The sequence below is a fragment of the Ylistrum balloti genome, unplaced genomic scaffold (assembly GCF_031769215.1).
Source record: "Ylistrum balloti isolate Yb309-2 unplaced genomic scaffold, AGI_CSIRO_Ybal_v1 Utg370364, whole genome shotgun sequence".
NCBI classification, from domain to species: domain Eukaryota; kingdom Metazoa; phylum Mollusca; class Bivalvia; order Pectinida; family Pectinidae; genus Ylistrum; species Ylistrum balloti.
This window is the reverse complement of record NW_026782257.1, coordinates 140,271-262,604: the sequence shown is the minus strand read 5'-3', so window position 1 is coordinate 262,604 and position 122,334 is coordinate 140,271. Positions and strand designations below refer to the sequence as shown.

Here is a 122,334-nt window from a genome sequence, read left to right as displayed (position 1 = left end):
CTCTATCTCGTCTTTGGCAGATTATCATTTGTTGCTTACAGAGTGACTGTCAATGAAAGTATTGTTTTAAATCAATTCTTAGTGTTTTCGTCATTTTGTTCAGCAAATATTTCTGTGTTAGACAGTGGGAGATAGATAGAGAGCTTGAATTTCAAGGCAGACAATGTACAAGTAGTTGAGTCGAATGTCAAGGGCGGAGTATACGGTTGCTTAGTTTGAAGAAGAATCGGCTTCAGCAGGTGACGGAAGAGTTGGATGCTCAGGGTCGGCTTTAACCGGAATAGGACTTGGAGGTGGCGGTGGTGGACATGGATAGATTGGGTCATTGTCCCTGATCCAGCAAGTGCTTCTCACGTCTCTAGTGCAAATGGGGAAGGTGAATAAGATTTTCAGTCCACGTGGCGGTGGAGCAAGTCTCAGTCGATAGTACTTCTTGCCACAAGGTACTTGAGGTGGTATACCTTCCATTTCTTCTTCGGTCATGTAAGGATGGATTTTTGGTTTCCTACGACGTTTCAGACATTTCAGGAAGGCAAAACAGCCCATTATTGAAGTCTTTGAGAAATCGTGCCAATGTTTGTTGATATTCAGGATGTCAATTATGACGTTATACGTAGATACATACTGTGATGTCACAAACTATCTCTCAATCTCGTTGACGTGATTTGATATATTTCCAGGACATAAATGATAGATTTATTCAAACTGAATTTTTGTTGGGTTTAAAAAAGGAATTTTTGACTTACATGACTTAACAGGCCCAGTGAGTTAATGCCATTTTGATGTGTGGTGTCAGTCTTTCAAAAAACTTTGACAATGCTTGTTCCTTGGTTGAAGGCATTCATTTTGTATGAAAGAATGAAGATTTAACATCTACGTGGCGCATAAAAATTCATGATTTCTGCTCTTGACGAAACAGTCGTGTAAATATTAGACGTTGCAGTTAGCCCGAATCTCACGGTCAAGTCAAGCGTCATTATTGCTCGGGACACTTCTAGTTTTTACTGTTATTGTCGCTTAAAAACAACATGTGATAACAATCACTTCCCAAACTTCTGTTATTCAATGCTTGTCATAGAAATTTGTCGATTATATCTCACCTCACTGACCTTTAACCTGGATCTAAATCAAACTTACATGTACGTGTATTTAATTTTAAAACAGGCAAACACGTATTTCAACTCCAAAGTATACATAACAGCTTTTACCGCTTTCAGAAACAAATGCCGTAAAATTTTGTTTAATTTGAAGAAGCTACAAAAGTATTTTAAGAACTATGAGATGAACACCTTGAATATATGTGTAATGCCATTGGAGATAGCAAACTTTTAAACACTTAGAAAGAAAAAAAAAAGAAAAAATTGAAAATATCATCATTCCAGGGGTTTTGTTACTATTTGTGTATCTGTGATTTTGAATCGTGATGGGTAAATATTTTTTTTTTTTTTTACAAATTTGTCATGCATACATCTGTATTTTCTGTTAAGTTATCAAAGATAGTAGTTTGATTATCTTAGTCCAACAGATACCTGAGATTTATTTATTTTTTTACCACTGCGTCACTTTACCTCTATTTAGCAAGTAATATATTCAGCTGGACTTGACCAATGATCAGGACCCTGTCACGTCGACTCCCTTAAGCGGTAGGCCAATATAATATTTTTTCGTACGGTTGTTGTGCTTAATCGTGGAAATGTCGCAGATCAAATACAATGCCTTTCCCTTGAAATTTGGAACAATTACCTTGAATATTGGCCAAGGTCTTTTCATTTCATAGATAAACTTTGAAGGGAATGGCCCTAGAAAATAACATATGGAGTGTTCATCCAGCATGCAGAATGGTCACAGTTCAAATTCAAGCGAGCACATACAAAAACAGGAAATGTATTGTCTCAAAGCTTAACTTTTTATGTGATCTGCTTTTGAGTAAAGAATTACTGTGAAAATCAAGTCTGAGAATCGTGGATTATAACAACAGTGATCCGGGTTCGATTCCTGTTGCGACATTCGCATAAAATGTCTCTCTCTTCCCTTTGTTATAGTTATTGTGGTTGATTGTGAATATCTCTCGAATTGTTAGTTGAATTCAAAATGTTGACAGCCGACAGACAAACACTCGTATCAGTATTTCGAGATATACAAGTTTATCGGGTTATGTTGAAGTTTTTTTTATGGTCGTCACAATCATCTTATTGATTGATATTCCATTTCCTTGAGTTTGATGAAGCTGAACGTGCTTGTTACTTCCAGGGTTACGTGCCAATATGTTCGTGTCTGGTGGTTCACATTTCTCATTAGGAAAGTAGCATTACTTACTTCGATTAACCAAAATTTACATGGCGCATTGTTTTTTGTCTTTTTTTTTTTTGTACGTTTCAAGAGATTATTGATTCTAATAATGAAATATTATAAATGATATTTGAATACTCAAATAACTTTTACCGAATTCGAAATCATATTTACTACTTTTAAGAATAAGCTAAAAGTCACCGTTCGTTTTTCAGGTGTTTTTTTTCTCGAAAATATTTGATAAAATATACGTGCGTTTCTAAAATAAACTAATAATGCATTTAGGGAACGGATGCAGTTTTGTATATCATTAAATAAAAAAAATTGTGAGAAACAAACTCATAGGTGTAACATGACTATCTACTATAACACGAGAGCGCAACATAGAATTAGACTATCAAAAGTTATCGTTCCTTAATGTTTATCCGACATCCCCAATACGCTTGTCTTGTTAGCCGCTCTTGTACTATCTAGGCGAAGACTTTATTGACGCAGATTGCCGTTGCTGAGTGACTCGGAACGCACTTGTCAGAATGTAAACATCAGGAATGATTTCTCCAAACTTCACGATGTAATAAGAGTAAGTATTCCATTAGCATTGCATCCGAGATTGAAGTGTATGGAATACATCTCGATCATTAATTAATTACCGGGTTTGAAGCAACACCGAGCACTGACCAGTCAACAGGCTGACGATTTTGCTGGTATTAGCATCATTAAAACACCCCGGGTTTCGATTATTTCAAGATATTTACACGACCTGCAAATATTGTTAATGGTGCATTTTTTTTCAATTACTGATATTTGTATAACATTTGCTGTTTGCTATAATATTTTTCTTCAGAAACAAAATTCCAAAACTGACATTTTTTTTATCTTTTAGTGAATGGAGAGGTGTGTGTTTTTTTTGTTTTTGTTTTTTTTTTTTTTTTTAATTTTCGTGCTGTAAGCTTACAATTGATTTTAGATAAAACAGGCAATAACTCATTTTTATAGACTCACGTGTACAGTTGCGCTGCCAACGGAGGACTTCTAAGATGATGAGTTTATCGGATTTGTACCAACCTGGTACTTCAGAGAAAGTACAGGACTTGGACCATGACCTGAAAAAGGAACTCGATGAACTGAAGGCAGCAGTCGAGGAATATGAGCTCTTATTTCAAACTCCAGCCAAACCTATAAGGTAGCTTATATATACTGTATAATTCTATCATACTGGGATCTTACATCTTGATCCACTCATGAAAGAGACCAAATTTAATTCTTTTTCTTCATTTCTTGTTTTCAGATATTATTTAAAAAAAATATCCCTTGGTCGTTTTCCCAAAAGTGACAAAACAAATAAAGATATAGATGTCTTTTCCAGAACTTTTTATATTGGTTTAGTATAGACACATTTCTTTTTTATTAGTGTGTAAGATCACTTAATTAGTTGACCTTTAATGCTGGTTTAAATATGTCCTCATTACAGTGTCTTTTTGCAGATTTTAATAGTTTCTTGACTTATTGAGCTGTATGATGGTTTAGTGTATGTTAGGAAATACTATTACTTCCATTTGCTAGTTGAATAATAATAAAAAGGGAGTGTTGTAAAAATTATGAAATCTTTAGTTCTCCAGTAATGAAAGCAATTGATCACAGAATTACAAAAATGTTATGGTCTATTTCAAAAAATAATGATATCTGCTATGGGTTATTACCAATGTTGACATTTTTTTTTCAGTTCTGTTCACATTCCTAAGGATGCAGAGCATTTCAAACTGGAAAGAAAACTGGTGATATCACGGCTTCTGCAGGTAAGTAATTTTCCATATGGCCAAATTGTTAGATGATATTTGGTTGGTTAATTGCACGGTATTTACCTGAAGTACAAAGCAGGTGTGTCCCAATCTCGTAACATAATATTATCATGTTATTTACCTATGATGTAGAAGAGTTATTTTGAGCCACTGTAACATTATGTGTAATTTGCCAGTGAGTCCGTGATACAGACTAGTAATTCTCTGTCTCTGTAACATTCTGTGTTATTTACCTGTGATACAGGTGAGTGAGTCCCAACCTCTGAAGCTTCAGGCAGACTTGATGAAGGAAGAGATGATGACATGTGATTCTCTGGAATATACACCCAAAAGTTTGCCCCTTCTTCTGCACCAGGCAAGTACAAAGTCTAGGTTACTCTACTGGATATATAAAGATGCATTGTTGTAGCTTTAGAAATTAACTTAAGTAAATATATCATAAGATCATCAAATATTTTAAGATGTGTCAGAAATTGATAAAAAAAAAATCTGCTTTAAAGAGGATTTGATAAGAGAATTAGTTATCTACTGTTAATAAATCATTACTGGGTATAAATTACCCCAGGTATGATGCCCCTGTAGTCAGTTTGTTGATCTTTGTACTGTGTTAGATTCTGACCAATCAAAAATTTCATAATACATTTGATATTGTATAAATACCTAATTGTAGATGAAATTTTAATGATGAAAGCAATCATTAAAAGAAGTTAAACCAAAAATTAGATTTTTTTCAATAGAACATGGATTAACCAGTTTTCATATTTATTGGATGAGAATAATTTTCCAAATACTTTATGAAAACAAATTACCTCTGTTTAGAAAAGATGTCCATGCCATACACTCATGTTTGTCTGGTATTCAGGTAAAAAAGAAAATATGGCATTTGATGCTATTTTATGGTGGATGAAAAGAAGCTTAAAATGTATGAAGGAAAATGAATACAGAAATAAGTGTTACTTATAGGTATTGTGATTATAACTATTCCTATAATTTCAGTATTTTCTGGAGAGAATTCAGCAGCTTATCCACTGTAAATATCTACACATGTTGAGATGGAAACGCTTCTGTGAACACACCAGTACTATAGAGTCACTTTACCCTCATTACACCAAGCGACTTGCGTATGTACAGCTGTGATATAACATGTAAAAGGAAGAATAAAACTTTACATTTATTTTACTTCCACAAGTTTATCATTTACATGACCTTCGTCTCTAGGCTTTGTAATTTAGATGTACATGGTGGTATATATGAATTTTTTTTATTTAAGCCTGTCGGATAGAAATGTCATTTGTCACACTGTAAATGCCACTGTTTTTTATTCCATTTTATGAATAATGAATACACTAAACATAAAAATAGAGCAGCAAATATAAAAGTACTTGTATCAAGTCATGTTCTAATAATGCAGAGATTTTAGGCAGATATTCCAGATGGTATTATGCTCAACGATAAGCTTCTGTATGTTTTATGTTTCACATTTCACAATTGCAGCCGTATTGTAGCAGAGTTCAATGACTGTGTCGCAAGGGCAAAGAGACTGAGTGGAGCTAGAGATGCTTATTTGGCTGGAAATGACTCTGGAATGAGTTATGTAAAGATGGATGACCTTCTCATTTATTTGCGATGGCTGACATGTCATATGTACTCTATGAGGACCCCAAATCAGTTTCTCAAGGTAATTTTGCAATGAACAGAACTCCAATCAAAGAGGTCTATCTACAATCATTGAACAGTTCAGGAACTTGTCAACTGATAATATTACTGCTACTTGAAAAAAAAAATGTCTAATGGTTGACTGTCTAGTTTGGTGACATTCCATTCAGACTTAGCTATAAAAATCAATGTTGACAGTGTGTATCAGATTTAAAGCCAAGACAAGACAGTACCTGCTATGGTAAAGACAGCCAACCAAAATGTGTACTTTCAATTAGTATTTTATTTTGAAAAGTTTCATTTTTCTGATAAATTATTATTGTTTTGACATTCATGCTTTAAAACTTGAAGTATCTAAATTTGTATGAAAATTAGAAATTGCATGTTATTAGATTTAACAAAAAAAGACACACATGCAAAGGAAGGAAGAGCCGTAAATACCTTCCCAGTAAAATTGCCCTCCATACTTCAGGTGTCTGTCTTCAGCAGGTCATGTGATACACACTTCAGTTTGTCATGTATAGTAATGCTATGTGCCTTTGAGAAGATGACTCCAATGTACATTATAAGCCTTTGTAATTCACTTTCTATTCTTTAGTGCCCCCTCCCCTCATTTTCTTGATTATTCTGTTTTAAACAGCTGCATTGATTTTTTTTTTCAACATTGAACCCTTCAGGGTTAAGTAACAATATTGACATATTTCTCAATATAATGAAGATGATGAAAGTTTACAGTAACTAAATAAGGCCAGATCAATAGAATATTAGTTTAATTGACTTTTGATGTTTCCCATTGAACAGATACTTCATTGGTTACCCATACTGTATAGAGCTGACACTGTACCACCAAGTAAAGACCAAGAGGACTTGGTAAGAATAACAGCCACTCTGTGATAATTTTGTAGAATTCAAATTTTATCTAGATTTTAAAAAGTACTATAAGAAATTTATGTGTGCAAGTACAAATTCTGAAAAATCGTTTTAAACCGCCATCTTTAAGTCATGTGGACAAACTGTTGACACTGGTAGGTATGACTAAAGATTTTTTCTTTTTGATAAATGTCTTGTATTTAGATTTTTCATTCACTTAAAAATTGCATAGACTTGGAGATGGTGGAAACAATCCATTGATGATATCTCCTTTGATAAGAGTTTTTTAAGACTTGACATCCAGAGAATTACTAACCTTGATTTATTTTATTATCTGAAATCAAAATTTACAGATTAACATGAACAAACTAATTTTCATTTCCAGGAGGATACAGCAAGTGCCTCTAAAATTGCATCGCGTTATCAGGATGACAACATGGGTTTATTCCAGAAGCCGAAGCCAGGGTCATCTCGTCCTAGCTCAGCAGCATCTACACAAGCCTCAAACACTGTGCCTTCAGCACCACCTATCAGTGCCAATCTGTTGACAACATCCCCACTTCCATCTTCAGCTTTCACAATGGCAGCTGCTGCTGCAGGTTCGTAAATTTACAATTAAGAAATAATTACGCATCATTTAGTGAAAATTGTTTTTAATCATTCAACAATCAGTAAATATAAGAATGATGCAGATGATTTGAATCAGAAGAATTTATGTTGAAATCTGATGTGTTTAATCATGGACTTGTTCTCACCTTATTGACATACACAGTCTTTATATATATAGTTCACTGTATACTACAGCAATCAGTGGCAGCATGAAAGTCAAAATCTCATTACTTTGGTCAAAAGAAGAAACTTTAAAAATTGTAATGCGTTTATTGATGTCTTGTAGGTGGAGGCCTGGCCACTGATGAAAGTTCACTTGGGATTCCACTTAATGTGATCGATTTTGCCTCTCTTAAGCCTCATCTCAGTTTCCTACTCAACATATATGGAATCAACTATGTATGTATTTTCATAAATTTTGTGAATTTTTTGATTTCATAAACTTCATATGTAGATCAGAATATATATTGACCCAGTGCTCCTATTTTAAAGATTGTGTTATCGCTGAAGAGAAATAAGCAAGCAATGCCTCCCCTATATTTTAACATACAATAAGATTCAAGTCACAATCCTGGTACGTAAATAGTTCTGGGGTGTTAATCAATGCAAAGTGGATGTGAGTCAGCTATCAAAGGCAGAATGCAGGGATGAATGTCAAACATCACAGTTACTCATTTTTAAATATGTGTTGTTGAAATAAAGAAATTTACTCAGAAACCAAAAAACAGTCTTTGTATATAGGGATTGATATTATAATGATATACTTACAGGATTTAGAAAGCATACACACTCCTGCAGATGAAATGGAGTTATACGCAGCTGTTAACAGGAAATTCCGACTCCTGTTCCTCCGTCAAGAAAACATGAGAACCTTTAAGGCCTATGACCGTGTAGAGGTATGAATGTACAACATCAGAAGGGGAAGTCAGATGTTAATGATTAATGTTGTGAAGTGTTATTTTAACAGAGAGTTAAGTTCTCTACTCTATCTAGTTTTACCATAAAATCAGTCTATCTGAATACTTCACATGCTAATAAAAAGGCTCAATGATTCCCCTAATTCCTTAGATGTTATGATGTTTAGATTTATGTCATTACAATAGCCTTTGTGCTCCAAACTAAGTATCATTAAGCATTACTATGAAACAAAAACTGATATTCAACAAAAAAACAATTTTATTTATTATAGATTGGAATGGAGAATTGGGGCTCTGATTCCTCAACACATGCTCTCAGACAGGAAGCTAACTGGGTGCCCTACATTCGCCTACGCCCTGAAAAAGAACCAATTCAGGAAAAAAAATGGACACAGCTACGTCAAGCCAATAAAACTGATGAGATCCTCAAAATCAAATATGGTTTCCTGAGTATGGCTGATCCAAAGGTTTGTGATTGGAGATTTTATTCTATTGTCTCTGGTTGAACTGATTTTGTTACTTCGCCATGGTAACCTTTTTTTGTTCATATTTTAATAATATATTTTTCTGTTTTGTAATTAGTAAAAGATAACTCTGTAATTGAAATAAAATGACTGACACTAGTTTTGATACATGGAGACAACAGTACTAATTTATGATATCTTGTGAATTTGGAATTTGTTTTTGTCTAGACAAAAATATTTGCTTTTCATCTATAGAGAATACTGGGTTTCATAATGTTTAAGAGTTAGGATTTATTGTTGATACGTTTTGGAGAGTTCAGGATTTTTTTTTTTTTCATATTTGTAGAATTTTTTTTGAAGAAGGTAAGTACAGGTTATGTTTTGGAAATTAAAAAGATAAATAATATAATATTTTGAAGTTAAAACTTGTTTATTTTTATCTCAGAGAGTACAAGATATATTACGAGACCATGCAGCTGTAATTCGTGACCCAGTCCCAGTGTTTCCTGCTTCTGTAACCTCTAACAAGTCCAACGCCTGCTACAACACTGCTGCCACCTGGAGGAAGATCTACAGCAATCCAGACCGTTATACAGAGTAAATTTTTTTTTATGGTTTTCAGTAAAAGTCAGATGATTAACAATCAGTTTCATATCATATTCATTTGACAATATTCATATTTTCTTGTGAAAGCAATATATAAAATTGAAAATGAAATCATATTTATTGTGTAATCTGACATATGTTAAGTATGCATGACACCTTTAAAGATTCGGAGTAGGACATATATAATAATTTTTAGTTGCCAATGTTTTTTAATTTCTGTTGGGGTGAAGTAACTTTTTCAAACTTTTGACAAATTAATTCATAAATGTTTGAAATCAGCATACCTTACTTTGTTTTCTGTATTTCATATTGGACTGTAAAGATCATAGAATAGTAATGAAGTATTATCATGTTTAAAATTTGGGTAAAAAGCTTGAAGTCTGCCTCCTTGATAGGATGGTACGAGAAATTTGTTGTAACCATACTTATTCAGCTATAAGTCCACCCACATTTATTGTAGGGGTGTATGGAAATGCCAGATTGTACTGTATGTTATGGTTCCCTGGGCCTATTGTAGGATAGGCAGTTACCATACTAGATGGAGAATATCATTTAAAATATTCATAAAATGTCTTTATCCTATCAAAATCAGTATTGTTTTAGATCAGGTTATACATTCTCATCACTATTTCCATATCATCTTTCTGTTAAAATTATAATATATTCAAGTTTCATTAACAAATTAATTCTGCATTTGATATTTGTGTCTCTCCGTTTCATTCTACTGAACTGATATATTTATATGTAATATCAGTTCTGAGAAGTACCTGTAATTTGTTATACACTGTTTATTTGTTGATGTTCATTATCACAATTGCAAGCTTTTCTTTTGCAGTGAGGATGCTGATGATGAGAGTCGAGAGCTTGATGACAGAGAGATAGAAAATGTTGATTTGACACAGTCTCGAGCTTCAAGCGCCAGGAAACGTAAAGACAGTTATGATTATATGAACACAGTCAGAATGCTGGGTAAGATCTGATTCACATAAAAGCTTAAGTTTTTAAGTAAATTTGATTCCTAAAAACGTTTGTATGTCTTGAGCTTTTTTTAACATTAATAATTATTGCTAAGATTTCTTGTGTTTCTAACTTTATTAAAATATCATATATTCTTTGCATTATGATAGTAACTTTGCTTGTATTTTGTCATTTTTTGTATTTTGTATTAGAAAAAATTCTTATTTTGTGTATCAATGATTAATATTCATGCTTTACTAAACATTTTGATTAATACAAAGTTGCATGCTGGGAAGTGAATGGATCATATCATTTTACAATGCGTTAAATTATTTTATTATTACTTTTCTTAGCATGTATTATTACAATTTTTTTGTGTTTTTGTTTGCCTTTTTTATTAATGAGTATACAATGTTGTTCTTTTTATTTCACATTGTTCTTTTGCACAAATTTCTAGATTCAGCTTTTGAATTTTCAGCTGGTACTAAAGAAGGTATACACATAAATAACATTTAGTTCATTAGTTACTGTCGGCTAGTTGAACTCAAAAATTGACCTGAGGTCTGAAAGATAATTAAAGAATTCTTCTCTTTTTTCTTGTTTTCTTTTTACTAATATATCAATTTAACCTGGTAAACAAACAATCAAATTAAAAATAACATTGGTGATAATTGTAATTAACTGGCAATAAGTCCACCTATATCTCTTACTGTTCCGTGAAAATGTCTGCTGCTGATTTTTTCCTTGTTCTCCAATAAGCCCACCCCTCTGTCTTAAGCTGAGATTAATGTGTTGCATCCTCAGGTTTATTACAGAATACAAATGGTATCAGTACATTTGGTTTGCAAGAAAATTAGATATATAAAAGATGACAACTGGGGTTTAACTCACTCGGTAAAGTCTAGGTCAGATTTCCTTACTGACTAGTCTTATAGGCAGTATGTTCTACCCTTGTGTAGTTCTGGGGTTTATGTAGAATTAACCTGACTGGTTGGTAGTTGTAGTGTGGGTTAAAACCAAAGATAATAAACAGCAGAATATTAGCTATAGGCTAAGAATAGAAGTTTTTTTTTATCAGAAGAATAAAGCTAGAGTTGTAAAGTAGAAGTACGATATTAGAGTAGAGAATATCATATCTCTAATGGTAAAAAAGAAAGTAAGTAAACAACAAACAAACAAATGTCATTGTATTAAGATCATACATTGCTTATTTGTTAACCAACATTTTGTCAGATGACAAATTTTTCAGTAATCTGACAATCTCATGAAAGAAATTTTCTGACCTTGTGGACTTGGAGGATTCAGCTACATCTTAGAAACGTTTATTAATAATACAATTTTTTCCTTTCTAGGTATGGATGATGGGAAGGAGGATACAGATCCAGCCACTGTCCAGGGGGCATACCTTTCCTTTCTACACTTACGACATCTGAGACTCCGAGACCTCCATCGAACAGTACGTCAACCATACATTGAAATCTAAATCAGATTAAAGATTTGTTTCCTTCATATTTTGTGAAAAACAAGAATTAACATAATTTTCCTGTTACCCTGTATTACAAACCGAGGAACATAGTTCATAAATGGAATTCAAAATTTTAAGAATTAAAAAAAGACGTATATTAAAGTTTAGTATTTTAGTATTGTAAGGTACCTATAAGCTGATATTGAAAAAAATAGAAATATGATATAAAAATGGGTATTGTTAATAAACATAATTGACATCACGAAACCTAAATCAACATTTCATCATAATATTTATGTATAGAAAGCTCTATTATAAAATTATCACACTTTTTAGACAAGAGAATATTTCATTAGATATATTAAAAGGTTTTGTTTTGATATTTCCAAATTGTCAGTCATTTCTTTACAAATTAAAAATATCTTTGATGCTGTCCATCTTCCATTTTGTAAAATTCTTAATTTGATGTGAAGTAGCTTTCCTTTTGATATACTGTTTATCTGCTGATTTGAACATGTTACAGGTGCTGAGTTGTTTGAATTACTACCGATCGTTAGAAAGAACACTCTGTATAAATGATGCTGGGCTTACACAAGAAGGAAGTGACTATAAGAAGACTTTGTAAGTAGTAAGGACCAGTGCCAGGTGTACTGTGATAGTAGTACTTCTCATCACAGTCATATTGTTCATTAAAATACATACTTGGTATTAAATGATGCAGGTGAAATAAATTCAAATAAGTTGTGGAAATTTCCCTTTTGTTTTAAAGCAGTATTTCTTTATAAGCCAAAATTTTCAAATGTAAAACATATCTAAAATATATGGGATACAAAATTCTCTCTAGAATTAAACAGATAATGGAAATTTTGAAAACAAAGTTGTAATTATTTGTCAGATATTTTTGTTTCATTGATAAATCTATAGTTACTCAATATTCATCATTTTTAGTTGTTATTTATTAAGTATCTGTTAATACTGTCATTGATAGAATTATTCTGCTTACTTAGCCCACAGAACCACAGACGATCCACAGAACATGAAGGAACAGTTGGAGGAGGCGGAGGGATTGGTAACCATGGTTACATCCACAACACCCCCGCTGACTACAAGTAAGATATCCTGTATCTATCTGGCGAAAATCTCATGTCTGGTAACAATAATAAATTTATTCCATTATTCTGTAATAAGCCCACCCCTGACCTTGGGTAAGATTTTTTTTTACGTAAGCACCTGGGTTTATATGTTACAGATCTAGAAAAAAAAGTCCTATCATGTTTTACCTTTTATAGAGAAACTTTAATCTAACTTATATTTTACAGGTTAAGACAAAAAAGTCTTACCTAACAGCTTTTATATGAAAACGGATAAATCCTTTATTGTTGACGATTTGACGTTTTCCAAATTGTAACAGTTTCAAGTTTCTTCTACTTGTAAAAACTGGTATTGTATATTCATGTGATAGATATGTCTTGTTTTGTGGAAAATGTTTGAAATTTGATTATTGCCATTTCTTAAAGGTTGAATGAAGCTGAGTTCATACAGTATGCTGATGTTGACAATCATGATGACTTCTACACGATCGAGGAAGGACGGGTTCACGTACATGATCAGCGGGGATACTTCATCATCTATGATGCGGCAGAGACTGACCTCAAGTAAGGTTGCCTTTAGACAGACCTCTTGTTAGGTCATTAGATTTTCAAGGTCATGTACCACAGGCATCATAAGTCACTTGGGAAGATCAAGGATATATTACATGGACTGACCTTTAGTGAAGTTAAAACTACATGGGCTAATGTCAGTCTTGGGGAAAGTTAAAATAAAGGTCAAAGATTAATCTGAGAAAAAGGTCAATGCCATCTTACAACATCCTAAGGATAAAAGTTTTACACTAAGTAAAACGAAATCTGCAAAAATTGCTTTCATTCACTGATATTGCCAATGCATTTCCTCATTTATTGAAATGTTGGGGGTGTGGGGTGGGGACAAAATGTGTTTCAGTCAATAGGTATAATTCTATTATCTCCCTTGAAACATTGTTTGCCTTTTATTTTATTGCACAGGGATTTGGAGAAAGATTTGCTGCTCGTGGCTACCCACTATATAGAGAAAGACAGAGATCTACGACAGCAGTCACGAATTGTCAGATCATCAGATTCGATGAAGCGTAGACAGGTAAATTTGGGATCATACATTTGATAGGATCATCCTTTAAAAATAGACTTAAAAGATATACTTGACATGATATGATTTGGATTTTGGAATGTGTTTTGTTAAAAAACAAATTAGATATTTAACATTTGCCTCTTGGAATGGATGTCTTTCAGATATCAGAGATGGGTCCTGGAGATTTCGACATCGCCAGCTATGCACATCAAGAGGTGGACAGGTTTGGGGTGTTGATGGATCTATGGACGAATGAGGCTGCCTATCAGGAATGTAAACGAGAGGTCAGTACCTGCTACTAGCACATTACAGTATTACTGTAGTAAATCAAAGACGAATTTTGAAAATATATAGCATTTTCTAAACATATTTTTGCAAACATGTTTGCAATTTTCTATAAATAAAATCTATTTTGATTTTATTTGCACTACAAATTGATGATAAAACTAGTATGATCCAGAGATAAAAAAATGATGAAAAAAAAAACAGGAAAGGAATTCAGGTCTGATTTGTTTCAGTTTATCCATTGAATTTATCAATAAAATTGAATTCGAGCTTAATTGGTAAATTTCAATAGATTTTTAATTAGAATTTGAACATAATTGATGTCCCTGTATACCAGGTAGTTGAAATATTACCTGATAATAAATTTGATTAATGATTCAAATAAATTGCATTTGATATGAGCACAGAAATAACTTTGTTTTTTAAATTTTGGTCCTGTAGTTAGTGGATTGTTATGTAGAGGCCTACCAACACGTGTTTGATCGTGATGAGAAAAGAGCCCTAGCACAAGTCATCACCAACCTTATCTACAAGCGGCCTCGCTTTGACTTTGATACAACATACTTTGTGAAGACCTACAGAACAGAGTGTGTTATAATGCGACAGACAACATCACTGGTTAAGGCCATGCTTGACCGACAGGTAATTTTAGACATATCCTATTCATACAAGGTCAGTTTAGATATAACGTGTAAACAAAATAGTTTTTGTTATTGTGGGGAGTTTTTATGAAGATTTAAACCAAATAAGGATGGATTGATAATATGCTGTACACATTTAGATATTCTCTGTAGCAGAAAAATAACATTACTCTTTTAAGAATTTTTTGCAGCCATTTTTATTAACACTGTCGTTGTATTCACTAGGACAGTAGAAAGCTGTAGTCATGATTCTCTGAAGAAGAGGTTCAAAATAATAAAAGATTAAATCAGACGTAAACATGACAAAATAAACAGCGAACACATCAACTGAAATTTTTGTTTCCTGAATTTCGTAATTTCTCTTTCAAAGTTACAAATGAAGCCATTGCAGTAATAAGACAATAATCCTGTTTGAAGATTTAAGTTTGAATTCACTCAAGACCTTTTCATGCATTATTGCTTCATTTAAAACTTCCGAAGTACCACAACTTCAGTTCATCATGACAAATATTTCATAAATTCTCAATCACCTACCAGGTGGAGCAACAAAGAGAGTATACACAGAAAGTGTGTCGGGAGGGGGACTCGGAGTTTGGCCTGCCTCTCTGTGTCATCCCGAAACAGCCAATCTCAGTGAACCTGAGTCGACCAGCCCTGAAGAATGTTTACATGCTGGAGTTCCACACATCACTGTCCATGGCCAGCAAAGTTCCAGAGGCTCTCAAATATGCTTTACAGGTTAGTACAACTTCTCTCAAAGGCACATAGTAACAATCATTTCTTCATTTTTATACAATATGCATCTTTTTTATATGAATGATAATTTATTGTTATGTGTTTGAAATGTAGTTTTCTTATCATGGTTTTTCTTGCTGGTGTAATTCTGATTAAGTTTGTATTTTTTTCTTTTACAAAATTTGTTATTTTGAATGAAAGGGAAACATCACTTCAAAACTGAAGGTTTAATATTGAAGAATTTGTGTTGCAAAAGTGTAATGTACTTTAAATTTGAAAATAAACGCTACTGATACTTCAATGAACTTTCCAACTCACAGATATTTGTCTTTCTATTGGTCAATAGGAACTAATACATGCCCACAGACCAGAGTCTGTTTACGATGCCCTCATTATAGAAAAGAAGATGCTGGAGGCAGCCAACAAGGAATGGAGCAAAATGCAGCGTCCTGGGAAATCTTACTCCGACCAACTGGAGAAAGATGTAAGTGCTACTCAAGTGAAACTGTACTTAATGCCAGTATTCCAAAATAGATCACTCTGTATATGCTGTGGTTTCCTTTAACTTATTTCCAAGGAAATTAGCAATTTAATTAAATGGGTTGTACTTAAATAAAACCTAGAGTCCGAGGCTGAGATAGATGTTTCACTGGAATAGCCTTGAGAAAATTATCTGATTTTTTCCCCTTTAAAGTGCCCTGTTGTTGAATGTACAGGTATTGTATTACATGGCATGAACACCTGTTTTCATTTTGTTTCAGTTGTTTTCTGAAGTGTTTGCTGATGACCCGTTGTTTATGTGTGAAATTGCCCAGAACATGGTCACACAGGGGGCAGAGGAAGCACAAAGAAAACCAGCCAAGGAGAGACAGGCCATAATGTTGGCCACTGTTGGTAGACTTATGGAGGTAACAGCATGGTTCTATTCCTGAAAAGTTCATAAATAAACAAAAACAAACATAAATAAACAAAAATAAACAAAAATAAGAAAATAAAATGCTATTGACGTGATTTTCTATTGAAAGACTGTTTTGATTTTGTTTTATGTTAAATGAATATCATTCTTTGGTGCCGACAGTAGATACATATGGTTTTGGTTGAGTAAGTGTGTCTGTGTACATTTACCTGTAACTGGTTCTCTTACAGGCACTGACCTATCGATACAGGCTGATTAACTCCGCATGGGAAACTGACATATTGGCTAAGGTAAGAACTTGTACAGCATGGGGATCATCATCTAGTTTGATACATACAAGGTCACTACCTTAAGTTTGGTATATTGTTGTATTACGTCCTATTAACGACCAAGAGCATTTGAGTATGTGCCGGGTTTGATTGGTCGAGGAAAGCTGGGGTTTCTAGAGAAAAACCACCAACCTGTGGTTGGTACCTGCCAACTGCCCCATGTAGATCTCAAATGTACAACCCAGAGGTGGAAGGGTTACCGCAGCCCCCACTACTTAAAGGCTATACCCATAAAATGCAAAATAGGCATTTGCAATATTGTATGGAAGTATCAAACAAACTTTGAGACAATATGATTTTTTAAACTGCAGGATAGAATTTGAATAATTTGCCATGCCGACTTTGATAAAAGTTCTAATGATAAGAATAACAACTTTTGTAAATTCTGGTCATATCAATAAATTTTTTTCACATTCATTATCTTTTCAATCAATTATTCATCTGTAGAAAAATAATTTAGAATTTAAATACTGAGAAAATGAAAAAAAAATTCAAAAATGAAACCAAATTACATGAAAAGTGAATACCGTTTTCATTGTCTTCCAGATTTATAAGAAGCAGGCGGAGGAAATGGGTTACCATGAATCTCACATGTTTATACGCTTTGTCCAATTTGAGTATGCCTCATACAAGGAGGATGCTGGGAAACCTCCACCAACCTTCATGACCCAGGACCAAGATGAAGAATCAGCTGCTGACAGGTATTTCTTGTATACTTCCTTATCGTAATTCCTTCATTAATGTATGCAGCTCAATTCAAATAATATTGAAATTCCACAGCTATGTCAGATGTTTCACAACCATACCAATGCATGATAAAAATGCTTTGAACGTTTGGCAGTATTTGAACCATGACTCCTTCAGGAATTTGTAGGTTTGGTTCCAGATCTTAAAAATGTTTGGGTTTACCTCAAAGCAGGATCTTAAACTAGTTGTATTTATCATTTATCTATTGTTGACATCCAGTATTTTAAAAAATAAATTCTTGTGTAAGATTCCTGGAAGAGAAATAATACAGTTATTCAAATTGCCATTTTCTTTGTTTCTCTCCTGTTATACCTCTCCATTGATTGCTGTGTAAAATTTCATCATTTTGTGTCTACAGATACGTACCAATTAATCTGTTTCTTGCCATACATGAGTTAGATGAGGGCCATGTTGGCCGATTCAGCTTTCGAAGCAGAGAGGGTGTCCTGCAGGTAAGTAAATGTATATTAATATTTTTTTGCCATTTAACATTTTATAGACAGTTTGCTAGAAATAGACAAACCATTGAGGAACAGCTTACGATAAACTGAAATAAAGTTGATACAAGTTACACAGTGTTGTCTCTGTTTGTGGTGTTGATAATGTAATGTACAACATACACATCCTACAAAGGACTTGTTCTGTTGTCAGTCCATGTAGAACCTTAGGAAATTCATTGACTTCATATAACATAATCTTATTTGAAAAATTAACAGTTTTGAAATTATTTACAGATTATGCGCCCTGGTGGTGTAGAAAGTTTATCTGCGGTACTGAAGGCACAGATTGTACAGAAAAATGCCCTCCTGAGTGCCATTCAGCTTGTTGATGTCTGTACACCATTAAAAGAGCCAGAGAATTTCAAAAGGTACATCTCAAGATCATTGTTTTAAAACCTGCTATTGAATTATTGCGAATATTCCATTGATTATTCGTAAAAGTGATTTAATTGTATCGTAATTTGCCCAATTTGGCAATATGAATTGGAAACAAAATGACATACTTAAAATCTGTTTTTATTATTAAACTATGGAATTTCTTTTGGGTGAATGGATATGAAAAATGAAAATTTGCCCATCTTGTTTAGTCTCTAATGAGAAGAAAATTAGAATTTGTGCTTTTGGAATAATTATAAAACAAAATATTTGCTTTACATTGCTCTTTCTTAAGTCAGTTTGTGCTGCACTAATTCTCTATTGTCAAAGAATAAGTAGGCATTTCCAAAGGTTTGATGAAATATAGCAGTCAGGTTAATCTCCGTTTCATCAAAAAGAAGAAAAATCCTATACCAGAAAACTGCTGACATTTTTATAATCCAGTAAGAAAAGAAAATGCTTGACATTTTGTAGCGGAAGATTGAGTCCAACAGAAACAAAGAGTGAGAAAAGTTCCCTAACACAGTTGACCGGCTTCTCAAGTGGAACTGGGGGAACTGCTCTTGGATCTAAAGGTTTGGGCAGGACAGCCCGCAACAGACCCCTCCCTGAGTCTTTTGTTTCCATTAAACTGGAAAAGGTATGGCAATGTGACTTGTTCAAATTGGTGATAATTTATAATTCTATATACTCCAAATGCAAGAAAGTATTCTTTGTTTCCAGTTGATGCAAGATTTTTCGACAGGGCAGCTGAAAACTTCATCAGACGGTGAATTACTAATTAAACAAAATTTGTATGATATATTAACCATGCTGTAAGCATTATGGCAGTATTTTTGATTTGTAGAAAATTTTGTTATAAATTTGTTTGATTTCTCTATAATCAAAGTAATGGAAAATCATTCCTTGAAAAAAATCAATGTTAATTTTTTTTCATACATTTTTTCACATGTTTGTAATTGAATACACTAAATATTTGTAATATTACTTTATTATTCTCACAGACCCCTAGTCGAGACCTGATGCTGAATCAGTTTGTACACAAGAAGAGCCAGATGGGCATGCTACTTAGGAACACAGAGGAGATGGAGAAACTAAAAAGGTTAATACTTGAAACAGAATAGACACACGAGTCAGTTAATCTTGAACATTTGTCAAAGAGAAAAAGTTTTCCAAATATTTCAAATTATATTAATAATTATATAGAACTTTAAACATTTTACGATGAAGTCACGTTTCATTTGGAACTTAATCATGTAACCTTCAAGTTAATTGACTGTAGATTTAGATATTAATTGTACAAACCTGTTTAATTTGCATAGACTTGGAGTTTACTCTCAGTTGATTTAGAGTTTAACTGTTTAAACTTGGAGTATATTGGAAGTAGATTTTGGATTTGATTGTAAAATTACTTGGACTTTACTGAAAGTAAATTTAGAATTTACTGGTAAAAGCTTAAAGGTAATACTGCAAATAGGCTATAGTATCAGTAAGATAAATTTTGGTTTTTTGGGTTTTGGATTTTCCAAACGTTTTTTCTGTTTAGTCATGAATTTACAACTGGATATGTATGTATGTGTAAAACTTTCTAGACTCTATTTTTTTCTGTCACAGGAGCCTGATTTCAGAGTTCTGTTATATGTTTAATCGTCGTATGGCTCAGTTTTCTCTGAGAGGACAAATCATTGCGTACTACAACAGCATGCTCCGTCTGCTTGAGGACTTCCCAACATTACGGTAAATCCATAAATATCATTTTTGTACAGGAAAGAGAAATATACAGACAGCCATCAGTGCTAAATTTAGAATTACTTGTTGAAGGCAGTTGACTAAGAAATATTAAACTTTTCTATGCCCCTGACATTCTATGTTTAGAAGGATTCTGTGTCCTATCCTGTCCTGAATCACTCTAACAATTTCCCTCCATAAGGGGATATGATAACACTGTATACAAAGGTCATCTACAGTGGTTACAGGGACTCATTTACTGCTGTAGGAAATAATTAATGACTGCAGGGACTCATTAATGAATAAATAGTGACTTGCTGCAGTGACTTGTTAATATTGTTAGGAACTTATTAATGACTGCAAGGACTCATTTATAGTAGAAGGAACTTGGTAATGACTGCTGGGACTTGTTAATATTTACAGGGACTTATTAATAACCTCATTGTAAAGGGACACATTTATGATTACAGGGGCATGTAAATGGTTACAGGTGCTTGTCAATGGTTACAGGGGCATATTAATGGTTACAGGTGCTTGTCAATGGTTACAGGGGCATATTAATGGTTACAGGAGCTCGTTACTGTACATAGATTCAGTAATGGCTGCAGTATATTACTAATGTCTACAGAGAATTATCATGAATACTTGGTAGAGTTATCAGGACGTTAAATTTTACATGGACTCTGTATAAACAATTAATTAATATTGACAGGAACACCTATTTCATGCTGGGAGAACCAAGTGAAAAGAAAGAAGATGTGGAGGATCTATCTGGTCTCACTCCAGATCCAAGGTAACATACAAATGTGTTTTTACGAGAGCCATCAAATTCTAAAAATAACAATGAAATTTAGAGTACATGAGGTACATTATACATAAAATGATAGATATTAAACCAGTTTGATTTACCATTGTAAGACCATACATTTTTATTTTGAAGAAATTATCTTTCTTAAAAGTCTACCATTTGATTTTACAAGGTAGCTCTAACTGTGGAACCATTATTGAAATAATGTAGGACAACTGAACCTGATCTGAAAGGTCACCTTTGTTATGAGGCCACAGTAAAATAATGTTTAAGGTAACTGGTATTGTTTTAAGAGACCACCTGTAGTGAGGCACCATCCTTCAGAATACCATTTAATTTTACAAGGTAACTCTAACAGTACTGTGGGGGCCATTATGAAATTAATTTGGGACAGCTGAATCTGATGTAAAAGGTCATGTTTGTTATGAGGCCACCATGATATTATGTTTAAGGTGACTGATATTGTTTTAAGAGACCACCTGTAATGAGGGACCACCCTCCAGACTGAAGATGGTCTCTGAGTAGAGGTTTGACTATAAAAGTGCTTGTTTATCTCACAAAAACCAAACGTGAACACAAACTGATGATCCCAACTATATTGGGTCTTTTGCAGCAGATAATTTCATGTTTTAACAAGATAAGATTTGTGATTTGTTGTACAGACAGAGAAAGGCTCGTCCTCGCCAGCTTCTAACCAACAATGGAAAACATGTGTTGAATGTCTGGTTCATTCCACATCACACAGAGGCTTTGAGCATGTTCAAGAAGCTGGACGATGCTGATTGTGTCCAAGCTTTGACATATACCGTAATGATTGTTGCCTCGCTACATGACATGCTCCAGTATCTGTGTGCTCATTCACGGCTCGGTAGCTCTCTCGCTCGGCTCGGCACGCGAAGGATGGAGTTTGTCTCAGCAGACTGGGGTGGAATAGAAGGAATAGGTTAGATTTTGTTCTTAAAATTTTTTTAGCTTATTAAAATAAATATTCAGTGTTTCATCGGTGAAGTAAAATAATCTCATGTTGTAAAAACATGAAATGGAAAAAATATGAAAATGATAAATCAAAATATGAAGAAATATGAAATCATTCACAAGAAAAAAAAGAAATTTATTGAAAGGAAAAGTACTACTTCAGCTTTTTCATTTATTTTGTTTGTAACTATTTAATAAACAACATCATATAGCATATGTTATGGTTCTTCATATTTATTCACTTTAACACTGCTAAGTGTCTGCACTGCTTTCAAACATTTAAAGGATCTGAACTGAGAGAAATCCAAAAGCAGATTGATAATTTGCCGAACCCAAATGATCCTGCAACCATTGCTGAACTACTGAACCTGCGGAAGGAGGTCATGTTTCTGGAGTTTGACACAGCTGTCAGACACTGCATGACCGATACTTTCTTATCAACTGGAAATGTACAGGCATTCCAGGTAAGGGTCAATTGTTGTATTTTGAGTAATTTCCTGCATTTCTTCTGAATTAAATCCATATTTTGTTGAATTCAGTATCGTTAAATCTAAAAATTTCAGAGAAAAGAAAGTTCAATCCATGTTATAAACTTGAACACAAATAATATACAGAACGTGCCTCAAATCATAATTCCTGTTTTAATGAGGTAAGTCATTAATTTGTCAGACCATTAATCACTTACAATTAAAAAAAACTTTTTTGACAGTCAATCAAGCAGAATATCCACCATGCCCTTCCAGCCCTGAGTAACATTCAGCGCCCTAGTCTATACAGCAGTGAACTTACAATCCCAGAACCTTTAGAATCTAGGGATCTGGAAACTCGTGAACTTTTCCCGTACAGATCATTCCTTGGCCGGTACGTAGAAGGATTTTCTTACATATTGCAGTAATTTATGTTTCTTGATTTTAAAGAGATATTCTGATCTTTTTGAACGGCAGTTAATCTTTCAGAAAGTATTTAACCAATAGGATGAAAAGGCATTTGAAACAATAACTTTTTAACAAACCAGAGGGAAATATGTGAGATCATCTCAGATATTGTGATATACATATCAAATACGATACAAAAAAAAAACATTTGCTGAAAGTACAATCACAAATTTGTAAAATGTATTAAAGTGTTAAAAGCTCAAAACTAAGATTATCAATATTTTACTCCATCAATCAATAATCATTCTTTTAAACTAAACAATATTTTTAAATTTGAAAATGAAAATTTTATGTACAGATATTGTATTCTATAAACCATGTTTCAACATTTCAGAATGTGTAACTTTTTCTTTTGACTGAGGCCTTTGTTATTTTTATATGAATTTGACAGGACTGGACCCTTTTCATTGGCTCTCTGGCAGTTCCATATGATTGAATATTACATACAGTTATGTTTAGCTGGACTCAAGGAGGTGGACAGGTCAGTTTTGAAATCAATGATTTTTTTTTATTAGTAAAAAAAATTATAAATATGTAAGATAGGCGTTGGAAAAAAAGAACCTGTGGAAAAAACTTATAATGAAATTCAGCAGAATGATCAAATTAAGAATGAAAAAAGGAAAAAAAACAATGAAAGTGATTTCACAAAGAATGAAAAATAAACAAAAATGAAAACAATGATAAATAGTTGGCTGTTTTGAATGAAGAATAAATTGAAGTCTTGGTTTTATTTCAGACATGTAGCAAATGGTGAGATCCTGGGTGTAACACTGTTGATGGAAGATGCTTTACAGTCGGGCTACGAGGACCCATCATCTCTTGTAGAGGCTGAGGATGCCGAGTCAAAAGCCAGTAAGAAAGAGGGATCAGGGTCACAAGGAGGCTCAAGGACAGGGTCACGTGCCACAAGTCGTACAGATGTACATAAAGATCCACAGGAGGGTGTTGTCGCAGTAGTAGGTAAGTGTCACAAGAAAACCAAAACTGCCCTGTACCACAAAAACATATCTGTTCAAAATTGCTCGAGTCATTCATTACTTAGACAGTGATATTTGAACTTTTACCTTTGACACAGCCACTGGAAGCAAAAGTCTTTCTCGGACTCAACAGCCAATAGAGGCATACCGTCTGCTGAAGTTCTTCCTCATGCAATGGAAATGTCTGGAGTTCCTTAAGTTTGACTGGGGAAAATGGCGTCTGCAAGTTGAGAAGATAGAGAAACCGCCTTTATTCAAAGAGTTCTGGTAAGTCATTTATGGCAATTTAATAATGAGATCAAGTTTTGTATTAACAGATGGATGTCAAATAAAAGTATGTTTAAAAGAGAAATTCTCACCCCACTAAATATCAGTCACTTCATTCATATAAGAGAAATTGTCTTGTGAAATGATTTTCACACATTTTGTAGCAGTGGCAATGAATGACATCTGTTTGAACTTTATTAGCTCTTAAAATTTCAGGCCAAATATTGTCACTCCATACCAATACCTTCTTTAGAGAATGTTGATGAAATTGAAAGATTCTACCAGAAACAGATTTTACAAAGGAAAGATGTATAAAGTAAATCACCTTCTTAAATGATTATGAAAGAAAGTAAACACACAGAGGAGTGACAAATTTCTTGTTTTTACAGTAAACTGTATAAGACAGAGATTCTTATGCCAGTACTGACCAGCATTGCTCGTCGTCTTGGACAAGGTGAAATGTATGAAGGCATCGCCTTGGACACAGATCCACTTGTCATGCCAAAAGGGGCATCTGAAATTGAGGTCAGGTCTAAACAGGTGAGTGCACAGTTTGTTGGTGTAGTAGAGCTTTCATTTAAATCTTATCCCAGGAATGATGTTTAAATATGTTTTAAAAAGTTTGTTAATCTCTTAACATCTCATACTCTGTGTACATCAGTGTGCTAAAACTCTCCACACTGATCATATGTCTGATGGTGTTTGATGGTATTCAGCATCAGTATTCAGGTGTTTTATTATCAAAGTTTATAATTTGAGTATCCTGCGTTCAATTTGTATAGAAAGATAAAGGTTATTGAATTGACTAGTTTACACCTTTTGCTGAATAATCACCTGGTCCCTGTTGTACTGGGACAAGTTAAAAGTTGGCTGGTTCTTATCTGTAGATGTTAGGGGAATTTGGTTTCATTTTATTTTACAGCTGATCAAGTTGCTGGAAACATTTGAATGTCATCAAATCATGGAGATCCGGAAGAAGATTGCAAGGGAGATGACTCTTGTCACTGCAGAAAGAGCGCGGGAGGAGTCTGCGTTGTCAACAGATCTGTGGAAACGTCCTGTAAGAAACACTAATTAGTAATCTCTACTTGACACTAACAATACAGTACATTTTCTTGGTTTGAAAATCAGTGATGATTTTGTTTAGCAGCTTTTGGAAAAAAATAATTTTCATACTATTTTGATAACTTTTAAATCGGAGAGATTTTTTATCAAATTTACTTTAATCTTATCATTACATCCTTATGTATTCAACTGTAGAATCTCAGAAACATCACTAGAAAACTATAACTGTAATATGCTACAATTCACATTATAACTTGATCAACACGCCTCGTTATCATAACATACATTTGTTCATTTGATCACAGGCAATGAAGGAGAGTTTTACTATCAACAAACCTCATTTAACGGAGAACTTTGTTGACTTACTTATGTCGAATGCCAAAGAAGGGGAAGGAGGGGAGATAACTTTCTCCTCAGATCACCTCAACAGCTGTATCATGGAGCTGGCCTCACAAGTAATGGGGCGAGAGAAGAGCAACTTTGAAAGGTAAACAATGCTTGTTATTTGTATAGGAATATATTTCATTGGTTGTAAATTATGTTAGAAAAATGCTAACATACCAAAAAAAAAAAAAAATACCAAAGTTTTAAGTGTTCTGTCATGCAGAAGATCATCTGTTGAATTTCATAAATACGACCTTCTTCAAGAAATCAGAAAATATCTTTTTCAGTTAGTTTTTCGATTTGTAGTTTTTTTTACAGTATTTTTACAGTCAGTTTCAATGTTTACAGTATTTTACAGCCAATTTCTATGTTTACAGTATTTTACAGCCAGTTTCTATGTTTACAGTATTTTTACAGTCAGTTTCTATGTTTACAGTATTTTACAGTCAGTTTCTATGTTTACAGTATTTTACAGACAGTTTCTATGTTTACAGTATTTTACAGCCAGTTTCTATGTTTACAGTATTTTACAGTCAGTTTCTATGTTTACAGTATTTTACAGTCAGTTTCTATGTTTACAGTATTTTTACAGTCAGTTTCTATGTTTACAGTATTTTTATAGCCAGTTTCTATGTTTACAGTATTTTACAGTCAGTTTCTATGTTTACAGTATTTTACAGTCAGTTTCTATGTTTACAATATTTTTACAGTCAGTTTCTATGTTTACAGTATTTTTACAGTCAGTTTCTATGTTAACAGTATTTTACAGTCAGTTTCTATGTTTACAGTATTTTACAGTCAGTTTCTATGTTTACAGTATTTTTACAGTCAGTTTCTATGTTTACAGTATTTTACAGTCAGTTTCTATGTTTACAGTATCTTTACTGCCAGTTTCTATGTTTACAGTATCTTTACTGTCATTTTCTATGTTTACAGTATCTTTACTGCCAGTTTCTATGTTTACAGTATTTTTACAATCAGTTTCTATGTTTACAGTATTTTTACAGTCAGTTTCTATGTTTACAGTATTTTACAGTCAGTTTCTATGTTTACAGTATCTTTACTGCCAGTTTCTATGTTTACAGTATTTGTACAGCCAGTTTCTTTGTTTACAGTATTTTTACAGTCAGTTTCTATGTTTACAGTATTTTTACAGTCAGTTTCAATGTTTACAGTATTTTACAGCCAGTTTCTATGTTTACAGTATTTTACAGCCAGTTTCTATGTTTACAGTATTTTTACAGTCAGTTTCTATGTTTACAGTATTTTACAGTCAGTTTCTATGTTTACAGTATTTTACAGCCAGTTTCTATGTTTACAGTATTTTACAGTCAGTTTCTATGTTTACAGTATTTTACAGTCAGTTTCTATGTTTACAGTATTTTTACAGTCAGTTTCTATGTTTACAGTATTTTTATAGTCAGTTTCTATGTTTACAGTATTTTACAGTCAGTTTCTATGTTTACAGTATCTTTACTGCCAGTTTCTATGTTTACAGTATTTGTACAGCCAGTTTCTATGTTTACAGTATTTTTACAGTCAGTTTCTATGTTTACAGTATTTTACAGTCAGTTTCTATGTTTACAGTATTTTACAGTCAGTTTCTATGTTAACAGTATTTTTACAGTCAGTTTCTATGTTTACAGTATTTTACAGTCAGTTTCTATGTTTACAGTATCTTTACTGCCAGTTTCTATGTTTACAGTATCTTAACTGTCATTTTCTATGTTTACAGTATCTTTACTGCCAGTTTCTATATTTACAGTATTTTTACAATCAGTTTCTATGTTTACAGTATTTTTACAGTCAGTTTCTATGTTTACAGTATTTTACAGTCAGTTTCTATGTTTACAGTATCTTTACTGCCAGTTTCTATGTTTACAGTATTTTTACAGTCAGTTTCTATGTTTACAGTATCTTTACAGTCAGTTTCTATGTTTACGGTATCTTTACAGTCAGTTTCTATGTTTACGGTATTTTTACAGTCAGTTTCTATGTTTACGGTATTTTTACAGTCAGTTTCTATGTTTACGGTATTTTTACAGTCAGTTTCTATGTTTACGGTATTTTTATAGTCAGTTTCTATGTTTACGGTATTTTTATAGTCAGTTTCTATGTTTACGGTATTTTTACAGTCAGTTTCTATGTTTAAAGTATTTTTACAGTCAGTTTCTATGATTACAGTATCTTTACTGCCAGTTTCTATGTTTACGGTATTTTTATAGTCAGTTTCTATGTTTACGGTATTTTTATAGTCAGTTTCAATGTTTACAGTATTTTTATAGTCAGTTTCTATGTTTACAGTATTTTTACAGTCAGTTTCTATGTTTACAGTATCTTTACTGCCAGTTTCTTTGTTTACAGTATCTTAACTGTCATTTTCTATGTTTACAGTATCTTTACTGCCAGTTTCTATATTTACAGTATTTTTACAATCAGTTTCTATGTTTACAGTATTTTTACAGTCAGTTTCTATGTTTACAGTATTTTACAGTCAGTTTCTATGTTTACAGTATCTTTACTGCCAGTTTCTATGTTTACAGTATTTGTACAGCCAGTTTCTATGTTTACAGTATTTTTACAGTCAGTTTCTATGTTTACAGTATCTTTACAGTCAGTTTCTATGTTTACGGTATTTTTACAGTCAGTTTCTATGTTTACGGTATTTTTACAGTCAGTTTCTATGTTTACGGTATTTTTACAGTCAGTTTCTATGTTTACGGTATTTTTATAGTCAGTTTCTATGTTTACGGTATTTTTACAGTCAGTTTCTATGTTTAAAGTATTTTTACAGTCAGTTTCTATGATTACAGTATCTTTACTGCCAGTTTCTATGTTTACGGTATTTTTATAGTCAGTTTCTATGTTTACGGTATTTTTATAGTCAGTTTCAATGTTTACAGTATTTTTATAGTCAGTTTCTATGTTTACAGTATTTTTAGAGCCAGTTTCTATGTTTACAGTATTTTTACAGTCAGTTTCTATGTTTACGGTATTTTTATAGTCAGTTTCTATGTTTACGGTATTTTTATAGTCAGTTTCAATGTTTACAGTATTTTTATAGTCAGTTTCTATGTTTACAGTATTTGTACAGCCAGTTTCTATGTTTACAGTATTTTTACAGTCAGTTTCTATGTTTACGGTATTTTTACAGTCAGTTTCTATGTTTACGGTATTTTTATAGCCAGTTTCTATATTTACAGTATTTGTACAGCCAGTTTCTTTGTTTACAGTATTTTTACAGTCAGTTTCTATGTTTACAGTATTTTTACAGTCAGTTTCAATGTTTACAGTATTTTACAGCCAGTTTCTATGTTTACAGTATTTTACAGCCAGTTTCTATGTTTACAGTATTTTTACAGTCAGTTTCTATGTTTACAGTATTTTACAGTCAGTTTCTATGTTTACAGTATTTTACAGCCAGTTTCAATGTTTACAGTATTTTACAGCCAGTTTCTATGTTTACAGTATTTTACAGTCAGTTTCTATGTTTACAGTATTTTACAGTCAGTTTCTATGTTTACAGTATTTTTACAGTCAGTTTCTATGTGTACAGTATTTTTATAGCCAGTTTCTATGTTTACAGTATTTTACAGTCAGTTTCTATGTTTACAGTATCTTTACTGCCAGTTTCTATGTTTACAGTATTTGTACAGCCAGTTTCTATGTTTACAGTATTTTTACAGTCAGTTTCTATGTTTACAGTATTTTACAGTCAGTTTCTATGTTTACAGTATTTTACAGTCAGTTTCTATGTTTACAGTATCTTTACTGCCAGTTTCTATGTTTACAGTATCTTAACTGTCATTTTCTATGTTTACAGTATCTTTACTGCCAGTTTCTATATTTACAGTATTTTTACAATCAGTTTCTATGTTTACAGTATTTTTACAGTCAGTTTCTATGTTTACAGTATTTTACAGTCAGTTTCTATGTTTACAGTATCTTTACTGCCAGTTTCTATGTTTACAGTATTTGTACAGCCAGTTTCTATGTTTACGGTATTTTTACAGTCAGTTTCTATGTTTACGGTATCTTTACAGTCAGTTTCTATGTTTACGGTATTTTTACAGTCAGTTTCTATGTTTACGGTATTTTTACAGTCAGTTTCTATGTTTACGGTATTTTTACAGTCAGTTTCTATGTTTACGGTATTTTTACAGTCATTTTCTATGTTTACGGTATTTTTACAGTCAGTTTCTATGTTTACGGTATTTTTACAGTCAGTTTCAATGTTTACAGTATTTTTATAGTCAGTTTCTATGTTTACGGTATTTTTACAGTCAGTTTCTATGTTTACAGTATCTTTACTGCCAGTTTCTATGTTTACAGTATCTTAACTGTCATTTTCTATGTTTACAGTATCTTTACTGCCAGTTTCTATATTTACAGTATTTTTACAATCAGTTTCTATGTTTACAGTATTTTTACAGTCAGTTTCTATGTTTACAGTATTTTACAGTCAGTTTCTATGTTTACAGTATCTTTACTGCCAGTTTCTATGTTTACAGTATTTGTACAGCCAGTTTCTATGTTTACAGTATTTTTACAGTCAGTTTCTATATTTACAGTATCTTTACAGTCAGTTTCTATGTTTACGGTATTTTTACAGTCAGTTTCTATGTTTACGGTATTTTTACAGTCAGTTTCTATGTTTACGGTATTTTTACAGTCAGTTTCTATGTTTACGGTATTTTTACAGTCAGTTTCTATGTTTAAAGTATTTTTACAGTCAGTTTCTATGATTACAGTATCTTTACTGCCAGTTTCTATGTTTACGGTATTTTTATAGTCAGTTTCTATGTTTACGGTATTTTTATAGTCAGTTTCAATGTTTACAGTATTTTTATAGTCAGTTTCTATGTTTACAGTATTTTTAGAGCCAGTTTCTATGTTTACAGTATTTTTACAGTCAGTTTCTATGTTTACGGTATTTTTACAGTCAGTTTCTATGTTTACGGTATTTTTATAGCCAGTTTCTATGTTTACGGTATTTTTACAGTCAGTTTCTATGTTTACAGTATTTTTATGGTCAGTTTCTATGTTTACAGTATTTTTCCAACATGTTTCAATGTTTACAGCTACACAATGTATTATGAGAACCTGATGAAGGTGCATCACCAGCTGCTTTACCAGAAGGAACAGGAAGTGAAGCAACTTAAGGACCAGATCAAGTTGTACCAGAACAACATCCAAGTGGAAGTCCAGTCTGATCTAGCTACACAGGCACATGATATGTTGATGGGTAGGTTTCCTTGTCAAGTTGTACCAGAACAACATTCAGGTGGAGGTCCAGTGTGACCTAGCTGCACAGGCACATGATATGTCATTGGGTAGGGTTTTCTGACCATGGCATACCAGAACAACATCCGTTGATCTTAAATAACCATGTGGCACATCTCTTGTAAGGAATTAATGTTTTGTTTTGATGTTGTTAAAGTATAAACAACAGATAAGAACCTCAGAAGATTGTGTAATAAAATGATTGTGCTGGTCTGTGTTGTAAGATCACTTATACTACCTACAGAAATCACTGCCCTGCGAGCCAAGATCTATGAGATGCGAACGACAACACTGAATCAGGAGGCAGAGATACGAGACAAAGTGAAGAAGGAATACAACGACCTCATTGGGAACATGATGGAACTATGTGATCACATCAAGGCAAAGTTTGACGAGTTCAGGTATGACAGACAAACTTTATAAGATTTCTTTCAAAAGTTTTTGAAACATATTAATCGTACCTTCATTATATTTTTTTTAACATGTTTATTTAAATTCTTTTAGAAATGAAAAAGATAGAAGAAAAAATCAAAATGAATTTTGAAGTTTGATATGTAGCTATTTTTAGCTTTGACCTGTTCTTAGCTTACCATCTAATCTTCACACCTAGAGATGTTTTAAAATGGAATTCAAAATTACGTTAGATATTATATATTACTTGACTTTATTTTCAGGCACGAGTTACATGATGACGTGAATGATATGATCACAGATACACGACGAGAAACACTCAGGGCCATGGAGAGTGTCAAACAAAAATCAATGGCAGATGCAGGTAAGAGTTACCTCCCTTCTGTCCTGTTTGATCTGATCTTCTGTGAAAAATGCTTTACTGTGAATAATACTTTGATGTCTTGTTTTGTTGTTATGCAGCTGTGTAGGTCACTCATTTGTAGTGAATTGAGGATGATCTTTTTGAATGTTATGGAACTAGGAAGTTGTGGAGTGTCTTTCTGATTTGTATAAATATGTTAAACCAAAAAAATCTTTTTTAACCACATAATTTTTACAGTTCAGTATGTGTGATTAACACATACCCATCACCCCATCACAGATATAAATATGATATGATGATCTCATTTAATACTAGTGAATTATTTTCTTTTTATGAAATAATTGTTTCTGTATTTGTCAATTCTCTCTCTCCCTCCCTGTCTCTCTCTCTCCCTCTCCCTCCCTCCCTGCCTCTCTCCCTGTCTCTCTCTCCCTCCCTGCCTCTCTCTCCCCCTCAAGACCAGCCTTTGTTTATGTCATTCCATCATCCTTTCTATCTTTTTATTTCTCCATTTTGTTTGTTAGTTACAGAAAACAACTATGTAGTACTTTCAAATCATTTATACTTCACCTCAGCATCTGAGAAAATAACATGATAAATTCAGTGTATAATGATTAAAACACATCTGTTTGTTTGTTGGGTTCATAGCACCATGAACACCCAGGATCATTTTAACATTTTGAGGTGGGCGTTTCCTTGTGGTAGTTGTTGGATATTTTACTGAAAAAACATAAATAAGGCCTATTGTATGCCATCCAGAGCAAGGAGATTAGAGTGCCTTACCTGAGGACACAACTATGACAGCACAATGGTCCATTTCTCAGCTCCCATCATGAAACACAAACTCCCACTGGAAGGGAGGGTTGAATCATGCATTCAGAAACCTCTCGAGGTTACATAGGCCTATAATGTACCAACATGTATTTTATGTTTAGGAAAACCAAGATTACCTCATGAATAACATTTTCTATGTTTACAGTATCTTTACTGCCAGTTTCTATATTTACAGTATTTTTACAATCAGTTTCTATGTTTACAGTATTTTTACAGTCAGTTTCTATGTTTACAGTATTTTACAGTCAGTTTCTATGTTTACAGTATCTTTACTGCCAGTTTCTATGTTTACAGTATTTGTACAGCCAGTTTCTATGTTTACGGTATTTTTACAGTCAGTTTCTATGTTTACGGTATCTTTACAGTCAGTTTCTATGTTTACGGTATTTTTACAGTCAGTTTCTATGTTTACGGTATTTTTACAGTCAGTTTCTATGTTTACGGTATTTTTACAGTCAGTTTCTATGTTTACGGTATTTTTACAGTCATTTTCTATGTTTACGGTATTTTTACAGTCAGTTTCTATGTTTACGGTATTTTTACAGTCAGTTTCAATGTTTACAGTATTTTTATAGTCAGTTTCTATGTTTACGGACACAACTATGACAGCACAATGGTCCATTTCTCAGCTCCCATCATGAAACACAAACTCCCACTGGAAGGGAGGGTTGAATCATGCATTCAGAAACCTCTCGAGGTTACATAGGCCTATAATGTACCAACATGTATTTTATGTTTAGGAAAACCAAGATTACCTCATGAATAACATGACCACAATTTATGAATGAGAATGAGTCTGTATTTCATCTCTGGATGTTTATTGCTACTAACTCAATGCTATTTGGCCATTTATATTAGTTATCATTGATAAGCACTGTAAATGCTGACAGAACTATTGTAAGTTCAGTGACAATGCACTTTATACTGACTTTTTTTTTAAATTTCGAGGCATGGTAACTGAAAATGATTCAAATATTATTTCAAAGTTATTATTAATTTAGTAGTTCATTCAGATTGATGTAATTATCGTGTTTATTTGGTGAATTAAACAACTTTCTCTCGGGGGAAGATAAAGAATAATTTATGACTTTGAGACAACCTCTAGGATTGTGTTATTCCATTCATTACTGAAATATTGTTGTGATATCAATACATATTTGTGAATTGATGTCATATCTATGTAATTATTGGTGAGTATTCTGTTTGAAACAATATATAACAATTTTCTGATCTATGCACAAAAAGGGAAATATCATGTGTTAACCATTTCATCTGCAATGGACAACTATTGTAATTGTTTGATTTGAAGTTGTGAAAAGTGAAATAATTTATTTTATGTCTTTCCTTTGCAGCATAAAAATTATTCTCAGCCAAATTTTTATCCTACTGATCATTAATTTTGTGTGTGTGTGCTGTTCTGTATTCATGTTCAATTGTTTCCTCTACTTCAAACAATAAATTCACCTCTACATAAACAACAACACATATTTATGAAACACTATGTCCCTGGTTGCTTCAAAATTCTTAAATGTGCCGCACATGCTAATTATGAAAGCCCTACCCCTTATGGTGCAATAGTTATGGCCAATGTTAATTTTTTTTACAAATGTAGATCAAAGGTCACTGTCAAGGTCACATGATGAAAAAGTTTGGTACCTCTGGAAACATGCCAAATATGAAAGCCTTGTCTCTTATGGTGCAATAGTTAAGACCAAGGTTAAAGTTGAAAACAAACAAACAAACAGACAAACAACCAGTGGATAGGTCAAATGTTCAACATTTAGCAACATATAAATGATTTTTTTCCAGCAGGTTGGCCAAATGTTCAACAGATAGATGCTTTTTGCCAGTAGATGGGTCAATGTTCAAATTTATGAAAAGATCTCAGGCCTTTGTTGAATCAATATATATATTTCAATGTGCATTATTTTCAAGAACAATTTTCCTATTTTTCTTACGGAACTCTTTCAATGTTTAAGGCTTAAAACAACCAGAATGTAAGTAACATTGTTAAGAAGTTGCTTCTGTTTTTTTTAATTTTTTTTTTTTTTGCTATTTCCAGTTTATGCCTTTTGAAATAGTATTATGGGATTCTTTTTGTGTGACAGCACAGGTGTGACTTTCTGTATACACCCTTGGCCAGCAATTCCTACAACTACACTATCTCGTCCATCATACCATCCATACAAAATCATACTTAGTGACTTGACTTAGATTTAGACACGAAGATTTAGAGAAAATATCCTGTTCACTCTCTTCACTGTTGGTAAAGAATAGTTTTTGTTAATTTTAGGTCATTGTTGATATATTAAGTAGGAGAAAACATGCTAATAAGCTGAATTAAATGTTCTGCACAGTATTTATCCATAAAGAAGTCTATATTCGGTAATAAGCCCACCCATATAAAAATTCCCAAATCATTGTCCTGTAAAAAGCCCACCCCATGCTTTTGAGTCAAAGTTTCCCAGGTATGTGTAATGGCTCCTTGGGGTTATTGAAGATGAAAAAAGCAAATTTTTGAATTAGGCACTAATATTAATTGAATACATGTAGGCAAAACTGTAAATCTACATATAATTTATCTTTTTTTATAATACCCGAACAATTACAAACTAAAGCATTCAGATAAGTAATCTTTTGTTGGTGACAGAAATCAAACACGTTGTATCTGTTTTAAATTTGTTTGAAATGTTGTTAGAAATAAACAATAGATGAAAATTAATCAATGCTTTTACAAGTGCCCATGGGTTTGAGTGATTCTATGTCTAAAATATACATGTTACTACCTAGAGTCTAAAATCATTCAAAATACTCTGTAGTATACAAAATTATAACAAAAAGTCTTCTAACTGAAGGTTGGTATCATGACACCTTGTAGTCCTGTATATGCTGTCCAAAGTGTCCCTGTTTCAGTTGAAGTACTGGTAAATAGCATATTTCTTGGCATGTTAGATTGAATATTGCTATGAAGAGCATTCATTGCATTTTTGTGGCATTTTGCTTACTAGTTACAAGTTCCGTTCAATATATTTAGCATTTCAGGGTAGCATTAGTAATCTGTGTGACCTATTGACCGACAAACGCTGAAAATTTTTACAGGTTAGAATTATCCTGGAAAGGTTAAATTCATTACTGGGCCCTTGGTTCTGATTGGCTAATTACTTCCATACCTGTTTTCTGTCAAGGGGGATAATGAGGGTTGTTCAATTGTGTGATATCTATTTTGTGAAACAGCTTTACTTAAATTGACAGACAAAACAATTAGACGATTAGATAGGTAGAAATGGTTTTTTTTTAGAATTTCTTGGATATGACATTTTCAAATAGTTAGATATTTTTAGATGTGATAGATGTCAGTTTCATGTTTTGAGTTTCTGTTTTATTTTGGTTTAAGTGCCTTTTTATTTCAGATAGAGAGCTATTGATGTAAGAGATAATTTGTAGACACTAAACCCCAGTGATTTTATCAAAACAGCTAAGCAAGATTGATAAATGTGATCACTTAATTAAATTAACAATTTCACATACAAAAGTATGTTGTGTTGATTTCATAATCATTTGTTTTGTCATACAAAGTGTAATATATGTATCATGTATTGCTATTTTGTTGTTATACTAATGAAAGCTTCATTTCATATATATTTGTCTGTTCTTTCCTTTTTATCACCAAACTCAAATGTTGCCTGATGCCTTATTTATTTATTATACTTGTGAAGATGAAGAACTGATCCAGAGAAACCTTGCCAAGTCTGAACAGATACGAGAGCTGAAGAACGAGAACCATAATCTGAACGTCTTGGTCCTCAAGATCAAAGCAATGAACAACTGGAGACAAAATCACACCAACCTGGGCTTTGTTAAAACAGTAAGTCTGCTCCAACTCAAAATCACACCAACCTGGTAATGTTTTTACTTGTCAATTTTATGTTCTTGTATATTTGGGTTGAGAAGTCAAAATTGGGGCCATTGACAATTTCCAATTATTCAATCCTAATTCTAGTTCGTTTTTAAAACAAATCTAAAATCCAAGCTCTTCACTTGTACATAAATGACAAGACATAGAATGTGCTTTATGTTTAGAGATTAATCTGTGTATTATCAAATAAAAAGTTTGATTTTGTTGTCAACATTTTTTTTTCATGACAGTTTTTTCTGTTTAAATTTTGACAGATAAACAAACTGAAGATGGATGCTAACCAGAGTAAGAAAGAATATGTCCAAATTAAGATGAAAGCAGATGAGAAAGTGATTTTACTCCGGCAACAGCTGTCTGCTATCAGAAAGGCTCTCACCTCTACAGAAAAAGAATGTAGTGAAATACGTAAACAGCTTGACAAAGAGGTACGTTAGAAGAAAACATCAGTGTTCAAAAGAATGTTCTCCTTCAAAAAAGTTCACATTGAGAGTCAAATTTGTTACACTATTCAATTGTGAGTGTTCTATTCTAACCTGCTGTATAAATGAGTAACATCAAACTGGGAAGTAATCTTAAGATGGATAGGTGTACTTTTAATGGAATACTCACAATATGACAGAGATAGTGGATCACTGGTCACTTGGAACACTTAGTATTTGAGAGAGGAAGGAAATTGAAATTGCTGTGAATTACAGTATAGAGTTATGAATTTTAAGTAGTCCACATACTCAAATACATTCTGTTTTTCTGTTTTGTTTGTATAGTTGAAGGAGAAATTGGAGAAGACACATGAAGAAATGCAGCGAGCAGCAAGTCAGAAACAGCTAGAAATGGCCAAGCAAGCAAACATAGAGAAACTGGTGAGTTTGATGTTGAAGTCGGAGGACATGTTTATGAAGCCAAGAGTATGATATTTGTTCAGGAGTCATGTTGAAGTTAGTGACTGATTTTGAAAATTAAAGTCTTATCTAATGAGTAAAGATCACAGTGTGATTAAATGTCCAATCTTTGAATATAAAACTTTTGTAAGTACCATTTATATTGTCTAGTTTACCATCTATGTACTTGTACAACTTCAAGCAGAAAATTTCAAGAAAAAAATCTGCCTATAACGGCTCATTTATTTCTCATCTCACTTAGGAAAATAATTTTGTAATAAAATTTTGAGTACAGTTGGAAAAAATGTGACAGAAAAGATTCAGAGATTTTTTTACCGAAAATTTGTATGAAGATTCTTAGAGAAATGATTTTATCAATGTATCTACAGATAGAGGAGTTGGACTACAAGGACACAAGGCTAAAGACAATGTTAGACGTCCAGGATAAAAACCAGAAGTTCCAGATCATCCAACAGGAAAAAGTACGCAAGGATGTGGACTGCATCAAGAAACAGCTCAACCATGAACGTGGGCTTAAACTGGATGCCTTCAACCGTGTCGATGAACTCCAGACTCATGTAAATATAATTTGAAATTGTTGATTTTAGTGAAATGCAAAAAATTTATAGACTCAAATAAAGTGTCATCTATCCTCTTCGCAAGGGATAGAACTGTGTGATGTGTCTTGTGTGAGGTTTCAGTGCTCATTGATAGGAAAAAATGACAGCACTTTCCCAATAAATTAATTATCATTAACAGAAATCTTAAAAAATTTCAAAACACGGTTATAATAATCATAATAATTTTTTTGTTTTCTGGTACAAATATTTTACTGCCATTTTCCAATTTTCCAGTTTGCTTTCAGTATTGAATTTCAACAGTAGCTGATTTCCAACAAGGCCATTCGATTCTTGTTGTATGTGAAAATTCTTTTTGACTAATTTATGCTGCGTAATCATACTTTTTTCCAAGGATTTTGATAATAAGAGTATTTTTTTATCAGAACTATTGACTAAAATATGTATTTTTTGTATTATGATTTTTAGGTATACGATATGGAATCTGCCTTTATGACCAGGACACAGTCTGCCATTACAACACGGCCTCTTTCTCCTGCCCAAACAGGTCAGTTACTGTATACTTAAACCATCTTTGTATCCTTTGGTCAAAATCTGTTGGAATTTAAAGGGATATTTTAAAATTTCTGTGTTTTTGGTTGTACATGTTCAGGGAATATTGTGTCAATTAAATATTTTGCTACATAATCTCTCTACTAAATTCACACTTACGTAACTTCTATGAATTATACAGTAAATTTCAGACTTAATGTTGAAGTTTGATTTTTGATTTGTTGGTTGGTAATCAAACTTATACTTACTCATTGTTAGAAGTTTTTTGTGATAATGTATATTTAGACTGACTCCTGTCTGATCCCTGTCTCTAACACATTGTATATTTATGTCTTTTCCAGAATATTAAAAAAGACAAATTATTACCCGTTATCAAGATGAAGATTATTGTGTATAATTAGTTATAGTAAGTATTACAGCTGAAAGTAAAGAAATTATCATTCCTTTGATTTTTGTTAACAGTCAAGTCCAATAACTCCAAACGAGCTCAGTCTGCCTACGGAACAGCACGGAGTCGGATGTCCAGTCGTGGAACTCCCACATCCTCCGGGGTCTGGCCTCCACCTGTCTCCTGGCCTGCGGGTCACAGGAGCTTGACCGCTGTCCCACCCTCCACGCTTGACCACAACAACCTCGACAAGAAGCCTATACAGCGACCCAAAACTGTAAATAATCTGTATTATCATTGAAATTATAAATCTGATTTCTACCACAAAAACTGTAAATAATCTGTATTATCATTGAAATTATAAATCTGATTTCTACCACAAAAACTGTAAATAATCTGTATTATCATTGAAATTATAAATCTGAATTCTACCACAAAAACTGTAAATAATCTGTATTATCATTGAAATTATAAATCTGAATTCTACCACAAAAAACTGTAAATAATCTGTATTATCATTGAAATTATAAATCTGAATTCTACCACAAAAACTGTAAATAATCTGTATTATCATTGAAATTATAAATCTGAATTCAACCACAAAAACTGTAAATAATTTGTATTATCATTGAAATTATAAATCTGAATTCTACCACAAAAAACTGTAAATAATCTGTATTATCATTGAAATTATAAATCTGAATTCTACCACAAAAACTGTAAATAATCTGTATTATCATTGAAATTATAAATCTGAATTCTACCACAAAAACTGTAAATAATCTGTATTATCATTGAAATTATAAATCTGAATTCTACCACAAAAACTGTAAATAATCTGTATTATCATTGAAATTATAAATCTGAATTCTATCACAAAAACTGTAAATAATCTGTATTATCATTGAAATTATAAATCTGAATTCTATCACAAAAACTGTAAATAATCTGTATTATCATTGAAATTATAAATCTGAATTCTACCACAAAAACTGTAAATAATCTGTATTATCATTGAAATTATAAATCTGAATTCTACCACAAAAACTGTAAATAATCTGTATTATCATTGAAATTATAAATCTGAATTCTACCACAAAAACTGTAAATAATCTGTATTATCATTGAAATTATAAATCTGAATTCTACCACAAAAACTGTAAACTAAGTAAAATTTTCATTTGTCTTATTTCAGCAGGTACAGATTAAAATAGCATCAATAAAAACGTATATTAAATACAATCTAATTTTCATGAATACTTAGAAGTTTTAGGTTATCTCTTAATAGCATATTTTCTATTTTGTATTATTTATGAACTACCGTAGAAGCAAGTTTTGGTATTTATTAGTGTTAAAAAAATTATATTTATATTCAAATTCTTATACGACTCTGGTTGTCTTTTTTTTTAAATAGTCGTACATGAAACAAGTGGTATGGTTTCACCTAGTGTGATGTGTGATATTTATGATGTGTGGGAATATGGAATGATTTTGCATATTTATCTATCTATATGCATGTACATGTATATTTTATATGTATGCATGGTACCCTATTGTAGATCACAGATACATATACAATATGTGTCTAATATTTTACATGAAAGTTGTATGTGGAATTCACTTTTCATTTCATCAGAAAATTTGAAATTGTTCTTGTAAAATTACTTTTCTTTGTTTTTGTAATCGCAAAATACATATATTATCATTTAATTATCAAACTTGATTTACTTTGGTTCAAATTCCATTTCAAAATTTGATTTACTCAGATGGATCATCTATTGACCTCTTGAGTATATATATATATTTGTTTATGCCTTAAAACTTGGGTTAATTAATACCGATATTCACCTCATTAGAAGTAATGTTTACATTCATGTGTAAATCTAGCTTTTCATTGACTCGGGTATTTTCATATACATGTACATATCTATATATAATATACTGCTGAATAATATTCGTTTTATCCAAATCATGAAATGAAAGAACTATTTTGGATCAACAAATGTTTTTCCCGATTTTAACAAACATTATAAATAACCAAGACTAGGCAGTGTTTTGTGTTTATTAGTTTAACTACCCGAAGGGCGAGCAAGCTTACGCCATGGTGTAGCATCAGTTGTCCAAATAGCATCAGCTTTTTTGCTTTAAACAAGTTCCTCTCAGTAACCAAGAGGCCAAGGGTACTACTTATAATGAAAATGTAGCATGCTTGGATAAAGGGCTATGAAATGTGTTTAAATGAATGACCTTGACCTTCTTTCAAGGTCATATGTGTCATATATGTTAAATTCTTTACAAAGCCACTTAGTGCTCAATAACCAAGAAGTGAGATTTAGCCAGTAGCATGCTTGCATGAAAGGCTACCAATTTTTGACCTTGAATAGCCTTGACCTGTATTCATTTAACAGGGGTCAAATTTGTTCAGACATCTTCCAAATACCAAAAAGGCATCGAAATATGATTCATACATTCTTTCAAAAATAACATTTGAAAAATATAATCTTGACCAGCAATAGTTGTTAAATAAATATGACCTTCACCCACATTGTAGATCTCGATTATAAAATGTGTTTGTTAGCAACATAGAGTGACAGGTGAGCAATACAGGCCCATTGAGCATCTTGTTCTCTTATATTTCATGTTTTGGAAAAAAACCAATATTATATTGACGACCTTAAATTAGCTAAGGTCATGTATATATCTGTTGAGAGTTGATCAAGGAACAATCTTGTTCCTCTATATCTAGAGTGAAAAACAGAATCTCCAATGTTTCCTGTTTTCTGCCATTAACAAATTCTTTCCTTATGTTGATAATGTTAACAATTGAAGTGTTTTTGCTTTCACTTTACCAAAAATCACAAATAATACTGTTTCAAACATTCTTTGTGTGTTTCAACTACTACCACCAACTTTTAGGAATGGATGAAACAAGGTACTAATCAATATCAGAGTATGATTAAGTTTATTTATAGAATCTTTTTTGGTCACTGAAATTTCAGGCATGTCTGTAGTTGATCGAGAGTAAGTTAACCAGTTATTTAGTGTTCAATTCTTCATTTACATGAAGTTTTGTTTTAAATTTAGGTGTTAATGTTTTTGTTGTTTCTCATTCAATGTTTGAAGTTTGGTTAAAAATTCATATTTATGTTTAAGCTTGTAAATCATGCTCAGAGTTTAAATACATGATGGAAATAGTTCTCGTAGCAAATAAATCTTCCAAAAGGGAAAAATTATCTTACTATCACTTGTAATGGGTTCTTTGGATGGTGAGGGAACACCTAAGATTGGACACATGGAGGGTCTGAATTAAGGGTGGGAGGGTCTGAATTAAGGGTGGGAGGGTCTGAATTAAGGGTGGGAGGCCACCATTTTCATATCATAAGATAATTTATGTTTTTTTACGCATATTCTAAACCTGATGATACAACCCTTTGTACTGATATGTTGCAATGTAGGATTATCTTTTTATCTTATGATGTGTTCCCTTGCATGACTCTCCATAAGATTAGCATGTCCATATCTAATTACTGTAACAGTGATAATACCTAATAACTTATCATAATGGCAAAAATGTCCACTTCCTGTTCCCACCCACTATCTCATGAATTTATTGTAGATACCAAAAAAACTTCTAATAATGATGGTACTTTTTAAAAAATCTAATCTTTAAATTTTTGTCAAATTTTAGGTGCACAGTCGACTGCGGAGTAGGATTGCAGAACAGTTGATGAATGAACTAGAGTTAGACAATGAAAGTACTATCATACAGCTGGAGAAATTACAGCTAGACAGTAGTCGTCCCAAGGAAACTGCATACTGATCATCAGACAAGGGACATAACTCAAGGAGATAACGAGGAGATAAATTAGCTTACACAAGATATCATTAGTAATGACACCAGTGTAAAGGAGAATGGAAATTATGGAAATTTCTTGTTATGCACATCTGACTTGTGTTTTATGAAATTGACTGTTTCCATTGATGTTTCCTTTTTGAAATGATGTCTTACATGAAGCATGAAGGAATTAACCAGTGTGATGGAACTCCCAGCTGTAACAGAGCTAGAGTGATTTCTGGAATAACAACATGCCAGGGAAAAATGGTTTTCTACCAAATAAATTCCAATATATGTATTTGATATGGCAATCAACATGCAAAGGGGAATAACTCCTGAAGGCTTGTATATTGAAAGTTTGACCATTTGTATCTTGACCTTTGACCCTAGACTGGTAATATTCTAACAGTTAATCTTGATTATTCTTCGTTTATTTGGACTAGAATTTCACTTTTGACTTTAACAAAGTGATTAAGTGTTACTTTACCAGTTGACTTTAACCTATAGTAATACATGTATAGTAGATGTTATACAAAGTTATAATGCTATTTTGATAATATTTTATTGCATGCAATAACTAGGAGATGGTCTTAAACTATTTCTCATATAAATATCACATTGAATTCTTTGACTGGTTGTATAGAAATGATTTTAATTATTAATGTGTTAATAATTATAATTTCGTACACTCCAGATTGTGCCTTGTGTCTGTAATAAATTGAATAAGTTAGGTTTTGTCCTGTTTTATTACAAATATTGTGACCTGTTTGTAGTTGTTTGTATTTTTCTGGTGGTTTATGGTTAACGAGAGTTCGTTTTGGTAGAGCGCTGTTATAATTGTGTGTTTTTGCATTAAAAAAAGAACTGTTTGCATTTCATTGTTCATGTAGACAGGATTTCATTTTTTTTTTTTTTTTATTTTTCTCAATGTTTTAATATTTTTGGTAAATTATTAATAATTGATGTTGTTTAAATTGGTGCTTTGTTCAAATATCTCGTTATATTGGTATTAAATGTATTCAACTCATCTACTGAATACATGAAGCATTGTAAAAAGGTAAGGTTATATATATTTTCCAACAGAACAGTTATGGACTTTAAAATCACAAATATAGATCTAAGTCTTATTAAATGATATTTTAACTTTTAATAATACAACAGTATTTGAGCAGTTTTGACCCAGAGGAATATTTTTTGTCACATGCTGGCCAACTGCTTGTATTTCTCTGTTGATATGTGAATTTCTTTATTGATATGTAAGTTTCTCTGTTGTCAGTTTTGCATGAACATTAAAATTACCTGTAATTTGTAACCAATTGTAAATAGAATTGCAAATAGATTCAATAATTCAGTGCTATTTCTGTAGAAATTAAATACAGGTCTCTTTATAATCAGGTAAATCAATGTAACTGCATGAAGATTAAAGCATTTCGTCCATTTTATTGAATTCCTTATTAAGGGATTTATATTTAATATGTACTAATGGAAATCCATGTAACAGCATTCTTTAAAATATATTATCCTTTATAATGAAGGACTCATTTTGCAAGTGGTCTATTTACATATGTAGTAATATTTTTTTACCTATTTTACAATGTTAAGTTAGGGCAATGTTTAGTAAGACTCGTTGCTGTGATAGAACTAGAACATTCCAGGTTTTAGAATGTAAATCGTATTAAAGACTCACTAAACAAAGTATGATGTTGTATTCTTTCTTTAACACTCCCCACACTCCATCCACCCCAGTTTTTTAGCAGGACAGATATGGTATATTATTTAGTCGGTTTATCTCACCTGATGTTCATGTCAGCCCAGGTGGTAAATTTTAAGCTCACCTGAAGGATTGAAGAGTTTAAACTATACTGCAGTAGCCGAGGTCTGTCAACTTTTACAAAACAACACTACTACTTTCAAAAGTGAAGGAGAATTATTCTGTAAAATGTTTGATCTCTTTGCCTTTAGGGAGCGAAAAATGAATGTTTGCAAATGTGTTAAAATCTGTCTTTCTTAGGAAGGATTGATTTTTGTCCACGTTTGTGCTGAAACATCCTTTGGCAAAGTGAATTCAATTTTGTACAGAGGTAGGCTTTCACAACCCCTGGACAAAATTGGACGGAGGTAATTTGATCAGAAACATCTTTACAGGAACAGAATGAACACAATCTTGTGTATAGACTGGGTCTGACACCCTTTGGCAAAGGGAAGGGGCCATGTAGTTGAAAAAGAGGAAAAAACTTTAAATTTCTTTTTCTGTTTGGATTGATATATTTCAACCAATTTAGTTGGAAGCATGTTTGAGTGAATGGAACTTACTTTTGTATAAACAATAGGTTTGACCCCATGGGAACAGAGGGGCAGGGCCTAGGTGGGAAAAATATATATACAGTCTTTAATTTTTTTTTCCATAAAGTTTAAATAAAGCATTTTCAGCCAAACCAAATCGGGTGAGTGGTACAAGCCCAATGGTCCTCTTGTTTATCAGAAAAATGTGGAATGATGTGGAGAAAAATTTATCAAGAAATATTCTTCATTTGTAAATCTTAAACAAAGGTGGGCTTTATGGCAGACATGTCGTATTAAGGTTTAAATTTACCGATCATACACTTCTCTAACTTAGTAATAATCCAGTTAAAATACACTGCCAAGTTTTAATCAACTTTAAAAGTACAAGTCTATTTCAGGTTCAATTGAGACTATTTGTTTAAAGATTGACTGTCTGTAGAAATGTAGAAAATTCTTGAATTTAAAAGTGCACGCTGGCCATTTCAGATTAAATAAAGAGAGTTTTTAGAGGAGACCAGATATTACACACAGAAACTTGAACTTCAAAGGTTTCATAATATCCTCTAGAATGAAATCAGACTTTAATTAACGTAGTGGTGAAATTTGAAAAGCACAGGATATTATCTAGGAATAAAAGAAAATGAATTCTACTAGAATTGCAGGTGTGGCTTATACTTCTATATACTACACTGTCATTTCCCAGTAATTTGGTTTTTTCTAAAAGAGGAAAAAAATTTCTTTTTTTTTTTTTAAAAATTACTTAGTTCAATGAATTCTTTTCAGATTTCCGGTGGAAAAGGAGTTTTATGGCTTTGTGTGGTCTTATAAACAACCATGGTATTATCACTGATAAAATCTGATTAACAAGGTATGGGCTTATCAACAACAACGATATTATCACTGATAAAATCTAATTAACAAGGTATAGGCTTATTAACAACAACGATATTATCACTGATAAAATCTAATTAACAAGGTATAGGCTTATCAACAACAACGATATTATCACTGATAAAATCTAATTAACAAGGTATGGGCTTATTAACAACAACGATATTATCACTGATAAAATCTAATTAACAAGGTATAGGCTTATCAACAACAACGATATTATCACTGATAAAATCTAATTAACAAGGTATAGGCTTACCAACAACAACGATATTATCACTGATAAAATCTAATTAACAAGGTATAGGCTTATCAACAACAACGATATTATCACTGATAAAATCTAATTAACAAGGTTTGGGCTTATCAACAACAACGATATTATCACTGATAAAATCTAATTAACAAGGTTTGGGCTTATCAACAACAACGATATTATCACTGATAAAATCTAATTAACAAGGTATAGGCTTATCAACAACAACGATATTATCACTGATAAAATCTAATTAACAAGGTATAGGCTTATCAACAACAACGATATTATCACTGATAAAATCTAATTAACAAGGTTTGGGCTTATCAACAACAACGATATTATCACTGATAAAATCTAATTAACAAGGTTTGGGCTTATCAACAACAACGATATTATCACTGATAAAATCTAATTAACAAGGTATAGGCTTATCAACAACAACGATATTATCACTGATAAAATCTAATTAACAAGGTATAGGCTTATCAACAACAACGATATTATCACTGATAAAATCTAATTAACAAGGTTTGGGCTTATTAACAACAACGATATTATCACTGATAAAATCTGATTGATTGATTTAAACGTATTCTATTATCAGTATTAGATAAATGGATCCGAGACAAGTTCTAGCAACTTATGAACTCTTCTCCATAAATGAAATTACAAATAATTGATATACTGCACGAGACACATATTCATACTATAAAAACGAAAGTGATTCGTAGACGTACAATTGTAAAATCTGATTAACAAGGTATAGGCTTATTAGCAACAATAGTAAAATCAACAAGCATGATATTACAAATAGTTAAATATGGTTTGCAAAGATTTAGCTTAATAACCAGCACAATTTTACCATTTGTTAAATTTTCTGCCTTGCAACAAGTTCCTAGATATTGTATTGTTGGTTATAAATGATAACTCCTCAGACATATGTTAGTTTCTTTACTGGGAAGGTTGTGGGAAGGAAATCGCAACCAACAGATGTTTATAAAGTACAAGGCCATATGTTCATCCCAAAAGATTTGTTACTACAGGACAAAATACTGGTGACATTTAGCACTCTGATGAGAGGCAATGTGTGGGCCAATATGTTTGTGTGTGGATAAAAAGCCTGTGATCTTCGAAAGTTGAGATAGATGTTCCTCCAACAAGGGACAGTAGCTAGGTTTGTCTGGTCAGCAGTGATTGATCTAGTCTGCTTCCTGGAAGTCTTTCTCCCTGACCACTTAAAAATTCCCCCCCCCCCCCCCCCCTTTTTTTTTACAGAAGTACAAATACCATGCCATACAACAAACTCTAACCATAGATCCAGAAAGTATGGACCTATATTCTATGTATTTTTTTTTTTTGTAATTCTCTAATCAACATATCCCTTATGACACAGACGCTATTACAGCCCTAATGAATTCATATATTGACTATCTGGAATAATTCAAAATGTTTTCTCACAAAAATTCACCTCTAACTTATAATTTTCTTGAAAAATGGGGAGAAACATAAATTTTTCAAGAAAAGAGGTTGATAAGCTGAGGAACAATTTCTTTATTCAATAGAAAAGAGACTGGACTCTTGGACAATAACACAGGATATATATCTTTTATTTAAACAATCCGTTTATCAAACAGACATTAGTTTTAAAAAAGCAGGTCTGATCCCTATATTACAATTGTTTATCAGATAGATCATCTTAGAGACACAAAATACATTTTTGGATCCATGTGTCTATTTAGAGGAAGAGGCATGTGGTGCCTGTATAATTCAGCTGTCAGAATTTACACGATAATCTCGTAAATCTGTCATGTTTATGATCATACCTGTCAGTATATACAGACGTACTTTTAACAGCTGTATTAAATCACTTAATTTTCAGCTATCATACTGGTTTTATTGTTTTCAATAAATTGTAAAACAGACAGGCAGTTTTAAATCTACCATTGTTAATTGAAGAACCTGTTGCTGTTCTCCAGGGACCTGACAAGACAGGGACATGTCACCTTCATATAAATCATTCTTAAAATTAGTGCGATTAAGTATCCTTAATCTGATTCCAAAGAGTCATAATTATTAAGCCACTTGAATGGAAAATAGTCTGTTAAACCACTCTAGAAAAGATAACATTTGATTCTGATGACAACTTTTGTGAATTTCATTGTCTTTAACAAAAATGGTCTAAGAAAATCAAATTCAAATACTTACAATTTGAATGTTTTTTTAATTTGTTTAAAAAAACAAAAATTTACAGAGAATGAAATCTCCTTCAGATTTCAGTCGGGGGAGAATATATGTTTAAAATGATGCAAGAATGAAAATATAGCACATGGTATAGAATATTTTTATCCTTAATATGGTACTCAAAAAGAAAAACTTTTCCTAACAATTTTACCAAGGCATCTACATTGGAATATTTTTTGCATTCAAAATTTTGAGAAACAGACCCCGGAACCCTTTACCAAAATCCCAGGAGCCTGTTGCATATTTCTGAAGCAAGAGAAGATGCTAGCAAAAAGGAACATTGTAGAGTTTGGAAGGAAGATGGAGGGCTTCCTGCCTATAACATTATGTTGGTGATAAGAAAAGGATTGGAGAGAATGCAACACTTCTTTTGCCCCCTGAAAGTGAGAATATCTGATGACACGGATTGTCCACACATCCATGGCGTTACAGTTCTAGTTCATGTAGAAAGTGGACTGATCGGATTCTAAAAAGACACAGGGACCAGTACTATTCACAGGAACTAGTACAGTTAATATTACAAACAAAGTGTCTGACTGACCTCAAACACAGGGACCTGTATTGTTTGCATGGACTAATACTGTTAATATTATCAACAGTGTCTCACTGACATCAAACACAGGGACCTGTTTCGTTCACATGGACTAATACAGTTAATATTATCAACAAGTGTCACACTGAACTAAAACACAGGGACCACTACCAATAATACTGTAAGGGATGTGCATCACTGACTTTAGACACAGGGACCAGTACAATTAATACTTCATATAAAAACAGTGTACCTTACCAAAACACAGGGACCAGTACCATTAATACTACATGTGTAGACAGTAAACCTTACCAAGACACAGGGACCAGTACCATTAATACTACATGTGTAGACAGTAAACCTTACCAAGACACAGGGACCAGTACCGTTAATACTACATGTATAGACAGTATACCACACTGAGACACAGGGACCAGTACCATTAATACTACATGTATAAACAGTATACCACACTGAGACACAGGGACCAGTACCATTAATACTACATGTATAGACAGTATACCTTACCAAGACACAGGGACCAGTACCGTTAATACTACATGTATAGACAGTGAATCACTGAGACACAGGGACCAGTACCATTAATACTAGATGTATAAACAGTGTACCTCACTGAGACACAGGGACCAGTACCATTAATACTAGATGTACAAACAGTGTACCTCACTGAGACACAGGGACCAGTACCATTAATACTAGATGTATAAACAGTGTGCCTCACTGAGACACAGGAACCAGTACCGTTAAGACTACATGTACAAACAGTGTACCTTACCAAAACACAGGGACCAGTACCATTAATACTACATGTATAAACAGTGTACCTCACTGAGACACAGGGACCAGTACCATTAATACTAGATGTATAAACAGTGTACCTCACTGAGACACAGGGACCAGTACCATTAATACTAGATGTATAAACAGTGTACCTCACTTAGACACAGGAACCAGTACCGTTAATATTACTTGTATATACAGTGTGCCTCACTGAGACACAGGAACCAGTACTGTTAAGACTACATGTACAAACAGTGTGCCTCACTGAGACACAGGGACCAGTACCGTTAATACTACTTGTACAAACAGTGTGCCTCACTTAGACACAGGAACCAGTACCGTTAATATTACTTGTATATACAGTGTGCCTCACTGAGACACAGGAACCAGTACCGTTAAGACTACATGTACAAACAGTGTGCCTCACTGAGACACAGGGACCAGTACCGTTAATACTACTTGTATATACAGTGTGCCTCACTGAGACACAGGGACCAGTACCATTAATACTACATGTATAAACAGTGTGCCTCACTGAGACACAGGAACCAGTACCGTTAAGACTACATGTACAAACAGTGTGCCTCACTGAGACACAGGAACCAGTACCATTAATACTACATGTATAAACAGTGTGCCTCACTGAGACACAGGGACCAGTACCGTTAATACTACATATATAAACAGTGTGCCTCACTGAGACACAGGGACCAGTATCATATATACTACATGTATAGACAGTATACCTCACTGAGACACAGGGACCAGTACCATTAATACTACATATATAAACAGTGTGCCTCACTGAGACACATGGACCAGTACTGTTAATACTACATGTATATACAGTGTACCTCACTGAGACACAGGGACCAGTACCGTTAATACTACATGTATAAACAGTGTGCCTCACTGAGACACAGGGACCAGTACCGTTAATACTACATGTATAAACAGTGTGCCTCACTGAGACACATGGACCAGTTAATACTACATGTATATACTGTGTGCCTTAACATGTATAAACAGTGTACCACACTGAAACACCATAACACCATAAGAGGAGTGCAAGTTCTGAAATTCAAAATTTCAAATGACTTCCATAGCATTTTAAGACAGAATTTAATTTTTTATCCAAGATTTTAGTCAAGAAAACAAACATCTCATCATACTGAAAAGTATATAGTAAGTCAGACTCCATATACAAATTATATCAACCAAGCTGTCCATACCTTGTTTTTAAATTATTTGACATTTACACCTAAATCATGAACGATACCAAAGATCCTGAGGTTGAAAAAAAATTTGGCAAAATGTCAACGGAAGCCATCACAGCAGGTCAGGAAAAGATTTCAAGATTATTAAGTGTGTTTTCATGTCAAATGTAAACATTATCAGGTAATAAATGGACTAAACTGGAGGATACATTTACAAACCCTGTCCTTCAGTTACTTACAAGTCAGGGCTTATCTCTTACCACAGAGCAACAACATTCTGGCTTTATTCAGAATATGCCTTTCATTGTAGAGAATTTGTCAAAGTTGATCCGTAAAAACTGAAAAAAAAAATTTTTTAACAATAAATGTTTCATAGTTTTATTTTCCTTCTTTATCCAATAAGGTAGAACACCTCACCTCTTTACTACTTATTTTACCATTAAAATATTCAACCCAGCCAACAGAATTTCACTACTAAGGTGGCAAGGCTAATTTTGATTTCAAAGAGTATACCTACTGAATTTCTTCGTTAAGGTGGCAAACATTACTTCAACTCCAAGGTGTACACCTACAGAATTTGACTGTTATGTGACAAGACTCACCTCAATTGCCCGATTAACACACACATGATTTGACCGATATGTGGCAAGACTCACTTCAATTCCAGGGTAAACACCCTCAGAACTTCACTGTTAAGGGGCAAGACTCACCTCAATTGCAGGATTAACACACACAGAATTTGACTGTTATGTGGCAAGACTCACTTCCATTCCAGGGTAAACACCCTCAGAATTTCAGTAATGTGGCAAGCCTTACCTCAATTCCATGATATACATCCACAGAATTACAATGTTAAGGTGGCAAGCCCACAGAATTTTATTGTTAGGGTGGCAAGCCTCACTTCCATTTCATGGTATACAGTCACAGGGTTTTATTGCTAAGGTGGAATGCATTTAGATCAGAATGGGGTGTATCATAAGTCTAGATCAGAATGAGGCATGACAGGCATCTAGGAAATCAGAATATGTGTGGCATGTCATAGAGATCAGAATGGGATTTGTCATTAGTCCATTTGTAATGAGTTTGGATCAGAATTGGGCTTGGCACGAGTCTAGTTTAGAATGGGACTTGGCATGAGTCTAGATCCGAATGGGGCTTGACTTGAGTCTAGATCAGAAAGAGATTTGTCATAAGCCTGGATCAGAATGGGCTTAGCAGGAGTCTAGATCTAAATGGCGCTTGACTTGAGTCTAGATCAGAAAGGGGTTTGTCTTAAGCCTGGATCAGAATGGGGCTTAGGATGAGTCTAGATCCAAATGGGGCTTGACTTGAGACTAGATCAGAAAGGGGTTTGTCATAAGCCTGGATCAGAATGGGGCTTAGCATGAGTCTAGATCCAAATGGCCGCTTGACTTGAGTCTAGATCAGAAAAGGGTTTGTCTTAAGCCTGGATCAGAATGGGGCTTAGCTTGAGTCTAGATCCAAATGGGGTTTGACTTGAGTCTAGATCAGAATGGGGTTTGTCATAAGTCTGGATCAGAATGGGGCTTAGCACGAGTCTAGATCCAAATGGCGCTTGACTTGAGTCTAGATCAGAAAGGGGTTTGTCATAAGGGGCTTAGCATGAGTCTAGATCCAAATGGGGCTTGACTTGAGTCTAGATCAGAAAGGGGTTTGTCATAAGCCTGGATCAGAATGGGGCTTAGCATGAGTCTAGATCTGAATGGGGCTTGGCAAGGTCTAGATCAGAATGACGAATATTAGAGAACAAAATGGGGCCAAAAACTTGACAGATATATATGGTTGTGATATATACATCAGTTTGTCTGTATTCAATGTAAACTGTTGATAAGTCAATCTGATGAGTTCCAGTGTCTGTTTAAAGATTCATACCTGTCAAAATCCGACAAGGCCCAGACATCATTTTAAATTTCTATCTGACAGCCAATCTGTTTCAATATTATCAGCATCACACATTATACAATGTAGCTTCATTCCAGTCAAATAATTGTATTAAAAAAGCCACCTCAACACACTCTGAGAACACCCAGAATTAGAAACGCAATTATAAACAGAGGTGGTCTCTTAACAGAGGTGGTCTCTTAACACAATTGACCTTTAAACAGAGGTAGCCTCTTTACAAAAAAGGTCTTTTTACAGAGGTTGTGTCCAAAAGATTGTAGTGTAAAAGATCATGATGTTATAGCCTGTCACTGATTTTTTTCAATATTCTTCAGTTTTTCTATGGCTTTCAGTATTTCACAGTAATACTGAATCACATGTACAATGTACAATTACAGAAAATTCACAACAGTTATGATCATTAAATGATCAGTCAGCCATAGGTTCGTTTTTCATTAATCTTTTAATATTTTATTAAATTTTCTACCCAAAACAAATAACAAAACACACCCTAAGTTTATGATTTTTTATGATGAACATAGCACCTTGTTTCTTCAAAATACAATACATTATAAATTGTACATATTGGTTGTCAGTCCATACAATATCCAAATTCTCACCACACACTTACTGTTCTCACAACATCCAAATTTTCACCACACTTACTGTTCTCACAACATCCAAATTCTTACCATACAGCAAGTGTTCGCACAACATCCAAATTCTTACCATACAGTTACATCCAAATTCCCAACATACAGCAACTGTCTGCACATTCAAATCATATACATACTATATCTACATCTCCAAACACACCACAGATCCACCACTCCTCAAAATACACTCGACGCCATTAACAATTTTTGCTTCAAGGACACATATTTGTTAAATCTTAAAATCAAATCAGTTATTATTCCTGGTACATTTCACAAGTAAGTTTATGTCATTTTACAGTAGATAAAATTTCTATATAAATGAAGTGTTAAAAATTCACAACAAAAATAATGTCTAATTAGTTCAAATGCTATAAATAGACACAGCTACCATTTCTTTTAAAACATTGTGAACAAACTAAATACTGGATGTGAAAGACAATTTGAAAGACTTTCATACTTCAGGATCAATTGCTTAGGACTGAAATATCAAATCAATACTCCTTTAATTTCCACATGCATGATATCAAAATAGATCTTGAATCAAGTTAGCTTCAAGTCATTTTTTTTTTTTCAAGATGACTGAAATTAATAATACCTAGGTATGTAATATAGGTTTAACAAAATCTATCCTTAGGAAAACAATTTCTCGTGAACTATTTATACCGACACAACTCTCACACAACCACACTCTTCCAAACAGACTAGAATCAATTTAATAAATATGAATTTTCATTAGTTCTAATGAGAACTCAATAGTCATGAAATAATAATATATTAAATCAATACTAGATATACATATATATCTACATTATTGAATATGTAAGTGTTCTGTTTGTAAAATGAGATAAATAAAACTTTGTCGCTTGATACTTTCCTACCAATTCGATTTCTTTAAATTTAAAAATTGCTTTTTTTTTTTAGTTTCATTTCAGTAACACATTTTACTCTTAAACAAACCAAAATAAATTCTAATATTTTCTGATGTTTGTTTTATTTTGCCATTTTACAAATGAATTGAAAAACATGAAAACATAACATTACAGTGTAAATAATAAGGTATGTTAAAAAAAAATATAATAAAAATCAACAAGATTTTCACCACTTTTTTTAAGTGAAAGAAGACTAAATATTTTATATCAGCATCAATCTCATATTGGATGGAATTCTGAAGAATTTTTTTTTCTCAAAAATTCAAATATTGATGTCAAGAAATATGAACTGCCTTACCATATGTTAGCGTCAAGAAATATCTCATAAATATGTTACATGTGCAATGAATATTTGTATTAAAAAAACTCGACCATTCCTGCTGCACATGCATTGTCTGGGTACTGTATACATCACAGGAAGACAAAAACATCTAGAAACAAAAGAAATGACAAGACGTTGAGATGGGAATGTATTAAGATTGATGATATATGGCACCTGTGTTCCATACAGAGATTCTGATATGATTCCATTTGATTACACACTATGTATACCACACATGGTAGCGTGATAAAGGATACAGGGGGGAGGGGAGGGGGATACCAGACAAATCTTTTTATACAACTACATACTGAATCAGCTGGGCTAATACTTAGTGGGAGGAATTTAAGGGAAGTTAAGGGAGGGAGTATATAAGGAAGGATGGGGAGAAAGTACAGGGGTGGAGGGGAGAAGGAATAGGTGGAAGACAGGAAAGGAAGTATAGGGGAAAGGAAGAAGAGGAAGTAAATGAGTGAAGGGGAGGAGGTATAGGAGTGAAGGGGAGAAAGTATAGGTGGAAGACAGGAAAGGAAGTTTAGGAGGAAGGAAGAAGAGGAAGTATAGGAGTGAAGGGGAGGAAGTGAAGGAAGGAGTGAAGGAAGGAAGTGGAAGAGAAATTAAAGAGTACTGGACATTTACTTAAGATCATCATTCCATGGATGGAGAAAGAATGTCACATTCTACCTACTACTGTCATCATAATTCATTGATCAGAAGGATAACACTTCATTGTAGAACTGGTTGAAGTATGGGAAAGGGAAAAGGGGGTGGGTGGAAGTAGGGGTGTAGGGGTAGGGGGTAAGGGACCAGAGGAAAACTCGTGTGGGGGTAGGGGGTAAGGGACCAGAGGAAAACTCGCTTACAAAATTCTAGGATAAGAATGGAGATGACAAAAAGACCATGAATTCACAACTCAAAAGTGGAGAAAATATCAATACATGTCTCAATGATCTACGAGTTAAAAATGTAACACTTTTATGAACCACATAGTTTATAATTTGTCCCTATGGCCATGATTACAAAGGGAAATTAGTGTTCGATGTTTTTATAGACATATTGAAATGCCCGATAAAGATTTGTATACCATCCTACCAACATAATTTGTAATATCAAACTACCGCTCCATGTCAGATTTTTATTTTCTTTTTCTCGTTTTTAATTTCCTCTACAGATTGTGTTGATTCAATATTAGATACAGACATCACAGAAAACATTAATTAATCGAAATGTCTTGAGACGGGATCTGTTGCTATGGCAAAGATTTTTCAGGTAATCCAGTTAACAGTTAATGGTTGCTGTATTGGGTTTTCCTGAGATATAGCAGACATTTCTTAGACTGCCCTCTTCCCCTCCATCCTACCTCTCCTCCTTGACAAGAGGGCGTTTCTTAGACTGCCCTCTTCCCCTCCATCCTACCCCTCCATCCTACCCCTCCTCCTTTACAAGAGGACTTTTCTTAGACTGTCCTCTCCCCCTCCATCCTACCCCTCCTCCTTGACAAGAGGACTTTTCTTAGACTGCCCTCTCCCCCTCCATCCTACCTCTCCTCCTTGACAAGAGGACTTTCCTTAGACTGCCCTCTCCCCCTCCATTCTACCCTCCTCCTTGACAAGAGGACTCCTTAGACTGCCCTCTACCCCTCCACGCTACCCCTCCTCCTTGACAAGAGGGCATTTCTTAGACTGGCCCTTTTCCCCTCCATCCTACCCCTCCTCCTTGACAAGAGGGCATTTCTTAGACTGCCCTCTTCCCCTCCACGCTACCCCTCCTCCTTGACAAGAGGGCGTTTCTAAGACTGCCCTCTTCCCCTCCACGCTACCCCTCCTCCTTGACAAGAGGGCATTTCTTAGACTGCCCTCTTCCCCTCCACGCTACCCCTCCTCCTTGACAAGAGGACTCCTTAGACTGCCCTCTACCCCTCCACGCTACCCCTCCTCCTTGACAAGAGGGCATTTCTTAGACTGGCCCTTTTCCCCTCCATCCTACCCCTCCTCCTTGACAAGAGGGCATTTCTTAGACTGCCCTCTTCCCCTCCACGCTACCCCTCCTCCTTGACAAGAGGGCGTTTCTAAGACTGCCCTCTTCCCCTCCACGCTACCCCTCCTCCTTGACAAGAGGGCATTTCTTAGACTGCCCTCTTCCCCTCCACGCTACCCCTCCTCCTTGACAAGAGGACTCCTTAGACTGCCCTCTACCCCTCCACGCTACCCCTCCTCCTTGACAAGAGGGCATTTCTTAGACTGGCCCTTTTCCCCTCCATCCTACCCCTCCTCCTTGACAAGAGGGCATTTCTTAGACTGCCCTCTTCCCCTCCACGCTACCCCTCCTCCTTGACAAGAGGGCGTTTCTAAGACTGCCCTCTTCCCCTCCACGCTACCCCTCCTCCTTGACAAGAGGGCATTTCTAAGACTGCCCTCTTCCCTCCATGCTACCCCTCTTCCTTGACAATGATAATAAAGGTTCATTTTATACAACATCAATAAAACTATGTAAAATGATGGAAGATAAAACGCTAGGATCTGATGACCTCTTCATCAATAAAATTACTGATAACACTTTCTGTTACTCACATCGTTTACATTTATTCATGGTAATGTATGGTAATCATAAACAAACCAATGGTCCTATGTCATACATCATTAATAATCATACTTAGAAAAAATACTATATCAATATTTGTTTTTCAAAAATGACCAGAGTGAATATTGCAAAAAGGCCCCATTAGTCAGTATTATGGATAATCTCTTGATCTCATCATTATCATCATCTTTAGATATCATCAATAATAAAATATACAATGAAGTCTTAAAAGTTCCCTTTTATTTTGCAGTCGAAGGACATAACACCACTTCATTTCCAACTCAGACATAAATAAATTATTTTTTTTTTTTTTAATGACAAAAATCACAGATTTCAACTTTAAAAAAGTTTTGTATTAGCTTCTCTAAAATTCCACATCAATAATATGTGAAATTTATAAATTACTTGAGGCGGTGAGAGTTAATCATTACCTAAAAAAAAATTTTTAGCGGATTGTGATAAAATTGTGTCTTGGAAAAAGATCATCCATTTTCAACAAGGAATGTGCATGGCTTCTTCTGTGAAAATGCTAAAACCATTTCAACAAGTTTCATGTCGTTCCAAGGACTAGGGCATCAAATTTTTTTGCAAAACAAAAGGTAGGTAAAGGGTTTAATCTTCTTACCTGATGACAAACAAGAAATAATGTAAAAAAATTAATCTGATTGGATCAAGAGAATATCACCATCTGTTTTATACTATGAAGTATAAATATTGGCCTTGAATCTGTCTAAGCAATCGGAGTCTGTTGACGCATGTCTACTCATGCGTTTTGTTATTAATGGTTTTCGCGTGGGTGAGCTCGGAGAACACGGAGCATCAGATGGTGATGAAAGATTTGAACTCATATCCAATGAAACCTGATTCATATCAAGTGGTAAACTGTCTCGTCTGTGATCTGATTGGTTGACATATGGGTCATGACTAGGTGATTGGTCCACAAGAAGTCGACTCTCTGCATTCGTTTCGTGTGATGATACTGGTACAACATTAGGAAGACTTTTAACACTACTTGTGTCACTTTCTACAAAACTACGTTCATACACTCTATCGAATTCCCATTCCATACTTGCAGCAAGATTGAGAGCAGACATAGGCCGCATGGTATCCGTGCCCGTTGTCCCTATACTGGTTCTCTCAAGGTCCATACTTTTGTATTGGTCAAAACAGTGACCACCGACCACCTCCTGGGGGGTCTTATTGTTGTTATTTTGAGCTTCGTTCTCAGTTCTATAGAAACCTCCATTGAGGACTCCATGTGGAATAGCACCATTTCCAACTGTCTCGTCATTTACCCTGTAACTTCTCATAGCACTTCCATTTACAAGGTCAGGAAGACTTGCTCCCAGTTCTGAATCACAACAATTCAATTCTTCATCACTACGGAATCGTACTAGGCCATCTTCTATCACAAGGTGAGAGGGACTTTCCGAAACCTGGCGATGAAAGTTTCCATTTAAATGAGGTGCATACGTCACCCGTGGTTTTAATACTGTTTCCAGTTTGACATCCTGAATACCTTTATTGAAAAATTTCATGTTTTTCTGTTTATCTTCATGTGTTTCCGACATTGCATGTCCATCAGAGTTAGCTGAAGTGTCTGTATTTTCATTTGACCCTTGAACTCCACAACTACAACAAACACGCTTAAAGGGCATTAAATACAACCAACACTGACTCTCCTGTTCTCGTCGTCGGTATTTCAGTGGCTGTGATGCCACATACACCATAGTGGCACACATAAGCAGTTCCATTAGCCTCAGTAAGAACTTGTATGCATACCAGGGCCAGGCCTCTGGGGTGTGCCCATTCTTTAATAATTTAAACACACCAAAAATTCCATACAATTCCAATGCAACGCACATTAATCCAAAGACTGCTGCCACAAAAGTCACTTTAATTGAAAGACTGATGGTGTACTTTGATGTTGATTTCTTTCTTGTACGCTCTGTCACAGAAGAATTCCCAGTGGAGAGTGTCTGTTGGATCATGGTTTTCTGTCGCTTGATGGCGGCACTATACAGCCGCCGGAATAAGTAGAAATATCCTACAAACAGCACTATGCCCCATGCTACATAAAAAAATTGACACACCAATAGTAGCACACGAGCTTCCGAAAATATTCCTACAATAACATCTGTGATCAGAGACAGGGCGAAATGAAACAATATAATTCCAACTAGCACAGACAGCTTCTGAATCTTGGGTGAAATCACCTGCATTTTTGTGGCAATCAGCAATGCATAAAACAGAATACTGAATGCAGATGTGAGGCATGGAAATGCAGTGCTGTAGAGGAAATAGTCCACAATATTGTGGAATGTGTTATTGATGTTGTGTGCATCCACCAGCAGGTACGATCCTCTCAATGTACACTTGATGATGATTAGGATGTTAAGAGTGACAAAATAGTTTTTACTGAGGAGGTGGTTCATGCTCCACAGCCTGATCACACTCAGAAGACTGAACAAGGCCAAAAGTAGAAACAGGATTCCAAAGAAATAAACGAAGAAGTACCAGCCCCACTGCCATAACTCCATAGCAGCCTCCCAGTCTGGCCGTGGTTCAGAAAACACTGACAGTTCCCCTTCTGGTTCTGGTTCACTATCTGGTTCACTTTCTGGTTCAGGCTCAGATGTAGAGTTTAAGCTGGTTTCAGGAGTTGCTTCTGGCTCTGCTGTGACAGAAGGTTCGGGTGTTGCAGAAGGTTCAGGTGTTGCAGAAGGTTCAGGTGTTGCAGAGGGTTCAGGTGTTGCAGAGGGTTCTGGTGTGGCAGAGGGTTCAGGTGTGGCAGAAGGTTCAGGTGTGGCAGAAGGTTCTGGTGTGGCAGAGGGTTCAGGAGTGGCAGAAGGTTCAGGTGTGGCAGAGGGTTCAGGTGTGGCAGAAGGTTCTGGTGTGGCAGAAGGTTCAGGTGTGGCAGAAGGTTCAGGTGTAGCAGAGGGTTCAGGTGTGGTGGAAGGTTCAGGTGTGGCAGAAGGTTCAGGTATTGCAGAAGGTTCAGGTGTTGCAGAAGGTTCAGGTTCAGGTGTGGCAGAAGGTTCAGGTTCAGGTGTGGCAGAAGGAACAGATGTGGCTGAAGGTTCAGGAGTAACAGAAGGTTCAGGTGTGGCAGAAGGTTCAAGTGTAGTGAAAGGTTCAGGTGTTACAGAAGGTTCAGGTGTGGTAGAAGGTTCAGGTTCAGGTGTGACTAAAGGTTCAGAAGTAACAGAAGGTTCAGATGTGGCAGAAGGTTCAGAGGTAACAGAAGGTTTAGGTGTGGCAGAAGGTTCAGAGGTAACAGAAGGTTCAGGTGTGGCTGAGGGTTCAGAGGTAACAGAAGGTTCAGGTGTGAAAGGTTCAGGTGTGGCAGTTATTTCAAGATTGATATATGGCTCTGATGTTGTGGTTGGTTCTAGGGTTGTGGTTGGTCCTGGGGTTGTGGTTGGTTCTAGGGTTGTGGTTGGTTCTGGTGTTGTGGTTGGTTCTGGGGTTGTGGTTGGTTCTGGTGTTGTGGTTGGTTCTAGGGTTGTGGTTGGTTCTGGTGTTGTGGTTGGTTCTAGGGTTGTGGTTGGTTCTGGTGTTGTGGTTGGTTCTGGGGTTGTGGTTGGTCCTGGGGTTGTGGTTGGTTCTGTTGTTGTGGTTGGTTCTGGTGTTGTAGTTGGTTTTGGTGTTGTTAATGGTTCTGGGGTTGTGGTTGGTTCTGGGGTTGTTGATGGTTCTGTGGTTGTGGTTGGCATTGGGGTTGTGGTTGTTTTTGATGTTGTTGATTTAGGAGTTATGGGTTCTGCAGATGTTGATTTTAGAAGTGTGGATTGTGGAGTTGTAAATTTTGGAACTGTAAGTTTTAGGATGGAAGATGGCTCTGTTGTAGAGATTTGTGATGGTGTAAGAGGGTCCTGAGTAATTGGATGTGGTGTTGTAGTAATATCAAGTGTAGTAACAGGCTTGCTTGAGGTTGTTAGTCCAGACAAGGATTCGGGTGTGGTGTTCACTACAACACCCGAACCTTCTACAACAGTCAAATCCTCATTATCCTTCACTGTCTGATGATTGATCAAACTAGTAAAACTTTCTGAAGTTAAGTCCCCTGAAAAACTCTCCTGTGTTGTAGTTTGTGAGAAACTGGGGACAATGTTGGAAGGAGTAACCTCCCCTACTTCTCTAATAACACGTTTCTTGCTGCTATTACCATCCTTGATAACCTGATGACTTGTACGTGAATCAATAGGACTGTTCATCCCCTGAACTAATCTGTGGCTGTCTATTTCTGCACCTAATTGAGTTTCTATCCCAACAGTCTGCAGGGAGCCCTTCTCTGGACTTTCCGTCTCATCCATTATTTTAACACTTTTTGATTTGTTCACAGAACCATTTTTCATCCATTTTAACTTCCTCCAGACATCTTTTCCAATGGTTTTATGTAACATAGGAATAGATACTGACTCTGAATTAACTTTCTCCGGGATTAAGTTTTCGCTTTCATCCAGCCACTGAAAATGGACTTGCGATGGTTGGTATGTCCTTGTTTTTTCTTCTCCATCATTTAATCGAAAGGTTTGCGTTGATGATGCAAGCACACACAAGATGGCTATGATCACAACTTTAGTCACAACTAGCTGGATACAATTAAGTTCCATGATATTGAATTTAAAAGGCTCATATTTGAAATGCACACGTCATGAATATATTCTTCTGTTGTTACAAAACATTTACATGATTCTGATCACAGTCACACGTAAGTTGTAGATTCTGTTGTTTGTTTTTCCTTCTTGCTACATCTGCGGTTATTGCAGTCTTGTCCTCAGATCGTTGAAATTGTGGTTATCACTCACAACCTATAAAGAAAAAAAAATTCATCAGAAATATTGACTACTCTGTATGAAATTGTACACACTTTCCTATATTACTTTGACAAATGATAAGATTTTAAGACGTTTCCTTTATCATGACAGACGATGCTTTCATGGATTATTTCAACATAAAGCAAGACTACAACCCATTATAAACATACAAGCAAATTAACATTTCTGTCAAATACCAAATCACTAGATAAATCTTGTAATTTTCTAAGCAAGTCATGAGAATGTTTTAAACCTGTGAATAATCACTTCTGTTAGGTAAGCCTCCAGATACTCATTATGTTATGCTACAGATCATTACAAGCACCATGATGATGAGATTTCATTTATTTTTGTAAGAATTCATTTAAATCAGGCTTTATTTTGAATTTACTATATTTATCCTGCAGTTACCCCAGGGTTCAAACATAAAACATAAGAGAATGGGCTTATTACTGGACATAACAATTTCTAAAATTTTTATCAAACAGCAATAAATATTGGACCAATTGCCAGACATGGGCTTATTACCAGGCATGGGCCTTTTACTAGACATGGGCTAATTACCAAGCATGGGTTTATGAAAAGACATAGCCTTATTACAAGACATGGGCTTATTACCAGGCACAGGTCTTTTACTAGAAATGGGCTTCTTACCAGGTATGGGCTTATTATAAGACATGACCTTATTACAAGGCATGTGCCTTTTACTAGATATGGGCTTATTACCAAGAATGGGCTTATTTCAAGGCATGACCTTATTACAAGGCATTAACTTATTACCAGGCACAGGCCTTTTACTAGACATGGGCTTATCACCAGACATGGACTTATTACCAGGTATGTGTTTATTACCAGGCATGGGATTTTCACCTGACCTGGGCTTATTACCAAGCATGGGGTCATTGCCTGGTCAAAGTGGTAAAATCTAATCGACAATTTCACATCTCTCAGTTGGAGCCTAACATCCACCCGAAACTGACAATTGTGTTACATCATAATAAGACTATTCCTTACCTCATTTAATCACAAAAGTTATAATATTTGACAAAATCTGTTACAAATTTCCATGACAATCAAACATTTCTGCATCACTATATCTATACATATTGATCTTAAAGATTAGAATTTTTTTCTAGCAATCAAAAGTCTGCGTCAAACCTCAAAAGCATTACATCACTTTAAACATTACGGCACCTCTCATGGCTAGAAATTCTAAATTGAATATTAGCGTCTTCAAAAACATAAAAACACATTATCAACTATCTGGATTTAGGCAAAATGCATCTTTAAGCATGCAACCTGTTTTCATCAACAAGAAATAATTGAAAGTTATTTAGATCCTACCCATTCATGACCAATTTATTGAATGTTTCTTGTTGAAATACTGTATTTCATACAAAAAAAACATACACAATAAATTGCACTTCAGACTTGACAGATCAAAGCAAGTTTTCTATATTGATTTCTAAAGGATGATAATCTAAAATACTAAAACAATTTTCCCTGTACAAATTAAAAAAAAAAAAAATGAAAACCAATTCCATTTTCAATTTTTGGCTAATAATTTTCCTGTTCAACATTACTTACTGACACCTGTATAAATCAAACCTACAAACTAGGTCCCACTGTATACATTTCTATATAACCCTGTATAATCTGGACACCTGTATAATCTGGACACCTGTATAAACCAGACTTATAACGAGGTCCCTTTGTATACATTTCTATATAACCCTGTGTAATCTGGACACCTGTATAATCTGGACACCTGTATAAACCAGACTTATAACGAGGTCCCACTGTATACATTTCTATATAACCCTGTGTAATCTGGACACCTGTATAATCTGGACACCTGTATAAACCAGACTTATAACGAGGTCCCACTGTATACATTTCTATATAACCCTGTATAATCTGGACACCTGTGTAATCTGGACACCTGTATAAACCAGACTTATAACGAGGTCCCACTCTATACATTTCTATATAACCCTGTATAATCTGGACACCTGTATAATCTGGACACCTGTATAAACCAGACATTCAAGAAGGTCCAAATGTATATACATTTTCATACAGTGCCCTTTTAAATCTGGACACCTGAATTATCTGTACACACAGTAAATAAAATCTAAATAAGTTATTTAAGACAGGTTTCACAGTGACTGTAATAAATATGGGTGAAAACTATGATTTAATGAAACCTGTTTTTTTTCTTCTTTTTTTTAAACTATCTTCATGATATGAAGCAGATATCTTGTATGATATAGTTTTGATTCAAAATATATAGCTTAAATTTCAAGCAAAACCTGTCAATCTTCATACATTATATAGCCACAATCTTTAGGTTAGCATCTAAGATACACAGACCTCGAAGGCGACATCAAGTTGTCTTTTACAGCTCATCAGTGGTGCAATGTTCAGCGAAATCCTTAATTCACATACTCATTAAATTCACAAAATCAGACATATATCAATAAAGTGTCTCTGATTCACAAATTCCATTCAACAATTAAATATTCCACAGTTAGTATCCATCCTCCAGACTGAACCACTTTCAAACTCTGACGTTTCTCATAGACTGAGGCATTGAATGAAGTTGGTCACTTTTACAAAAGCAATAACATTCAGACTATCCTTAAAGATGACATCTGTGCAAATGTTATGCTGCATGTATCACAAACAATTATACTCTAATGTCACACTGTAGTGACCTTGTCAGAATCATTCCAGTTTTACAAGGAAAGTGCATCAAGTACACTTGGAATGTAGGATAAGTCAGCAATGTTATTTTGAATACATTCCAGGCTGTGACAAGGTGACTGACATGTGGACTGATTACTGACCAGACACATGTATGTAATGTTAATTATCAATAGTTTCCCCCCAGGCCAGAGAAGTAGTGCTAACACTTTAGGTGGGTCTACAGTCATGTAGTGGCCTTGGTAATGAAAAAGATCCTGGACAGCCTGAAGGTACCACCTCTTACACTAATACACACTCAGTGTCCTGCCTAGCCCAAAGGTACCACCTCTTACACTAATACACACTCAGTGGATTTGTTTACAACAGGATCATTCAGTATAAGTACCAATTATAGAAAGTTTATTAGCCACAAAAAAGTGATAATGTTTCGGTGCATACACGGTCACCCTCATTAGAAATGCTAATGAAGGCGACCTTGTAGTCACACTCAAATCTACTTCTGGTTGTGTTATAAGAATTTCTACTGTATAGAATCCATATTGCTTAAAGCAAAACAATTAAAGGTTTGATATGCTTATTCTATAAATATGTTATCAGCTACAGACCAATATATACACCAAGTATTGCCCGACTTTGACTGACCCGAGGGACAACTGTAGGTCCTAGTGTATTGCCCCTCTCAGACTGATCAGAAAGTTTGTAGGCCTTCAGTGTATTGATACTCTCAGACTGATCAGAAAGTTTGTAGGCCTTCAGTGTATTGATACTCTCAGACTGATCAGAAAGTTTGTAGGCCTTCAGTGTATTGATACTCTCAGACTGATCAGAAAGTTTGTAGGCCTTCAGTGTAATGATACTCTCAGACTGATCAGAAAGTTTGTAGGCCTTCAGTGTATTGATACTCTCAGACTGATCAGAAAGTTTGTAGGCCTTCAGTGTAATGATACTCTCAGACTGATCAGAAAGTTTGTAGGCCTTCAGTGTATTGATACTCTCAGACTGATCAGAAAGTTTGTAGGCCTTCAGTGTAATGATACTCTCAGACTGATCAGAAAGTTTGTAGGCCTTCAGTGTATTGATACTCTCAGACTGATCAGAAAGTTTGTAGGCCTTCAGTGTATTGATACTCTCAGACTGATCAGAAAGTTTGTAGGCCTTCAGTGTAATGATACTCTCAGACTGATCAGAAAGTTTGTAGGCCTTCAGTGTATTGATACTCTCAGACTGATCAGAAAGTTTGTAGGCCTTCAGTGTATTGATACTCTCAGACTGATCAGAAAGTTTGTAGGCCTTCAGTGTATTGATACTCTCAGACTGATCAGAAAGTTTGTAGGCCTTCAGTGTATTGATACTCTCAGACTGATCAGAAAGTTTGTAGGCCTTCAGTGTATTGTCCTACTCAGATATAATAGCAAGTTTGTAGGCCTTCAGTGTATTGATACTCTCAGACTGATCAGAAAGTTTGTAGGCCTTCAGTGTATTGTCCTACTCAGATATAATAGCAAGTTTGTAGGTCCCCAATATATTGCCTCTCTTGGACTAAAAATCACTGTTTGCCTCAGTGTATTACCCCACACAAGACTAAACAGGAAGTTTGTAGGCCCTAGTGTATTGCCAATCTAGAACTGACCAGGAGGTTTGTGGATCATCAGTTTTTTGTCCCATTTAAACTGATCAGGAAGTTTGTAGGCCCCATGTGTTTTGCCCTACTTGGACTGACCAAGAAGACTGCAGGCCTCAGTATATTACCCCACAAAGACTAACCAGTTTTTTGTCCCATTCAGACTGACCAGGAAGTTTGTAAGCCCCTAGTGTATTGCCCCATTCTGTTCCAGTGATGTCTGTCTGTCAGTCATCACTGTCTGGTGCAGCATTTAATAGCTGTGATTTACGAGCCAGGGAAAAAATGCATTTTGTATACTGGTCATCTTTACTTAATCATACAGCACCCTCGTATACACCTATATATAGTAGCGTCGAGATAAGCACTCTGTAATTTTGCCCAAATTTTGATCTTAAAGGAACTTTCTTTTTTTCAGAATTTGGTAATTTGGTAAACTTACAACAAATTATTGACTTTACTAGCCAGACAAATCTGAACACACCTTACAAACAGTCTAAGTAAGAAGCTGAGTGAGCTGACATGTGTCAGAGCCTCAAAAGTCTAACAGGTTTTAAATGCTTGCAGAATCATCTTGACGTGTCTTACTGACTACAAAAATTTCACTCATCTTGACGTGTCTTACTGACTACAAAATTTCACTGATTTTGATGTCTTACGGACTACAAAAATTTCACTGATTTTGATGTCTTGCTGACTACAAAACTTCACTGATTTTGATGTCTTACGGACTACAAAAATTCACTCATCTTGATGTCTTACTGACTACAAAACTTCACTGATTTTGATGTCTTACTGACTACAAAAATTTCACTCATCTTGATGTCTTACTGACTACAAAATTTCACTGATTTTGATGTCTTACTGACTACAAAAACTTCACTGAATTTGATACGTCTTACTGACTACAAGAATTTCACTAATCTTGATGTCTTAATGATAACAATATCTTGTAAACAACAGTTCTAAAAATAGAATAGATAGAAAGCTTTAAAAGTTGTCTGTCAACTCCAATACAAGTAAGTAATTAATTAGTCTTCAACAGATGTAGAAAATAACAAAAAGCCTAGTACAACACATAATAGTAGATTTGCTTGATGACAACGGGGAGATACTGACAGCAAACATTGCCAATCTAATTTCATTTGATGTGGGAAACAGTGGCACATAATGTATCACAAAAGCAACTTCGTTGAATAAAATCCATAAATTACGCTAACTCCCATCTTCCACACTGTCTCCCCCGATTATCGTTATAGCCCTAATCAAGCAAACGTAGTACTTCTTCCATTGTGTGACAACACAAAACTCCACGGCAATGGTAATGGCAACATCTCTCTATAGAAACCCTAGTAAAATGGTGTTTATATTTCTCAGAAAACTGTAGAATTCTCCTTTTCAAAATTATGTTTCAAATTATCTATGCTACACAAAACCATAAAACTTTTCAATCAATATCTAAAATGACAACTTTATGAAAGTAAGATTTCATCGAAATTTCCATACAAAATTTAATGTTAATTTTCAGCTATTGAATTCTTATGTTTTAATTATTCAAGAAAGCAATTCCATTTTGTGTTTAGAAACAAAATGTATAAAAATTTGTTTTAAAATAATGATTTGAGATGTGTGGTTCAACACTCCCTGTGTTAATTTGTAATTTTAAGGAAACGGAGACATGCACTGGTTGGTGGCGACATGAAGGTGTCCTCAGGTAAGACATTTCACCCTATGTATGTGAAGGGCCTCCTGTATGTTGTTCAGTGAGGTTAAGCCACCAGTAAATACATCTTGCCTAAAAATAACCCTGGCTGTTCAAGGGCAATAAACCCAGCAAAAAAACAATAGATGATCGCAATTCAAATCCATTATGATAGAAATTTGTTTACCGGAGAGAAGCAATTGATCAATGTAAAATTCAGTTGATATATTTTGCAGACATACTAAAAACTTTTCAACTGAAATATTTGACTTTAGAAGTCATCAGACCACCCAAGTAGGGACCCACATTTTGATTTCTGCTCAAATTTGGTAAATTTTCTGCTTTTGATAATTTTACCATATATTTAAACCTTGCAATTGTTTTATGGGCTTGTTTGTCCAAGCTGAATTTTGTAACATATTTCATTAGTAAAGAAATAAACACTTGTTATAGTAAAAAAACATGATTATCATTTCATTGAAACAAACATAATTTCAATTCTTTCACTTTGTCACTCTGCATGAGCAGACATTCATTGCCAAAGGGTGAATGAGCTGTTGCAGACTTTAATCAGCAGATGTGAAATTTAAACCAGGACACCATTTGCTGAGAAATATTAGTGTTTGTCCCTGAAATCCTAATTGCCTGCCAATTCTTTCCCACCTGCCTTTTCCTTTAAGACTGTTGAGGTGTTAATACAGAAAATTTAGATTTCATAGAAAGAAAAAGTCTACAAATCTCCAGAAGTGCTTCTATACCTGTCTGCTAAACCATGATGTAGATGTGTAATTACAAGAGATAATAATCAGGACACTATACAAATATCGATATTTTTCTTCCGTGGAGACCGATATTTTCAGTGAATGCCCCTCAAGACAATGTCTGCTTCATCTGAATGATCAAGTTAACAGATTAAACTGCTGTTCCTCTCATAGCTGAAGGCACTATAACAGAATGTTCAACAACAGACCGCGTTCCTGTTGTCCACCTTAATATTGTCACTCTCTTGTCTATCCTAAGGCTAACTGCCTAATTGGGAATGTGTGAGATATTTCCGACTCTTGATTGAGAAACAGTCAAATTAAAATGGCAACTATTTTGTACTATGGAGAATATTTTTTTTTCCCTAATATTATTGAAAAAACAACAGCTCTAAACAACATGGCAGCAACTATATACTTTCCCTGTAAATTTTGCAGGAGCATATCAACACTATAATGAAAATGCAGTCTTGAAGGTGACAACTTTCTATTTTATATACTTCTAGCCAACACAGCCTTCAGTGATTGTAAGTTATAAAGAAATATTTCTTCTATTCTACTGACCGGAAAGTATATTAAATTCTCAGCCAATCATGTGATTTCATGTAAATTCCAACAATTTAAAATCTTCCATTGTGTCATTGTCAACCATGAACTACCAACATACTACTCACCCGCCAACTATTTACCTGTAGCGGAAAAACAAAACCCATCCAAAAATAACACCTATGATATCAAAATTTTAAGTTGTCAACTTAACTCTTCAAAGATCCAACTCAAATATTTCAATTTTACACCTGAAATGTATAATTATTTATGAAATAATTGGCGAAATGATCAAAAAAAATTCACTGGATACCATTCTGATATATACCTGTATACCTGTCTACCAATTTACACTGTAAACAATCTTAATATTTACCTGTCTACCAATACCACTGAGGACCTTTCTGATATACATACCTGTCTACCAATACCACTGGGGACCTTTCTGATATACATACCTGTATACCAATACCACTGGGGACCTTTCTGATATACATACCTGTCTACCAATACCACTGAGGACCTTTCTTATATACATACCTGTATACCAATTTACACTGGAGACCTTTCTGATATATACCTGTATACCAATTTACACTGGAGACCTTTCTGATATACATACCTGTAAACAAATTTTTACCTGAAACTTTACAATATTTACCTGCAGAAAGCATTCACCTGAATTACATTTTCTAACGACAACACAATCACAGGAAAGGTAAACAGTGCACATTAACCACTATGTGTATGAAATGATATATAAGTATTCACGTCTACCTAGATGCCCTAGTTTGTTACCTAGTTATATCCAGTGTCCCTACATATATCTTGTCAATGGTGTCGTGATCAGTGATTTACTGTTGCTGTAAGATTTGATGTGTCATCAATTCACCTATGACATTTTGATCAATTTCAACTATACCTTGGAGCTAAAGCCCACAAAGTGACACTTTCAAGCTTAATTTTTGAGGAAATTTCGACTCACAAAATTTTTGTTCCTGTATCTCTATAAAACATACAGAAAGTAGTTACTAAACTTACCAACAATAAACAGTGTTAAATGATACTTGTTTACTCTCTGTATTAAGAATACCTTACTTTATATCATTTAACTTACCTCCTTCACAAAGTTACCTAAAAATTTCATAATTCATACTTATCATATTTCTTCGCATGTGGCAAGACTACTTAACCTGTTCCTTCATCAGGTTTATATATAATTAACATATAAAAGCAAACATGAAATATCAGATAAAACTCGTTAACATGGATATCGTTACAGGTGTATTTCCTCTTTAACGGCTTTTTAAAATCATAAGACAGGTGCTTAAATGAAACCTAAATGAAATAATTGTTTCACGTTCACTATATAAAGGGGACATGGCACTCAATACTAAGTACAATATAGATTCACTTAGCATGTTAATTGCTCTGTAATTGTCCACCAGTTATACCCCGTTTCTATATACATAAACCATACAGCCCATTACTATGTACAATAACATTCAAACTAGGCCATGTCTGAATACAGACTCTTTATCATATTGAACAAGACATATAGATTCTAACTTGGTCAATATGTTATGTAATCACTGATTGGATAAGCTAGTAATAGACTTACAGTTTCTGTTGCTAGGTTACCTTATAATCAAACTCATCTACTTCTGAGTACAGTAAATCCAGGTTTCCAATATAAGGTCTATCCACCTTACTTTTTCCAAGCCATTATATTTCTTATTTTGTCGTTATTAATCCACAGAACGTTTGTATATCTCACCAAAGTGTGATTTTTCATAAACAAATTCAGCCAATTTCAAATGATGAAGGTTTCATTTCTGGCAATAAAAATCATAATGGTAAAATTCCAGTCCCTTAACACACACAATACAAACTAAATTTTTTAACACAAAACACCATAACCCTACCTTTTTGATAATTTGGTAAATAATCCTGTTTCTTCCTTCAGTATCACATCATCACAAAATTTCTAATCCAGTTCTGAGTTTGAATTTCTGATCTGACGTACATCCCAAGTCACATGTACAACTAAGTGTCACTCACCACACGAAAATTTAGAAATTCTACTCTGTTTATCCCACACACATACACTCCCATAGTAAAAACTAATTCAAGCTCGTTATAGCATGACTAGCTCTATTGCACCTGAAGACTACATCACTCTCGCTGTGACTATAGTTTTGTGACAAATCAAACCCGCTACCATACAATGTACCTAGAGCAAGTATTATAGTGTGGCTCTGTTCATGAAGCCACACAGCGTAACACATATTCAACACATATTCGTGAATCTCTTTGTAACACAGACATCGAAGGCTCAAGTTTCTATCTTAGTGCATGAGTTAGCCTCTAAGTGCGGCTACCAGGTACTTCTATTATGATGTCTGTGGGCGGTTATCGTTGTTATGCCACTCGGACAATAGATATCTATTAAACACCATTGTAACAGGGCAAAATCATATCTATTTGTAGAAACAGAAGTAACGTTTCTCTTTTCATGATGACAAAGAAGATTTTTATTGACCACAATGATGGAAGAAGTTTTTAACAATGGAAACGTTTTCATGGTGATGTTAATTTCACTTGTCTTACTGACAGAACATTTTACCTTTATCTGCTCTATATCAAACTGTTTTTTCCCCGTCATACATCAAGATGACAAGACTGGTAAACAGACCTGTTCAAAGGCTAGAATCTTTAACTGTATGACTAAAGTGTCTTCCAAAGTTTTTTTAATTAATTATCATTAGTGTTTTTAACAGCACTTTGATGTAGTTTTCAAATTTTAATAATGATGAAAGTGACATCCATAATCCTTTGAATCATTTTTATTCAGATTCCTTTCTCGAGTTTTGAATAATAGTGAAATAATTGAAAGACACAAGATTATATTAATATATTAATGAAACAAAAGGAGAGACAACATAAACCAGATGAGAAAACAATATGTATATGAAAATTTGATTCACTGTTCAAAACTCTCTACTTAGCAGCTAAATAAATAACAATAAGATATTTAACAACTAGTTGACAAGGAAAGGTTTATGTGGCAGGAACTCTCTAGTGTGAAGATAAATAAATGGTAATTAGTTATCACGATGTTTGATCTTGGGGTATTTGAGTTCCAACTGTTTTCAATCAGTGTACAACTTTAGGTCTGATAGCTTGGGCACTTGTCAGAATTTTTTTTATCTAGTTCATTCAACTTTCCAGCCCTATCTTGTATTTTCACAGCTGTGTATGTCCTTATAAATTAAGATATACTTATTACAATTTTGAAGAAAGAAATCTCGTCTGAAATTATTGGATAACTTAACGAAACATGGGTCATGTGACCTCCTACAAATGGTTAAATAATCCATGTTTCCCATTAAACAATGAACTGGGTAGAGCTCTTTTTCTCTCCATGAATCCAAAACCATAAAGGAATGTACACGTTACGTCTGTAGAACATTTTATAAGCCAAAAATAGATGGCTTTTGTCTACTGCCTTTACAAAGAATACCCTAAGCAATTAGTGTGTACCTTGTTAGTACAGTTCTACAACTATTTATAGTCAGGAAGAAAGCAAATATATAATTACTTCCATAAGGTCCTTAAGAAGATGACTTTAAACATGAAATAATTTTAACCACAATATGTGAAAGAGATTGAAGTTTTTAACCCCCCATCCCCCACTTCCTTTCAATCCATCAATTCAACTGTGATTTGAAGCTAAAGGATTTAGAGTGTGAAGAATTTTGAGACATCTGCGATGAATAAATTGCCATGAGATGTTCATGCCTGACCTAGCCAAGGTACTGTATCCAATGCAGGCCAAAACCTTGCCCTGGTTTGGAAGAAAAGCAAACTATCAGAAAAACATTACCCCAAAGTCTCCTTCAACCCTCAAAATGTTACAACATTGAAATTTTATCAAACACTGCGGACTATCATTATCTTGGTTTAACAAAAGGTCTATTGGGCCTGCATCAATGGAAACTGAGAGAAAAAGCTGTGTCAAGTATTGGTGTTTGATTTTCTACATGTTAATTATACATTTGCATATTAGTAAAATTAAGTAAAAAGCTTGTACATATTTATTTTACCTTTTCTGTATCTGAGTAACATCCTATTTTGTTTAAGCTATCTGGGGATAACTTCAATGGAATTTGAGTCAATCTTTTAACTGGCCAGAGTTCAATTGTAATTATTCCTGCTAATTAGAAAGTTAATCATTATATTCACTTTTTTTTCATAAAGATACAGTTTCGTTTTTTATCGATTCCAAAATTTACAGACACAAAATTAAAGAAAATATTCAGTTTGCCTGGAGTAAAAACTACTATTATGGATTGGCCTACTGTTTCAGTTTTTCTGTTACTGAAGCATCAAAACAAACTGCAGAGTTTTAATTTTTCTCAAATTAACCCCGTTTAGAGATCCTACACACGATGACATGTGACTCAGTACACACGCTTGTTTTAGATTCAGTCAGACATACTTTCTTCACCATCGATTCTTTAAACCAGTTTATCCCTTCTTTTTAGATATTGTATTACTTTATGGTATACATAATCAGTTACTAGTCTTGGCATTATTCCACATATATTCATATATATCCCTTGCTAAATACAAAATTCCAACGTTTATTCTATTGAAATTTTGTGAAATGAAAACCTCAAAAGTTTCGCAATATTTGGTATAAGGACTGTATTTCAAACAGACATTAATATGATTACTTTGCGGAAGCATTTTAAAACGGGAAAAATTCAAGCCCAGAGTGTGCTGTGATGACATAATATGGGCATCCTTCATTCATACAGTGAGCGAGAAAGAATACCATTATCCAGAAAGACTACCATTATTGGTGTAGAAAGATAATGAGAATAACACTAACTACAAAGAAACTGTTAACATAATGAGATATACCTCATTACGAGTGATGAATTCTAGCTATGTGATTTGATTAGCCCGTAAGTAATTCAGTGCAGAATAAGCACTTTGTACAACATCTATAAGTTTACCCTATCTAACTATTATGTGCTTTTTGTTCTTGTTAATCTCAAGATGGGTGTATAGCTTCAAATATTTTCAGGGAACAGTTTCCATGTAATGTCTTTGGTAACAGGAAATAATTTCAGTACGATAAAATAACAGTATAAGTAAACTGACTGGTTAGATATCACGGAAAAAACAGAGTTTAAAAAAGGTAAACAAACACAGTGAATTATACATCACAGTAAGGTAAACAAACACAGTGAATTATACATCGCAGTAAGGTAAACATACACAGTGAATTATACATCACAGTAAGGTAAACATACACGGTGAATTATACAATCACAGTAAGATAAACAAACAGTGAATTATACGATCAGATTACAAACGTAATAATAATTCAAGTGCACCTATTCTGTATCTCGGAAAGAGGCAGAGGAGCACTTGATGGGTCAATTATACAAGTTTCGAGGTCAGGATATTTTGATATCACATGCCAGAGTGAGGCTTGATGTAAACATGTCACTAAAGTCTACCGAGGTCAATATGCCTTCCTTGCCAGATATTTTTTCATTCCTAAACATATCTGTCCATCTTGTATCTGGAGAAAATCGTGCCTAGAAACACTTACACTGATCTATTTCTGGACTGCTACATGAAATGCTACAAGAAAAAACACCTGTTTTTCTTGCCATTTGACATATTGTAAGTGCAAGAGAGCCTGCCCCAAATTCCTTTATCCTTTTTATCACTTACTTAAACAACACATACACACATCATAAAAACAGGTGCACCTTAAACTTATACACAGCTGGGGGTCTATATCTGTGTCACAGAAATGTTTGAGAAAAAGCCTCAAGTTGATAAAATTTGATTGAAATCAGTAACTGCTAAAGTGGAATAGATCTATTCTTAGTTTCTTGCATTAGTTACAAATTTTCTTGGTGCATCTTTCAATACACAGCAGCCTTCACCTTAACATCACTGCAACATGTGGTTTCATTTCCAGCATGTTGATAATGACATGCCATGAACCTATCAAACTCCGATGCAATATATTATGATATGCAGATTTATGGGTCAAAAGAAACCACAATTAATCTTCATTCATATAATATCAATCAGTTACATTTAAACATAAGATATACCATGTACAAAACTAAAGAGAATTTATCATCTGAGGAGAAGATATTTTTGCTTTTTGTAAGACCATTTGTTGGGTGTGGTTGGTTCAAAACAACATGGCATGTTTCCCATTAATCGGCAAGACTGAAGTGATTACAACTGTTTGATAATGAAACAGACGGATCTTGTTGAAAAATTTGTTGACACAACCATATGAAACAGGAGAAAATGACTGTTTGCCAATAAATGGTTGGATTGGTTCAATCAGCATCACTGCTTTTTTGTCAGTAGAATCTCTGTCATTAATTGGCTGAAACAGGAGGCTCCATCAACTTTTGATTCATTTGATTATTATTTGCAGATTCTTTCATCATTTATGATGTTAAAGTTTCATAATTTTGCATCTACAAAGAATTTAATCACAATAATATTTCTCACTGCAACCATGCAGAAATAAGGATGGGCAATTAAACAAAACAGTGACGTATGATAAACAAGCTTATAGCTAGTGTTGCATGCAACACTCATCCCTGCCGTTAATTAAAGTTTCTAAGCAACAAAGGCCTTGATAGCAATGAACAGATGTCTCATTTTAACAATTGAAAGTCTTTCCTCCAAAAAACAATGTCTTGACAGGAAGCAAGCAAAAAACAACAAAATAACTTTGCCATCCCTAATTCAATTAAGTGATTATCTGGAAAACAAACTAAAACAACGTCTTTGTGTCTAAGTGTAAATAAATGTACTTATTCTTGTTACATTGTCAGTTTACACATGAAAATATGTAAAAATTTCACCTTGACCTTTTGAACAGTGACATCAAACATCGATCAGCTGACTACTAGTGTTATTCTGACAAATTTTGCTTCTCACATCTTTGATGTAGAGCCTTAAAAATACTGCTAAATGTCTATTGTAGTAAGTGACCTTCACCACCTTCACAGTTGACCCCTCTCAATAAATTCTAAAAGTATCAGATTGCATCACTTTTCAATACAATTAGTCAACCCTATCGCAAGTACCTGGAAGCAAAAATATGATAAAAAAATATTTTTAGTAGCAGTGGCCTTCGTGGATGACCTTTTGACCCCAAACTCAATCCCACTCTCTATTACTGAAGCTATCATCTGGAAACCAAAATTTAACAAAAAATATATATTTATAGCAACAGTGACCTTTGTAGTTGACGTTTTGACTCCGAACTAAAACCAACTATGAATCTCCTCATAAGCTAACACTAAATAAAATTTCATTAAAATCCATCATTATTTTCTCAAGTTATTGTCTAGAAACCAACATCCAGACCGACAGAGACAGACGGATGGACAGACAGACTAAGACACGGTTTCACCTACAGGGGACTAATAAACTTACATACCAACTTGTTTGCATGATATTAAAACATAAAAGATGGCATGCAAGAATTTTTCAACAAGTTGTGGGCATGACAGACTGCAACACTTCCTAGAATATCAATATCGGGTTGAAGTGGAAAAAAGGGGAAGTAACTCTATTACATTAATCGGATGTGTTTAAAGTTGACCTGTTATAAATATGAAGGTTATATCAGTGAACAATGGCTTGACATTCAAGTGATTCAAGAGCATCATTTGTAAGTATTTACAGTCAGACAGCAGTGTGTATGGTTAGCAAACTTTCCAAGCTGTCATAATTCCAGACAATAAAAAGACATTTTGTAATATTTACGTTTATTTCATACTTGAGTTTTCAAATAACGTATCCTTCTTGAAAAATTTTAAGCAAATTTGGGTAATAATTTACTATAGATGTTCTGCAATGAACCATAATCCAAATCAAGAACCCCAAGGTTAGGAAATTATTAAGTATTAAGCTAACATGCATGTGCTTTGTATGCTTAAAAATAAAATAAATCCAACTCTCAATAATTTCAAAATCAACTGACCACAATATAAAACATTCTGGTAAGGTTTGACTGGTATTACAAAAGTCTTTGAATGAAAAATCAGAGTTGTTTTATTTTGTTCAGATTCCCATCTATGTAACCTATAACAAATAACAGTTACCACCACCTTGCACTGAAACACTTGGAATAATGCTCACAAAATTCAATATTACAGATTTACAAAGAGCAGAAAGACTTTTTTCAAACAGGTGCAATATAAAATGTTGCAAAAAAATTCTTCAAATGTTATAATTTTTAAGGGTTGCTTCCAATTGGGTGAAACATCTACATTTCTTGGAACATGGAAAGTTAAAAAAACATTGTGCAGAAAAGTCACAGATCATTGAGTTTTATTTCCAACCATGAATATTCAATTCTTTTTGTCTATAAAAAACATCATTAAAGATTAATTACAAGACTCTGAGAGACAAAGACTTAAAGACTCTGAGAGACAAAGACTCCAACAGATGTTTATGACATCACCAGGTTTTACAGCTAAAGAGCATCAGTGTTACACAGATCTAAACAAAATAAAACCACAGCATCACTTATTCATGCTGACATTTTCATGCTGATTCATACTGTTCATGTTGTCGTGACTGCCATAGCTGTTGTTATATATATAAAACATGGTGTAATCAATGAGACTGTAATCTGAAATGGAATAAAACTTACCAAGTTCCAAACACGCTTAAACAAAGCTGCTGTAAGTGTTCATTTTGAAACGTGTCTATATCCATCTCTCCATGTCACAAGGACTTATTAAAGCTGTACAAAGTGTTGTTTTATGTACAGATCATTGTTTTAATTTTGACTGTTACTATAGTGACATGGAATCAGTCACTCATGACCAGTTCCAGCATTTACTTAATGACAGTGGTCACTCATAATGCTATTTAACAGGTGGTCACTCATAATGCCATATAACAGGTGGTCACTCATAATGTCATTAACAGGTGGTCACTCATAATGTCATTTAACAGGTGGTCACTCAGAATGTCATTTAACAGGTGGTCACTCATAATGTCATTTAACAGGTAGTCACTCAGAATGTCATTTAACAGGTGGTCACTCATAATGTCATTTAACAGGTGGTCACTCATAATGTCATAAACAGGTGGTCACTCATAATGTCATTTAACAGGTGGTCACTCATGTCATTTAACAGGTGGTCACTCATAATGTCATTTAACAGGTGGTCACTCATAATGTCATTAACAGGTGGTCACTCATGTCATTTAACAGGTGGTCACTCATAATGTCATTAACAGGTGGTCACTCATAATGTCATTTAACAGGTGGTCACTCATAATGTCATTAACAGGTGGTCACTCATGTCATTTAACAGGTGGTCACTCATGTCATTTAACAGGTGGTCACTCATAATGTCATTTAACAGGTGGTCACTCATTATGTCATTTAACAGGTGGTCACTCATGTCATTTAACAGGTGGTCACTCATAATGCCATTTAACAGGTGGTCACTCATAATGTCATTAACAGGTGGTCACTCATGTCATTTAACAGGTGGTCACTCATAATGCCATATAACAGGTGGTCACTCATAATGCCATTTAACAGGTGGTATTCCATAATGTCATTAACAGGTGGTCACTCATGTCATTTAACAGGTGGTATTCCATAATGTCATTAACAGGTGGTCACTCATGTCATTTAACAAGTGGTCACGCATAATGCCATTTAACAGGTGGTCACTCATAATGTCATTTAAGAGGTGGTCACTCATGTCATTTAACAAGTGGTCACTCATAATGTCATTTAACAGGTGGTCACTCATGTCATTTTACAGGTGGTCACTGACACAACATGGTCCTGCAAAGTACATTATCGAAAATCAAATATTTCAATTATTGTTTTAAAGAGAGGCATAAAGGTTTTACTCTGTATTTTTTAAAAAAACTATCTACTAAGTGGCAAAAAAAATATTAATTTCTGCAAGTGTAATTTTTGTCTTATGTCAGATAATCACTACAAAACAGCTGTTAAGTCATTCAGATTGAAAGGACTTTTAAAACAAGTGAGGCGTTTTATACATGTCAGTTATTCTTGGACTGCACACAGACTTTCTGAATGCAGGTTACTCAATTATTTTGCTAACATGTTTACAGGAGACACTTTAAGAAGGATCGATAAACGGCAAATTAATGAGCCAGACAAAACAGCGGATTTGATTAAAAGGAACTTCATCCGGGATGAAAGTCGATCAATGTTAAATGATAGTTACCAAATACACCAACAGGAATCTTGCAGCAGATTCTTGACTGTCTGTTAATGGTTTCAGTTATTAACCCAAGTGATGGTCAGTTGTAAAAACACCATTGGTCAATTGATCATCAAATGGTAAACTGTCAGGTTGGCCTTACTACTTCTGTGTCGCAGAAACTCTTTAATCATTGATGCAACAAAGAACAAAGTGCAAAGCTTTCTTAAGAAAGCGATTAATTCCGTTCTATCTCATTTTATTGCATGGCTCCTAGCAGTTGAAGTGGCGACCAAATCACCCATGTGTTCAAAATGTATAAATGTAATGTGGTAACCCCACATGATCACCTTAGAAATGCCAAAGGATCGAATTCTGGTGATTTCTGTGACTGACTAGGAGAATTAATTTCCTTCTTGACTATCTTCAAAGGCAGCTTACAGACACATATGTACAAGACAGGCCAAGTCAGTCAAGGAACTATAGACACACACTGTGTGTACAAGACAGGCCAAGTCATGAAACTATAGACACACACTGTGCGTACAAGACAGACCAAGTCAAGGAACTATAGACACACACTGTGTGTACAAGACAGGCCAAGTCAAGGAACTATAGACACACACTGTGTGTACAAGACAGACCAAGTCAAGGAACTATAGACACACACTGTGTGTACAAGACAGACCAAGTCAAGGAACTATAGACACACACTGTGTGTACAAAACAGGCCAAGTCAAGGGGCTAAAGACACACACTTGTATGTACAAAACAGGCCAAGTCAAGGAGCTATAGACACACACTATGTTCAGGACAGGCCAAGTCAAGAAGTTTTAGACAATATGTATAGGACATGCCAAGTAAAGAATATGTTTTTCTCTAAAGGTTCTGATGTATTTATCCAATCTCTGTGTTTATGTGAACTTATTTATCAAGAATCAGTTACTAAATTAACTGATGCTGATTGAAATCTTATTTCATTTTTCAAAAAGGACAAATCAAGACTCACAAACTGGTAGGTGGTCTTATATTAGCAACGAAAATACATAAAAAATCATCTTTGTCAACATCTTCCTAACTCCACACCAAAATAAGTGTTTTACTAAGTCAACAATATATAATCGGACAGATGTGAAACTTGAATACATGTCAGTTAGAAGTACCGCAGAGAACAAAATTAATGGCCATTCGTAATCAGTTAACATTGTTTTATTCAACAGATTACTGTACAATATTTCAGATAAGTCAGAATTGAATTTTTTACAGAAGTTCTCATCTGTATAGCACTTCATACAAGCTGGTTTATAGGGACATTAATGATATAAAGATAGTATTGACTGCCGTATAATTTATACAGAAACGGGTTCAGATATCATGGTTTTCCTGACAAGTCAGTATGTTGTACAGAAACTGGATACTTACAACCTCAACATTGGTCTCATTGGACTAGTATAATGCCAAATAGTTTTGTCTCTGGAGAAGGAATGGATCCAGTTCTATATTGATTCTGGTTGTTAGAACAAGAAAACGCCATCTGAACATTTCATTTGAAGTCCTAAAGACATCAAAGAACACGTTTCCAACTTGAAAATGTTTTCCGTTATCCGTAAACATTTGAATTTTATATACAGAATTGTCCATCCTCACGATATTTTGTACAATTTCCAGTCATTTTTATTAAAAAATTTTTTTTGAGATTTGCAGATAAGATACCATCAATACCTCATATTATCAACCTGAAAATCATTTAAGAAAATTTAAAACATTGAGAAACATTTAAAAGGAGTTTTAGTTGGATAAAACCTACAGTACCTTTCATCCATATTATCTTTTGTCAACAAACAGATTCAACTGAAAGTAATATACTAGCCACAGAAAACTATATATATATGTCTACATATCACAAATTGATTACAAAAATGTTTCAAACACAAAAGATAATTGATCTATAAAGAAATACTTTAGAACCAATTTAACACTAAACCATGCTTTTCAAAAGGGTATTATTGCATCCCATCAAATATCTGTTTTGGTTACATATAAAGTAAAACAGGACTGCTTTCAGAAAAAAAAAGTCCAGATGAATTATCTCCCCCTGTTAAGAAATAAAACATTGCTGCAAGGAAACTGCTCATTCGACAATCGTAAAAAAGAGATTATTCTCATGTGTGTAGTGAAAATGTTCACACATGAGAACCTCTATTCTGCGGAGGGTTTATAAAAAATATACAGAAGAAATTTATTTGACAAGGAAATTTAAGGTAGGCGACGAAAAATTGACTTTTGCAGTGAGAATATCACGCATGTTACTTTATACATTAGATTACTGTACCTATTAGGCATGCATCAACTTGCTGGATAATCAATAAAGAGGGAAAAATACAAAAGATCGGATCAGTGTTTCTGACACAGAGAATGATTTGAAATTTTTAATTGATTTAACACTACAATTGCTTTCTTTGTGTTGAAAATTACCATGCTAAGCGAGATACATTTTAAAGCTATCCTTTTGATCACTTTTTTGAATACACAACAGAAGTACAGTTCAATGAATACAAAAAATCTTTACTATTGGTGTAAGTAAAACAATGTAAGAAAGTTTATAAGTTTTCTGGGTAATGTGTGGCATTGACTGTATAATGTTTATGTCCTCTGATAAGCCCACATAATAATTGTTGCCTCAGAGGAACGTGGGAAGAGGTAATGTTTTAAAGAAATCTGAAAATCATTTTTTATCAATTTTACTGGATATCAATTCAAAGGGGGTGGGCTTATTATCTGTAAATACTAAGTATTCACTATCTATTTGATACCTACCGTAATCTTGTAACTCTACAATGTTGGACTTTATCATATATTAATAACTCCAGGGTTGAATATTGATCATTTTTATTAGATGATGTTATCTGATTGATGAAGTATTTATGTCTCTGATACATCATCAGGTTAATACACTTTCATCTCACTGCATCACCAACCACACCGCAGATTACATCAGTTATAACACCCAAACATTTACAGGTGAGTCACACCTGTCAACAGTAATTAACCCACTTAATGGCAGTACCATGTGATGGTGCAATAATTGGGTTGCTAGGCTGAACAGGAGATAGACCATTTCTTATGCACAAGAATGCTTGGAACTCTTTTGACAGGAGGTAGAATTAACCCATGACAACTCACTGTATCCCATTTTAATGACAGGATCATCATGAAAAATCACTTGTTGACAGTATGGAGAAAACATCAAAGGGAAAAGGAAGAATCAATGCTACATTCTAAGTCCTGTTTGTATGAGTTTATTTTATAGGGCAGTAAGTCTGATCGTGTCTATTACAAATAAATCAGGTGAGTTTCAACATCACAATAAATTTCTGTTTGGCAGGTCCTTTTTACTTTTTTTATATGAGAAATGTCATGTTGTCCTGTAGCTGGTTGGCAACTCGCTTAAAGAGAAAGACAAAGGAAGAAATACATAAATACTATTCTCAAGGACGGTCAACTATACAATTAATGAATCAAAGGTCAAGGACATGATGCTAACATTAGCCTGTTAAAAACAGAGAATCAGGACCAATGTTACAGCATACTGCAATGAATTGGTTTATTCCCTTGAGTGACATATGAAAAAAAAAGAAAAAAACTTGGTTTACAACTCTGTGTCTGCCAGACAGAAATGATTGATATTGGCTACAGCACATCTTGAAATCTCTAATAAATGTATATTATTGCACACACTAACTGGCAGGATTGAATATTACACAATGATAAAATCACGAGACAGTTATCTGCATATTGCCTGTTCTGATGCTTTGAACATACGATAAAAAATAGATAAGACGAAAGACGGATCATTTGAGCCACATCTATGAAAATTTTCTCCTTATGCTGCCAATTTTGGATTTGTTAGTGAAAAAGTCACATGATTATAAGATCTACTTAGTCATGGATATTCAATATTTTCCAAGAATGTATTTTATCTCGAAATCTAACTTATCCCCAATCAGTGTTTGCTATCATGTATCCATCACTGTTGTACTGTTATGCTGTTGCCATGGTAACACACATATATAAAAGTATTAAATGATTTGTTACGTTAACACAGCACAATTCATCTACCATTTAAGTGTGGGTTACAAATTAGGTATTTATTTCTCAGGAAATTACTCTCAGGATAGGATATTGAAAACGTTTAGCAGACATATTCCCCAGCAATGTCAGTAATACTGATACAGATGGATTCTCTATAAACCAGACACTCTTGCAACCATATAATTTGGTCGATATGAAAACAAATGATTCATTGGATCAGAATTCAGATAATTTAAGATTTATAATAGAGCCCATGCATTAAAGCGATTTCACTGTAAATACTAAATAATATCCCAAAATTTAAACACCATCAAACCCTTTTTATCCTTTAAAATCAAAATATTTTAAAAAAATTTAACATTACTATAATCGTCCAAATAATTGTAGTACAGATTAGTCTAAATTTGAAATAAATTTTGTATTGATCTCTGTTTGATGAACAGATTCTTAAGAATAGGAATGAGGCAATTTCATTTTTCAAAGGACATACTTGATAAGTCAATAAATGAAATTGACCAATGAAAGATGTCCTAATAAATTTGCCTTGTTCCTATTTCAGTAATTCCAATAACAATGACGGCTGATTTTATTTGAATTAAGTACTATAGGCAATGACGTGTGTTTTCTGAGATTATTTTTAACTGGATACCTAACATATGATTTAGAGTTTGTTTACATCTTTACTAACGGAGTGGGAGAGAACAAATGTACTGCTTGTCTGTGGGAAATTGAGAGTCTTGTTTTGCATTTACTGTGTGGGAGAGGTGTGTAGACTTGTCCTTCCATTTTAAGCTGTGGGGTGGTGAATTTCTCCCTGGTGTTTCAGTGGTCTCCTTTACTATCTAAAATAAACAAGCCCTCGTCCCCCAGAAATTGCTACAGACCCCTCTGATAGTAGACCACATCAACCCTCATCCCCAGAAACATTGTTACAGGTCCCTGTGATAGATTGTTACAGGCCCCTGTGATAGTATACCATACAGACCCTCATCCCCCAGAAGTATTGTTACAGGCCCCTGTGATAGTATACCATACAGACCCTCATCCCCCAGAAGTATTGTTACAGGCCCCTCATCCCCCAGAAGTATTGTGATAGTATACCATACAGACCCTCATCCCCCAGAAGTATTGTTACAGGCCCCTGTGATAGTATACCATACAGACCCTCATCCCCCAGAAGTATTGTTACAGGCCCCTGTGATAGTATACCATACAGACCCTCATCCCCCAGAAGTATTGTTACAGGCCCCTGTGATAGTATACCATACAGACCCTCATCCCCCAGAAGTATTGTTACAGGCCCCTGTGATAGTATACCATACAAACCCCTCATCCCCCAGAAGTATTGTTACAGGCCCCTGTGATAGTATACCATACAAACCCCTCATCCCTAGAAACGTTGTTACTGGCCCCTGTGATAGTATACCATACAAACCCCTCATCCCTAGAAACGTTGTTACTGGCCCCTGTGATAGTATACCATACAAACCCCTCATCCCTAGAAACGTTGTTACTGGCCCCTGTGATAGTATACCATACAAACCCCTCATCCCCAGAAACGTTGTTACTGGCCCCTGTGATATCGAGTATACCATACAAACCCCTCATCCCTAGAAACGTTGTTACTGGCCCCTGTGATAGTATACCATACAAACCCCTCATCCCTAGAAACGTTGTTACTGGCCCCTGTGATAGTATACCATACAAACCCCTCATCCCTAGAAACGTTGTTACTGGCCCCTGTGATAGTATACCATACAAACCCCTCATCCCCAGAAACGTTGTTACTGGCCCCTGTGATAGTATACCATACAAACCCCTCATCCCTAGAAACGTTGTTACTGGCCCCTGTGATAGTATACCATACAAACCCCTCATCCCTAGAAACGTTGTTACTGGCCCCTGTGATAGTATACCATACAAACCCCTCATCCCCAGAAACGTTGTTACTGGCCCCTGTGATAGTATACCATACAAACCCCTCATCCCTAGAAACGTTGTTACTGGCCCCTGTGATAGTATACCATACAAACCCCTCATCCCTAGAAACGTTGTTACTGGCCCCTGTGATAGTATACCATACAAACCCCTCATCCCTAGAAACGTTGTTACTGGCCCCTGTGATAGTATACCATACAAACCCCTCATCCCTAGAAACGTTGTTACTGGCCCCTGTGATAGTATACCATACAAACCCCTCATCCCTAGAAACGTTGTTACTGGCCCCTGTGATAGTATACCATACAAACCCCTCATCCCTAGAAACGTTGTTACTGGCCCCTGTGATAGTATACCATACAAACCCCTCATCCCTAGAAACGTTGTTACTGGCCCCTGTGATAGTATACCATACAAACCCCTCATCCCTAGAAACGTTGTTACTGGCCCCTGTGATAGTATACCATACAAACCCCTCATCCCTAGAAACGTTGTTACTGGCCCCTGTGATAGTATACCATACAAACCCCTCATCCCTAGAAACGTTGTTACTGGCCCCTGTGATAGTATACCATACAAACCCCTCATCCCTAGAAACGTTGTTACTGGCCCCTGTGATAGTATACCATACAAACCCCTCATCCCTAGAAACGTTGTTACTGGCCCCTGTGATAGTATACCATACAAACCCCTCATCCCTAGAAACGTTGTTACTGGCCCCTGTGATAGTATACCATACAAACCCCTCATCCCTAGAAACGTTGTTACTGGCCCCTGTGATAGTATACCATACAAACCCCTCATCCCTAGAAACGTTGTTACTGGCCCCTGTGATAGTATACCATACAAACCCCTCATCCCTAGAAACGTTGTTACTGGCCCCTGTGATAGTATACCATACAAACCCCTCATCCCTAGAAACGTTGTTACTGGCCCCTGTGATAGTATACCATACAAACCCCTCATCCCCAGAAACGTTCTTACAGGCACCTGTGATAGTATACCAACCCTCATCTCACAAAAACGTTCTTACAGGCCCCTGTGATAGTATACCATACAAACCCCTCATCCCTAGAAACGTTGTTACTGGCCCCTGTGATAGTATACCATACAAACCCCTCATCCCTAGAAACATTGTTACTGGCCCCTGTGATAGTATACCATACAAACCCCTCATCCCCAGAAACATTGTTACTGGCCCCTGTGATAGTATACCATACAAACCCCTCATCCCTAGAAACGTTGTTACTGGCCCCTGTGATAGTATACTGGCCCCTGTGATACCATACAAACCCCTCATCCCTAGAAACGTTGTTACTGGCCCCTGTGATAGTATACCATACAAACCCCTCATCCCTAGAAACGTTGTTACTGGCCCCTGTGATAGTATACCATACAAACCCCTCATCCCTAGAAACGTTGTTACTGGCCCCTGTGATAGTATACCATACAAACCCCTCATCCCTAGAAACGTTGTTACTGGCCCCTGTGATAGTATACCATACAAACCCCTCATCCCTAGAAACGTTGTTACTGGCCCCTGTGATAGTATACCATACAAACCCCTCATCCCTAGAAACGTTGTTACTGGCCCCTGTGATAGTATACCATACAAACCCCTCATCCCTAGAAACGTTGTTACAGGCCCCTGTGATAGTATACCATACAGACCCTCATCCCTAGAAACGTTGTTACTGGCCCCTGTGATAGTATACCATACAGACCCTCATCCCTAGAAACGTTGTTACTGGCCCCTATGATAGTATACCATACAAACCCCTCATCCCTAGAAACGTTGTTACTGGCCCCTGTGATAGTATACCATACAAACCCCTCATCCCTAGAAACGTTGTTACTGGCCCCTGTGATAGTATACCATACAAACCCCTCATCCCTAGAAACGTTGTTACTGGCCCCTGTGATAGTATACCATACAAACCCCTCATCCCTAGAAACGTTGTTACTGGCCCCTGTGATAGTATACCATACAAACCCCTCATCCCTAGAAACGTTGTTACTGGCCCCTGTGATAGTATACCATACAAACCCCTCATCCCCAGAAACATTGTTACTGGCCCCTGTGATAGTATACCATACAAACCCCTCATCCCTAGAAACGTTGTTACTGGCCCCTGTGATAGTATACCATACAAACCCCTCATCCCTAGAAACATTGTTACTGGCCCCTATGATAGTATACCATACAAACCCCTCATCCCTAGAAACGTTGTTACTGGCCCCTGTGATAGTATACCATACAGACCCTCATCCCTAGAAACGTTGTTACAGGCCCCTATGATACCAGATCTTTATTATATCACCATAGTTATTAGATCACTGCTGCCAAGACTTCATAGCTCATGCAGGAAAAAAATTCTCAAGCCCTAACAGTGATACCCATAAAACACTTAATAAAAACGAATTAAGTCCTCAGTTAAAGTTAATATTGTTAATTTTTGTCAACAAGATAGTTAAAGTGCCAGTCATGGCCAAAATAGCTGAGAAAGCTGAAGCCATTTTCCTCATCAATCATACTTAAGTCTGAAAATATAGCACTTTATAATAATTATCAGTGAATTAATGGCTAATTAATTGTTTATATATTGTTGATAAGTGTGTGACATCATCACAGATGTGATAAACATGGAGTAATTACTCGGCATATGACATGTGTCAGAATCTAAATAAACATCCAGATATAGAATGTGTGAGGTCACATTTACTTGTCTCGCACAACAATAACCAGGAGATTTACAATTACTTGCTCCAACAACAATTTATGTCTTAACAATAAATAACAATAACTGTCACATATACTTGTGTCCATAGCTTTCCTTCTGTTCTCTTGTAAATAAATCATCAAATTCAACAGGTGCAAAAATATACATAGCAATGACAAAACTCATCACAGAACCCCAGGTCAAACAGGAGAGGTCCATGTTTAACTACATAGGTCATTATTAAGATATATAACCCATCTTATTTCCTTCTTTAATACTGTTTAAAAGGCTGGGAATTCCGTTGGAAAGTTAAGGCCTAAATTTTGCCATCAAGAATTAACTCAAAAACCGCAGAAAAGATCTAAAAAGAAATTGTGTTCCACTATATTCTACTAAGGTGCGCCCAGTGAAAACTTGACTTTCCTAGAGTGTCCCAAACCTTTATAAACCTCTGACAATCTCTAGTGTTCCAATATATTCTACCTAGGTGCGCCCAGAGAAAACTTAAATTCCGAGGGTATCCCTAATCTATATAAACCTCGGGGAATCTCTAGTGTTCCAACATATTCTACCTAGGTGCGCCCAGAGAAAACTTAAATCTGAGGGTATCCCTAATCTATATAAACCTCTGGGAATCTCTAGTGTTCCAATATATTCTACCTAGGTGCGCCCAGAGAAAACTTAAATTCTGAGGGTGTCCCTAATCTATATAAACCTCTGGGAATCTCTAGTGTTCCAATATATTCTACCTAGGTGCGCCCAGAGAAAACTTAAATTCTGAGGGTGTCCCTAATCTATATAAACCTCTGGGAATCTCTAGTGTTCCAATATATTCTACCTAGGTGCGCCCAGAGAAAACTTAAATTCCGAGGGTGTCCCTAATCTATTCTGGATGTTGCTTTATTGATTTTTAATCATCCTTGTTTAATAATCTTGTGATTGTCAAGTCTTATACACACTACATTCTGTACAATGCTTCTTATTAATGCAGTGTTGTACTCTAAGTGTACTTTAACATTGTATCATAGCTGCAAATATAGTGAATATACAGATTTTCAAAGTTAGAAACAAAAATAAAGTGTCTTACATATATCTAGATGTGACAGTATAGAAACCAATTATAATTCGATCTTCATCATTCTGTTATATTTAAGAAAGTCTTAATAATCACTTGGTTATCATCTCCAGTTCACGTAACAAGTATACCTGATACATGTATGTGAAACTTAAAAACATTTTCTACAGGAATTCTACCTCAATCTCACCCATTGTTCTTCCTCCAGTTTGAATCTTTTTCATAGGAAATCTCGCCAGAAACACAAAATACCACTTTGGAAATCCTAATCCCAAATATGAAAACAACACAGAAACATCCCATCAAAACCACATGTGTCCATCTGTTTACTAGTGGTATATCTGAAGCTCCACCACTTCCTGTCATAGACCTTGCTGTCTATATGCTAATGAGTGGTCAGTTGCCAAAGGATGTGTTAGGACAGTCAGTCTATGAGCTCACTTCATCCATGGTAAGAACCGGACATGAAGAAAAGTGTCCGCCCTAGGGTCTTATTGTGGTGATGTCTGGTTTGACCATTGGGCAGATATGGTGTGTTACAATGCTGACAATAGGGACATATTCCTAAAAACTGTGACATTATAGAGAGATTGACGAAGGCATCATTACAAATTAATGGTTTATAGACATATATTTGATATCTTTATTGCCATAAAGAAGTAAATATGACAGGATATCTAAATCTGAATCATTGTTCCGACAATCAACTCTGAAAAGACAAACTTAACCGTCACTGTACCTGGTTGAATGAGCGACAGATGATATCTTGGTGAACCAGTGTTTGTAAAACTACCTTTATCACTTTTACTTATCAGCTGCTACAGTCTATGAGTTCAACTTCTGCCTCTGGCAAACATCTGTCTGACAGCATCACCCAACTCTACAACTACCCTTCAGGAAAACCATTAAAATAGTGTAAACTTTGAAACCTTAATAAGCAAATTTAACAATAGGAGCTTTGATTTGTGACTTTTATATCCAAGTCAAAAGTTTTAAGAAAGAAAGTATTTTGGGTCACTGCACCTACTTGAAAAATTAACACAAAAATAGTAAACATCTTAAGAAACACTTTAAAGTAAAAGGGAAAACAACATGTAATTATTTCTAAAGTTTAGATAAGTACAGAGATACATGTATAGGCCCATCTGCTCATTCTGACCTGGTTCATACATATTCATAAGTTAATTAAATATTCATTTTTTTTTTTTCAATATATACAAACTTGTGTGTGAATTGAACCTATAATTTAATTTTATCAGAAAACCATGAATCCCATTAATTAATTTATGTGAAGAAACAAATAAAATTGACCTTGAACAAGTCTTATGCACAAAATGAGACAATGAAAAATATATGTCATTTTAATCAAAATCCATATAAATAGCTTTGCCTCTACCTCTTCCAGGCTAATGAATATTCATGATCCACAGATCAGGTGGAATTAAGATATCAGTGTGTGTTTAAAAGTTATCTAACTTTATAAAATAAAAATTGTTTATTTCTATAATATGTCAATTATTTATCACCAATATTTCATCAAAATGAATCTTCTCTTAAACTTTCTGATCATGAAATTCTCTAGTTACATAGTTTTATTTACTATTAATTGTGCTCTCTAATCATTTACCTAGATTGTTTATTATGATCTGGTTCCGACATTTATGTTCAGCTATCCCCATCATCTCATAATTTGACACCATATCATTGCCAGTCATCAGTGGACATTAATCATGCCCAGAGGTGAGACATTTCCTCGGCCTAGTGGCCATTTTTGTCTCTCATGTCTAAAACTTTAGTACTTTTCGTCTATCAGAAGATGGCGGGAGCTGATTTGGTTGTGAAGATATATATATATATATATATACATATATATCTATGTAACATTAGTTCTGTATAGGGCTCTTGTGGTGACAGTCAAACATTTTCCCCACTAAAACTATTTATCTAATATAACAGTTCCATGTGACTTCCTTGAAGTTCTTTCTGTAGCATACTTTTTCACCTAAAGACATTATCGTATTTATGCAGCAATTTGCCTGCACCTGTTGATATGCTGTGGCCCTAGATCTATCCCAGCCTGTTTAGATAATGTCATACAATGTTCCTGTAATTAACACTGAATTTGGGTCAAAGGTTATGGATTAATTAGTCTTAATTGGTAGCTTGGCTTATTGAAGGATATATTAAGCATGGGGTGAAATGTCAGTGTGTTTTATGCCCCTTCCATTTTACAGTTGGAGGCATATAGTATTACCTTTGATCCTTATTCTGTTTTTTTTTTCATCCTTTACTCTTTAATGGTTACAGCAGAGACGTATATAACACATATACATCTCTGGTTACAGATAAGAAGCTGATTATGATCTATCTATTTTTTCTGGAGTTAACTTTTAAGAATTTTGATTCAAAATTTTACAAAATGGAAAGACTGAAATCGGAAAGCCTTGTCCAAATCAAGTAGAAATTGTTTAAAAATCTACAGGCAGAACTTAAATTTCATATGAAGTTCTTTACCATTTGATTCTACAGGCAGAACTTAAATTTCATATGAAGTTCTTTACCATTTCATTCTACAGGCAGAACTTAAATTTCATATGAAGTTCTTTACCATTTCATTCTACAGGCAGAACTTAAATTTCATATGAAGTTCTTTACCATTTCATTCTACAGGCAGAACTTAAATTTCATATGAAGTTCTTTACCATTTCAGTCTACAGGCAGAACTTAAATTTCATATGAAGTTCTTTACCATTTCATTCTACAGGCAGAACTTAAATTTCATATGAAGTTCTTTACCATTTGATTCTACAGGCAGAATTTAAATTTCATATGAAATTCTTTACTATTTGATTCTACAAGCAGGACATCAATTTCATATCAGAGCATTTGATACTACCATATCTGGGTGTTGAGAAGAAGATTTTTGAAATCTGAATCAATTTGACCCCTTTTGGCCTCGCCCTTTAGCCCCTGGTGGTCAGCGTAGATCAATATGGACATACCATCAAGCTGTCATCCTTAGCTTATAATTCTAACAAAGTTTGAAATGTTTCCTATATAAAGTAAACTTTGCCCCTCCCCACAGGGAAATGCGAGACCCTGGGGCCAAGAGATTCACAATTTTGGTAAAGCACCTTAAGATGCTTCCATCCATGAAGAACATTTGATTCCACAGTATCTGGGTGTTGAGAAGAAGATTAATGAAATTACTAATTTACTTGTGGATTAATTCAAAGTACAAATCCACTTGTGGGACACCTCGAAGTACAAATATACCTGTGGGTTACCTCAATATACAAACTACCTGTGGGTTACCTCAAAGTGTGTTCTTCACCAAGGATTCACCATTGTCAGATGAAGACAGAGCTACCTGTATCATTTTTACCTGTATGATTGACATCTGTGTTTTACCTTTAATCTACTTTCTTTGAATCTGATAAATATTCTATACCACAATTGATTACCGCCCAACCAGTCACTTAATCAACTGTTGTGTCATCGGCTTGAAATTGACAACATAATTAATTATAGACTTCATCAGACTTTCCCATCACTAACAGCAGTACAGCCATGGTACTAATATAACATTTCATACAGTATTTTAATAACACTCTTCAATAATAACACATTAAGAATATAATGCTCTCATGGTTTTTTATCAATAGTTTTTTCAAAATTGATTATTCAGTTGAAAAATACCTGGTAATATAAACATATTAGGGTTTTTTTTTTAACTTGATTTTTCTTTTTTTTTCGGGTGGGGGGGGGGGGGGGTGGGGGGTGGGGAAGGGGAGCTGGAGAAGTAGCAAAACCTCACATCGCAATATGTAATATCTCTGTTGCCAAAAAACTCATATTATTTTTTCTATAAAAAACACTAGAGAAGACACTGTACACATAACCTTATTTTCATTAAGTGATATAAATTTCATCATGTAATACCAACTCTGACATCTTTAGATTACAAGTTACCAATCTGTTTCTTTTCAACAAGTTTCCATGATTCTGAAATTGGCTGATTTGAGATTATAAACATGTGGTATGAGATTACAAACACGTGGGCTGAGATTACAAGCATCAGCCAAGGTTTGAAGTGAGAAAACGCCTGCACCTGCCTTTTCCTTAAATGGAAACATTGTCCTTAAGACACCAATCAAAATTAACTCATGGTTAAGTAATGCATCATCTAATTTAATTTTAGAAGGAAATGAACTTGAGCAGCTGTTTTGTACTGTTTTCAGCGATCTCTCTCGTACATCTTGATCTATGCGGGTTACTTTATCTTCTATTTTGTGTCATATATATTCCATATCATTTCCTTAGTTTGGTTTCCATTTCACAGATTAGGATGTCAAATTTCTCATTCTCGTACTATCTCATGAATTAATCATCTACAAATGTAGAGATATTTCAAAAATCTGTTTGAGGGTAAATATTCTGGAATTTTAGAGAACAACAAGTTTTTTCCATCTTTAAATCAAGTTTCAAGAACAAAAACACTCTTAGAAATTGTTATTCATGTTGTTGTGTAAACAGAACTGCTAACAAGTATTAACTTCAATTAAATTTAAATAACAAGGGGGCTATCCTATTTTTCAGAATGTGAATATTAATTAATTGCTGAATGACTCAGCAATTCTATTTATTTTTAGGCACAGGATGGTCATACCTTGACACATACGTTAGAATCCTGTTTGAATTCTACTTTCTGCATAATTAACTTACTTCGTTAAGACTTTTTTTTCCATGATAGAATGAGCACACCAAGTGTAATTTAACTGCAATAGTCTGTTCTCAGGTTGACATACACAAAAAACTAATGGAATGCAATGCAGTACATGCAAAGTACAAGTAATGTAAACTTATTTTTAATGATTGAAATCATAAAATAAGAAGTTTTAAGAATTTTGAGTTGAATAACAGCACCACCACACATTATATATGCCAGTCAGAAGTTTGACAGCTTTGTCAATTGTGTCATCAAAATGATCTTCAGCATTAACAAAATATTAGCCCCGTTATCAACAAAGAATGACTTTCAATATTATGTGACATAATATATGGTTAAGATATCTATTTATAAACAAGATCAGGAAACTCATTATCATAACCTAACATTACATCACAGCCTAAGATGACGACTTGACGAGAATGGATAAATAATATCATTTCCGTTTTCCGATGACAACACGAAACTAAACATCAAAGGGCTGACCAACACTAGTCTAACTTAAAGATGTTAATAAGAAATCTCCATCATTTGTGTATTTCAATTAGATACGGAATGCCGATAGCTATTTCAGTCACGATTTACTTATTAAAAGTAGATCATTGATTGTTAATAACAGCACCTACTTAGGTGTCTTTGTGAAGTGACAATAGGAAAGTAAATTAGCGTTTTGGTTGGAATTTCAGCGATTTCTAATTTCCTTTATTGGGACCTGTAATGTTTGCCTCAAGTATAATGGTGTCCATTATGAAGTGACTCAGTAGGTTTAACAGATTACCTAGCCACACCTGTGATCAGGATACCTATCTACCCGTCTAATCCTCGACACAGGTGATTTGACGAAAAAGCATAATACCTTCAGTTTCTAAAACATGTCAGGATACCTTCAGTCTTTAAACCAAGTCTATTCAAAAAGGCATTGTATAATTCCATTAGTATATACTTCTTTTATCAGATGCCAGAATGGTAACTGATACTAATATATCTTCATCTTTTCCCCAAAATGAAAATGAGAAAAAGAGGTGGGGGTGGTGGGGGAGTTATAATAATAACAAATTTTCTTCACTTTAAAAATATACCACCAAACCATACTTTAATGCACCTCCTTTCCAAAGAGTTCCAAACAAAGAAATAAGCTATATGGTAACAATTTGACTGTTGATTGATTTTCAGTAATCGATAATACCACTCAGAATACTAAAGTATGATGTTCATTTCAGAGCATGGACTTATATGTACACAAAGATCTCTAAATATACTGTATAGCACTGAAAGTCATCAAACTGTAGCCACCCTAAAACATACTGGTGTGACTAGTAGGAAATTATTTTTATTGGAATTAATGTGCTAATTTAGAGGCTGTATCTGATGTCATGTTTACCCAGTGAGATGAAAGACTGACACACTATCAGCTTTATCTATAACACGGTTCATATCACAGGTAACATAAATTAAACCCTGACAATGCATACAACCTACTGATGAAACACTATCACATGATAAACTTGGTAATATAACTCCTTAACAGGAAAACAAAACATCTATAATGTAATAAGTAAAGCAAGTCATTACCACTGACGATAGATATGGGTGGGGTTATTTCCAGCCACTGACGATAGATATGGGTGGGGTTATTTCCAGCCACTAATGATAGATATGGGTGGGGTTATTACCAGCCACTGACAATAGATATGGGTGGGGTTATTACCAGTCATGGACAACAAATATGGGTGGGGTTATTACCAGCCATGGTCAATTGGTGTGGGTTGGCATATACCAGTCATACAGTAGATATGAGTGGGCTTATTACCAGCAATAAACAATAGGAATAGGTGGGCTTATTACTAACCATGGGCAATAGGTATGTGTGGGCTTATTACCAGCCATGGGCAATAGGTATGAGTGGGCTTATTACCAATCATGGGCAATAGGTATGGGTGGGCTTATTACCAATCATGGGCAATAGGTATGGGTGGGCTTATTACCAGCCATGGACATTACATACTGGTGGGCTTATTACCAGCCATGGACAAGAGATATGGTGGACTTATTACCAGCCATGGACATTAGATACTGGTGGGCTTATTACCAGCCATGGACATTACATACTGGTGGGCTTATTACCAGCCACATACAAGAGATATGGTGGGCTTATTACCAGCCATGGACAAGAGATATGGTGGGCTTATTACCAGCCATGGACATTAGATACTGGTGGGCTTATTACCAGCCACATACAAGAGATATGGGTGGTCTTATTACCAGGCATTAACAATAGATATGGGTGGGCTTACTTACATTGTTGCAACATTTCAAATAAAACAAGTTTCAAAATTCGTTGATTTTATCGAAAGCAGACAGTATCAATAATATTTAAGTTGAATTAACTGTGATCATTGCAATATACTTGGTCTGTTCTTCATGATATTAAGCCGAAAACCAATTTATTTATTGGTATGAGAGATAAGGGTGATGTCCTCACATGATCAAACCTCATGATTCCTCCGGGGCACCGTGACCCAACATTACATACTGGTACGTGTTACAAGCCCGAGGTATAGGTCTTACAGGATTCAGGTAGGTGTTACAGTACTAAGATAGGTGTTACGAGACCCCGGTAGCAGGTACCAAATACATCAATATTTTACCTGTGTGTCAACATTCCTCAAATTCCATCAAAAGATGGATAGATAAACTTCCTAGTAAAATCTGACACAGATTTTAAACTTCAATACACAATTTTTGACATGAGCATCTGATGTTTCCGATTAATCAACATTTATATTAAATATACAACAAATAAATCTAACTTACGCTTGTGTTGATGTGATATTTTTGTATCGTTAAAAGAAATCTGTTGTGAATTACAAATTAATCAACAAAATTGAACTTATTGCAGTTTCATACAAGTTTAAAACTCTGACTTTATAAAAAAGTTAATTACTAATAAACGATTGCAATTTCATCTGAGATTGTAAAATTCTGACTTTATAAAAAAGTTAATTACTAATAAACGATTGCAATTTCATCTGAGATTGTAAAATTCTGACTTAACAAAAACCGTTAATTACCTGTTTATGACATCCTGTTTCTACATAAATGCCACACTGATGGAGATTGATATTTCATGGTAACTTATCTCTACATCAATATAACACCGAAGATTTCATTCACGCCTCAGTGAAAGTTTCACCTCCTAAATATCACGACATACAGTTCAGAAAACATAAACAAGCTAAAGATCAGATTCTAAGAAGAAATTTGAGATTCCAGTTTTGACTTTGATATTTTTGATGATGTGTGAACGACTTTGAAGAATTTATTAAGATAATTAAGAAATTAAGATAAAATTGATCTTATCATATCTTACATAAATCTTAACAGATACATCTGTACGTGTGTAAATACTTTAATAGATAATGGATGGTATTAGATAACATATATGCATGTTTTAAGGTTTAGGCACTGACAAATATACTCCATGATATCAAAACTAATACATTTGTATTTTTAAATTTCATGCTGATTCTGACCTCATTGCGAAATCTGCCTTAAATATTATATATTTATCAGCATACACCGTCACCTATTTACTACAATGGGCCATGTTTTTAACTTAATACATTTATGTCAATTTAGCAAGATTTGCTTCATAAAACTTGGGCACAACAAAGATAACTTTTTGTCACATTATGATGCAAACAGATTATCATGACAGAAATTAAATGCTACATAGCACAGAACACTTCATGAATAATCATGTTTTTAATATCATACATTATGTTTCTAGTATTGTTGTTGTAGCTTCATAGTCAAGGATTATAACCCTACCCAGCTGTATAAGTGTGCACCACCAAGCTGGAAGTAACCCCGAGAGAGACTCACACAAGTCTTCACAAGATCATCAAACATTGACTTTTACTCGTACTTCAAACCATGGTATCTATCTCCAGCCTTTGCCTGACTTAGAAATCGTTTATTTTATATGGTACAACAGAATTTTGAAATAGTTCTCGATGAGAAACAAGGTCAACTGTATATCTGTCAAGAGGCTTAAGTGGTCAAAGTATTGTTATTAATAGCTAGTACACAGAGCTCTTTAAAATAAAATGATACTTACAATTTAAGTGTCAACATCCCACTTTATCATCAACCATCTGTAAAAGATGAAATATCAATCTATTACAAAACCACAGACTCACAAAAACTGCAACGTCTCGTTACCATTTTTTTCTGAGAATATGCACACATTGCAAGTAGTCAGAATTCATTGTCAACCTAAGATGTAAATAAATGACAGATGGAATTGATTATAGTGACACTTATTCAAATAAGCCTTCAAATTTTCACTGCTTAAAATAATTACATGTATTGCGAAATTACACAAATTATGGTTCTTACAAACAGCCGACACGCTGTATAGTATAAGCTGTCACACATCAGCTGATTATACCTAATACACTATAAAACTTTGTACCACAGAGAAATTCTGATTCTTTATAGCTCCTATATTTAGTCATGTCCATCCCATGATCAGTTTGCCTATATGGGGGGTAATTATCACTGTTTTTTCAAACAACTATATTAATTGACTACCATGAAATAAAAAGATTTGCATGCATGTATCATAATTTCCAGGTTATAAGCCGCAGCTTTTCTCCTCTCCGGTTGGGCGTGTGGCTTACATGATGACGGGGCTTGTATATGGACGAAAAAAACTGGCAGAATGAAAAAAAAAAATTTTAAATGACGTGATTCGTCTGGACATCTGTTCCAGACTGTTATGTATTTCAGAGCGGCTATTATTTTTTCAAGTCATATCACATGCACTATTGACTTGCATGATCTCCTGCCCTAATAATTTTGGTTGCTGTTACATGTCACGCTTACAGAAAGAATAAAAATAGTGGTTTAAACCAAGGATACCAGTGCGACAGTACAAGACGTCGGTACCAAGTTTTTAAAGAGTACCAGTCCATCACATGTTTGTGAGTGAAACAGATCATCTAGAACCGTCATTTGCAATCGTATACAGGATGAATTGAAGATTGAAATAAAAATAGCATTCTCATGGATGTAATTAATCATACCTTTTAATATAAATCACAATTATATCTTCTGCACTTTCGTGGTTGCTTCGGAAGGCATAGCGGAAGTTTACAATAGCCTGTTGCATCCCAACATCGATAGGTCATCGCGTCAAATTTTTGAACGGCTGCCATGCTTATTTACAATAAGAATGGCTAATATCTAACAGTACAGACACCGATGGAGATGTTGTTGACTTAACTGTATGTAACATCAGACACTATATATCTGTGTATAAACAATCTTTAAAGACTCCCAAGCCAAACAAGTTTGATAATTGCAATTTTACTTTTTTGAAACATTTCAATGAAATGATGGATTATCTGTGTATAATTAATTTTCAAACTTATATTAAATGTTTCACTGACAATCTTGATAAATTGCCTTCCCTTGTCTGTTATATCAACAAACTTTGTTCAACATAACAGTTACCACATCACAAGAAAGTATCCGGTTTATATTTTGGTGCGTCTTATATGTGGATCAAATAGCGAAAAAGAACTAAAATCCAGCCATTCAGCTTATACTTCATTCAGCTTATACTCGGATGCAGCTTAAAGGCCGGAAAATATGGTAATTACAAGGATTATGCGGATGAAATATATACCAATATATACATCAAAAACCAAATAAGACAATGAATATTCAAGACATACCAAATGAATCCACGAATATTCATTACAAGTAAGAAGAAGAAAACCAACAGTATACCCTACAAACTATAAAATAACTGTGCTCCCGATCTCTGGACACATCTGTAAAAAATAACTAAACATCAACCAATATTTGCGCTGAGTTTCAACTGCCTTTCAAAATTTATCCCCACACAGAGTACAATTCACATGAATGAAACGTATCAGTTTGCATTTTCTCCATTAACTCTTTGAATTCCAGTCATCTTCAAACAACCTAGTTTTTTTTTTCATGGATCCTGTGAAAACACATGCATGCACTCTTATCATGTCCAAACTTCTGTTGATCATGTGCTTTTACAAATGTGACATTCCTATCTCCAGTAGAGGAGAGCTCCTTATCAGGCTCTGTTTGTAGTTAGACTCTTTAATCTGTTTCAACCTGTTGATGAAGCCAATCTATCAGTGTAATCAGAGACCCTGACTGTGTAAACATTTGTTCTCAATTTCCCCCTTCTTAGATAGATGCTGTGGCTGAATATCCATATACCTAACATCTAGCTAATTTCTTACATCTTGGAACGCTTTGTCATCTTCAACAAATTTTGAAAAAAATTAACAAAGCTATCAGGTTAATAAATTGTCCCTTAACACACTGGTTCCATATGGTGCTTTAGCTAAAACATGATAAATTCTGGTAATTTGTTCTGGAAATTGTGTTCATAGTTTTTTTTTTAGATCAACAAGATGATATTTTTTTATCCCCACCTAAGGATTATATATTTTCCAGTGTGTCAATTAATTAGTTTTTCATGCTTGAAAATCAATATTGTAACCCTGGTAAAATACTGTCCACAATATACAACTTGGCTAGAGAGAACTTCTCTTTAGCTCAATCTGTTGAGTGAAAGACTAGTAAGCCTGGGGTTTCGGGTTCGAATCCTAGCGGAAGAACTGAAATAAATAATGACTTCTGTTACACACATGTGGTTTTTGCCTTGTTCTGTACGGATACAAGCAATTAGTCCAAAAAATATAAGATAATTGTAGGTATCATTCTATTTTTATCAACTCTTATCATATTAGTCATAGTTCTAAAAATGATCTTTAGAGTCATAAAATGTTCTTACAAAATGTCAATTAATGATAACTACCTAATTACATCAAATCTATCAAACAACATTGTTTATATATGAGTTGCCTTCAGTCGTGACTTATTGTGTGATGAATATAGAAACTCATAATTTTCAGATAAACAAAGCTTCATTTTCTACTGATATTCTCATTTATACAAAGATTGTCAGTAACAAAGACCGGAAACATATTTAACAAGGTTCCTCACTAACAATTTTAAATTCATACAGAACTTGTAAACATCGTAAGTCTTTCATACAGAAACTTGTTTATGTGTACTGCAAACTATATAACAAGGTTAAAAACTTTAATTTAAAACTTTATACACTTTCAGAACTTTATGATATTTACCTACAGAACTTGTTGATATTTACTTACAGAACTTGTAGATATTAACCAACAGAACTTGTTGATATTTACCTACAGAACTTGTAGATATTTACCTACAGAACTTGTTGATATTTACCTACAGAACTTGAACTTGTAAATATTTACCTACAGAACTTGAACTTGTAGATATTTACCTACAGAACTTGTTGATATTTACCTACAGAACTTGTTGATATTTACCTACAGAACTTGAACTTGTAAATATTTACCTACAGAACTTGAACTTGTAGATATTTACCTACAGAACTTGTTGATATTTACCTACAGAACTTGTTGATATTTACCTACAGAACTTGAACTTGTAAATATTTACCTACAGAACTTGAACTTGTAGATATTTACCTACAGAACTTGTTGATATTTACCTACAGAACTTGAACTTGTAGATATTTACCTACAGAACTTGAACTTGTTGATATTTACCTACAGAACTTGTTGATATTTACCTACAGAACTTGAACTTGTTGATATTTACCTACAGAACTTGAACTTGTTGATATTTACCTACAGAACTTGAACTTGTTGATATTTACCTACAGAACTTGTTGATATTTACTTGTAGATATTTACCAACAGAACTTGTAGATATTTACTTCAGAACTTGTTGACATTTACCGTAACACATATAATTCTAAACTTCTAACAACTTGTATACATACTTAAAGCTGTGAATAAACATGAAATAATAACATCGCAATTCATAGTTCATCACTATTACATTGCTGGAACATGGCCGAGTGCACAGGGTTAGATCAGTATGACTCACAGACAAAATAAATACAGAAATTATAGAAACATATTACAGAGATGAGCCACAAAGATAATGACCTGTAAAGGTCAGTGGGTGCCACTGAGGTGCTATTACCATAGAAACACACGTTACGGGGCCAATAAAAAAAATTTATCTATGACATCACATCTATTTCAAATGTATACAAATTGGCAATGTGTACTTGTTGATAAGCTACCATTTTGTTATGAACAAGAGAGTGAAAGTGTTTTGATCATCGTAGTAAGGAAACTTAATGAGGGTATTGTCTCAGCACTCCTAAAACACAGGCAGAACGTACCTTAACAGTTCACAGACCTTACCGCTCCTACCAACACACATATTTTTTTCCTGCCACCAGTATATAATCACCAACAACATATATTTTTTTATTTCACTATACATCTTTCCTTAACTGGAGATATACACGTCTATCGCATGTAAATTTCCTACAAAGCCAGTGCATGCCTATTTATACAGTTACAAATTATCACACAGATGTAGTTTGGTAGACTTTTATACTATAAAACAAACTTGCAGACATTTTTCCTTATAACAAACCAGAGACAATCTGTACAGCTAAGTAGACTATAACAGCAATAAGATTACCATCTCAAATATACTTTATACCAAATCAGATCCCATTTGTACAGCTAGGTAGACTATAACAACGATAAGACTACCATCTCAAATATACTTTATACCAAATCAGATCCCATTTGTACAGCTAGGTAGATTGGTACGACAATAACACTTAACCATTTCGCATACCTAAAAACAAAGAAGTACTATCAAATGTTATACCATTGTCTTGTATTAGGACTTTTGAGTCACAATTTTCCATGCTGAGCCTGTGAGCTTTCTGAATAGATACGGTATATTTCTGTTCATAAGGTGTCACTCTAGCTGCAAATACAAGATAAATATATTTTTCAACATGTGGATCGATTTCAATGATCATAACCAGACATTTATCAAAAAGCTGTCCCAATCAATATCCTGTCAATCAACAGATGAATGTTAATAATTTTTCCGAAAGTTGAACGACTTCAGTAATTAAAATCTGCCAATTATGATGTCTAGTATATACGTCTGTCTATCGAGGTTCCCTTGGTGCACTACCTAACTAGTTTCGTGTATGACATATTCCGTCTCCAGATCTTATCAGATAAGTATGTAGACACCAATTTTTTTACCAAAAGTGAACAAATACCAGCCTGAATACATTTTGTTACGTAATCAGAGTGCTACAAATGTTCTTAAGAAATATTAAGTTATAAACTTATAATAAAGTGTTGAAAAGAGAACAAAACTTTTAAAGGTATATGATAAATTTAGTTTTAGTGGAAATGAAATTAACGCTCTTTCAAATACCTTGCCTTGCAATAAGCCCAACTCCTTTCTTTGAGTCAGAAACGATGTCAGCTGTGCCTATCTGCCACTGACCAACAGATCAATGCATTAACTACCAAGCATATAATTATTACACTTCAATTAATTTGCAGTATTTGTGAAATATGACCTTTGATCCTTAAACCTAGACCAATGACCTTCTACTTCTATATAAGATAAAATGTAGAATTTGGTGTTATGGTACTATACTATGAGAATGATATATCTGCTGACAGACCATCAGTAAGATATGGCACTGATTCTGAATGTTGAATGTAATGTGACTTGATGGATAGACATGAGTATGGGTACAGCCCCTCAAGCCGCCCCCCCCCCCCCCCCCCCCCCCCCCCTCCATCCCCACAAATGAAAAATGGCAAGAACATAAAAATTTCAAGATTTTTTTCATTTCTTTTTTCACAGGCAACTCTAATAACATGCAATGTATTGGCATAAACCCAGAATGAATCAAACTTATCAAAAAATGCAAACTTACAAATTGAACAAGGGGGTCTTTATTCAAATGTTTAATGAAAATGTTTACATTTCAATCATCCTGCCTCTATGCTTTGAAATGTACAAAATATTTACCCACAACTGGTGTTTAACATCACATTCAATATTGTGTCTAGATTTTATCAAGTTTGTTATTTGTTTTTTTTTATGGAGGACATGTTAGAATTTCCAAAGAAATATAAAAAAAAAAAACAGGAAATAGACTAGATAACATGATACCATCTGAAGCCTTTGGACAAAAAACATCCATGAAAAACAAACATTTCATGAGAAAAAAGTTGTGGGTACTGATTCTTGTCCTGGAAGTTACAGAGTAAAGAATGAAATCCAAAAAAGCTTTAAAAAACTTTTAAAGTTCTATTCTCAATTCCTCCCTCACTTCTTCTAACCTCTGTACTCAATCAGGGATTCCAACCTCTGTACTCAATCAGGGATTCCAACCACTGTACTCAATCAGGGATTCCAACCTCTGACCTCAATCAGGGATTCCAACCACTGTACTCAATCAGGGATTCCAACCACTGTACTCAATCAGGGATTCCAACCACTGTACTCAATCAGGGATTCCAACCTCTGACCTCAATCAGGGATTCCAACCACTGTACTCAATCAGGGATTCCAACCTCTGTGCTCAATCAGGGATTCCAACCACTGTACTCAATCAGGGATTCCAACCTCTGTACTCAATCAGGGATTCCAACCTCTGACCTCAATCAGGGATTCTAACCTTTGAACTCAACCAGGGATTCCAAACTTTATACTCAATCAGGGATTCCAACATCTATACTCACTCCATACCCAATAAGATATTTAAACCTCCATACTCAATCTATACTCAGTTACATATTCCAAACTCTGTACTCAATCAGTGATTCCAACCTCTGTACTCAATCAGTGATTCCAACCTTTGTACTCAATCAGTGATTCCAACCTTTGTACTCAATCAGGGATTACAACCTCTATACTCACTCTATACTCAATCAGTAGTTCATCTGGCATTCTAACCCTAATAGTATCAAGCTTGGACAGATTCGGTCCATGAAGCCTCCAAACACCACTAGGGCTCATCTGTGTCTGTCACAGCAGAAATTGAAAATATGTGGGGAAAAAAAAGATCAGATACAAAACCAATCTCCTTATTCCAAAGTCTGAAAACAACTTACCATTGATGTTGGCCTGTTGTACTTGCTGTACAATAAAACAGACATTAGAGAACAGACAGGTAGCCAATGAACTGTGTAACTGTTGATCTAACAAACACCTGTCTACATACCTAGGCATACCTTGACTAACGAGCAGAAATTTCCAACCAGATATGCGGGATATAGGTATTGATTACAAATTAAGGCAGCAAGTCAGCAGTGCTTGATTGACAGGACAAAATATCTGCCAAGATAATAAAATATTAATTTACTTGTTTGACCTATAGATGTATCAATTTCTTTGTGGGTCAATGAATATTTTATACCAGTACAACAAAGTAACTTATGCTGAAAACTCCTGATTAAATACTATTGTATAGGTAATCTGCTCATTATACAGGTTTATCAAAATCAAAACAAGGTGGAAATATTCTATTAGTATTGTAGATAAGGTTTACCTTATCTGCTCATTATAAGATAAAAACAAAACATTAAAACATAAAAATTAGAGATCAGATGAAAGTGTTGGACAGTTGAACAGAGGGAAAAAAAGCAGTAATAATTAAGATTAACAAGGAAATGGTGAAGGAATGTGGGATTGAAGGCAGCTATAGATAAAAGTGAAGACCGATATAATGAAGGAATTCAGAAATTGAATTATTTTGGGGAAACATAAATTTTGAATAAACGGGTAGACAACAAAGGACAATAGAGTAAACAGTGAACAATATCTATAAGATAGATGGACCTGATTCCCCAGTACTTCCTATAGAGCTAAGACACAGTGACTAATACACAAGTATACTGTCTCTACTTCTGAAGATAAACACAGCTACATGAGTACACATCCAGCCACTGACCACAGTAATACATCAAGTCTGTTATAGACATCAGGTAATTCACTATTTTCTCTGGTTTTTACACTGGCCAATGAATTATAAAGAACCCTCACATCCCACCAGGAAATACTTCTGTACTAATGAATGATATATACCTTTGTGCTACAGTACTGAGAGAAATACACAAAAACACCAAAAACTGTACCAGATTTCTTGATCAAAAAAAAAAAAAAAAGAGAAAAGTTAAAATTACATGCTGGAAATACTGTGTCACATTCCCTAGGAAGTTTGTAGACTGCATCAATACAAAAAAACATTTAAGAAAATGTGACATAGAAATAGAATACATATTAAAAAATAATGATCACTACATTTTGGATAATTGCCTTTAATTACATCAGCTTGTGGTAATATATCTGATGAGTTCTGGGGATTTGCTAATGTATGTCTGTTAATTTATATTTGAGCCCTTACTGCCACTGCTTATCTAACCACCAAAATGTTCCGAAAGAAGTTCGTGAAACAAAAGCCATTCTGTCTGACGAGGTTATTTATATGGAAATATGGAAGGAGAATTTGGATTTCCTTTTTCATCACATATTAATCATATTCTTTATAAATAAATAACAAATAATGCTGTAAAACTGCATATTTTTGTGGGGATCAATTTTCGTGGTTTTTAAAAAAAAACACTTTTTCATGAACATTTCATTTCAGATATAAATAAAGTTTAATAAATCCACCTGTACTAAGATTCAACACTTCATGGATGTATGAATTTGTGGATAAAGTGGAATATCCTCGAAAGGAACAAAAATAAATTCCCACAAATATTAATAGTTTTATAGATAAAATCAAGATCTGTTTATACTAATTGTCTCTATTTGTGACAAAAGCAATTCTTTCAGTGTATCTTGATGTAAGACAAAAATCTGAAATCTGAAGATACGTACCTTGCATCAATATTCCAGTAAAATCAAAGAAATCAAAATAGAGAAAAATGAAGTAAATCCTGGTCGATATAACTGTACGTGTATTTAGGTCTATATTCCTATCAGCACAACTTTTTCATTTACAAACATCAGCATCATGTTCTGTTGATACTACACAGTGTGTGTGGCGTGTACTACATGACAGAGTACATTGCTATGAAATCAACATATACAGGAAATGGACAGCCCTATAACCATCCTCAGCTGTGATGTCACACAAAGCATTACCCCAGGCCCCCTCTCAACGGTGTCGTGACCCTTTATTGTAACAAAGGCCATGTATATACCCACACAAAAGTGTAAACAAATAACACAAAAATTCATAGGGATTGAGTGAGCTAATGTTGTGATAAGAAATTTTGTATCAGACTCAATTTTAAAGTAAATTAAGGAAACATTCTGCATTACTTAAAATAACAATTAGGAAAAAAATAACAGTTAAATGTATGTAGACTGCAGATGTATTAAGCTATATACAAACAATGTGACCACAGTTCGTTAGGTGAGTACAACAAATAAAAAATTGCCTACTCTTTAAAGCAGATATATATAAAACCGATTTCAGTTATCACCTTTGACAAAGAGCCAGTGCCAAATTTTTCTCACCTATTAATGATAAGATATTTTCTTACCTGTTAATGATGAAATTTTTTCTTACCTGTTAATGATTAGATTTGTTCTTACCTGTTAATGATGAAAATTTTTCTTACCTGTTAATAATCTTTAAGAAAAACAGTTCCATAAATTAGCTTCTTCATTATTTCCAGATAGGAAATAAAAGTTTTGTGGACAATGTACAGAAGTATAACCTGGACCACAGTAGATTAAAACTCCAGGTAGATTATTTAGGATTTCTGGTGTAATATCCAACAGGAAATAAAACGATAAATCCTTTCAGGATTCAGCTTGAATCTGTCTGATTTAGTGAGAGAAATAGAAATGAAAGTTGAACACATCTAATCAAATGAAATGTCATATTGGTTTCACGAAATCTGCATGTTAAATCCAGGGAACAAATAAATCATACTTCCATCTGGAGCTGTACTCCTTACACCATTGGAAGGAAGGAATCAAATGTAACACAGTGTTAGGAGACTAGCCGACACAGCCCCTAGTGTGGAGAGCTGTGCTAACACAAGCCTGCAGTCTCCGCAGCTATCAACAGAATTCCTTCAATACACACCTATACATCTACAGTGAACTCATTGTGCTTTGTTCAACATTCTCAACATTTTACAGAATTAATGGAAAATGTAATTATGAAGGAGCATCTTAATTCCCTGCATTATCTTATATACACTGTCCATGTAATTAAAAAAATTATTTTGTTTTATACCTGGTAAATAGCGGTGAAAACATGTACTGAAACATCCTCATAAATCAGTTTGATATTCTTATGAAAAAAACCCAAAATAACACCGAGTTTTAAAAAGGTTTTTAGAGATAATTGTACACAAGTTTAGTAAACCTATGAAGCAATTTACATGTTTAAGTTTCAAAACAGTTAGACAATTGTAAATCCACCCTCGGAATATTTCTAATAACATCTTAATGTTAGATGATATATTAATTACAGACTTGCATGGGAATGCAGAACAACTGACAAAACAACAACAAATAGCTTTTTTTAAAAAAAATCTTTTGTAGCCAAGCTTTAGCTGTTCAGTGTTATAACTGGCGTCTACATCAATACATCTTTACCATCATGCACATCTAACAACCACTGTCGCTCACAAACAAACAAGGTTTCCCCTTCACATTAAAGAATATGCAGGTTTGTGTACCGACAATGATACATAGATAACAACCCTAAACAGCAGTAACAGAAAAATAACAATAATAGATGTACTTTTATGTACCAGAAAAAACAAAACAAAAGGACAAATCATTACAGACACTAAGCAATAGATGAGCCTTATTGCAATCATTTACTGGAAGGAAATAGATGTTTTTGGCAAACTACCTACTGTGTGTATGTGTAAAGCGACTACAATATTAAACCATAACTGAAGAGCCGTGTTTATCGAACTAAAAACAACAAAGAAAATACAAACATGTTGACAGAATCTGAATTCAAACTCAAATAATGAACCTTAAGGAAATATATGAACAAAAGAAAGATTTACAAAGAGATTCCTTCAGAGCAGATTCATCGAAGACACCCGCTCTATAAATCTTGGTCAATCCAATTAAAAGTAATGTGACATGTCTCAAATGAGAAGACGGTCAATGACAAAGGAAACACAAGGCATACTAACAAGTATCAAACATATCTAAATCCACATCACACCAAGAAATAAAATATTTCCCGTTGAGATCATTATGAGGACTGTAAAACTGCTCCATATTCTTCATCAACCCACACCTCTTGAAAGCTTGTGTTGTGAGTTTATCTGTCACTTCTCAACATCTTGTATTATCAGTGATACTGGGAACAAGCCAATGAATATGGAATCAACTGCATCATGTAAATGCCATAGGTTGGGGAAGCAGGCTTGCTGCTATCCAGAAATGGAAAGTTTACCATAGGAAAATTGAAATCATCTGGGTTTTTTGTCATAGGAAAAGATTGTGGTAAGCGGCTGATGCAGAATAGTCTGCCATATCCTAGATTTCCTATTCAGTTAGATATGTATGTTCTCTCAGTTTCCTTTTACTCTTTTACAGACAACTTGATTCAAATTTAAAGGATTTCTACAGAATTTTTTTTTAAAAAATGCCCCTTGGTCTAACTCTCAAAATTCTAGACAGAATTTGTTGGAAAGGAACTCATCACCATAATTAAGAAATCTCAGATTACATGTATAAATATATCTATTTCATTACTTTGTTTACATGTAACTGATTAATATTCTTCTGGTAGCTGTTACATGTTGGAACACTCATCAGTCTGTGTGCCGGTACATATGTAATCATTTCCAGGTAATATACTTATCCAGACAAAACTCTCCTATGTTTCAGACACTTGGGTTGCCTGTGTAAATGAACCTTGTTAAATCCAGCACTAAATCTCCCACAGGACATCTGGTAGAAATATACTTCTCAAAAACTAATGAAGCATTAATTCTTTATAAATTTGAAACTGGTTTCACCGGCTATGTTACCCAAGTACATCTAGACAGTAGATACAGTAACATGTCTGGTAATAAGCCCACCTATATATATTGCTATTCAGGAAAATAAACTGCAAATGCTTACTCAAAAGTTTCATGACTGTTAAATCATCAAGATCTCCCGACAGTCCCTGTGTCAAAGTTTCATGACTGTTTAATCATCAAGATCTCCCTCCCGACAGTCACTGTGTCAAAGTTTCATGACTGTTAAATCATCAAGATCTCCCTCCCGACAGTCACTGTGTCAAAGTTTCATGACTTTTAGATCATCAAGATCTCCCTCCCGACAGTCACTGTGTCAAAGTTTCATGACTGTTAGATCATCAAGATCTCCCTCCCGACAGTCACTGTGTCAAAGTTTCATGACTGTTAGATCATCAAGATCTCCCTCCCGACAGTCACTGTGTCAAAGTTTCATGACTGTTAGATCATCAAGATCTCCCTCCCGACAGTCACTGTGTCAAAGTTTCATGACTGTTAGATCATCAAGATCTCCCTCCCGACAGTCACTGTGTCAAAGTTTCATGACTGTTAGATCATCAAGGTCTCCCTCCCGACAGTCACTGTGTCAAGGTTTCATGACTGTTAGATCATCAAGATCTCCCTCCCGACAGTCACTGTGTCAAAGTTTCATGACTGTTAGATCATCAAGATCTCCCTCCCGACAGTCACTGTGTCAAAGTTTCATGACTTTTAGATCATCAAGATCTCCCTCCCGACAGTCACTGTGTCAAAGTTTCATGACTGTTAGATCATCAAGATCTCCCTCCCGACAGTCACTGTGTCAAAGTTTCATGACTGTTAGATCATCAAGATCTCCCTCCCGACAGTCACTGTGTCAAAGTTTCATGACTGTTAGATCATCAAGATCTCCCTCCCGACAGTCACTGTGTCAAAGTTTCATGACTGTTAGATCATCAAGATCTCCCTCCCGACAGTCACTGTGTCAAAGTTTCATGACTGTTAGATCATCAAGATCTCCCTCCCGACAGTCACTGTGTCAAAGTTTCATGACTGTTAGATCATCAAGATCTCCCTCCCGACAGTCACTGTGTCAAAGTTTCATGACTGTTAGATCATCAAGATCTCCCTCCCGACAGTCACTGTGTCAAAGTTTCATGACTGTTAGATCATCAATATCTCCCTCCCGACAGTCACTGTGTGAAAGTTTCATGACTGTTAGATCATCAAGATCTCCCTCCCGACAGTCACTGTGTCAAAGTTTCATGACTGTTAGATCATCAAGATCTCCCTCCCGACAGTCACTGTGTCAAAGTTTCATGACTGTAGATCTCTTGAAGAAAATGATGGATATCCTTCAGACAACGTAAAACTTCTCGCAGAATTTACTGCCATTCCTGAAGAAGTTTGATCACTCTACCCATGTAAAACCTATCAAAAACTTTTCTACCATTACTGAATACAGAAAATGTCTAATCACAGGAAGGATATTGAATCTGACAGAAAATCTGTAATCTGAGGGAAGACATCCAATCAGAGGTAAGATATCAAATCATGAGGAAGATATCCAATCAGAGGTAAGATATCATATCATGAGGAAGATATCCAATCAGAGGTAAGATATCATATCATGAGGAAGATATCCAATCAGAGGTAAGATATCATATCATGAGGAAGATATCCAATCAGAGGTAAGATATCTCTTCAAATGAAACTTACCCAATCAAAGGGAAGGTATTGAATCAAAGGGGAGATATCCAAATGAAGCATACGATCTGATCAAATGACATATTTTTTTAATCCAAGTAGTCATCCAATCAGATTGAAGACATTCAATCTGGGGACAAGTATAAAATGAGAAAGAAGTAGTCAAACAAGAGGGAAAACATCCAATTAGAAGAAGGTATCCAATCAGAGGGAAAGGTATCCAATCAGAGGGAAAGTATCCAATCAGAGGGAAAGGTATCCACTCAGAGGGAAAGGTATCCAATCAGAGGGAAAGGTATCCACTCAGAGGGACAGTATCCAATCAGAGGGAAAGGTATCCACTCAGAGGGAAAGGTATTCTGTCAGAGGGAAAGGTATCCAATCAGAGGGAAAGTATCCAATCAGAGGCAAAGGTATTCACTCAGAGGGAAAGGTATCCAATCAGAGGGAAAGGTATCCAATCAGAGGGAAATGTATCCTGTCTGAAGGAAAGGTATCCAATCAGAGAGAAAGGTATCAAGTCAGAGGAAATGGTATCCAATCAGATGGAAAGGTATCCAATCAGAGGGAAATGTATCCAATCAGAGGGAAGATATTCAGTCATTGGGAAGATATTAAATCAAAGTAAAGGTATCCAGTCTGAGGAAAAGTATCCAATCAGAGAGAAAGGTATTCTGTCAGAGGGAAAGATATCCAATCAGAGGGAAAGGTATCAAGTCAGAGGGAAATGTATCAAGTCAGAGGGAAAGGTATCCAGTCAGAGGGAAAGATATCCAATCAGAAGGAAAGGTATCCAATCAGAGGGCAAGGTATACAATCAGAGGGAAAGGTATCCAATCAGAATGAAAGGTATCTAATCAGAGGGAAAGGTATTCTGTCAGAAGGAAAGGTATCCAATCAGAGGGAAATGTATCAAGTCAGAGGGAAAGGTATCCAATCAGATGGAAAGGTATTCTGTCAGAAGGAAAGGTATCCAATCAGAGGGAAAGGTATCAAGTCAGAGGGAAATGTATCCAATCAGAGGGAAATGTATCCTGTCAGAGGGAAAGGCATCCAGTCAGAGGGAAAGATATCCAATCAGAAGGAAAGGTATCCAATCAGAGGGAAAGGTATCCAATCAGAATTAAGGGTATCCAATCAGAGGGAAATGTATCAAGTCAGAGGGAAAGGTATAAAATCAGAGGGAAAGGTATCCAGTCAGAGGGAAAGGTATCCAGTCAGAGGGTAAGGTATCCAATCAGAGGGAAAGATATCCAATCAGAAGGAAAGGTATCCAGTCAGAGGGAAAGGTATCCAATCAATTGGTAAGGTATCCTGTCAGAGGGAAAGGTATCCAATCAGAGGGTAAGGTATCCTGTCAGAGGGAAAGGTATCCAATCAGAGGGAAAGGTATCCAATCAGAAGGAAAGGTATCCAATCAGAGGGCAAGGTATCCAATCAGAGGGAAAGGTATCCAATCAGAGGGAAATGTATCAAGTCAGAGGGAAAGGTATCCAATCAGAGGGAAAGGTATCCAGTCAGAGGGAAAGGTATCCAGTCAGAGGGAAATGTATCCAATCAGAGGGAAAGATATCCAATCAGAAGGAAAGGTATCCAGTCAGAGGGAAAGGTATCCAATCAATGGGTAAGGTATCCTGTCAGAGGGAAAGGTATCCAATCAGAGGGTAAGGTATCCAGTCAGAGGGAAAGGTATCCAATCAGAGGGAAATGTATCCAATCAGAGGGAAATGTATCCTGTCAGAGGGAAAGGCATCCAGTCAGAGGGAAAGGTATCCAATCAGAGGGAAAGGTATCCAATCAGAAGGAAAGATATCCAATCAGAAGGAAAGGTATCTAGTCAGAGGGAAATGTATCCAGTCAGAGGGAAAGGTATCCAGTCGGAGGGAAAGGTATCCAATCAGAGGGAAAGGTATCCAATCAGAGGGAAAGGTATCCAATCAGAGGGAAAGGTATCCAATCAGAAGGAAAGGTATCCAGTCAGAGGGAAAGGTACCCAATCAGAGGGAAAGGTATCCAATCAATGGGTAAGGTATCCTGTCAGAGGGAAAGGTATCCAATCAGAGGGAAAGGTATCCAGTCAGAGGGAAATGTATCCAGTCAGAGGGAAATGTATCCAATCAGAGGGAAATGTATCCAATCAGAGGGAAATGTATCCTGTCAGAGGGAAAGGCATCCAGTCAGAGGGAAAGGTATCCAATCAGAGGGAAAGGTATCCAATCAGAAGGAAAGATATCCAATCAGAAGGAAAGGTATCCAGTCAGAGGGAAATGTATCCAGTCAGAGGGAAAGGTATCCAGTCAGAGGGAAAGGTATCCAATCAGAGGGAAAGGTATCCAATCAGAGGGAAAGGTATCCAATCAGAAGGAAAGGTATCCAATCAGAGGGAAATGTATCCAATTAGAGGGAAAGGTATCCAATCAGAAGGAAAGGTACCCAATCAGAAGTAAGATGTCCACTCAGAGAGATGATACCTAATAAGCATTTATTGGATTCTACTCTAAAATCTGAAAGTTTCAGGGTGTGAATTGCTTCGGAGAATCTATCTAAAAGTATTCCTAAATTAGAACCAATTTTCAAACGCACTTTAACCTACCAGTATATATCTCTATGAACGAAGGTCATACATAGGCTCAATCTGCTTTAAAAACACCATATTTACCCTACCTTTACTTTCCTACTTCCGGCATTGTCAGTAATACATTTGACATTTCTAATTACTTTTGATACTTTATGTTCTATCAGACTTAAGTAACACAAATGACTGTCTTATTTTTTGTACGTCTTCCATAATCACGGAATTATAACCAATTTTTTTCATTTCATATCCAAGCAGTAAATCAGATCAGTTTTAATTTCCGGTTCCCATCCACAAATAAATCATACATCTGTTTGATATGTCTCTGATCAATACAAGTTGATAAAATTTCTTTTATAATTGTAAAATAAATTAGATTTAATTTCATTGAGTGTCAATATTTTAAATGAGAATTGAAATCAATGCATATGAAATTTGATCAGGAAGTTTCATCAAGATATCAGAGAACTAGGTACCTTAATTATAATCTGCTGTGATTAAATATGGATCTCTCATCAAATAAAAGTACACCTACCACACTCAGTCAACGACTGGTACTAACCAATATTGCATATATTCTGTTCGTATATCTTTCATACTTAATTCTGACATCTCTCAATTTGTTTTTATTACATGAAAGGATTTTTTTTTTAAATTAAGGGTTACCTTTCCAACCCCATAAATAAAAAAACTAGAAATATAACTGTCCCATTCCCATGCGCTTTGAGATATTCATATTAAAAGTAACAGTGACCTTAACCTTGACTTTCGAACCTTGAACCATGAACTTTAGGTTTTGCCATTGTGGTAATCATCACACAAAGTATTGTTGAAATCTATTCAGGAACAAGGGTGAATTTAGAAAGCATTTATAAAAACAAAAAGCGCGATAATCATGTTTAATCTAATAAGTTTTGAAATCAATTAACTGAAAATACTTCCTTTAGAGGTGTTACAACAGTAATTAATCTTTTAAGCCAAAAATGTCACACTTGTTTATTTGTATGCGAGAGTAGGTTTTGTACACTCAAAATTAACACAAATAGTTAAAATTCATGGCAGACTATGTAATGTCCATGTTGACTGTCAATTTCTCTCAACTCATCAGATCTCTTGTCGGTACATTGAATGTTCTTTCCTGTTATGAGAAAAGTGTTGGTCTGAATATGGCTAGGAATGTCCAAGAGTAAATAGGGACATGAAATGATATAAACAGCGTAATGATATTAATTTGGATGTCTCTGGTCAATGAAAACAACAGCCCCTGGCATCTTCCAGATGAGGTCAATCCTACATCATATTACCTGTAACACCAAATCAGGTGTATAATTCCTGTTCTGGTACTGGGCTTATGTAATATAAACTAACATAGTTGACAGGTATATGAACACAAATGACACATATGCTGTTACATGTTTGACTAAGCATGGTTAGTTTTTATATCGTTTTTGGAACAAAACTGATCTCAACATATGATAATGTTACAATATACAATCAAATCGTCTTGGCAATAAAATATTTCATTTCTTAATTGGAGGATGCAGCCGATCTTGAGTTTTGGCAGCATTCAGAACATATTTCAGTGATATTTGTAGATAACATCAATATATTTTAGAGGGATAACAATGCAATTGTTGAAAGTTTTAGTTACACCAGAACATGTATATACACTCTGATAGGCCGAAACCAATGTTACAGGGAGATCGTACATTTTTTATACTTAGGGAGAAGGAAAGCACATTAATTCCAACCTTATATCAAATTTTTTTCACATTAAGGATAGGTATTCCCATCAAATATCTGGTAATATCATCTATATGACATATTTTAATAAAAAACCAGTATCATAAAATGTTTAAAAATTGAAATTCTTTCTATATATAGAAAATTATTCCTGAAATATTTACCTTTTCATACATAACATTTCAACATAAAAGTTTACAGTAGCTGACACAATGCTATGAAATCCAAGTTTATACAAGTCTCACTTTGTTTCTTTAAGGCAGCTAAACCTTCAAATATTGTCAGTGTTTGTAAATATTTATGGTGTCAAGGACCAGGGAACAAGTGTATGTCGAAAACAACGAAATACTTGTTAGTGAGCATGTGCACCATGCAGTGTGAGGTAACGGACACGTAGTCTGTATACATAAATACACAGAAAAAGCTTCCTCTCTCAAGGTTAAAATAAAGTAAACAAAATATTGCTACAGTAGATTTTAACCCTTCCGTCTTTTAAAAGGCTTAACTTATAGTGGCATTTCTTCTGAAAATGTTCTGTCGAGTGCTATATTGGACCCAATTGCTGTTTAGAATGAAAATGAAGGGCACAAAGCAATACTTTTACGATTCATAGTATATCAAAGATGTTTAAAAAATGACATTGGGCATTTTCTTTAAAGGAAACTGGTTTTGACTTCCGGGATATTTTTAACGATTTTTTTAAAAACATTTGCATACGTTACAAGAATTGTTAGTTTTTAATCAACAAGAGGCCCTGAGGGACTGTATCTATCACCTAGATATTTCAACAATTATGAAAAAACATTAGGTATACAATAATTAATTTTCCATTTTTGGGATCTGTAAGATCAGTAATACGCTGTCATAAGAAACCTACCTTTGTATCCAGGTGCTATTATCGGGTCCTCCCCCTCTGTCTTTAGGGGCAGACAAATTGATCATCTTTCACACAGTGGGAAGGATGCAGCAGACCGTCTCTTTATTCAAATAAATCGCCGCCACACCGAAGGATGCGTGTACAACTGAAAATTGTCGATATTGGTTAACCTCAATAGAAGAAAAGATTTTTGAATATATACTTTCACGTTGTGCCTCTCTCATAAGCCAAGCTATTTCTGACCACTAGGATGTGGGGGGGGCACATCCTTTTGTTTGTAAACTAGGAGTAAATCAATTACTAAAGGACACTAAAAGGAGCCCCTTTGTATGTACAGAAGGTTAAAATGCGCTCAATTTCATTGCAATGGAAGAAAAACAAAACTAGGGCTTCCCACACCAATTATTTCCTTGTGAATTAAAGTCTAGCCTACTGGCACACACATGAGAGAAGGACCTGTTCCAAGATGTCGGTGGATAAGTGGCATAATCTTTTAGCATTCCTCTGTAAAACTTGTTGACTGGAAGGCTATAGGGTATACAGTATGCAGTCAACTGTAAAAGAGGAAAGTGTTTTATGAATTACCTTCTAAAGAGAATCAGCTACATTTTGAGACCGAAACTTTTACAAATCTATTATTCAAGGTCATAAGGTCATAGTATCTACCATTCTCACAGAATAAAATAAATATTTCTCAGTTTACAAACAGTCAACCTCAAATCGGAAACTTTTTCAAAATTATTATCTACGGTCATAGAGAACCACTATTCTCACTGAATAAAAAGATTAATATTTATCTGTATACAAACAGTCAACCTATAAATAAAGAAAAAGATGAAATAAAAAATAACCATGTTCTCATGTAGAACCCAGTTTACTCAATTTTAAAGCATCTTCTATTTTTTCAACCTGCCCAGATAAAATGACAAAGATAATCTCTCTTTTAATCATCATTCTCTTAATCAAGTTAATTACTGCACACCTGGCATGATGCACAGTTGTCTCCCCACAACAATTAAACAGCCAGAAATCGCTGACATTTGCCTTCCAGCTGCAGTTTAATGATATTGCACGGCACAATATCAAAGAAACCTCGTCTTTCATTGATTCTGTTTGTGTGCTAGGTTGGCCTTATGACATCAACAAATTAAGTAAAACATGGAAGGTTTCAGTCATGGAGCTCTGTTTCCCATTAATTCACACAGAGTATTGGCTACGACGAGTAAATCGGACAGAACGACAAGATATTGCTGCATATTTACAGATATAAAGAGACAAATCTTGCCAACATTTTCACAGTTCATGTGGAAAGATAAAAAAAAAGCTGTGAAAAATTCCAATCAGTGACCTGTATCTGATATAGTGTAGGGCAATTAAGTTTATGAGGACCAAGACAATGAATCAAAGGAAAGTAAGGTTAAAACCTGATTTCCAGAGTCAGAAATTAGGATGTGAAATCGTGAAACTCTCTGATGAGTTGGAAAAGAAAATGTGAAATATTGAAATTCTCTACAGAGTCAGAAAAGAGAATGTGAAACTGTGAAACTCTCTAATGAGTTGGAAATAAAAATGTGAAATAATGAAACTCTAAAAAAAAGAATGAATTAGGAAGCATTTAAACTTTAACAATCCTAGTCTGAATTATATCGTTTCTCCCTTTCCAAAAGAATTCCACGTAAAAGGACCTGGAAATTATTAGTCATCCTAAATAAGACCAAACCCAATCATCACACATCAGAGAAATACAACAAGGATGACAAGCAAGTCATTTTCTCGTTTTGTAAATAAGGGAGATAACATCAATCAGAAATCACAATGTTTGCAATAAACTTATTTTCTAAAGCCATCAGTAGACTCCTTAATGAATTTAAATCATCCATGAAAATTAATTTGATATATTTATTGCCTGTGAAATGAAAAGCACACATCATGTGATCAAGTGTGTATTAAAATTACAACTTGGATGCAAGTATAACTGAATATGATACACATGAAATAAAGTGATTAACAGTTGTTCCAAGTAGGATATAACATATTTTTTCTGAAACTATCGGTCTTCTGTGGCTACTCAACACAAGGCCAAACAGCCTTAATGGTCACCTGAGGTAAGCAAAATTGAATATAATGTTTATAAGGTTACAACTTTGACCAGGGAAGGTTTCTGCAAAATTTCATTGAATTCGGTTCAGGGTTTTTAGAGAAGAAGTTTTTGAAAATGTAAAAAGTCCATATCAGGTCTTGTTCTCAGTGCACCTTTCTGATTCTGTTGACAGATACTTTCATTACTGTTTCCTTTTTTCCATATACATCGTATAGAAGACCTATACATTACCGATTTATCATCATATTAAAGAAAAGAATACATTGGTTTTGCAGTTTGATATTTTGTTCAATAAATTATAAAATTATCTGCAAAATTACCTAGAATAGAAAACATTTCTCCTGTATAATGAGTAGAAATACAAATTATGGATTGAATATAAAGTAGATATAATATCTACAAGTCACAGTGAACAACACAACCCACAACCATTCGGATATGAGTGGGCTGGCTATGTGTGTACAAAACATGGATCATGATAAATTTAAGACACGTTTAGAACTGAAGTAGTTGAAGTAGCCACAAGTGGAAAGACTTAAAAACTCTTGTTGTTGTGTACCCTATCCACTTCCTGCAGGCAGATGAGGAGAACATCTCTATTTACCTCTGCAACCTTACACACAGTCTTAACACATTGGATGGACGACAACAGAATTTCCGTTTATATCAAGTCACTTTCATTAAATAGAGGATAACCAGCTCTATTTACCTCTACAACCTTACACACAGACTTAACACAAGGACTGGATGATAAGAGAATTTCCCTATATATCTAGTCACTTTAATCAAATATAGTGAAACATCTTATCTATCTCTACAACCTTACACACAAGTCGACAAGAGCATTTCCTAATATAAAATATAAAGACACTTAAATTAAAAAGAGGATAACCAGCTCTATTTACCTCTACAACTTTACACACAGACTTACCACATGAAACGGATCACAAGAGAATCTCCCAATATATAAAGTCACTTTATTCAAATGGAGGATAACCAGCTCTATCTACCTCTACAACCTTACACACGGTTTGAACACATTGGACGGATGACTATAGAGAATTTTACGTGTAAAGGAACATGTTGAGATAATCAAAAATTTCATATCATAATAATCTGGATAAAAACATTTAAAATTGTTTGATATTGACACCATCTGTCAAATTTGGAATTTTGAAGACAAACTGTTCTCTACCATACTTTATAGAAGGTACACTTACATGTTAAGGACCTCCAATATCATCAATCAGGATTAATCTTGTTCTTTAATTAAAATATTCAATGATAATTCAGAAATTCTTTTTTAGGCATCTAATGAGAATACACAGTCAATAGAAAAAGAAATTTATGGAACGGAAGTGCTGTATCACTTTGAAGAGATGCCTTCAAAAAGGAATTTCCAAAGTCTAGAAAAAAAAAAGACTTTTACCATCTCCTATTAACAGATACATCAATCAAACCACCGGAAAATGTTACTTGATCAAGAAGACTAACTAATTAATGAGTTCTATTGGAGAAGAAAATGTCACTATTGGGTATCAAATGCACTGTTGACATTGCCAGTCACCGGAGCATCTCTATAATGTCTGGTTGCACTAAGCGTGCTCTTTGTGGTTTGGTATTTTCATCCATTAAGATAGGCAGATCTGACAATGGATGGGCATCAAAATGCAGAACCACTAAAGGTCAAAGGATCTGATCACTTCTGCCAATTTAAAGTTCCATCAAAGACATGCAAGCCAAGTTGACAGTTTAGAAAAAAAATATCCCAAAACGGTAACTCTGCCAAATGCTGTTGTGTATAGAATGTGATTCTGATGTTATACCATATTTTCTTGTTCTCTAAACATGGACTTAGGCATTTGTTAGACCAAGTAAAAAGTGGCTTTCATCAGATCAGTGGACTTTTTGCCCAGACCATGTCTGGTGATGACATGCCCAATGCAGTCTTGTTTGTGCCTTCCCGACAACAGAGGATGCTAAACTGGTCATTACAAGTCAGCTATTGTTAAACATCTGTTGATGGTACACTGGCTGGCATGAACAGTGACAGTCCATTGTCCTCTGAGCCTATTGGCAATGGACTGAATAGGGCTTGTCAGGTTTGTCTACACGTATGTCCATCTTCTGTATCTGTAATCTTTCGAGCTGTGCCAGCCTGAGCATCCTTATCAACATGCCCAGGTTGGTTCAGAGGCTGCATTACCCAAGAAATAACTGAATGCCAGACATTAAAAACATGCAGTTACTTGCCTGTATGTCACACTACCTTGAACCATTCTAGAAACTTGACACCTCTCAACATTTATCAATTTTTCTACATGCCATTTTTAAATATATATACAAACGCTGCTTCAGATGGCAAGGCAAACGCGTGTGTTGTTAAAGTATGGGTCACCCCAGTTTTATCTATATTATCATCAAGTTGGGTGTATCGTTGCTAAGGATATGGCACAAAGCACTTAAGTAAACAATGCAAGAAGAATGACAAGGTTAATCTTTCAAATCACTTTTTATTAAAATTTTCATAGTGAAATTGATGGTCCCTAACTTATGGCCAAGTGTATATATCTATATAAATTGGTGCAATATTGTTTACATCAATTTTCTGTGCATTGCTAGTGAATCTGGACACGAGGAGTATTCCATCAGATGGTTGTCATCCTCATGGGCATGAAAAAAACCCATAAAAACTTGATCAGCTTAGGTATTCCAGCACACTGTCAGATGCCTGGTTTGATGAATTTCAGTTAATTTTCCTCAATATTGAATTATCAGCAAAAGTTATCCTGATATTATCAATAGAACATGACAGCATCCCCTACACTATCACACATGATGGTAGAGACCTGCAGTAATTCAAAGTCTCATGTGGTCCATTAGTTATACAGATATAATGTGTCCTTTTCCTCCAAGTTGTGACAAAAATCTGTCAAGAATTCACATAATATGGAGATTTCTAACAAAGGAAAATATTAATATCAATAAAACCATGTACACGTATTTCTTTTTTTTAAAATAAAAAATATCTTAACTTGGGAAAGAAAATCAATAATGGAAGACTTTCGTCTTTTTTCTTTGAACTAAATATAGCTGTCCCGTCAAAAATGGATGTAGAAATTTGAAATGTCAGCGTGGTGTAACATGCAGTGTTATCACATGAATGTTGCTGATATAAATAGAAATCTTGAAAAGTTCACTGTATTCCATCACAATGTCCAGACAAAGACAGTAGCAAAAATATGGCTTGATTTCATTGGAAGCAAAA

General features: G+C 34.6%; 3 protein-coding genes and 1 long non-coding RNA gene across 5 annotated transcripts; 2 read left to right on the top strand and 2 right to left on the bottom strand.

Moving 5' to 3' along the window:
* Positions 1-3,326: 3,326 nt before the first annotated feature.
* On the top strand, positions 3,327-42,557 carry LOC132553890 (uncharacterized). Its single transcript, XM_060218179.1, has 49 exons — positions 3,327-3,472; positions 4,013-4,085; positions 4,333-4,443; positions 5,085-5,209; positions 5,583-5,766; positions 6,546-6,614; positions 7,000-7,213; positions 7,510-7,622; positions 7,994-8,119; positions 8,413-8,607; positions 9,050-9,201; positions 10,046-10,179; positions 11,520-11,623; positions 12,156-12,253; positions 12,640-12,741; positions 13,150-13,287; positions 13,696-13,807; positions 13,960-14,086; positions 14,529-14,725; positions 15,262-15,462; positions 15,806-15,943; positions 16,221-16,367; positions 16,606-16,665; positions 17,251-17,414; positions 17,810-17,903; positions 18,186-18,319; positions 18,801-18,966; positions 19,331-19,428; positions 19,941-20,063; positions 20,767-20,847; positions 21,525-21,805; positions 22,123-22,301; positions 22,547-22,698; positions 23,164-23,253; positions 23,509-23,736; positions 23,858-24,016; positions 24,406-24,556; positions 24,939-25,076; positions 25,387-25,568; positions 30,547-30,710; positions 30,993-31,149; positions 31,423-31,523; positions 36,074-36,222; positions 36,528-36,698; positions 37,038-37,137; positions 37,545-37,729; positions 38,198-38,276; positions 38,744-38,946; positions 42,358-42,557. The coding sequence occupies exons 1-49, from the start codon at positions 3,327-3,329 to the stop codon at positions 42,487-42,489; spliced, it is 6,927 nt and encodes a 2,308-aa protein (XP_060074162.1). The 3' UTR covers positions 42,490-42,557.
* On the bottom strand, positions 23,843-25,553 carry LOC132553891 (uncharacterized). The gene is made up of 3 exons (XR_009554362.1): positions 25,448-25,553; positions 24,851-25,074; positions 23,843-23,969 (listed from the first exon to the last, which is right to left on the bottom strand). It is a non-coding gene; the product is annotated as an uncharacterized LOC132553891 (long non-coding RNA).
* A 14,360-nt stretch (positions 42,558-56,917) lies between the features above and the next one.
* LOC132553885 (uncharacterized) lies at positions 56,918-107,939 on the bottom strand. Of its 2 annotated transcripts, XM_060218171.1 has the most exons (3): positions 107,700-107,939; positions 98,216-98,252; positions 56,918-61,928 (listed from the first exon to the last, which is right to left on the bottom strand). In XM_060218171.1, the coding sequence occupies exon 3, from the start codon at positions 61,728-61,730 to the stop codon at positions 57,813-57,815; it is 3,918 nt and encodes a 1,305-aa protein (XP_060074154.1). In that variant the 5' UTR covers positions 61,731-61,928; positions 98,216-98,252; positions 107,700-107,939; the 3' UTR covers positions 56,918-57,812. The 2 variants fall into 2 exon arrangements, with proteins under 2 accessions (XP_060074154.1, XP_060074155.1); XM_060218172.1 differs by lacking the exons at positions 98,216-98,252; positions 107,700-107,939 and adding an exon at positions 71,199-71,244.
* A 5,558-nt stretch (positions 107,940-113,497) lies between these two features.
* On the top strand, positions 113,498-114,217 carry LOC132553880 (ribosome-binding protein 1-like). Its single transcript, XM_060218166.1, has one exon. The coding sequence runs from the start codon at positions 113,498-113,500 to the stop codon at positions 114,215-114,217; it is 720 nt and encodes a 239-aa protein (XP_060074149.1).
* The last annotated feature ends 8,117 nt before the right edge of the window (positions 114,218-122,334 follow it).

Bases quoted from the DNA above. Each gene is read 5' to 3' on its own strand.
- LOC132553880 (XM_060218166.1), top strand. From the start codon at position 113,498: ATGTATCCTGTCAGAGGGAAAGGCATCCAGTCAGAGGGAAAGGTATCC.
- LOC132553885 (XM_060218171.1), bottom strand. From the start codon at position 61,730: ATGGAACTTAATTGTATCCAGCTAGTTGTGACTAAAGTTGTGATCATA.
- LOC132553890 (XM_060218179.1), top strand. From the start codon at position 3,327: ATGATGAGTTTATCGGATTTGTACCAACCTGGTACTTCAGAGAAAGTA. The intron at 17,904-18,185 runs GTAAGTAAATGT...AATTATTTACAG, and splicing joins GCAGAGAGGGTGTCCTGCAG to ATTATGCGCCCTGGTGGTGT. The intron at 25,077-25,386 runs GTAAGAAACACT...ATTTGATCACAG, and splicing joins CAGATCTGTGGAAACGTCCT to GCAATGAAGGAGAGTTTTAC.